Raw genomic sequence first — 144179 nt, 5'->3', positions numbered from 1 at the left:
AGCATTTCATTTATCTAATTAGGTGCAGTCATTTCCCTTAGCAGGCCATAGCTGAGCAGGTATAAACCTTAAACAGATCAGCTCAAGTGATGTCATGGAAATATTCCAGTCTAATAGCTTGGTAAGCAGAGTGCTACTTTCTGCACCTAAACGTCCTGTTATTAAATTTTGCTAGGTGACTTAAAGCAGCCCAGCTGAGTAATATAGGGGCTGACAGTGGCAGGGGAGCTACTTATTTGACATCATTACGTTATTCAGACAGTAGGTACTGTATTTGAGACACTGACATACACTTCTGAGAATATAACAAACTTCAAATCACAGATCGTACTTTACTAAACCAAGGGAAAGTAGGTTGTTTTCCCTTAGCTTGTGACCACCTAAGTAATAGGCCTACAGCATCAGTATACAGAAATGGCAAACACACACACGTTAAACCAGTGATTCCCTCAGTGATGTTCCCCACTGTTCTCCACTTGCTGCACCCCTTATTTCAGGCTGGTGAAGTAGTGTATAGCTACCTTCCCTGTATTCCAAGTAACCAGGCTCCTCTCTTCTGCTAATACTTTTCTGTCCTCTGCTGTCCACCGTTGCATCTGTCGCTGATGTACTCCAATATTGTTCTACATCAAGTTCTCCATTGTTCATTCAGACATACAGACAGTGACAAGACACAGAACATTTATATTGTGTTTTTCTCCTGCGGATTCAAAGCACCAGAGCAGCAGCCACTAGAGCGCGCTCTAGTGGCGCCGCGGATCGCTCAGAAACAGCCTTATCAGTCTGCAGACAGACTGTACACACGCCGGACTGTCGCTGGAACGCCCGCCCAGCAGGAGGGTCTGCCGGACCCATCGTTCCTTCACATCAAGCGTGTGTACGGGCCTTTATGCTGGGGATACACGGTACGTTTCTGTACCGTGTATCGACCAGCTGATCCGGCCAGCTGATAATATTCAGCTGGCCCGATCATGCCGCTCGACCCGCGCCCGCTCGATTCCCGCCGGCGGGGACGAGCGGCAATCGATCCGCGCGCATGCGCGGACGAGCGGACTGGCTCGATCCGGTGCATAAAACGTGCCGTGTATGCCCGACATTAGTCTAATTCACATGCTCAACAGCAGTCTTTTATGCAGCACAGTTGTCAAATAGCTTTTGTAGTGTAACAAGTTCGAACAACTAAAAAAAGTCTTTTGCTATTGTTCAAAAAGCTGATAAGACTAATAAGAAGTCAATCCAACAGTTGGATTGTCTTCCTATCAGTCTTATCAGCTGTTTGAACAATAGCAAAATACTTTTTTTAGTTGTTTGAACATGTTTCACAAGTTGTATGGGGCTTAAGATGACAAGTTTGGCACATAGTTGGACAGATAGTTGGTAGGTGTGTATGAACTCTAAAAGACCGCTGTTGAGTGTGTGTATGGGGCTTAAGATGACATTTTGATAAGGAGGCCATTAGTTGGCTCAACAATCTCAGTTTATATTAATTTGTAAAACAAAAGGGAAATTAAGAGCCCACAACAGTGTAGTATATTAAGATTTGATTAGGTGTGATACAATCAGTGTGAAATAATACTCACAAGGAAGGGTGACTACTGAGGCAAACACTGTATAGGCAGGTGGGGAGATCTGACCCAACACCACTCAGGTTAAGAAGTCGCTCTCTGTAGTACAGAAGATAGGGGATAACACCCTTCCACCAAAGTTGGACAAAACAGAGGCACCAGGAAGAATAAAAAACACAAAAAACTGCTTCAAAATGGGAGGCAGTGGTGGACCAATAGAAAGCTCTGGGCGCTTCCATGGATTTGTAAGAAGTCCCAATTTTTTAAGGCTTTTTGCTTGGTACAAATGAGGATTCATTTACAATATATGAGTAGCGAAACAGAGGCTGTAAGTCTCGTATTTCACAATGGATTATGTGTGCTTTTAATTGTGTGCGTTATGCTGTATCTAGAGTCACTTTCATTATAAGGCAAGAATTGTGCAGAATGACACAACACATTGTAATGTGCAAGATATGAAAAGGCTCATAAAACATCATGTTCAGTGCATTGCCATAGGTTCATTTTTTTGCATTAAAATGCAACGAGCGTATTGTGATCTGGACATCAGAAAAGAAGATGAAGGGAAATTGCATTTCAAACCCATTTCTGACAATTTGAATACAGCGTCAGGAGTTTTACATGTTGCAATGTGCCAGCCACCTTCCAGCATTTTACCAGTGTCTTCTAACTGCTTTTTTTTTTACACATTTTATTAAATTAATTATAAGGGCCATAACAGCATAAGTCGTACAAAGCATTATGCAACTAGTAATCAAGACTGTACATTATGTATCACACATATACAGTATTTACTGTACAAATCATAGGTTGGGATAATCACATATACATATTGTTATAACAAGCTGTTATTTGTCATGTTCCAATCTGCGCTAGGGCAGAGGAAAGAGGAAAAGAGCATCCTTAATTTCCCCTATCAGTAGGAACATGGCGTAAAGAAGGCATGTTTAATAGCTCATGGACTCTGTGTGAAGCCAGAGAAGTGGGAGAAGTGTGACTCTGTGTGAAGCCAGAGAAGAGGGAGTTTGAAAAGTTCAGTATTCAGTTCCTGGAGATCCACTGAAGGGATAAATATGGACCCTCAGAACCTTTGATCAACAACTGTTGGCTCGCTACCAGCAGAGGCGTATCATGCCATGGAGGGAGGCGGCAAAGGAGCACATATGTCCCTGTGCACAGCACTGTGAGGGCGTGCAAGAGGTGGCTCACTGGCCGCCCAAAGTGACCCCGATTCACTCCCTCTGTAACAGCAGAAGAATCACCAGCTCCAACGTTCCAGAGACGGATGATGTAATCACTCTTCTGCAGCGCGCTCAGTGTTCTCTCCTTGGTAACAGTGGCATCTCTTGTTACATGATACCTATACATGGGGGGGGAGGGGCACATCTGGCTATATCTGGCTACCTATACTGTTGTCTTCTGCAGGGCCGGATTTACCATAAGGCACTGTAGGCAAGAACCTACAGGCGCCTGATGATGGAAAGCGGCTCACTCCCCTCCCCAGGTGCCTTCCTCCTGCCTTGCCTATAGAGTCCTGAGTGGAGTGTAAATGAGAAGCTACTCACCCAGGTCTCAGCATTCCACTGACCAGATCTCCCTTCAATCGGGGGCACCTCTAGCTGCCTAATACTTTGAGGCAACTCTAGCTACTTAATACTAAGGATAGCTCTGGCTACCTAATGGGCATCTGTAGCTCCCTTTGACGGGCAAAGGAAGTAAGGGAGAATTGACAGCTGAGCTAGCCAGCACATTTGCAATGTGATTCGGTGGGGGTTTGTAGGTTCACTGAGGGCGAAGTCTAGGGTGCCCGGACATCTGTGCCTATAGGCTCCTGTGGGGTAAATTCTGGTCTAATCTTCTGCCACATTACACATTTGGCCCCACCCATGACCACACCTACATTCCCTAGCTATGCCTCAGGCGACCACACACAACTAAAGTGTCCTGTGATTCATTGGTTTTGCCAATTTACAGAAATTACTATACTCACTAAACCCTGTTGTACCTTTTGCTGTACACCATAAGCCCAGTCTGCCTTTGATAGAATAAACAAGAAGAGGAACACCAAGAGCCCAATATAGTGTAGTATGCCCTGGTAAATGAAGGTGTGTGGAAAGAGTATGTGCAGTATACTCACAAGTCAGGGTTACCACATAGGCAACCACTGAAAAGGCAGGTGTGGAGATTAGACCTGTCCCCACTCAGGATTAATAAATCGCTCGCTGTAGATTAAGGAAAAAAGGGGTAACACCCCTCCACCAAGGGTGGATATGTATGAGGTAATATGAATACAGAGGCGCCAGAAGGATAAAAAGATCTCAAACGTTTAAAAATGAGGAGGTAGTGGTGGACTTACCTCCTCCGGGCAGACACAAGAAAATGGCGATCAATTTACCAGCAAAAAAATTTATTTACATACTCCAATAATATACAATGCGTTTTGCAGGAGTGACTCGCTTCCTCAGGCAATAAGATGGAGCATATACAAAAACAGGTTCACTGGACAACAAGATGCAGACCGGGCACTGACCTTTTACATGTGTTTATTCCAATACATTGCAGCCATCATGACATCACAGTTCAGTATGATAATGTATCAAACCTGAGTCCGTGGTGTGCGCTCGGGTGGAGAGAGATGAGGTGACTGTTGCAAGTAGTTTAAAACAAATGAGCATGTTGAAAACGACCAAAAACATAGTCTATACAAATCCAGAATTGTCGAAAAGTAAATCATTTATCTACATTTCATTTTCACTTATACAAACACATGACTCAACTTACAACCAAATTAAACTTACAAACTCACGAAACATAACATGTTTGTAAGTAGGGGACTGCCTGTACTTTGTAGTAAGCTTTCTATTGACAGTTGCTAAAAAGATATTTTTTAGGGTAGATGAAAATAAACTCCTGGGAGAAAACTCAGGCGAAAAAGGACCCATGGCCCATATGCAATTCACTTTTTCTCCTGAGTTTTCTCCAAGGAGATCATTTTTCATCTTCAATTTAAAATAACTTTTAGCACTGTGCAATAGGAAAAGTACCAAAAATGAGGTGAAAAATTACTGCAAAAATTATTTTGAGTATTTGTTTGCTTGTTGGTGGTTTAATCATTTCTGCCGCCCGGACGTGAAGCTCACATCCAGGCGGCTGCTCTGCTGCGGTGCCGCGCTTCGGTGCGCTCCCACGCGCGATCGTGGGCGTGCCCCCATGGTGGCCCCCGGTGGCCCTGGGATCAGTGAACGGGAACATGGTTCCCGATCACCGATCCATGTCCCCCGCAGAAAAACTGAAGCGCTCTTACAAGAGGCTTCAGTCTTTCTGCGCATCAAAATTTCCACATCCCCCTTGGGCTTCCGCTTAGCGAGAAGCAAAAGGAGGGGAAAAAAAAAACTGAAGGTGGCAATCTTGTGGCCAAATAGTAAAACTACATCTACATATTTTTTACATTACAATTTACACATATAACAACATTAAAAATTAACTGTTTACTTCCCACACCAAAATATTACCCAAATAAAAATTTTAATGGAAAAAAAAAATTACAATAATAAAAAAAAAAAAGACATAAATAGTTACCTAAGGGTCTGAACTTTTTAAATATGCATTTAAGGGGGGTATACTACGAACATTTTTTAAATTATAAGCTTGTAAATAGTGATGGACGCAAAACGGAAACAATGCACATTTATTTCCAAATAAAATATTGGCGCCATACAATGTGATAGGGACAAAATTTAAATGGTATAATAACTGAGACAAACAGGCAAATAAAATACATAGGTTTTAATTATGGTATCGTGGATTATTTTAAAGCTATAATGGCCGAAAACTGAGAAATAATTAATTTTTTCCATTTTTTTCTTAGTTTTCTTATTAATCCTGTTAAAATGCATTTATAAAAAAATAATTCTTCGCAAAATGTACCACTCAAAGAAAGCCTAATTAGTGGCGGAAAAAACAAGATATAGATCAATAAATTGTGATAAGTAGTGATAAAATTATTAGCGAATGAATGGGAGGTGAAAAGTGCTCTGATGCATAAGGAGAAAAATCCCAGCGGGCTGAAATGGTTAAAAGGCTTTCCGCCTACTTCGGAGCCGACAGCCGTCAGAGCGCCTGCGCAGGAGCCAGTAAGGTAAATATTATGTCACCGCTGCACGGAGGGCTGCAGCGAGACCCCTGACGGATGGAGGACGGCGTGGGAAGCCTCATTAGGATCAGGAGGCTTCCCCCACCCGAGGTGAGTACCCCCCAGGGGATGTTTTGTCGTTACAGTTCCTCTTTAAGGTGCGTACACATGCACTACTAAAGAGAACAACGGGTCCGTCAGACCCTCCCGCTGGGAGGTCGTTCTCCCGGCAGTAGTGTGTGTGTACAGTCTGTCTGCAGACTGATAAGGCTGTTTCTGAATGATCCGCTTTAGGTAATGTAGCTAAATAGAGCTCAAGTTTCATCCCCCTTGTGCTTCCTCCCCTCCCCTCTTTACCTCTGGCTGGCAAGCCTTAGCCACTACCTTTCCAAATCAGTCTATAATTAGGCTAGGACAAGGGCTTATGCTGGGGATACACGGTACGTTTCTGGACCGTGTATCGAGCAGCTGATCCGGCCAGCTGATAATATTCAGCTGGTCCGATCACGCTGCTCGACCCCCGCCCGCTCGATCCCCGCCGGTGGACAATGGCAGGGAATCGAGCAGCTAATAAGGAGCGTCGGCGGGGACCAGCGGTAATCGATCAGCGGGGACGCGGCGGGGACGCGGTGTGTGTCGATTTGGCGGCTAATCGGCCGCCGGATCGACCCGTGTATTCCCAGCATTAGAGTACTATACTTTCCAGTTGGTAACTATTCACCCTTCTTTAAATATATACTTTATACTTTTAGCGCTCTTTTTTAGAAATTAGAATTGTTAATTATTTGCTTTCCCTTGTAAAGGGTATGATAATATATGCTACTTTTTCAAATGTTACTAATTGTTGGGATATGTCTGCACTCTCCACACTTTTTAGGAGGTGATTGTCACCTTCTCCTCCTATTATCTTCCGTTATCTGTAATTGCTACTATGATATTGAATCAGTTACTGCTGTATGTTTAAAAACTTCTAATAAAAATCTATTGAAAAACAAAAAACAAATGAAAAAGCATCTGTTTCAATTTAATCCTACAGTTTTGTAAAGAGCAATTCATGTTACACATACAAAAACAACTCTTGTCTTTTCTACAGCATAAAGCCAGAGCTGAATACAGACTATATACATCACACTTGTGTGTCTCATTGAGAACAGTTTCCTGGCAAACTGGATCAAACAAACCCTGGTCACATGACTGGAGTTTCCTGTAAGCATGGAATGAGGTCATAACGAAACTGTACAAGCACTGACACTTGTCCTTGCTAAACAGTCAATGTATTGTGCAATCAGACCAACTGGAAATCCTCCCTCTCTGTGCTGACACGTTAGTGAAAAGGAAGTGTCAGTTTCTGCTTATTTTTTAAGAAAACGCTTTTTATTTTTATACCATTATTTAATAACAGTCTGTAAACATGCACCATTGCAAACACAATAAAAGTAGACAGTTAATTCTATTTATAGCTAGAAAAACATGTACCGGAGAAGGCTCAGATCAAATTCCCCTGTGATGAATTAGTGAGGCTAGTAGAAGAAGCTGAGATAGAAATCTCCATATATTTGTAATGAACATTTATGTGCTGTACATAGTCTATAAATAACACACTCCAATAATAAAAGCCCAGTTTTAGAGTAAACGCTTTAGACTGTGTGAAAACTGAACAGAAGCAAGGGGTTTTTTTTTTTGGGGGGGGGGGGGGGTGACAACAAATGAGGCATGGCATTAAAACAAAAAACTAGTGTGCTGTTTGTTATAACTATTCTCAACTTTCAGTTCAGTACAATATTTTCATCAGGTGTAATCTTATGACACAATATTTACAATCAAACTGTACAGGAAATAGCGCAGAAAAAAAATTGGTGTGAAATGGTTCTTTGGTTGACTAGAACTGAAAATTCTGTCGCTCCAAAAGTTGGATTTTATAAGGAAATGCCCTAATTGACTTGTTTATGGGAACAATCGATAATTGCTTTCCAATTACTTTTGATAGTAAAAAGTGCATCAAAAGATCGCATCTGATGAAAAAAATGTACTGTTTATGGGCACCTTAGAGAGTTCCCACCCTCTGTGTGGACAGGAGGTGGTAAAGCTGCTTATAGAGGGGGTACTACACACAATAAACATCCAAAAAAGTTTCTACTTCTAACCCCTGCCTTACTAGCCAAAACTAAAACTCAAGGCTCAATGTCCTAAAACAAAATTGAAAGCATTTCCACGAGTTAATTCATAATTATATAGAGATTTCAATGTTATAACTGTATAAATTAAAGTGACACTGAAGCAAGAAAAAAAAACACGTATGATATAATGAATTGTACGTGTAGCACTGATAGTTAATAGAGGGTAAGTGAAACTTTTTTTAGTTTGCAGGGTTAAGGTTCCCTTTAAGCAATGACCTTTTGTAGCTTACTCCTTTGCAAAGGATGACAGTGACTGTCTTCTAGAGTAGACAACTGTCAAGTCAGCAGTCTTCCCCATGATTGTATGGCCTACTGAACCAGACTGAGAGATAATTTAAAGAGGAACATTAAAGGACTTACGAGGCGAAAATGAGTAAAAAAGTTAAATAACTATTGTGATTTAACATCCTTAGGGGACGCCATCCGCGCCCCCCGGTCCAATCCTGCCGCGTCTCTTTTTATAAATCCATGGCTCCTGTGGGCTCCCTACCCGATACCTCGGGTCGTCGGCACGTAAAGCACACGAGACCTCCGGGAACATGGTCAGAGCTGGAGGAGGACTCCCAGCTGCGCAGCCGCACTTGCGCCTATGAGAACAGAGTAGGTGCAGCAGGACCCGGCGGCCATGTTAATTGGGGCAGGTGAAGACGAGGGATCGGGTTGGAACCCCACAGGATCCATGGATTTATAAAAGAGACGCAGCGGAATGGACCGGGGGACACGGATGGTATCCCCTAAGGATGGTAAATCACAATAGGTATTTAACTTTTTTACTAATTTTCGCCTCGTAAGTTCTTTAAGCAAAGATAGTAAAGGATCAAAAATAAATCAAGACACTGTAAAGCGAGACATTAAAAAATAGAAGATAGATCAAGAAAAGTTTGATACTTGCTGTGTTATTAGTTCATGTTGTTTGATTTACTGTGAGCCTGCAGGTCATCATCTTTACTGCTGGCAGACATGAAAAAGTGGACTCCACAAACCCTTTTATCTATAAACACACCCACTAATAATGTGATAGGCTAAACAGCTAAAATGTATATATATATATATATATATATATATATATATATATATATATATATATATATACAGTATATATATATACAGTATATATATATATATATATATATATATATATATATATATATACAGTATACTGTATATAAATATATATATATATATATATATATATATATATACATATATACATACATATGCACGCACACATACACACTTAATATACTTCTTGCTAGGCAGTTGGTAAAGGCCATTTTCTCCCACAATGCAAAGAGGTTCAAAGACAGTAAACTGTCAGGGCCATGGAAATAACATCACACTGTGGGAGGGGTTTCACCACAATATCACAAATGTCCCTGATGATCTATCTGAGAAGGTGAAGATTTCTTGTGGGAAAGGGGACATTGGCTACTGTTCGGGATAAAATTCAATACTATGTTAAAGTGAATCTCCATCCATAAAATTAAAATAAAAATCCTTCAGCGCTGCCGTAATAAAAAGTTATATTTACCTGCGGAGTCTCGTCCCACAAAGCCGTCCCGAAGACCCCACAACACTCCACTTACGGCACCTGGCCCCGCCTCCCCTCTCTCCACGGAGAGAAAAATGCCAAGCTGTGGTACTGTGTTAAATAGCTTGGCGTTTTTCTCTGAGAAGAGAGGGGAGTCAGGGCCAGGTGCCGGAAGTGAAGTGATGCGGGGTCTTCGGGACAGCTTCGTGGGACGAGACTCCGCAGGTAAATATTTAGATAGATTCAGGTCCGCACTGTCTTCAAGTAGTTATCAAAACTTTATTATAGCAAAAAATAAAAACATAATGATGTAAGATAGCGATAGTCCACTGTTTTGGGCACCTGCCCTTTTTCAAGCCATGCAGCATGGCTGGATTTCTTGCTATAATAAAGTTGTGATAACTACTTGAAGATGCTGCAGACCTGAATCTATCTAATTGTTCAGTGGATCCTGGCGGTACCCGGGTGAAAGGCCCTGCACGTCTGACCCTTGGAGAGGGTATGGCCAATTGAGTGCGGTTCTGCAAATTTCAATCTGCAGGTAAATATAACTTTTTATTACAGCAGCGCTGAAGGATTTTTATTTTATGGATGGAGGATCACTTTAAGGTCCCTCTTTAAAGGCTCAGGACACCTTTGCAGAAATGTTAGGCTAATTATCTGAGTGGAATGAGACGCCACAAGTCTACAATATTGAACTTTTTCACAATATTCTAATTTTCTGAGATACTGAGCCTTGGGTTTTCCTTCCCTGTAGGCCATAATCAGCTAAATGTAATAAAGGCTTGAAGTATATCACTGTGAGTTATAAATCTATATGCTCTATGAGATTCCAATTCCGAATGCAATTGCAGTAAACTAACATTTTGATGATATTTTAATTCATTAAGATGCACTAGTAGATATACAGCATATATATTAGTACGGGCATCTATGGAAAAGGGTTCAATGTTTTTGAGATTTGTGACGATGTTGGTGTTCCTACTGGGGTGATTTTCCATCACTTCCTGTCCATGCCACCTTTGTAGATCTTCATGACTTTAGTATGACTGCTGTTAGTTTCACAAATGGAAATTGAGGGTCAGAAATATAAACTTGACAGAGGTTATTAAAGGACACCCGGAGTTAGAGGCAGCTGTTAGCTGCCATGTTTATTTCCTTTTAAGCAATACCCGTTGCTGCCATCCTGCTGATCCTTCATGCATCAGTATTATCTAAACCTGAAACAAGCATGTGGCAAATCTAGTCAGACTCCATTCAAACACCTGATCTGCATGCTTGTTGAGGGCCTATGGCTAAAAGAATCAGAGGCAGAGAATCAGCAGGACAGCCAGGCAATTTGTATTGTTGAAAAGCAAATAAATATGGCAGCCTCCATGCACACATGCACAGGGTGAATCCAAAAAATGTCTCACCCTGCTCCTGCAAAAGGAAGCATTAATTACTATTATCCCCCTCCCCACCCTCCGCCCCCCTCCAGGCCGCCATGGACTCATGATAAAGAAGTCGAATTGTGATGTTTTTCAGGTGTCCTTCAATTTTTTTTTCAGTTATTTGTACCTATCTCTGTCTTTTTTGAAGATATTTGTCCACCTTCTGTCAGGAAAGGAAATGAAATGGGTTAAAACTGAAACAAAAAAAAGTTAGGAAATGTCAGGCAGTCAAAGTCCACAGAAAAATACTGACCAAGATATTGCCCCACCTATCACTTGGCTTCAGCAATTAATCTGCTCCAGACTAAAGCAGTTTCTTGTACATTGACCCCTTTCATGCCACTGTAATAATAATTTATAACATGGAAATGATGCTTTTTGACCTAGCTCATTCTTTTCATATCCTAGAGCACACACAGGAAAGTGTAATAAAAATACAGCTCAATCAGCATACAATGAGAAAGTTACCATTTAGATGGAAGAGAACTCCACCCAACTGTAATCTGCTTTCTTTGCAGAGATTGATGAAGAGGACACTTAAGTACTTATTCATTAAAGGGCATCTGAAAGGCTAGTTTCATCCTGGGGTGTTGCATTGTGCAACCTTTGAAAACAAGATTTACACCACAATAGAGGGGAAAATTCCCATCACACTGCACGTCTACAATGCGACACACACAGTGAAGCATACAGTGCATGAAAAGTATGCTTCATTGCAACTGTGAGTACACAGACGTCCGATACCGCACAGCATGCCTCCTGTTATTTCAACTGATTCCGTTCCGCCACATAGCTAAGGCGCCGACATGGACATACCATTACACTATAATGGCATTTTGTTTGCCAAGCAACTATATTGTCCGATGCACCACAACGTGTCAGTGTGAAAGTGGCCTTACAGTTTAAAGTCTCGTATAAAATCCATATAGGCCCTGGCCCAGGATAAACTCCAAATAAAGTTTACAAATAAAATAAAGAATGACTCCAGATCATGCCTCATGAACCTATCTGTGCCCCTTTCCTCTGGAATGTATTTTCTGTTGCTTGGCAATCAAGAGGAGCCCCATAATCAGTCTGGACCAACACCATTCAATTAGCCTGGTAGGGGTGGTTTGCTTGATTCTGCCTCATCAGGGTTCCGGCTCCAACCCCTCACCTGTTGTCTGACTGTCCACCTGTGGCAGCCATAGCTCTGACATCCATTTCCACTTCTTCTTTCAGTATAATAGCAGAGCTCAGTGAATGGTGACTGCTAGGATGGTAGATCAGTGAATGAGGCCAAGACTGGAGCATGTGCCTCAGCTGTCAGATGTTGTATGCACCAGGCATTAAAAAAAAACCTAAGGTGAGAGACATATAGAGGCTGCCCTATTTATTTGCACTTAAACAATACCAGTTACCTGACAGTTATGCTGATCTTTTTGAAGTAAGTAATTTGGGTGCCCGCTAGCGCCGGAAATGTAGGCACCACCATAGGTGCCTATAGCAACATCGGCATTAAGTTGTAATTTGGGGGCCCAATAAATATCGGGCTCAGTTTGGCAGTGCCGGAGAACTTAATTTCTTTTTTTCTAGCGACGAGGTTGGCGGAAAGGGGGGTCGGGCGAATAGAGTATACACATCAAGCAGGCGGGTAGTTTGCGTGGGGGGGGGGGGGGGAGTGGGTTGGGAAGGCAAGGATGCCTAGTCAGGTGGGAGGGATGGGGTTAGGCATCAGGCAGGTAGTTTGTGGAGGGAGGTGTTTAAGGTTAGGTGTCAGACAGGTAGTTTGTCGGGGGGGGGGGAGTTTAGGGTTAGGTGTCAGGCAGGTAGTTTGTCTGGGGGGGAGGTGTTTAGGGTTAGGCGTCAGGCAGATAGTTTGTGGAGGGAGGTGTTTGGGGTTAGGTGTCAGGCAGGTAGTTTGTGGGGGAAGGTGTTTAGGGTTAGGTGTCAGGCAGGTAGTTTGTGGAGGGAGGTGTTTAGGGTTAGGTGTCAGGCAGGTAGTTTGTGGGGGAAGGTGTTTAGGGTTAGGTGTCAGACAGGTAGTTTTTGTGGGGAGAAGTGTTTAGGGTTAGGTGTCGGGCAGGTAGTTTGTGGAGGGAGGTGTTTAGGGTTAGGAGTCAGGCAGGTAGTTTGTGGGGGAAGGTGTTTAGGGTTAGGTGTCAGACAGGTAGTTTGTGTGGGGGGAAGTGTTTAGGGTTAGGTGTCAGGCAGATAGTTTGTGGAGGGAGGTGTTTAGGGTTAGGAGTCAGGCAGGTAGTTTGTGGGGGAAGGTGTTTAGGGTTAGGTGTCAGACAGGTAGTTTTTGTGGGGGGGGGGGGGGAGTTTAGGGTTAGGTGTCAGGCAGGTGGTTTGTGGGGGGAGGTGTTTAGGGTTAGGTGTCAGACAGGTGGTTTTTGTTGGGGGGAGTTTAGGGTTCGGTATCAGGCAGGTGGTTTGTGGGGAGAGGTGTTTAGGGTTAGGTGTCAGGCAGGTGGTTTGTGGGGGGAGGTGTCAGGCAGGTAGTTTGTGGGGGGAGGTGTTTAGGGTTAGGTGTCAGGCAGGTAGTTTGTGGGGGGATGTGTTTAGGGTTAGGTGTCAAGCAGGTAGTTTGTGGGGGGGAGGTGTTTAGGGTTAGGTGTCAGGCAGTTAGTTTGTGTGGGGGGGGGGTTTAGTGTTAGGTGTCAGGCAGGTAGTTTGTGGAGGGAGGTGTTTAGGGTTAGGTGTCAGGCAGGTAGTTTGTGGAGGGAGGTGTTTAGGGTAGGTGTCAGGCAGTTAGTTTGTGGGGGGAGGTGTTTAGGGTTAAGGGTCAGGCAGGTAGTTTTTGGGGGGAGGTGTTTAGGGTTAGGTGTCAGGAAGTTAGTTTGTGGGGGAGGTGTTTAGGGTTAGGTGTCAGGCAGGTAGTTTGTGGAGGGAGGTGTTTAGAGTTAGGCACCAGGCAGGTCGTTTTTGTGGGTGGGGAACTTTAGGGTTCGGTATCAGGCAGGAGGTTTGTGGGTGGAGGTGTTTAGGGTTAGGTGTCAGGCAGGTAGTTTGTGTGTGGGGGGAGGTGTCACAGGGCCCCTAGTGGTCGGAACGCAAATTGCCTTCCAATTGGTTTCAGCACACAGATCATGCAAGCTGTGGTCGCGATCAGTGGGCAGAAACCGACGGAATTTGGGCAGCAGCCCGACTAGAAGGGAGCCTGTGGGTTACGATAATTACAACTTACACACTATTTCAGGGTATAACTGCCACCACTTCTGTTTTCCTGGGCCAGAAGCACCCACTGACTAGCTATTTCTAGACCTGTAATTAAAACGGTTAAACACTCTAATCTGTCTAGCTAACAACAATACAATAGTAGCGTCTCTCCAGAAGTCTGGATTCAGTTTCTGTGCATAGCTGTGTAATAGGGTAGCTGAATAAACAAAAGACGTTTGAACGTCGTTTATTAATGCAATATAAATAATTAATATATACAGAAAATTATTAAAATCAACAATTATTGAGACATGAGATAACACAGTATGAAAATAAAAGGGAGAAAACACGGATACTTAAAGTTCATGGAGAGATGTCCTTTTGAGGGAAAATCATAAAGTCCTTGGTTTCAGTTTCAGCAAAATTCTTTTGTTGCAGATCAGAGCAAAGTCCAAACAAGATGGCTACCACTTGTTCCTCAAAGTGGCAGCAGCTTTCATGAAGGTGGAAAGTGGAGGGATGAGGTCCGCCTGCCGGCCAGGTGCTTTTGATGAAGCTGGCTCTGGGGTGTGGCACTGCCCGCCCCCTCTGAATTACAGTTCATTCCCTCTGAGAGATTTTAGGTTTAAACTTATAAAATGCCGTAACTCATAAACGATACATGTCATATTTAGGTGGATAACAGATTCATACTTGTCGGAAAATGCAGATTAATATGATATCAGACGTGACTTGGGTAGCTTCTCAGGTTCCTGAGAAGATTCATACCGCAATAACTGGACGAGATATTGCCATGAATGTTATATCAGCGCGTTGGGCAGACTTTAACGAATAAGACTATATGAATTGTATAGCTGTGCAATGTACGGTCTCCATATAATAGGTAAGAAACCATACATCACATGCATTCATATCTGTCCTTATCGGTGCCTCCCTGGCTGGCTTCTCAGGGCCCCCCTGGGGAGCCAGCTTCCTGGCTCTTTTCATGGAACCATTTGGCTGTGGGGGGAATGAGCTGGTCCCTGCAGGGGATCTGGCCACGTGCAACATTTCTGAGGGGTGAGGGGAATGCCTTGCTCACCGGGGACAGATCTCTGGTTTAAAAAAAAAACACAAAGAAGTCATTTTCTGATCGCTTGCACGACTGGCAAATCTGACCAAGAAATCGGGAAAAAAATCGACGGCGTTCCTCCCGGCTTTTACAGGGATTCTCTCAGCTAAGACTAGACCTCCCATCTGTTCCTAGTCAGAGGGAGATTACACATCACATCTCAGTTTAACGATTGGTGTTGCAAACCGACCGCGATGGCGTTTTGGCCGACTGGGTGTCGCCTGGTGTCACAGGAGGTGTTTAGGGTTAGGTGTCAGGCAGGTCTCCCAAACATCCAATAGGAAACCACACAATAATATATTCAAATACACAGTCAAAATTACTTCTCATCAATTGCATCTGATCTCCTAAAATTATCATATAATCTACCTACTATGTGTTTAGGGTCAGGCAGATAGTTTGGAGGGGGGGGGGGGGAATTTAGGGTTAGGTATCAGGCAGGTGGTTTGTGGGGGGAGGTGTTTAGGGTTAGGTGTCAGGCAGGTAGTTTGTGGGGGGAGGTGTTTAGGGTTAGGTATCAGGCGGTTGTTTGTGGGGGGAAGTGTTTAGGGTTAGGTGTCAGGCAGGTAGTTTGTGGAGGGAGGTGTTTAGGGTTAGGTGTCAGGCAGGTAGTTTGTGTCAGGCAGGTAGTTTGTTGGGGGGAGGTGTTTAGGGTTAGGTGTCAAGTACTCCATAGGCAGGTAGTTTGTGGAGGGAGGTGTTTAGGGTTAGGTGTCAGGCAGGTATTTTGTGTCAGGCAGGTAGTTTGTGTGGGGGGGAGATGTTTAGGGTTATGTGTCAGGCAGGTAGGTTGTGGAGGGAAGTGTTTAGGGTTAGGTGTCAGGCAGGTAGTTTGTGGAGGGAGGTGTTTAGGGTTAGGTGTCAGGCAGGTAGTTTGTGGAGGGGGGGGGGTGTTTAGGGTTAGGTGTCAGGTCAGGCAGGTAGTTTGTGGGGGAGGTGTTTAGGGTTAGGTGTCAGGCAGGTAGTTTGTTGGGGGAGGTGTTTAAAGTTAGGTGTCAGGCAGGTGATTTGTGGGGGGAGGTGTTCAGGGTTAGGTGTCAGGCAGGTAGTTTGTGGGGGGAGGTGTATAGGGTTAGTTGTCAGGCAGGTGGTTTGTGGGGGGGAGGTGTTTAGGGTTAGGTGTCAGGCAGGTAGTGTGTGTGTGTGTGTGTGTGTGTGTGGGGGGGGGGGGGGGTTAGGGGTCCCTTTTATCCCTTGTCTGGCTTTTCCCCTTTCCTATAAGATCATGGCAGATTCAAGATCTGGGTATTAACTGCACAAAGCTGTGGCAATTTAACTTAAAGAGGCACTGTAGTGACATATAGTAGAATGCAATAAATTACTAAGGATACCCACTTTTACGGTAATTTTTCTGATTTTCACAGCAGAAACACTTCCTAGATCTAAATATTACTGTATATTCAATGCTGCCCTGCCCTCCCAGTGATGTTTAGCTTAGGCTACAGAGCTATACAGATTTTGCTTTTCACCCCCTTTCCACCCAATGCATTCTGGAAGACCAGGTATATTTAGTGCTGGCTTCAGAACTCTCAGTAACCAAACATTCTGGATGGATCACCTGAGAGGACTGAAGATGTGGCCACCCATGATGAATTTCAGAATAAAATTTGCAATTCCTCAATAATTTATAAATGAATATTGTTAAAAAAAACAACACAATTTTATTCATTTCGTTACTTTTACTACAGTTCCTCTTTAAAGCTGCCATCCACCTGCATGCAGAAGTGCTAATCTGATGGGGACTTGCTGTAATGTATGAATTACAGTAACTTACAAAACCATAAATTAGGACAGATTGTTTCAAGTACAGAAGAGAAGTACAAGCTGAAATATCTCAGGAAGTCTGTGTGGTGCAGGAAGTTGTGCTCATATAATATGCACAGAAACAGTCCCTGAAGTAAGACAAGGCCTGCCTGTATTTCACTTGTGGGAGCTCAGTGTGCACAAAGCTCTATTCATGTGTGCTTGTACAGAGAACAATACACATCCCAAGCAATCGCCACAATTTCACTAAGCCATCAGTTTCTGCAACTTCACTATGTTTAATATATGGGGAATGTAGCCCTACGAATACAAATAGATACGAGGCAAATATACAACTCCATGCAAAGGAGGAACAATAGAGGTGGTATAATGCTGAGCAGTGCTATCAGCAAACTAATCAACCTGAACTTTCAGGCCCCACTAGCTTAGCTTTTTAGTATGTGCTGGGGAGGAGGGGGTGGAGCAGGTTAATTTGGAGGTACTATTAAGACAAAATCTGGAGAGCACTCCTGTAGTGTATTAGCCTTTTTAATTAAAAACTGATGAGACGTTTCAACACCTTGGGTCTTCTTCAGGATCGGGCATCCCCTGCTGGCCACGGTGGAACTCGGAGTTCAGAGGATTGTCTACAACATCTTACGCATAATTCCTTGTGCTAAAGAGCATTTTAATTAAAAGGTTAATGCACTATAGGAGCGCTATCTACCTTTTTGTCTTTACAGCACTATTACGCTTCCCTTGTTCTCCGAGCAGCACCTGATATATCCCATCTGCAGACATCCCACAGGAAATCTACACAACAAGTTACCTCAGAAAGACACCAGCTGTGCGCAAATTCACTACATCTAATCTATTTTGGTGCTCTCGCCTGATAACTTTGGGTGCTATGTGGCCACATTTATCAGTAGAGGCACCAAGATGCTGAACCTAAGCTTAAGACACTGAAGTGAGTACAGGCAGGTACTAGCAATTATGACAGAAGGTGAGTATCAGGGTTAGACATTTAGATTAGGAGGGTTAAGGTAGCCATACACTGGTCGATTTGCCATTAGAGCGACCAGCTGACAGATCCCTATCTGATCGAATCTGATCAGAGAGGGATCGTATGGCTGCCTTTACTGCAAACAGATTGTGAATCAATTTCAGCCTGAAACCGATCACAATTGTAAATGGTTTCAAACCGCCAACTGAAGGAGAACTCCACAAACACCAATGCAGGTTGTAAAATTCAAAAGTTTTATTCAAAATAAAAGATAAAAATACACTTTCTACTCCATGTAACCAATGAGAATTACAAACAACACAATCTCTAATATCACAGTCTTCTTATTATCTTCTGGTCTTCTTTCTATAGAACACTTCCGGAAGCTAGGAGGAAAACAACTGGTTAACAATAACACATAACCTTCCCACCGGTAAGTATTTTCTCAGCGTTCCCACCCACTTTAATGAAAAATGGACCTTATTTGGATTTCCTAAACCCTGAGTACTAAAGTAATTTCAGTTTAATGCTTCACTGACAAGACCATTATATAGTACTTTAACCTCTAAGTTTGCTGATCAGCAAAATCTTTCATAACTCAATAGTAAATAGAGTACTCTTGTTTCTTTTGTTCTCAGTCTGATCGATAATTCTGGCTATTTTTCTTATTCAATAGTTCAGCCGTTTCTTAGGAAAAGCCAGAATAATAAATGTATAAGTTAGATGGTTAGAAGTTAATAAATTGGTTGGTTAATAAGTTAATAATAAATAATAAAAGAAATAAAATTGATTAGTGAATTACTAAATTCTTAGTAAATTAATAAGGTTACTAGAATTAAATAATAAGAAGAAAATAACTCCGTCACTTGTTCTTATGAGCAAAACTACTCAATATGCTTGCCCAAAAAACAGCAGAAAAATAAAAACACAACAGTTTCTTTATAAATCTCAGCTTCTGCCGCTCCTGTATGTAATCTCTTCTGTTCTTTTGCAGGACCAGTCTATTGCCAGAGAAACAGTCTATTAACAGGTACTTCTTCTAAATCTTTCAACACTACTGGTAAATGGACATAATAATCATTTCTCCTTTCTTTTACAGGAATCCAGTCGGACCACTCTTCCCATAGGTAAGTATTTCTTCCAATATAACTTCGCACTATCTTGTGCACCACACATAAAATAACCAAAACAAAATTGCTTCTTGCATTTATTACTTTGGTAAAGTCAGTAAGCTATAAGAGGTTAAGATAGGCCTCTAGCGGACAAAACAGTAGCTCATTTCCTTAAGCAGATTCACTTTCCTCTCAATCTCACTATCTCTTAGTCTCAGGCCTAGTATATGGGTAATATGCAGTTTCTGCCTTCCATAACACAACTGTTTTCCCATTACAGCTACCATTCAGGCCACTAAAAATCAAAATAAAATACAAGTGAGATTATATTCATCACAGTAGGGAGGATAATTCTGAATTCTCAGCCTCCTAACACTACGCTTCAGAAGTGGGGGATATTACCAGAGCCAAATTTACTGTAATTAAAAATGTTTAAAAATCTTTCTTGTGACATGTTGATTTATCAACACATTGATCCTATTTCATACGTGTCATCTAAATAATTTCTTTTCCAACACCTCTGTTTCAGGACTCACTATCTATACATCTGTCTGGCTCTCTTTCCTCTGCCTGAAATCTCTCTCCTGGCTTTCCCACTTCTTGTCAGCTTTGATGGACTGATGGCTGTCTGTGGAGGATGGAAGAATCATCTAAGCGCATTATTTTCTTCCCAAAATGTCATCTGATGCAGTGTCTGGCCTGCTTCTCCTCAGCTGTGCCTGCTGCATCTTTCCCCTTCCCCTGTCCGCTCCAACTGCCAACTCAACCCCTCAGAGAGCCGTTATTCTTACCTAACAGCTCCCCTGCTTGTGTGTCTGGTTGCTTAGCAACCTTCCCTCAGCCATCAGCCCTGCCTACCCACACAGCAGTGCCCATTACAACTAAGGTCAAAATGCCCTTACTTAACAAACCTGTGTCAGCAGCACCTCTATTTAAAGCTGCTGACCAGGTAATAATATAGGAATAAAAATAAATAGATTCCCCCTCTTTCTACCTGCTACAATTCCCCCCTTCTTTGAACATTGTAGTCCTCTACAATTATACACTAAAATCATACATCAATACCAAAGGAATTCTTCTTGCATATGCCTATCAGGTAATTTTCCTTGGTTAGTTCGAGTAGATTTTCTAATACGTTCTAAATTTCCCACCCCTTCCTCATTAATGTCTACTGAATCCTCCTCAGTCAAAGCAGTGTTTACCTCTTTTTGTTCAAAATTTGGGATTCTCCCTGGAGAATCATAATCGACATTGGGCCAGGAGACGAAGCTACAGTCAACAGGCCCACCCTCTGGGGTGGAACACTCAGCACTCTTTGGGGGAATCCACCATGCTTCTAACATTTCCTCTGCTCGAGGTTCCTCAACTGTACATGAAGCAGTCTTATCATTTTCCGGTAATTCCGCGGTACATCCCTCCTGGAAATTATACAACTTCAACAAGGAACGATGAATTCGTTTAATTTTTCTAGTTCCATCTTTCTGTTGTATCTCAAACACTGGAATGTCCTGAAAGAGTCGTTTAGTAACTATCCATGGCTCTGGTTGCCATACCGACAACATTTTTCCTCCTTGATGCACTACCTTGCGCAGCAGTAGAACTTCATCACCCACTTGAATTAGAGGGCACTTATCTAACATTTCCTTTCTGTTAGAACACCAAACTGCAATTCCGCAAACTTGGTAAAGCGATATATTATCGCTAAAAGACAACCATATCCATCTTGAAGGATGGTTTGTTTGCTAAAGCATCAGACAATTGCATCTTCAAATAAGCTTCCTGTAACTGCTCATTCATCACCTGAAGCGTTTCCATCCAACACTGTCCTTTCTTTTTCCTCCTGTATCGTTGAGGCTGTGGTTCTAAACTTTCAGATTTTTCTTTATTAAATGTCAGAGCTTTTTCACTCAATTCAGAAATACTATCCCCATATTGAATTTGAACTGCAGTTTTCTATGGTATTAACACCTTTTCTACTTTACGGCTAATATCAGACTCAGGCCACTTTACTTCATAATGGATCTCACTTGGAGAAACAATGGTAGGCTCCAATTCAGGCCCTGTTTCTACTCTACTTATTTGGTCATCTGGAGAGGTCCTGACCAGGTAATCGAGATCTTCCTCCTTGATAGATTGTTCAGAGCACTCAGCATCTATGAGTTCTTTGATAAGCCGAGGGGTTTCGGATAAACCATATCTTTTTCGACTACGTCTGTGTCGTTGAGGTTTAGGCATTGGATTCTAGTAATCTTCCCAGTCCTTCCTTGAAACAGTGTCTGTTTCTTTTCTCAGTTCACCTGTTTCAATTTTCTGTGTACTTGAGTCTTTTACAGTTTCCCTTTGTGCATAAATAACTGGCTTATCCTGAATTTGCTTATCTTTTTTGTCTCCGGTATCTCTAGGTTCCCTCACCTTACCGGATTGAGTATCAGATGAAACTGTATCACACCTCCGTTTAAACTCTTTGTGCAGTGCGGGTGGTTCAGGATACTTTGCTTCTCCCAGTTTCTGATACAACAGAGACTTCTTCTGATAGTAATCAAGATCTATCGCACAATGCCTGCGGGGTCTCAAATGCTTCACATACTTGCTGCCTTGAACTGGAGTACCATTCAAACCAGTTACATTGGCAGCCTCCATACCTTTATTTCCTTTTACAAGATCAAATTCGACCGTCTCCCCATTCCTCAAACTGCGAAACTGGTTCCTGGAGTTGTTCTTACCTATGGCCGTCCAGTGTACAAACACATCTCTTTCCTTGTGTCCAGGAGATATAAAACCATAGCCTTTTTTATCGTTGAACCACTTCACTACACCTATCATTTTCTTAATGAGGGCTTTCTTAATTGTCTTCAAAGGATCATTATTCCAATTTCCCCATACTTTTTGGGGAGTCTTCGCCTTTATACATTTCACCAAGGGTATTTTACTTTTATCTGGGGTCTGTTGGGGGTATCCTGCAGTCTGACCCTCGGCTGCAGGATCATTCAGTTTAAATATGGTCGTCTCTCCAACCGCCTACGGTCAGTACAGTTTCTAGCCATGTGTCCTTTTCTCCCACAATTCCAACAAACAAATGGGAGCTCCTTCTCATAATTGTTCCTAGATGATGGAACATCATCAGACGAGGATGGTCTCTCTTTCCGCAATTTCTGTATCTCCTCAGTCAACTGTTGAACGGCCCCAGTCAATATCTCCAATTCCCCCTTCCTAAATTCTTTTGGCTCTTGAATTGGTAAAGTAGGTACCTGCACACTTCTTTGGAATGACGTAGTCTGCATGGCCTCTTCCTCTTGCTGGTATTTTACAGCAAGACTAAGTAATTTGTGGAATCCTAGCTTACTATCTCTTTCCAACTTCATCTTAAGATGTTGCCTTATAGTTTCACTTCTTAATCCGAGTAAAAATTGTTGGACTAACCAGGCCTCTGCATCCACATTTGAAATCTCGTCCTCTTCCAGCTCCTTTTGGGTTAGAGCATTCATTAAATCTTTCAGAGCATTTGCAAATTGGGGCATAGACTCTTCTCTCTTTTGTATCTGGTCAATAAATCGCTTACGCAAGATGTGTAAGTCAGCTGGATCGCCATATATCTCCTCTAGAATCTCAACAATAGCCTCCAATGGGGTAGGTTCAGGAAATTCAGATATCACTACGGTCTTCCGTGTATCCCCTTCCAACGCTAGAATAGCTATTTCTCGTTGGATCTCAACTGGAACCTTATAAGCCTTAACAGCACTACGTATTCGTTCAATCCAATCTCGTAACAGCATGTTGTGGCTATTAAATTTAGGTAAATAGGTGGCCAGAAGCCCAACAGGTGTCATCTGATAAGCAGAGGGTGTTAAGTGGGATTTTTCCCCCGCAGCGGCACTGGTTCCTGGAGTGGGGCCTTGGCCCTCTGACTGTAACTCCGCCTCCATCCTGCCGACTACGCCAAAATTATGTAAACGGTTTCAAACCGCCAACTGAAGGAGAACTCCACAAACACCAATGCAGGTTGTAAAATTCAAAAGTTTTATTCAAAATAAAAGATAAAAATACACTTTCTACTCCATGTAACCAATGAGAATTACAAACAACACAATCTCTAATATCACAGTCTTCTTATTATCTTCTGGTCTTCTTTCTATAGAACACTTCCGGAAGCTAGGAGGAAAACAACTGGTTAACAATAACACATAACCTTCCCACCCGGTAAGTATTTTCTCAGCGTTCCCACCCACTTTAATGAAAAATGGACCTTATTTGGATTTCATAAACCCTGAGTACTTAAAGTAATTTCAGTTTAATGCTTCACTGACAAGACCATTATATAGTACTTTAACCTCTAAGTTTGCTGATCAGCAAAATCTTTCATAACTCAATAGTAAATAGAGTACTCTTGTTTTTTTTGTTCTCAGTCTGATCAATTATTCTGGCTATTTTTCTTATTCAATAGTTCAGCCGTTTCTTAGGAAAAGCCAGAATAATAAATGTATAAGTTAGATGGTTAGAAGTTAATAAATTGGTTGGTTAATAAGTTAAAAATAAATAATAAAAGAAATAAAATTGATTAGTGAATTACTAAATTCTTAGTAAATTAATAAGGTTACTAGAATTAAATAATAAGAAGAAAATAACTCCGTCACTTGTTCTTATGAGCAAAACTACTCAATATGCTTGCCCAAAAAACAGCAGAAAAATAAAAACACAACAGTTTCTTTATAAATCTCAGCTTCTGCCGCTCCTGTATGTAATCTCTTCTGTTCTTTTGCAGGACCAGTCTATTGCCAGAGAAACAGTCTGTTAACAGGTACTTCTTCTAAATCTTTCAACACTACTGGTAAATGGACATATTAATCATTTCTCCTTACTTTTACAGGAATCCAGTCGGACCACTCTTCCCATAGGTAAGTATTTCTTCCAATATAACTTCGCACTATCTTGTGCACCACACATAAAATAACCAAAACAAAATGGCTTCTTGCATTTATTACTTTGGTAAAGTCAGTAAGCTATAAGAGGTTAAGATAGGCCACTAGCGGACAGAACAGTAGCTCATTTCCTTAAGCAGATTCACTTTCCTCTCAATCTCACTATCTCTTAGTCTCAGGCCTAGTATATGGGTAATATGCAGTTTCTGCCTTCCATAACACAACTGTTTTCCCATTACAGCATCCATTCAGGCCACTTATAAAAATCAAAATAAAATACAAGTGAGATTATATTCATCACAGTAGGGAGGATCATTCTGAATTCTCAGCCTCCTAACACTACGCTTCAGAAGTGGGGGATATTACCAGAGCCAAATTTACTGTAATTAAAAATGTTTAAAAATCTTTCTTGTGACATGTTGATTTATCAACACATTGATCATATTTCATACGTGTCATCTGAATAATCTCTTTTCCAACACCTCTGTTTCAGGACTCACTGTCTATACATCTGTCTGGCTCTCTTTCCTCTGCCTGAAATCTCTCTCCTGGCTTTCCCACTTCTTGTCAGCTTTGATGGACTGATAGCTGTCTGTGGAGGATGGAAGAATCATCTAAGCGCATTATTTTCTTCCCAAAATGTCATCTGATGCAGTGTCTGGCCTGCTTCTCCTCAGCTGTGCCTGCTGCATCTTTCCCCTTCCCCTGTCCGCTCCAACTGCCAACTCAACCCCTCAGAGAGCCGTTATTCTTACCTAACAGCTCCCCTGCTTGTGTCTCTGGTTGGTTAGCAACCTTCCCTCAGCCATCAGCCCTGCCTACCCACACAGCAGTGCCCATTACAACTAAGGTCAAAATGCCCTTACTTAACAAACCTGTGTCAGCAGCACCTCTATTTAAAGCTGCTGACCAGGTAATAATATAGGAATAAAAATAAATAGATCCCCCCTCTTTCTACCTGCTACACAATCTGTGGAGCCGCCGCCTGTCCCCCCCCCCCCCCCCCCCGCATACATTACCTGACGCTGGCTCCCGGGCGTCTTCTCCGCATCTTCTCCGCATCTTCTCCGCGCTGCACCCGCTCCATCCCGGCGCTTCCTGTGTCACTCCGTGACCAGGAAGTTCAAATAGAGCGCCCTCTATTTGAACTTCCTAGTCACTGCAGTGACAGGAAGCACCGGGATGGAGCGGGTGCAGCGCGGAGAAGATGCGGAGAAGATGCGGAGAAGACGCCCGGGAGCCAGCGTCAGGTAATGTATACCTGATCGGATCGGCCGCCGCTAGCGACGCGCTCCCTACCCGCGGGCGATCGTGGGTAATTTCCCGCACGGCGCGATCGACAGGCCGATCCGATTTCGGGAGGAAATCGGATCGGCGGGTGCGTTTACGGCAAAAGATTGGCAGCAGATTCGATCCCAGGATCGAATCTGCTGTCGAAACGGCCTCGAATCGGGCCAGTGTATGGCCACCTTTAGTGTTGGGGTATAGTATAGGTACAGGTTTGCATTAGTGATTAGGGTTAGAAAATTAGGGTCAGACATGAGTAAGGGGGTGACCATTGAGAAGGAGGGGAGTGTTAAGCATCGGGAAAGGGTGGTGAGGTTTAGGTGTCAGAAAAAGGTAATGTAGAGGTTAAAGCTTGGCGTCAGCAAGAGGAATTAGCGACATTGAAAAAAATTCGAAATAGCTGAGTTTCAGTAATTACTTTGCAGAGGCTCTGCATGTCAGGACCCCAAGATGCTGAATCCACGTACACTTTGGTGAGAAGGGGGTGTGTGCACAATTTTTTTACTCCCAGTTCACTAAACTTTTTCTTGCATATGGCTATGGTGGTGGGGGGGGGGGGGGGGTAGGGGGGAGTAGGCTTGCCCGGATATGGGAGCATGGGTACATGGGCAGATGTTGCATTACTGGTGGTACATGGTTCCTTTGGAGAATGCAGTGAGTGATACCCCTTGTTGCCTTGACACATGCAAAATTTATTAAAGGGTTACTCCACAAAATGCTACAAAGTCTTTATATTATACTGTATATCATTACTATGCACGTCATGAATGTCATTAATTATCCTTCCTCTGCCGTCTGCATCCTCTATAACATTTTTTTGAAACTTGCTGGAAACTATGAAAACATTCTAAGTAATGTCAGTTCTGTACATTTGCTCAAGGTGAATTAATTTTCAAAAAAATTATAGCCTGCAGATTGACACTATAGACACACAGGTATACTTTGACATGAGAAAAAAAATAGTACAGAAACTTAATTGTAGTCCTGGGATTGGCAAACTTCAGTCTCACCTAACTTTTGGTTGTGCATCTTGGATGGGAAGTAAGGGAAGAACTATAGTGGCAGAGACAGCAATAAACATCTAGAACAGGTTCTAGAGCTTCCCCGTACTTTGAGACTAGAAACACACTAGGCAGAAACGCTAGTGTTTTTGCCGCTAATGAAGATCTATGGGCTGTATGTAAAAACGCATGTGTGTTTTACTTGCTGCGTAATTTTTTAAAACTCATATAAAAAAGCACAAAATGTATCTCAATGGGCAGAAGAATGCATTTTTACATGCTTTTTTTTTTTTAAATGAAAAATGTACTGTATTTTATTCTATTGATTAGGAAAATTATTTTTAAAAATGCAAAAGCGAAACGCACAAAAATGCATGAAAAATGCATTAAACATGCATACATGAAGTGCAAACACATACAAAAATGCATGTTTTTTGCACTGTCTAGTGTGTTCTCAGCCTCAAAGGTTAAAGGGAACCTAAACTGAGAGGGATATGGATGTTTCTTTTTAAACGATACCAGTTGCTTGTCAGTCCTGCTAATCTCTTTGGCTGCAGTAGTGGCTGAATCACACACCTGAAACAAGCATGCAGCTAATCCAGTCTGACTTCAGTCAGGGCCAGTGCACACCAAAAACCTCTAGCACATCCGCAAAACGCTAGAGGTTTTTGAAGCAGATTTCAGGCCTGGTGCACACCAAAAACCGCTAGCAGATCCGCAAACTGCTAGCAGATTTTGAAACGCTTTTTCTTCTTTTTCTGTAGCGGTTTTGGTGTAGTAGATTTCAGATATTGTTACAGTAAAGCTGTTACTGAACAGCTTCTGTAACAAAAACGCCGGCAAAACCGCTCTGAACAGGCGTTTTTCAGAGCGGTTTGCGTTTTTCCTATACTTAACATTGAGGCAGAAACGCATCAGCAATCCAAAAAATGCCTCACCCCGGGAGTATGCGTTTCTGCAAAACGCCTCCCGCTCTGGTGTGAACCACCCCATTGAGATACATTGACCAAGCGTATCCGCAGCCGCAAGCGGCTGCAGAAACGCTGAATAAGCCGCTCGGTGTGCACCAGCCCTCAGAGCGATTTTAGGCCCAGTGCACACCAAAACCGCTAGCAGATCCGCAATACGCTAGCGGTTTTGGTAATTTCAGAGCGATTCTAGGTATGTTTAGAGAGGTTTTGCGTGCGTTTTTGTGTAGCAGATTACACAAAATGTTACAGTAAAAGCTGTTACTGAACAGCTACTGTAACAAAAATGCCTGGCAAACCGCTCTGATCTGCCGTTTTTCAGAGTGGTTTGCGTTTTTCCTATACTTTACATTGAGGATGAAACGCTTCCGAAAACCGCAAACGCGCAGCAGGAGGCGCGTTTGCGGCTTGGCAAAAACCGCAAACCGCCGGTGTGCACCATCCCATTGCAATACATTAGCCAAGCGTTTTGATAGGCGGATGCGGCCGGCGGATCGCTCCAAAAACCGCTCGGTGTGCACTGGGCCTTAGTCATGTAAGGGCTGGTGCAAACCGAGCGGCTTTTTCAGCGTTTCTGCAGCCGCTTGCGGCTGCGGATCCGCTTGGTCAATGTATCTCAATGGGGTGGTTTACACCAGAGCGGGAGGCGTTTTGCAGAAACGAAAAATGCCGGGGTGAGGCATTTTTGGGATTGCGGGTGCGTTTCTGCCTCAATGTTAAGTATAGGAAAAACGCAAACCGCTCTGAAAAATGGCACTTCAGAGCGGTCTTGCAGGCGTTTTTGTTACAGAAGCTGTTCAGTAACAGCTTTACTGTAACAATATATGAAATCTACTATACTGAAAACCGCAGCAGCAATCCGCAAAACGCTAGCAAAATGCCATAGAAAAATAAAAAAAAGCGTTTCAAAATCTGCTAGCATTTTGCGGATCTGCTAGCGGTTTTTGGTGTGCACCAGGCCTGAACAGGTGTTTTTCAGAGCGGTTTGCGTTTTTCCTATACTTAACATTGAGGCAGAAACGCACCCGCAATCCAAAAAATGCCTCACCCCGGCATTTTTCGTTTCTGCAAAACGCCTCCAGCTCTGGTGTGAACCACCCCATTGAGATACATTGACCAAGCGCAAGCGGCTGCAGAAACGCTGAAAAAGCCGCTCGGTGTGCACCAGCCCATAGAGAGGTTTTCTAACCACGCCTAGCGTTTTTTGGAGCGTTTGTGTAGCAGATGTCATATTTTGGTACAGTAAAGCTGTTACTGAACAGCTTCTGTAACAAAAATGCCTGGAAAACCGCTCTGATATAGCATTTTTCAGAGAGGTTTTCCACTTTCCTATGCTTTAACATTGAGGCAGAAAAGCCTCAGAAATGTAAAAAATGCTGCCGCCCCTGAATTTGCGTTTGTGTAAAAAAACGATCCGCTCTGGTGTGCACCATCCCATTCACTTTCATTAGCCAAGCAGTTTTCCCCCTGCAAACGTTTTACAAAACTCTCCAGAACCGTTCTGATGTGCACCAGCCCTCAGAGCAGCTGATCTGCATGCTTGTTGAGGGGCTGTGGCTAAACGTATTAGAGACACAGGATCAGCAGGAGAGTCAGGCAAGTGGTATTATTTTAAAAGGAAAAATCCATATCCTTCTCAGTTTAGGTTCCCATTAAAGTGGGATTAAACTCCTTAAACTAAAATTTAATTACCTACTCTTAGGTACAAAAAGATAATTTGAAAGCATTCCCTGTGTGTAAAAACATTTACTTTCAATGTAGACAGCAGTAACATTGAGGCTAGGTGCACACTTAGCAAAACGCTAGAGTTGCATTTTTGCCACTAATGGAAATCTATGGGCCGCAGGAAAAAATGCATATGCGTTTTTTATGCGTGCGTTTTCAAAAACGCTGGTTTAAATGCGTTTTTAGTAAAAAAAAATAAAAAAATTCGCACATGACTTAAAACGCGGCCTTTCATGTTATGTTGTGTGTGCACCTACCCTTAGGCTACTTACATTTGATGATACTACTGCATTTGATGCGACGTTAAGGTCACACAACGCGGCCCTAACGCAACGCATATACACTTTCACAGTGCGACGTTAAAGTCGCACGTTACAAAATGTATTTACTATGGAACGGAAACGGAGCATGCGGAACATTTAAAAAAAGGAAAGAAAAAAAAACATTACTGAGCATGTGCAACACAAGTAACACAGCAGATTAATTGTTAAACGCACAGCATGCAGTACTTTTTAATAACACTACACGCTACACACAAACGCAATGTGTGCACTGTGAATGTCGCACAGACTTTGCATTGCTGTGCATTACTCTGCGTTAAAGTATTTTATAACGTGCGACTTTAACGTCGCACTGTGAAAGAGCCCTTATGCTGGGCATACACGGGTCGACACTGCCTTATCAATCGAGCCGCTGATGGCTCGATTGATAATATCCGACAGGCCTGATCATCGAGCGGAAGATTAGGAAGCGCCCGCGGGGACGAGCGGGAATTGATCCGGGCGGCTGCGGGGACGAGCGGGGAAGCAGCGGGAGTCAATCCGACGGCTAATCCAGCCGCCGGATCTAACCGTGTATGCCCAGCATAATACTGCTCTGCTAATCCCTGCTTAACAGTAAATTAAATCATTGTCAACTAAAAGCTCTCAGCCTAGTCTCTTCACTCTGCTCTCCCTACCTCATCTGTCTATTCAGTAGAGAGAGGGAGGAGGAGCAGAGGGAAGAGACCAGGCAGAGAGTTTACCATGGCTGACAATGATTACATTTGCCATTGCCGATTAGAATATTAGAGAGCAGTGTAAACATTTTATGCTCTCTGCATTGAAAGTAAATGTTTTTACACACAGGGAATACTTTTAAATGCTATATCCTTCTGATGCCAAATCCTTCTGATGAAGACTGTCGTTTAACGGTTGAAACGCGTTAAGGTTGCATGTATATGAGTCTAAACGATCCGTTGCAGCTTGGGATCAATACGGCCGCATAGCGCACTGCGGTAATCTGCAGAGAAAAAGATCCAACAACCTGAGAGTGGTGACGTCATCTGAACAAAGCACTGACCGAAACCAGCCGAGCAGGTGGGTACACATATCAGATAAAAGTCTTTGGAAAATGAAAGATCACAGACTAATTCGCATGAATGACGCTGTATGCGAATTTAACCATGGCAGTGCCATGCATTTCCATTGATTCCATGCGAATTCGCATGAAAATTCGCATACCAAAGCCGCAGGCGATTTCCCTATTAAATACATTAGCGGCGATTCGCATGCATTCCACACGCAGGCGAATTCTGAGGGCTCTGCCGTGCAGAAAAATTCTGCACAGAAAAACGCTCAGGAAAACTGACAAGTGGAAACAGGCCCATCCACTTGTATTGGCTGTGCGAATCTGCATGCAGGAAACGCATGCAGATTCGCGATAGTGGAAACGGGCCCTTAAGTTATCATTCACTCTGAAGACAATGTATCATGGCTTTTAGTCCATATAACATGCAGCTTTTAAAGGTATACAACCACTAGCACCATTTTTTTCAATTTTACTCACTTTTAAATGTTATTTTTGTACCTAAAAGTAAGTACTAAAAATTAGTCCCACTATAAAAAAAAATTCAGTTACATTTTAAGCTTGATAACCGTGCAGATTTGTAATACTATGAATCATGATCTGTGACAGACAACCCTGAATTACTTACAGCACAATAATTTAGTAAAAAAAGCATAAATATTTATTAGAAATACAATGTACCTATTCAGAGAATGAAATGACATATTCATGATCTGATCTTTATTCTTCTGTACAAATATGCTGCAGTAAATTACCCAATAATATACACAGAACAAAGCTAAAAAGGCAGAAAAATAAGCTGTCTGGGCTGTGTGACTCATGGTCCCATGAATCAGGCCTCATTTACACATGTACGCTTTGGCATACAGTACTGTATGTAATGTCACATGATGGAATCTGAATCATGGTTTAGACTGAGGAACCCTGAACTCAGACCACTGCAGAGACAACCACATGTATTCCTTTTCATTATACAGTCTACTTTTGCTTATTAAAGGGAATCTGAAGTGAAAATAAACTTATGATATAATGATTTGTATGTGTAGTACAGTTAAGAAATAAAACATTAGGTGCAGAGACATGAGTCTAATATTGACTATAGTAGAGAAAGATTTAAAGTGAACCAGAGAAAAAAAAATTCTATGTACCTGGGGCTTCTTCCAGCCCCATCTGCCTGGATCGCTCCCACGCCGCCGTCCTCCGCTGCCGCAGCTACGAGAACTGGGTCCCGCTACTGCCGTCAGTCGGAGCCAGTCTAGCATAAGAGAAGTGTGCTGTTTGCACATCTTTCCAGCAGCGGCTGGAGAGATACGTAGTGGGCGCACTTCTCCTGCGTAGGCTGGCTCCGATGACATCAGTGACGGGACCTGGTTCTCGTAGCTGCGGGCAGCGGAGGACGGCGGCGTGGGAGCGATCCAGGCAGATGGGGCCTGGATCGTATGTATAAAATCGTTTCTTAGTTTCATCTCTGAGTCCCTTTAAGAAACTCTAGTTGTTATCTGTAACGATTGGTGTCAGCACGCAGAGAGAATCTGATTATTGGTGATCTGCAGTATCACCAAGAATGCAGATATATACCTGATTATTGATGATCTGCAGAATCACCGATAATACAGATATATTTCTAACCTCTGGACACCTATAGGTATGTGAGTGTTTGGTGTAACAGTAATACTTTGAGTAACGCACCTGCTGAGCAGGTGATAACTGACAGTGAAGAGACACTGCTCTGAGAGCACAGATACCTTCCAGCAACCTGAGGCTCCTCAAGGGGAGGAGTTAGGCTGAGGATAGGGAAGGCCATAGAGTGAGTGACACCTGAAGGTGGATGTCACTATCTGATCTGGAGACTATCTCTTAAGAGGAGAGATAGCTCTCGAGGTCGGGCACGCCTGGTCGGTAACACACGGACAGATAAAGTACAAAGACAGAAGACTGATTCGGTATCCAGGGCAAGCAGGGTTTGGCAACGGAGTATCAGATATGCGAGGTACCGAATCAGAGGACAGAGGAGTAGTCAGGAAAGCAATAAGTCATACCAGATATCAAACAATGCCTAGTCTGGGTGTGAGGTCCGAGGTCTCTACACCCTGGAACTAGCCTGAGGTATAACAGAACGATCGTACAAGTTCCCTAAACTTGGGTGCGAGGTCCGTGGTCTCAGCACCCTGGAACTAGTCTGGAGTATAACACAAATGACAATACAGTTCCCTAGTTTTGGGTGCGAGGTCCGTGGTCTCAGCACCCTGAAACTAGTCTGAAATATAACACAGATGGTAGTACAGTTCCCTAAACTGAGTGTGAGGTCCTTGGTCTCTACACCCTGGAACTAGCTTAAGTATAAACAGAATACAATTCAATTAATCTGGCTAAGTGTGAATTCCCAGGTCCACCTGGTTCAAACACACTGAAGGATCTGACTAGGTCTGAGTGCTTCCACGTAGTGATCGCAACGGCAGACAACTTGCAAGTGACCAGCAGGAACTATATATGGAGAAGTGCTCTCCAGCACCACCCCTAATTGCTCAACCAATAGTATCCTGCTCTGGAGTCAGCTGATCGGCGTGATCAGCTGACTCTTCCTGCTTAGTATAAGAATTCTGCCTCTCAGCGCGCGCGCGTGTATATCTAAACCTATGTGCACTAACAAACTCAGCCACACCAGACACACGCTGCCGCGTGCAAACCGCCGCGCTGGACGCGGAACCAGCTGCCTTACTGTTGTTGGATGCGGAGGCTTTTCCGCGTTCTGCCCTGCTGCCAGACACACGCTTCCGCGTGCAAACCGCCGCACTGGACGCAGAATCAGCCGCCTGCTCAGTAGCACATGTGGCGGCTTTTCCGCGATCTCTCACAGTAGTCCCCCCTCTGGCTCAGTGTGAATTCCCAGGTCTGACTATGGTCTGAGTGCTTCCACAGAAGTGTTCGCAACGGCAGACAACTTGACACTGACCAGCAGTGACTATATATAGAGCGGCGCTCCCCGGCGCCACCCATCACCGATCAACCAATAGCCACTTGCTCTGAGGTCAGCTGACCAACCTGGTCAGCTGATCCCTCCGCGTTTGTCATAAAGGTTCTGCCTCTCAGCACGCGCGCGCGTATTCCTCAACCTGTGTAAACTAACAGACCCAGCCACACCAGACGCATGCTGCTGCATGCAAACCGTCGCGCTGGACGCGGAATCAGCTGCCTTGCTGCCAGTACACGCGGCGGCTTTTCCGCGATCTATTACAGTACCCTCCCCGAGGAGTGGACTCCGGACATCTCCTGCCCGGCTTCTCAGGATGCAAGTTATGAAACTCCCTTTTCAATTCCTCTGCATGCATGGGACATTCTGGCACCCAAGTTCTCTCCTCAATGCCATACCCTTTCCAATGCACCAAATACTGCACAGAGTTCTGCACAAGTCGGGAGTCAAGAATCTTCTCGATCTCGTATTCAGGTTAGTCATCAATCTACACGGGGGGAGGGGGGGGAGCGGAATCCACGTGCACTGCCGGCTTAAGCAAGGACACATGGAATGATCTCACACCTCGCATGCTGGTGGGGAGATCAATAGCATAAGTGACATCATTGATTTTCCTTATCACAGGAAACGGACCCACAAATCTGGGACCTAACTTGGGAGACAGTTGCTTCAGAGCCAAATGTCGTGTGGACACCCAGACCAAGTCACCTGGAAGAAATTCCCACTCAATGGAACGTCTTTTATCAGCCTGTTTCTTCTGACCTCCTCAAGTTTCTTTCTACTATTCCCCACGTCTGCTTTAAGGACCTCTGCCAATCCTCTAGGGCTGGAAACGGGGTGGTAGCCACTGGTAATGGGGTGAACTTAGGTGATCTTCCAGTTACCACCTGGAATGGAGAAAAACCTGAGGAGGAGCTCTTCAAGTTGTTGTGTGCAAATTCTGCAAATGGCAGGAATTTGACCCAGTCAGTCTGAACATCTGCCACATAACATCTCAAAAACTGTTCCAGAGACTGATTGGTTCTCTCGGTCTGGCCATTGGTCTGTGGGTGGTAGCCTGATGAAAAAGATAACTCCATGTCTAACTGATGGCAGAATGCCCTCCAAAACTTCGAAACAAATTGGACTCCCTGATCTGACACTATATTTTCCGGAATACCATGCAGCCGGAAAACATGTTGGATGAAGAGATCGGCCAACTCCTGGGCCGAGGGGAGTCCTTTCAGGGGGACAAAATGGGCCATCTTGCTGAAACGATCGACTACCACCCAAATGACCGTCATGTCCTCAGACCTGGGGAGTTCGCCCACAAAATCCATGGACAGATGGGTCCATGGTTCCCTCGGGACTGGCAGTTGTTGCAATGTCCCAACAGGTGCCTGACGGGAGGGTTTGCTTCTCGCACACACTGCACATTCTCTTACATACTCCTTGCAGTCAGTTGCCAATGAAGGCCACCAGGCACATCTCGCCACGAGGTCCTGAGTTCTGGTGGCTCCAGGATGCCCAGCATTCTTGTGAGAATGAAACAACTGCAATATTTGTAGACGAAAAGGCAGTGGTACAAACATGACCCCTTCAGGCTTTCCCTCAGGTACATCCTGTTGGAACAGACTCAACGTCTTAGTCCAGTCCCTCCAGGTCTCAGTGGCGGCCAGAACCACTTTCTGCGGCAGAATGGTTTCTGGGTCTGAGGGCTGTGCTGTCTCAGGCTCAAAACATCTGGACAAAGCATCAGCTTTGATGTTTTTACTACCAGGGGTATACGTGATTACAAATCTGAATCTCGAAAAGAACAATGACCACCGAGCCTGTCGGGGGCTAAGTCTCTTAGCGCCCTCAATGTACTCCAAATTCTTGTGGTCAGTATAGACAGTAATGGTATGTTCTGCACCCTCTAGCCAATGTCGCCATTCCTCAAAGGCCAACTTAATGGCTAGGAGTTCCCTATTGCCTATATCATAGTTTTTCTCAGCGGGTGAAAACCTACGTGAAAAATAGGCACAGGGGTGTAACCTTCCCTGCAACCCAGAACGCTGAGACAGCACAGCCCCTATCCCTACCTCTGAGGCATCTACCTCCACGATAAAGGGGAAGGTGGTGTCAACATGTCTCAAAATGGGTGCAGTACAGAACAATTTCTTTAGAGTGGAGAAAGCAGCATGGGCCTCTGGGGACCAGTGGTGAGTATCTGCCCCTTTCTTTGTGAGACTGGTGAGAGGTGAGATCACCGTGGAGTACCCCTTTATGAACCTTCTGTAGTATTTAGCGAACCCCAGGAACCTCTGGAGAGCCTTCAATTCCACAGGTTGAGGCCATTCTAACACAGCTGAAACTTTCCCAGGGTCCATAGAGAGACCAGAGGTTGAAATTATGTACCCCAGAAAGGCGACAGAGGTCACTTCAAATATGCATTTCTCCAGCTTAGCGTACAGCATGTTTTGTCTCAACTTCCGTAACACAAACGTAACATGGTCTCTGTGCTCTGAGAGGTTGGACGAGAAAATTAGTATGTCGTCTAAGTATACCAAGACAAATTTGCCCAATACCTCTCTAAAGACCTCATTGATCAGTTCTTGAAAGACGGCCGGGGCATTACACAACCCGAAGGGCATCACTAGGTATTAGTAATGCCCGTCGGGTGTGTTAAAGGCCGTCTTCCACTCATCACCGTCCCTGATCCGCACAAGGTTGTAAGCACCCCTCAAATCCAATTTCGAAAAAATGTTAGCATTGGTGACTTGAGTAAACAAATCGTCTATTAACGGCAAAGGATAGCGATTCTTTACTGTGATTTTATTTAAGCCCCTATAGTCAATGCAAGGGCGTTGGCCACGATCCTTCTTTTTCACAAAAAAGAAGCCTGCCCCGGCCGGGGATCGAGAAGGGCTAATAAAACCTTTAGCTAAGTTTTCTAGGATGTATTCCTGCATGGACAATTTCTCTGGCCCGGATAAGTTATAGAGATGACTTCTAGGGGGCATACAACCAGACCTAAGATCAATGGGGCAATCAAAAGGACGGTGTGGAGGAAGTTTATCTGCTGACTTGGGACAGAACACGTCTGCAAATTCTGAATATTAATCTGGCAATCCCTCCATGTGAATCTTGGTTTTACCAAAGGTTACTTTCGCAAGACAATGATGATAGCAGTGGGCAGACCAGCTGGTTAGCTGACCCGTGGCCCAATCGATCTGAGGTGAGTGAATTTGTAACCATGGCATGCCAAGAATGATCGTGGAGGTTGCCATTCGTAACACAAAAAATGATAAACTTTCTTTATGCAAGACCCCTATTGTGACCCCCAAATCTGGGGTCTGGGAAAGAGGGTGATTACACTGCTGAGGGGAATCATCCACCGCAGTGACCCGAATCTGTTGTTTTAGTGGAGAGATCGGGATCCCAAATTTCTTAGCATATTCATAGTCCATAAAATTGGCTGCTGAGCCTGAATCAATGAAGGCCTCAGTAGTCTCTGTCTTATCTTGCCAAGATATAGTGCAAGGGAGAAGAAAATGTTTGTCATCGAGAGGTAACGACTGCACGCCTAGGGTATTACCTCCGACTACACCTAGGCGGCAGCGTTTTCCGACTTCTTGGGACAATTCTGCAGCTTATGACCCCCCTCTGCACAGTAAAGACAGAGCTGCTCTGTTTCCCTGTTCTCCGTTCCACCTGAGATAATCTCGACCGACCAATCTGCATTGGTTCCGGTGGAGGTGAATCAGGTGGAGATGGAGCAGAAGGAGACGCTGCGTAGGACAAGTACCTCACATAGTTCCTACCCCGGGTCTGTCTCTGATATCGTAAACGACGATCAATTCTGATGGCGATGAAATGGCTTCATCGATGGATTTGGGCTCAGGATGACCCAACATTAGATCAGAAACTGCGTCTGACAACCCTGATAAGAAACAGTCTAATAAAGCAAATGAGTCCCATCGAGCTGACACTGCCCACTTCCTAAACTCCGCAGCATAATTTTCTACCGGACCTTTGCCTTGCCGCAATAACTTGAGTTTCCGTTCAGCGGTCGAGGCGATATCCGGGTCATCGTAAATTATAGCCATCGCTTTAAAAAATTCCTCTACTGAGGTTAGAGCCTTATCCCCGGGGGGAAGGTTATACGCCCAAGTCTGGGAATCCCCTGACAATAGAGTCTTAATGAAGGTTACTCTCTGGGCCATGGTTCCTGAGGAATTAGGTCTTAACTCAAAGTATGACAACACTCTATTTCTAAAATTCCGTAAGTCAGATCTGTGGCCAGAAAACCTTTCAGGTACAGGCATACGAATGTCTGTGCTAGGAGGAGATTGCACGGTATCCACAGCCGTCTGATAAACCTGTACAGTCCCAGACAAAGCGTTGAGTTGAGTCTGGTGACTGTCCAGTACTCGGTTGTAATTCTCCACCGTAGTGGTGAGTACATCGAGATGCTGCGGAGTGCGTCCATATGGGTTTGGTCTGCCGTTCTGTAACGATTGGTGTCAGCACGCAGAGAGAATCTGATTATTGGTGATCTGCAGTATCACCAAGAATGCAGATATATACCTGATTATTGATGATCTGCAGAATCACCGATAATACAGATATATTTCTAACCTCTGGACACCTATAGGTATGTGAGTGTTTGGTGTAACAGTAATACTTTGAGTAACGCACCTGCTGAGCAGGTGATAACTGACAGTGAAGAGACACTGCTCTGAGAGCACAGATACCTTCCAGCAACCTGAGGCTCCTCAAGGGGAGGAGTCAGGCTGAGGATAGGGAAGGCCAGAGAGTGAGTGACACCTGAAGGTGGATGTCACTATCTGATCTGGAGACTATCTCTTAAGAGGAGAGATAGCTCTCGAGGTCGGGAGTATAACACAAATGACAATACAGTTCCCTAGTCTTGGGTGCGAGATCCGTGGTCTCAGCACCCTGGAACTAGTCTGAAATATAACACAGATGGTAGTACAGTTCCCTAAACTGAGTGTGAGGTCCTTGGTCTCTACACCCTGGAACTAGCTTAAGTATTAACAGAATACAATTCAATTAATCTGGCTAAGTGTGAATTCCCAGGTCTACCTGGTTCAAACACACTGAAGGATCTGACTAGGTCTGAGTGCTTCCACGTAGTGATCGCAACGGCAGACAACTTGCAAGTGACCAGCAGGAACTATATATGGAGTAGTGCTCTCCAGCACCACCCCTAATTGCTCAACCAATAGTATCCTGCTCTGGAGTCAGCTGATCAGCGTGATCAGCTCACTCTTCCTGCTTAGTATAAGAATTCTGCCTCTCAGCGCGCGCGCGTGTATTCCTAAACCTTTTGTGCACTAACAGACTCAGCCACACCAGACACATGCTTCTGCGTGCAAACCGCCGCCTTACTGTTGTTGCATGCGGCGGCTTTTCCGCGTTCTGCCCTGCTGCCAGACACACGCTTCCGCGTGCAAACTGCCGCACTGGACGCGGAATCAGCCGCCTGCTCAGTAGCACATGCGGCGCCTTTTCCGCGATCTCTCACATTATCTATGCAAAAGAGCCACTGATCTCTACGACTTTCAAAGTCGCAGAGAGCTCTGTCTTCTGAAGCTTGTTATCTCAACTGTCAGTCATTGTATTTTCTTTTTCCCTGCAGAGGATAGTTCAAAACTTCACTAGCCTGCTCTGTAAAATTATTTAGAATGGTGAGTAGTGTGTAAACTGCAAATATTAGAGAATGATGCAATGTAACACTGTATAACTGAAAATTAAAAATGAGAATATTTTCTTTGCTACTAATGTTCTAGTAATTATCCGTACTACACAACCAATTCATTATATCATAATTTTTTTCCAGTGTCTCTTTAAAGTCCAGTGCTTTCACGTTGACTCTATTCACATATAAATGGTAGCCATAATTTCAGTTTGCATATTATGGTTGTATGGACACATATTATGCTCTCATTTCACAGGGGCGGGTAGGAGTGTCATCAGTGGCATAACTACAATTCATGGGGTTCACCAGCGAAACTTTGATGGGCCCCTCCTAATGTTTACACCCCTTACCTTGCCTTCACTTGGTGCCCTTCACAGCCTTGAGGCCCAACTCGCAATGGTCATAAGACAAGTGTGGCCATCATGATCCTCACACCCACAAAAAGTGTAGCCACACAAAGACCTGAGCTAAAGTATCGTCCCCTGTATCGGAGGAAGGGAAGGATAGCAGTTGGGGACCCCACAGCTCTGGGCCCCCCTCTAGTTATGCCTCTGAGTATAATAGTTCGCTACCACTCACTGAATTAGTGCAGGCATTGAAAACAACTATCACTGTCTGTGCAGCTAATTACTCCTGCAGCCTAGACTGAGGCCTGGTGCACACCAAAAACCGCTAGCAGATCCGCAAAATGCTAGCAGATTTTGAAACGCTTTTTGTTATTTTTCTGTAGCGTTTCAGCTAGCATTTTGCGGTTTTGTAAAGCGTTTTTGGTGTAGTAGATTTCAGATATTGTTACAGTAAAGCTGTTACTGAACAGCTTCTGTAACAAAAACGCCTGCAAAACTGCTCTGAACTGCCGTTTTTCAGAGCGGTTTGCGTTTTTTCTATACTTAACATTGAGGCAGAAACGCATCCACAATCCAAAAAATGCCTCACCCCGGGAGTATGCGTTTCTGCAAAACGCCTCCCGCTCTGGTGTGAACCACCCTATTGAGATACATTGACCAAGCGGATCCGCAGCCGCAATCGGCTGCAGAAACGCTGAAAAAGCCGCTCGGTGTGCACTAGCCCTGAGGCTCCTTGACAGTCTTAAGGCAAGAGTTCTCCAGACTATAAAGAGTACTGTTGCTAGCAGAGCCAGGCCAAAGAGAAGGAAAATGTTAGCGACCTACCTTGGTCCGCGCAGCAAGAGACCCAGAAACCAGAAAACACTGCTCAGTTTGTGGGTGAGAGTTGAGTTCTTACATTGTACAAAGGAGTCAGTGCTAGATCTATAGGAAAGAAGGTGAGCAGAAAGGTAAAGGAAGCAGTACTGAGTACAATTGGTGCTCTGCCCACCCCCTGCGCTGTTAGCAATGACTAAGTTGAGTTGCAAAGGACAGTGGTGAAAATTACCAGGCCACCAGTTATTAGAGAATAGAACTCTAAGCTGGTGGGTAAAGAACATTAACCTCCTTGGCATTCTAGATGAGATGAGCTCGTCCAGTAACGCCGGAGGGCACCGCTGAGGCCCTAGTGGGCCGATTTATATAAAAAATGTTTTTGAAACACACAGCTAGCACTTTGCTAGTTGCGTGTTTCTTCAATCCGCTGCTACCCGCCGCGTAATAGGGCCCCCCCCCCCCGAGACCCCGTGCGCAGCCTGGCCAATCAGTGCCAGGCAGCGCTGAGGGGTGGATCGGGACTCCCTGTGACGTCACGACGTCGATGACGTCATTCCGTTCGTCGCCATGGCGACAGGGGAAGCCCTGAAGGAAATCCCGTTCAGAACGGGATTTTTTTTTTTTTGTTTCAATAGTTTTTTATTGACTTTTTATAAGTAGAAAATGATAACATGTCGTCTTGATCTGTACAGAATATGAAGTTATGAATAGTAGACAAATTGTATGCCAATGTCAAACTAATAACAAACCAATAACAAAACCAAAGGAAAATGAACACTATATATTATGCTGTGTACAACATCTCCTGTTTTCCCAATTTTCATGGCCACTCTGGGCTTGGGGGGACAGGAGGCTCTCTGCACATTCGAAAAAGATACACATAACTGAAGGTAAGGGTCTGATCCAACTGGGATCTAACTTCTTAAAACCTATAGATAGATAGATGAGAGGTAAAAATAAAAATAAAACATGAAAATAAAACATAAAAACAGACAGAAGAAGGGCCGGAAAGAATATGTAGCAACATGTAGGCAGATATTGGAGGTGGGAGGAGAGGGTAGGGTCTACTTGATCTAGGTTGTGTTCAGTCTGCTGTGTTATGTTGTGTTGAGGTGTGTTAAGTTGAAGGGCATTTGTCTTTTGTAAGGTAGCTAGAGCTAGTAGGAATTATTTGTGGCTTGAAGGTTGTGTCTTATGTAGGTTCTGCCCATAGGCGCAGCCATTCCTCAGGGAGTGTGAATTTTGAGTTATTTAGGAGATCTCTGCTCCTAATGTAGCTCTCTAGTTTCATGTTACGGTTAACAATAGCTAATAACTGGTTAAATGGAATCGGAGTCTGGGATTTCCAGTTTGTAGTTATGAGTTGTAGGGCGGAAAATATTATGTGACAGATAAGCGGTTTATGATCAGTGATCAGCTCATCAATACCATATAGTAGCAGAGCTAATTGTGGTGTTAATTTAAACTTCCAATTTATTATTCGTCTTAGTAAATTGTCTGTCTTTCTCCATAATTGCTTAATTACTGGGCATTCCCATAGCATATGGAGTAGCGTGCCCTGTTGTTTGTTGCACTTCCAACATTTATCAGAACTGTTATGGGAGAATGATGCCAGTCGTCTAGGAGTTAGGTACCATCTAGTGACTATTTTTTGGATAGTTTCCCAGTGAGTATTGCATCTGGAAACCTTTAGGATAAATCTTAAGGAGCGAGACAGCTTGGTAGGGCATATGTCTGTACTCAGGTCTTCTGACCAGACTCTGCAGTACTTTTGAAGATTTTTTTCATGGTTAGGTAGCAGCTCATTATACCATACTGATAATGCACCTGAATAGTGCATTTTACTATTTAGCAGGGTCAAAATATGGTCTGGTAGTTTAATTGGAAATCTTTTGCACAAAGCTATGATATGTTTCACCCTATAATATAGAAAGAGGTGTGATGTTGGTACTTTGAATTTAATTTGTAGTTGTGCGAATGGCATGATTTCCCCTTTGTCAACAATATCGCTTATCCAAGATATACCCTTGTTGTTCCATAGTGAGATGTTGATGTCTGGACTAAATAGTGATAGTGTGGATAATGGGATTTTTAAGGTGGACATATTGGAACTGTTGGGAGGAAATTTAAGAAAATGTTCCCAGGCTTTAAGCATAGCACAAGTAGTTGGGGAGTTGAGATAATGATAGCTATGACCTAGAGCTGTGGCTAGTAAGATTTCTCTCGAGTGGGCTTTCAGTGTATTTGTCTCTATTTTGATCCATGTTTTATTTTGGTCGTTGTTCCACCAGTATTTCAGAGGTTCAAGATTGGCGGCTATGTAATAAGACCATATACAGGGGGCCCCGATGCCACCCTTTTTCCTCGGAGTTGACATGCAGTTAGAAGCAATTCTTGCTTTCTTCCCTTGCCATATATATTGGTTAATTATCCTCGAGATGTCAGTGAAAAAACTTTTTTTAACTGGTATTTGAACCGTTCTGAACACATAGAGAATTTGTGGTAAAATGAACATTTTTAGAGCAGCTATTCTTCCTGTCCATGAGAAGAAGTGTTTTGAGAGATTTGCACACTCATTTTTGACTTTCGATAGCAGCGGGACATAGTTTAAGGTAAACAAATTAGATGTTTTAGTAGCTAATTGGATTCCTAAGTATTGTAGGGAAGAGTCGGACCATGAGAAGGGGTATCTAGTGGTAATGGTCTTCTTAATGGATTGGTTTATGTTTAGTCCCATTAAAATGGACTTTGATTGATTTAATTTGTATAGAGAGACAGCTGAAAATTCCTGAAGAATTTCTAATACTCGGTGTAGAGAATTAATAGGGTCTTCCAAAGAGAGGATAACATCATCAGCAAACATACTGACCAGGAAAGTGTCTTTGCCAATATTTGTGCCTTTGATGTTAGGGTCATTTCTCAATTTTTCTGCTAGTGTTTCCATAATTAGGGTGAAAATAACTGGAGACAAAGGGCACCCTTGGCGAGTGCCATTTGTAATATTGAAGCTACTTGAGAAGAAACCTGCTGCATTTACTTTGGCATAAGGGGAGGAGTATAGAGCTAGGATAGCATTTTTGATTCTTCCCTGAAATCCAAATTTGTCTAGAACCGCTTTTAAGAATCCCCAATGCACTCTATCGAAGGCCTTCTCTGCATCCAAAGAGAGGAGCAGAGAAGGCCTTCCAGAGATCTCTATGTGTTTTATTACATTGATCATCCTTCTCGTGCCGTCCGACGCTTGCCGTCCTGGGGTAAAACCTACTTGATCGTTCGCTAATATTTTTGGGGTAATTTTCATAATTCTAGCAGCCAGCATCTTGGAATAGAGTTTGATATCTGAGTTTAGCAAAGATATGGGACGATAGTTTGCTGTAATTTCTGGATTTTTCCCTGATTTTGGAATTATTGAGATGCTGGCTGCTAGAAATTCCGAAGGTATAGGGTTTAACTCAGAAAAGCTATTGAATAGGTCCGTGAGAGTTGGGGTTAGCGTATGGGCAAAGACTTTGAGGTATTCATTGGGCAGGCCGTCAGGGCCTGGGGCCTTATTATTTTTAAGTGCAGTTATGGTTTTGGAGATTTCATCCTCAGTAAAGGGTGCGTTTAGTTTGTTTAATTGGTCTCTATCTATGGAAGGGAGGTTGATTGATTTTAAGAAGGCTGAAATTGTTTGAGGGTTTGGTTGGGGAATTTGATGGTCATCTTTGAGATTGTACAATTGAGAATAGAAATCCTTAAAGGCATTGGCAATCTTCATAGGGTCGATTATTCTCTCTTTGGAAAGTGGGTGAATGATTGATGTTATTCTGTTTTTACTTAGTCTATATTTGATGGCGTTGGCCATATATTTTCCTGCTTTATTTGATTGGGAGTAGTGGCTTAATTTGTTTTTCTGGAGTAATAAATCAAAGTCCTGGACTAGGAGGTTTTTAACTTTTTGTCTCAAGAGAAAGAGTTCCATTCCTGTAGTATTATTGGTGTTCTGTTTATGCACCTTTTCTAAACTTTTAATATTATTAATAAGATAGTTATATTCCGCTGTTTTTTCTCTTTTTTTTTTTGCGCCTAATTTAATTAGAAGCCCTCTCATAAAGGCTTTGTGGGAAGCCCATACGGTGGAGATATTGACATCCTCAGTATAATTAATTTTGAGGAAACTGGATAATTCGCTGTTTAAATCCTTAAGATCCTTTGGGTTTGACAGGAGCGAGTTATTCAGTTTCCACTGGCGAGCAGAGGATTTGGGGAAGGTGGAGGACAGGTTCAGTTGTATTGGGGCATGATCAGACCAGAGGATGGACCCCACATCTGCAGATATAACTAATTTAAGTAGATCTCTGTCCACTAGGAGCATATCTATTCTGGAATATGAGCTGTGCACCTGTGAGAAGTAAGAGTAGTCTCGCTGGGTGCCATTGATGATTCTCCAGGGATCAAAAAGGTCGTTCCAACCGAGAAGTGATTGGAGAAGGGGGGTCTTGGGATTCTTAGCTGAGGAGTCAATCTTTGAGATAATTGCATTCATATCTCCTCCTAATAGGAGTGCACCTTTTTGAACCTGTTTAGTTTTGTTGATTACTTTCTGTAGAAACCTTTTTTGAGCTGTATTGGGGCAGTATACATTGACTAATGTTATTGCAATCCTGTTGATCTGTCCTATAAAGATAATATATCTACCTTGTGGATCTGTTATAACATTCTCCGTTATTACTTCAAGATCTTTGTGAAAGCCAATACACACTCCCCTTTTTTTCTTTATAAATGTGCTGTGTATCATAGTGGGGAACAACCTGTTTGCGCAATAATGCGTGTCTTTCTGTAAGAGGTGCGTCTCTTGGGCAAACAGTATGCTCCCCTTCCTTTGTTCTAATTCCATCCACAACCTTTTTCTTTTAAATGCACTATTCAATCCTCTAGCATTAATTGATACAACGTTAATATTCATCACAACCTATGTACGTCCACGCTACATAGTGATATGGAGTCGGTAAGTAGTGATTGGTTAACTTGTAGGTAATATTGCCCTTGAACCTTAAAACTCCTTTCAGAATTTTGTATTGACCCTGTGACTCAGTATAAAGTAGTGCCCAATATCTACCAGACCCAAATAGCCATGAGAGTAATAATGATGATAATGATAATAATAATAATAATATAAAAAAAAAGAAAGAGAGATAACATCTAATAGTTCCTGTGTAACCATCATATGGTGAGAGTTCAGTCCAGATGCTCACCAGGGTAAGTGGGGGAAACAATGTGCCCATTCCGTATGCTGTGAACGCAGTAGCTTGAAGCACGCATAGTGGGCAAACATAAGAAATGTGACTTACATACCAGTCCATGTCCAGGAGTCACAATGTGACAGAACGAAAGTGGTCAAGAAGAGAGCTCCATTTCAGCCTTTCAGTGCTTTACTTGGTGCCATTCGATGGGAATCTTTGCCGCAGTCGCCCGGTTGTTTATTCCGTGTTGTAGCGGAGGTATCTTAATGTTCAAGGACCGCATTATCTCGTCGCCTTCTTCTGAGGAAGAGATGGAGTAGAGCTTTTTATCCACCTGAAAGAGTAATTTAGTAGGGAAGCCCCATTTATAAATGATCTGGCTGTCTCTGAGGGCTCTTGCATATTGTTGCAGATCTCTCCGTTTTTGCAGGGTAACTTGTGAGAGGTCCGCGTAGAGATGAATGTCACTGTACGGGTCAGGCAGCTTATTAGGGTGTCTCGCGGCTCGCATTAAGTCATCTTTGGTTTGATAAAAAACAAATCTAACGATCACATCCCTTGGTACAGAGTCTGGGAGGAACCTTGGCTTTGGGAGCCTATGCGCTCTGTCGATAGATAGCTCGATATCATGGACTCTGGGGAGCGCAGCTTTAGTAAGTTGCATAACATAATTTTTAAGTTCTCCTGTAGGAATTTTTTCAGGGATCCCCCTGAGCTTAAGGTTGTTCCTCCTCGATCTGTCCTCCATGTCAGAGGTTTTGCTTTTTAGCCACTGGATATCTTCCCCTTGGGTATTAGATACGTCTACCATCTTGTTATATTCAGATGAGATCAGGGCTGCTCTGTGTTCCACTAAATCCACTCTATCCCCCAGATTGGCCATCTCATGTTGTAGGTTTTTGTTCATAGAGGCAATGTCATTTAGCAGTGAGGACTTAAATGAGAGAAGAATCTCTTTAATATAATTTTGGGACGCTGCCTGCTCTGAGGCCGGGAAGGCTTCAATGGAGGCTGAAGAGGCTTCAAATAGCGCTGCCCCGCATTGAACGATAGCTTCTTGCTCCCCTGCTGGGGATGTACGTGGCTTGTGCTTGGCTGGGCTCCGGGAATCAGGGGATCTCTCTGGGGAGGACGACGAGCCGTCTGAGTGATCATTAGGAGGTACAGTACCTTGTGATAGCGTGGCTGCAGTCAGCGGCGCCTCCTTCCTCTGCGGGTGAGCGCCATCTTTGTTTGAGAAAGCTGAGCGCTTCGTCTTCTCCGTGAAGAAGTCAGTTAATTTTTGTCGTTTTTGCTGCTTTTTCTTCCGTTTCTTGGAAGTATCGATCTCCAGGTTCATCTCCTCAGAGTCTGAGACAGTAGCTGGTTGTGGCGCCATTTGTGTGAGCCGGTTTTGAGATGCTGGTCACGGAGCTCTAATCTCTCACGTCCGTCCTGACTGAGCGGTAGCCACGCCCCCCCAGAACGGGATTTTTTGATGGGCATGATCGCCGGCGGCAATCGGAAGGGTGGGAGGGAGCAGGGAGGGGGGTATCGTGTAGCTAGAGGTAGGCTAGCTCCATGATTTTTTTAAAAAAAAATTTGGTTAAAAAAAATACCTGTGGCTGCGGGAAATCAGAACGCCAGGGAGGTTTTAATATGGGATGGAGTGACAACTGAAACCTGCAGACAGTACTGAAGACTGGGCCTGGCCATGCTGAGAGAGAGGAGGAGGTGGGTGAAGCACTAAATGTTGCACACTTTAACAGGTGGGATAGAGACTAGAGTGTATTTTCTAAGCAGTAACATAGCTGCCTGCATAGCAATGGGCTCTAGTGCAGCCCTGTATGTAAACTATTGCATGATAAAGACCATCATATGAGAGAGGTGCAAGCAATGAAAAGGAATGGTTTGTAAATGATTATTACTATTGAAAGCACATACAGAGGTAACCAAACAACTAGTGTCAATAAAAAGCTAAAACTAAGTTCACAATGGCATGAAAAATGGTCCAGGAACTAAATGGACAGGATCCTACCAGGTATGAACTAATCCTATGTTTATAAGTAGGATCCGTTCACACTGCTCTGTTAGGACAGATCCATTCAGCCTGTTCCACCGAATGGACGGCAATTTTGGGATGGGAGCGATTTTCCTGGATCGACGGACGTGTTTCATTGACCGCGCACTCATGGAACAGAAGGTCACTGAAGAAAAACTGATGCCTTTTAAATACTGATCCTTTTAGGAGGACCAGTTTTTACATGGATCAGTTTTTTATCCTGCAGTATGAACCGGCCCTAATGCAATGTCTACATATGCATGGGTCCCTTCAAGTCCTGGCCCCTGATGCGGCTGTAACTTTAACCCCTATAGCTGCACCACCGTTTTTTAGGGTGAATCTATAACGTGTGTGAGTGTGTATGCTTAGCTGTGTGGTTGTGTTCTGTGGATAAACTATAGTGATCTGGGTGAACTCCACTGTATACAAAATACTCAACCATCCCTTTCACTAAGGACACTCCTTATCCTCTCCCTGTCCTTAAATGAGTCATGTTAATTTAAGAACAGGGAGAATAATTTTGCCCCTGTTTAACTCTCTAGTAAGGCCATATCTGGAATATGGCATTCAGTTCTGGGCACCATATTGGCTATCATTCATAAAAGTGTGGTCAGTAAAAAAAATCCATGCGGGAAAATACCGTATTCGGTATTTTAGACTTCTGTATACTCATTCATAAAAATGTTGACAGTTGCGATTGCAGTGCGGTGATTTCCCGAACTAGGCTGGCTCTAGGTTGTCGGTAGGCTGGTGTAACAGGAGAAGCTGCCTGAGTCCCTCCATGCGCTGCTCTCACTGGTGCTGCTTGGGAGGTCTGTCTCCATTGACTTAGCTGTAATCCGCATGCTTATCGCTACTTCCAAGGGAGCGGTAATCCCCATCCTCATAACATTTGTTAAGATAATCACTACACAAGGTGGTAATTTATCGCTCTGCTCAGGAATGTCAGCTTTTCATGCGGTAACAGCTTTTATGAATGAAAATTTTGCGAAGTGGTCGGTAAAGTAAGCTGTTTTCAGCATTTCCGCATGCGGGAATGCTTTATGAATGATATTATAGGAAAGATATTGCAGTTTTAGAACAGGTGCAGAGACAAACAACAAAATTGATCCGTGGGATGGAAGGTCTCACTTACCAAGAAAGGTTAGATAAACTGGGTTTATTTCGTCTAGAGAAAAGACGCCTTAGAGGGATCTAATTAACATGTATAAATACATCAGAGGGCAAATTAAAAGCTTGGCGGATGAGTTTTTTGTCCCTAGGCCTTCACAAAGGACTAGAGGACATGATCTGCGCATGGACGAAAAACATTTAGATATTTATTTAGGAAAGTGTTCTTTACAGTTAGAGTGATAAAGATATGCAATGCATTGCCACAGGAAGTAGTTATGGCAAATTCTATATCTGCATTTAAATGGGGCTTAGATGCTTTCCTTGCATTGAAAGACATCCACGGCTATAATTACTAGGTAATGCCCAGTGGTGTTAATCCAGTGATTTTATCTGATTACCATTTGGAGTCGGGAAGGAATTTTTTTCCCTTTTGGGGCTAATTGGACGATGCCTTGTAAAGGTGGCCATACACTGGTCGATTTGCCATCAGATCGACCAACAGATAGATCCCTCTCTGATCGAATCAGAGAGGGATCGTATGGCTGCCTTTACTGCAAACAGATTGTGAATCGATTTCAGCATGAAACCGATCACAATCTGTGGAGCTGTCGCTCTGGGCTCCGGGTTTCGGACCAGCTGGCTTCACTTCCTGTCCGGGGAAGTTTAAACAGTAGAGGGTGCTCTACTGTTTAAACTTCCTGGCGGGACAGGAAGTAGCCAGCCGGAACCCGGAACCCAGCGGAGAAGAGACAGCGGAGACCAGGGGACTTGCACTGGCCGGATCAGGTAATGTATTGCCGCTGGCGTCGGTCGTCGGGCATTCGAACACCGCTATCGATACACTCCCGACCCGCCGGCGATCGAGGGAAATGTTTTGCACAGATGGAACAACGGGAATCGTCGGGAACGATCAATTTCAATTTCGGACGGAAATCGATCATTCGGTCAGCATTTGCGTGACGATTTCACAGCCGATTTGATAACAGTGATCGAAACGGCTGTATATCGGCGGGAAAATCGGTAAGTGTATGGGCCCCTTAAGGGTTTTTTTGCCTTCCTCTGGATCAACAGGGATATATGAGGCTGGTGTTGTACTTTGTTTTCTGGTTGAACTCGATGGACATATGTCTTTTTTCAACCCAAATAACGATGTAACTGTGTAACACAAACCTCCTTGGAGTGGTGGCAAATAAGGATGATGAATGAGATGCAAATAATTCCAAGTTCATGCAGGATTATGTAAATTTTGTATGCAAATATATGCAGCTTGAAAATAGTCCAATCAAGTCCTACCAAGGTTTAATTTGATTGGTCCATTTTCAAGCCGCATATACAGTATTTGCATAAAAAAATTTACATAATTCTACATAAACTCAGAGTTATTTGCATCTCATTGATCATCCCTAGTGGCAAATACTCCCTCACTTGCAATAGTCAAAATATCGAGAAATGTGATTTGTGCATGCAAGATCAATGCATTGGATGATTTGCCACTTATGATACTGTTGATGATCACGACAAAAGAGTTAAATTTTGCTTGGTTTCCTTGACAAATCAGGAAGATGCCATCTATGTGGCACATCCATGCAAGCATAAACTCTGGTTCTCGTTTTTATTTTTTTGTTCACTCAGAGACATTCATTTTTGAGTCAAGGGACATGCTATGTATTATCAGTGCATGGCTACAATATTTTCTTAAGAGAATAGACACTGTTAAAGTGGTCCTGAACTGCACAGGACACAAGAGAAACAGAGAGAAATGCACCCTGTGTGTTTTTAGAGAGACACAAGGGAAACAGAGAGAAATGCACCCGGTGTGTTTTTAGAGAGACACAAGGGAAACAGAGAGAAATGCACCCTGTGTGTTTTTAGAGAGACTGAAAGCAGGAAGTAGACACACTGCAGATTTATTGAAGGAGTTCTGTAAGCTGTAAGGGCTTGTTCACACTAGAGGCGTTTTCTGGCTTTTTTCACGCACAGGCGATTTTTAAAATCGCCCCCAACCGCTCGTGCAATGAATGTGTATGAGAAGGTTCATATCAGCGCGGGTCATGCGCTGTGCGGTCAGCAAAGAGAAACGCAAAACGCTCATAAAATCGCTTTGCGTTGGTGTTTTTAAGAATAAATATATTGTATTTATTTTTTTTCGGTTCAAAGAGTTTAAAAAAAAAAAAAAAACGCAACCGCTCGGCAAAACCGCTTAGAAAAGCGTTTAAAAACAAAAACAGCACGCAGGTAATCACCAGGAACTGCAAAAAAAAAAAAAACGAGGCCCCACAAAGATATGTTTTTCTTTGAAGGTTATGCTCTTGCTTATCTTTTAGAGCAAAGAGGAAGTTCTGAGTTCAGGTCCACTTTAAGGTTTTTTTCAAAGCAATTTTTGCAATCACATTATAAATTTATTACCAAAAGTGAATTGCAATAGCTGATATAACTGTAAGATAATTGTCTTCCAACATATATTAGAGATCTCATTTAAACTAATAACGGACCTCTCTGGGCACTTGTTAAAAAGCCTAATAAATGTCATACTAAAATACTACACTTCTTCTACTGTGAAAACAGGATTTCCTTTTTTTGCTCTGTTATTGTGTATTGTGTAATGGGGATAATGCTAATAAGGGTCCCACCCACTTTACTTCCCAAGTCACGGAAGAAGAGAACTGGTGACCTGAAAATGACTCACACATTGTACATGAGAATCTCCCTGAGGCAGCAGTAACTCCTTTCATACAAGAACCACTACAGCAAAAAGAGGAAGCAGTTTAAATGTGACAGAAGCGACAGGTTTTGGACTATTCCATCTCCTTATGGGGCATTCTTTATTTATTTTAAAAAGCATTTCCTGATCGGCAGTTGCTAAGTCTAACTGCCAATATAGTGTGCAAGGGAGGCTGGCTAGTATCTTACTATTCTGGCAGTTAGACTTAGCAACTGCCGTTCAGGAGATGCAAAGAAAACCCTGAGAATCCCCCATTAAAGGACCACTATCGCGAAAAAAGTAGGCTGTTAAAATCTGACAGAATCGGCAGGTTTTGGGCCAGTCCATCTCTTTATGGGGGATTCTCAGGGTTTCCTTTGTTTTCAACAGCATTTCCTGAACAGCAGTTTAACTGGCGAAATAGTAAGATACCAGCCAGTCTCCCTACTTACTTGCACACTGTTTTGTCAGTTAGACTTTGCAACTGCTGTTCAGGAAATGCTGTTGAAAACAAAGAAAACCCTGAGAATCCCCCGTGAGGAGATGGACTGGCCCAAAACCTGTCCATTCTGTCAGATTTTAACTGCCTACTTTTTTTTGCGATAGTGGTCCTTTAAGGATATGGACTAGTCCAAAACCTGTTGGTTCTGTCAGATTTTAACTACTTCCTTTTTTGTCCTCTATAGTGGTCCTTTAAGTGTAGGTTATATTAAGTAATTTATATTTCTGTTAATAAAAAGAATCTGAAGCTATTTTAAAAAGAAAGCCTTTGGGTCCTATAGAGCCTTCCCTTTCCTTCTACGGTGCCCGCGTTCCACTGCTGGATCCCCTGTTAGCAGTCTACGACCGATGGGCCGGGTTCGGAGACTGCTCAATTCCGCCGCTAACACAAGCTTGCGCAAGCAATTGGTCGGAGACTGCTAACAGGGGACCCAGAGCTGGAAGAACTCGGGCACCATAGGAGGAACGAGAAGGCTCTATAGGGCCAACTCAAGAGCCTTCCCGCTCCTTAGGTGAATATCTGTTTGTTTGTAAAATAGCTTCAGATTGTCTTTAAAACCCATCTCTAGGCACAGATCTAAAAATACCACCAAGTAGCTTAGTAAATTTTATCTTACTTTCTATGAAATAAGGCTCCTACAAATCCTGTCTTAAAATGTTGATGACATGACTGTACACAGTGATAGTACAGTGAGTCAGTATTCAGGCTCAGTAGGTTAGGTCACTACTGCTTAGATGCATCATCTCATTGTTCAGACAGGAATTGGGCAGGCAGTGGGTGGGAAGTAATGTGATCAGTTTTCCTGAGGGCCTGTTCACACTTATAATCGCAGAACGTTGGCGATTACCGCCGGCGTTTTGCGGGAGTGCTTTTCCCGCAATTAGCGCAGAAAAATCACTGGACACTGTAGCGGTTTTGGAGCGATTGCGACTGCGGCAGTGAGAACACTGCCACTCGCTACATTGTGTAGCGGTTTTTCCTAAACCGCTAGCGGTTTGCCGTGAGCGGGAATCGCGCGATTCCCGCTCAGGTGAGAACGGGCCCTTATAAAGTGGCAAAATGTATAACACTGACCCTGCATGCAACACAAGAATGCCCTGTTTCTGAACAACCAACAGATCCTGCTATTATCATGTGGAAGACAGGAGTGGTGCCTATGACATTTTAGTGAGCTACAGGGGCATATTGTTGAGTTGTGTTCTCCTGGTATCCTAATTCATGTATGCCAATGTAGCACTTTTGCCTGATGGTTTAAAACAGAGCGGAGTCAAACTCTAGTCCTGGAGGGCCAGATCCATGCCAGTGTTTAGGATGGACTGAGAAAAAGAATGTGTTCTACCTGATGGACCACACCTTTCCTGATTCAGTCCCATCAATGAATTTGAGCTGTGTCAAAAATGTATGAGGACCTCAGCCCTCGTAGGACCGGTTTGACATCCCTGGTTTAAAGTGTTCATGTATGTAACTTTCTTTAAAGGATAACTAAAGTGAGCGGTGTATGGAGGCTACCCTATACAGTTTCTAAGTACTTAGTGACCGATGCCTCGTACACAAGTATAAGGCATGTCACCCATTGGGGATCAGTAACCGATCCGGGGCAACATGCCAGATGCATCATAAGCCTGCAGGTAAACAACGTGCTTTGTTTCTATAGGGGGAGGGAAGGTTGGGTGTGGCAGCATCACGCAGAGTACGGATTACATGGAGAGAACAATGCTCTCGGCCGAGAGGTGTCAAGGGGCTGCTGTACACATGCTGGATTTTTGGCAGTGGTGGTTGCTAACCACGGCCTTGACTTGAGTTTTATCTAGCATGTGAACGGGGCTTGATGCAAACATGACCTGAGAGTGATATGGAGGCTGACATATTTATTTCCTTCTAAACAATGCAGATTGTCTGCCTGTCCTACAGAGCCACTGTCTCTAGTATTCTTAGCCATAGACCCTGAACAAGCATGCAGATCAGGTGCTCTGACTGAAATCTGACTGGATTAGCTGCCTGCTTGTTTCAGGTGTGTGATTCAGACACTGCTGTAGCCAAAGAGAACAGAAAGCCTGGTATTGTTTAAAGGGGAACTTCAGCCTAAACAAACATACTGTCATTAAGTTACATTAGTTATGTTAATTAGAATAGATGGGTAATATAATTTTTTACCCACCCTGTTTTAAAAGAACAGGCAAATGTTTGTGATTCATGGGGGCTGCCATCTTTGTCATGGGGGCAGCCATCTTTTTGGTTGAAAGGAGGTGACAAGGAGCAGGAGACACAGTTCCAACTGTCCTGTGTCCTGATAACCCCTCTCAGCTGCACACACTAGGCTTCAAATGTCAAATTGAAAATGTCAAAAAAAAAAAATTTGCACCAAAACAGCAGAACGAAAGCAACAACATCAGAAATCCCATCATGCTTTGCACAGCATCAGGGGAAAAAAGCCCGGGCAGTTTTCTTCTGTGCAGCTAAAAATGAGGCTTGGATAAGAGAAACAAAGTTCTGATGCTGTGAAACTGTTAAAGAAACACCAGGCCTTTTCAGTGCTGCTGAGTCGATTTTTAGTCCGGAGGTTCACTTTAAAATGAAATAAATAAGGCAGCCACCATATCCCTCGCAGTTCAGGTGTCCTTTAAGGATGAGTTGTTAATTTTGCCAAATTTTTGCTGTCACCAAGATCCTGGAAACAGTGGCCATTGGTGTCATGTAATGCTTGGCTAAAATGGTGGTTGTTGCTGGCACACAACACTGCATTAGACATCCTATTTTGTATAAAATCTGCCCATTGTGAATCAGGAAGGGCTGCTGCAGTCCCACCCTGCCAGTCAAATCAATGCCTTTTATATAACCCAGTGTTTGTTTTTTTTCTTTTCTTTTCGGGCCTGGACCCACTAATGCAGTTGTGTCCGCTTCTGTCCACTTTTCAGCATCTGTTACATTGACAAGCGGACACAAATGTGTTAGTGGACTCAGGCCCTTAAAGGGACACTTAAGCCTGAAATAAAAAAAAAAATCAGTTTTACTTGCCTGGGGCTTCTACCAGCCCCCTGCAGCCTTCCTGTGCCATTGCAGTCACTCACTGAGCCTCCGGTCCCACCGCCGCCAGCTAGTTTCGTTGAAAGGCCCTGACAGGTAATCACGAGCTTTCTGCGCCTGCGCAGGCCTGGCCACACGTATCCTTCTTCTTGTTCCTATCCCCAATAGCGTCCTGCACAGGTGCTGGAAGCTATTGCAGACGGGAACGCAAAGAAAAATACGCATGGCCAGGTCTGTCGGGCCTGTCAGTGAAAATGAAACTACGGCGGGGGACCAGAGGCTGCAGGGGGCTGGTAGAAGCCCCAGGAAAGTAAAACTGATTTTTTTACTCCTGGCTTAATTGTCCCTTTAACTGCTGAAAGCACATCCCTGTGGATATATAGTAGTGTTTATACACTGGCTTATGAAGCTAGTTTTTATTTTGATGTATTATAAATGAACTTGCATTTAGGCCTGGAACCCACTGAAAACCGCAAACGCAAAACGCAACCGCTAGCGTTTTGTCTGAGCGGTTTGCAAGCGGATTCATGCGCGTTTTTGGTCGTGTTTTGCAACATTGTATTTTTTCCCCCAGCGGGTGCCTAGCGTTTTGCGTTTTGCGTTTTTATCCTGATTGGTCCTGTTAATTATTTTTCATTTTGTTACAGTGTGCTGAACCGCAAAACGCTAGCAAAACCGCTCAGTTTAGGTTTTGCTGAGCATTTCCGCTAGCGGTTCAATACTTTACATTGAAGCGCTAACGCTCCCAAAATGCTGCACGTCCTGCGTTTGCGTTTCTGAGAAACGCAAACGCTCCTGTGGAAGTTGCCCCATCCATTAACATTAGCCCAGCGTTTTGGCAAACTGCTAGCGTATCGCAGTGCTGCCAAAACGCTGCCAAAAGCGCTCCTGTGGGTTCCAGCCCTTAAAGAGGAACTCCAGTGAAAATAAAGTAATAAAAAAGTGCTTAATTTTTACAATAATTACCTATAAATGAGTTATTCAGAAAAACAAAAGTTTACTTTCTTAAAACAGAAAGAATTTGCGATAAAAGCAAACTTTTGTTTTTCATAGCCTTTTAGTAAGGGGGCTTTTAAGACCATTGTAGCCCCTCACACACTCCAATGAGTTCTGGTTCACCATGAGCTTGCTGGTTAGTCTGTACCTCTGATTTATTCAGGGTTTGCTCATTGTAAAATCTTTCCTCTCTCTGATTTACATTCAGACATTTATCACTATTCCCACAATGCAACAAGGCTCCCACAGTGTAATGTCAGGACCTCAGAGCTGTGAGGGGTTTCACCACAAAATCAGCCATACAGAGCCCCCTGATGACCCGTTTGTGAAAAGGAAAAGATTTCTCATGGGGGGGGGGGAGGGGGGTAGTTCAATTCTTGGTTACGGTTTCTCTTTAGGTTTATCACCTCCTTGGCTCAATGGAGATTTGCAAGCTAGGAAAGTGTCTCATCACTGTTCTTCAATAGAAATGGTCAATGAGATGCAAATTATTTGGAGATGATGCAAGAGTATGCAAATGTATGCAGGTTGAAAATGGACCAAACAATGAAGCCAAGGTGGGATTTAATTGGTCGATTTCAAGTTGCATACATTTGCATCCTACATCAACCAAAATGATTTGCATCTACTTGACCATCCCTACTCTTTAATTAGACTAGATTCACCTATTTACTGGCGCCCCAGTTTCAGTGTGACATTGGAAAAAGTGAGTAACAGAGGGAAGACAACTACAACAGAATAACAGACAGACGACTGGACACAGAATTGCTGCACTTTAATTTGTAAAAACATGTTAATTATACAAAAACCCTAAATACCAGTGTGTACATTGTACACAATCGAATGACTTACAAGAATGAAGTTACATAAATACACATACAACTGACCATCTTATCTGTAGTGCTCTTACAAACGGATTTGGGGCTGTGGAGGACACAGGTGGAGAAGCAGGTGGGTGACAATGGCTACGCCACTGGTACTAAAGCTTTTGACTTAGTTGCATGCAAACGCTAAAGAATACTAAAACTAAGCAGGCAAATAAAGCAGCTTTATTGGAAAGTAACAATCTCCTCTGGGAGGCGCTGGGCTCACTCCTCAGATGCCATCTTGCACAAGTACTCCTTATCAATCTTAAACAGGCGCCATCCTTCTTCAGTGGACAGATCTGATGCTCCACGTCTCTTGTAGAACCTGATGGACGGCTCGTTCCATTCTGCCACCAGAAAGTGCATGCTGCTGCAGCGACACTTCACAGCGATCTAGACAGAAAAGTGGAGACTGGTCAGATGACACTGTCAAGTCATGCCGCATTTAACAATTCTGGAAGACAAGCCCAGCTGGTTGTTGGTAAACAGTAGGGATGATCAATGATATGCAAATACTTCCAAGTTTATGCAAATTTATATGCAACTTGAAAATGGACCAATAAAGTCCCACTCAGGATTAAACTGATTGGTCAATTTTAAAGCTGCATATAAATTTACTTACATTTGCATAAACTAAGAAGTATTTGCATATCGTTGATCGTCCCTAGTAAACAGGGTTACTTCCCCCCCCCCCACCACCACTAAAATGTTGGAGTTACCAGAAAACCAGATGCCAGCAGGAGGGTACCATTAGACTGAGGGGCAAGTATTCACAAAGTGGTAATTTAGACTTTGGCACAAGTGTTAGAGGTATGAGGCAGTTTGTGTGATTTGAGGTATAAGGTCAAACTTTGGGTTAAGGTTTGTGTTATGACTTCAGTGATCAGGATTTAGATAACAGCAGAAATGTATGCAAGGAAGACACAATGGATTTTTTATTTATGCTGATTGTAGGAGGGGCAGCTTCAGAGAGCTAAGGCATATGGGATAAAAGAGTTTCATTTAGTGTAAAAAATAGGCCAGTGGTCAAGAATAGCATACAGTACGGGGAAACTGGGAGGTCAGTGTTAAAGGGAAGGTTCAGGGTCTATGAAAAAAATAAATCCACAGCCACTTACCTGGGGCTTCCTCCAGCCCGTGGCAGGCAGAAGGCGCCGCTCCGCAGGCTCCCGGTGGTCTCCGGTGGCACGCCTGACCTGGCCAGGCTTCTTCTGCGCTCCACTCTGCGTTTCACACGGGCGCGCTGACGTCATCGGACGTCCTCCGGGCTGTACTGCACAGGCTCAGAACTACTGAGCCTGCACAGTACAGCCCAGAGGATGTCCGATGACGTCAGCGCGCACCAGTGAGACGCAGATTGGAGCTCAGAAGAAGCCCGGCTTAGCCGCCGGCCTGGCCAGGTCGGGCGCACCACCGGAGAAATCCCAGGTAAGTGGATGTGGATTTTTTTTTTCTCATAGTCCCTGAACCTTCCCTTTAAGGTGCCATAGAGGGCACAATATATTCCTCAGATGCGACCATTCAATCAGATTTGCGGGATTGTAAGTAATGGAAAGAGAACGATATTGATTGTTCCCATTTCTTCAGATGCACTCATAAAATGCAGCATTGCGACCAACAAAATTCTGTATTCCAATTGACCATAGAATCATAATCATGATTTTCTCAAAATACAGCGTGGTTTCCTGTACAATTTGATTGCATCATTGATTGAATGATTGCATCTGAGGAAAATACTGTACTGTTAATGGGCACCTTTAGGAATAGGCCAAGTGGCACTTAACCGGTTCAGGACGGCGATAAGTAAAATCTACGCTGCATCCGTGGCTCTCTAACTCTGATGCGGTATAGATTCGATGCCATAGCTTACCGCAGTCCCGAGACAATCGTTGCTCCTGGAGTAAGTAAACTTGGCTGTCATGTGACAGCTGAGCTTCCTCCTATCGGTCAGGAGCCATTTTCATTGGCTCCTTACCTCATGATTACTGTGAGCCAATCACAGTGATCGGGAAGTGAAAAAAAAAAGTCACTGGTCCTAGACTGTAGTCAAACTGCTAACTGCACTTAGAATGAACTGACTGCCCTCCTTTCACTTGTTTGTTTTAATACTGCTAATTCAGGCAACCTTTTGAATGCTGTCATATAGGTCAATGTACCAGAATTCTAACCATTTGTCCAGTGTAATCTTCTGGTAGGATGCAGCATAATTATACGCAATGCTTCTGCACAGATGGCAAGAACACATATTGGGTGGAGGGATGGGTAATCAGTAGTGTGTAGAGCTCTGATGTCTTTCATACAATACCTAGGTTCTAACACACTTTCCACTGTAAAGCTCGATAGACACACTAGACCATGTTAGTCATTAAACGAGCGAACCTTGACAGCCATGAACGAACAACATTGACGCACATTTGAATCTAATGGCGGCCCAACGACGTTTCACTGATCGGATCGCTAGCAGAAGCGCAAAAGTGGCATGGAAGTCCATAATTCGGCACATGAGCACTATGAATAGATTGTTTATCATTTGGAACAAATGACTAACAGCGATTATCGTTTAAACCGACCCACCAGGACAGATCGGTCTACATGTATAATAATTGCTGTATTTTATAATCGTTGGCACACTGACGATTCTCGACTGACCCGTCGTTTAACGTTCATTTCCAATTGCCGCGGTCTAGCGAGTGTTGGGCTTAAGATAAACATTAACAAACTACCACTAGAGAGATGGGGGCGTGGCACTCACCTGACTCAATTGTTTGAATATATCTGACCCAATTCCTGATCCTACAGAAGAAAAAAAAATATATAACATTTAATTTGGCATATAGAAAACTAAAACATTACAGAACAAATATGACTATCGCTGCAGATCGGCATTCTGCATCAATACATACTGACCTCTGAATTCATTCATGACAAAGAAGTCTTCCAGGTACAACAGCTTTCCTATCCATGGGTCATAGGTGAAGTAGTACATGGCAAACCCAACGATGGTGTATCCTGTGAAGAGAACACACTCTTAGCAAATATAACAAAACCAATGTCAATATCAGCGGTTTCTTTTACATACATGTTATGAACTTGTTATGAGCAAACAACTCCTAGCATGCAAATTTCTGCTGACCGAGGAAGAGAAGCCAATCAAAGCTAGCTGCTGCTTATACATATTAGCAGCTGGTTGACTCAATTGAATTCACTTGCTGGGTCAGTGGATATCTGTATGAGTTTTTTGCCCATTGCTTAAGGACAATAGGATCATGACCCAAACACCATACCATTTTCATTCTTAGTTACAGAATTCCAGGATTCTCTCGTTAAAACATACAGCCACCTACACATCCCTGGACACAGAATACTAGAGCGCTTGAGGACATTTATAAATTTGTTTCTATGAGTAGTGCCTTCTAGTCTCCATGGACTGCCAGACCCTTGCACTTTGGAAGTCTGTCAGTCTGAACTGCTTTTCCCTTCCAATCAGCCTTGCAGAGGGAAGGTAAGTAGCAGCCCAGACAGCTCCTCCTTGTGGGAGGGTAAGTGGCAGCCCAGGCCACACCCCCATTCATAAAGCACTGCAATGGCAGCACCCATCTTCAGTGGGGAAGGAAAACAAGGGCTAACTGGTAGTCATGGAACTATGGGCCTACCCTAGAAAATACTTCTATTTATTCTAATACACCAGTATTTGTGTTTTGGATGGTGGGAGGCCACATGTCTTGATGAAGTCCAAGAATTCCACTTTAAGTATTCAGATACAGTAGTGTGGTACACTACCACCAAACAGCAGCACAACAAAATTCATAAATGCAAGTTAAGGAGCGATCTCCTTTTACACGGCAGTTCAGAAAAAAGATGGAGTACATACACAGCTTCCAAGTAGTAAGCCCAGATAAAGAAAAAAAAATTATATATATATATATATATATATATAAAAAAAAAAAATAATTAAAATGGTAGTAGCTTTGCTTAGCACAAAATCCCAAACTACAGAAGACTGCATGTACAGGACAGAAATCCTTATGACCGATTGACCTAAAAGAATATTTGTCATAAAACCCAAGACTGATGCCAGGAAGACAAACTGTCCATACAAACAAATGTTTTTTGTCTGTTTGTTTTGGTTAAACACCATTGCTCTCTGGATCAGTTAGAAGACAGTTGGGAACTGACTGCTTTTGGAAACAGGAGCGATGTTAAGGAAGTATCCAACTTAAAAAAAAATAAAAGTAAAAAAATGAAGGACTTGCATGGGTTTCTGAGCTACCGTGTTTCTTGGTTATGGTTGAATGGAAGCCCCTGGTGGCCTTACCTCATTTCATGCTCATCTATGTTATTGTGTAACGGATCTTTTAGTTACCTCCCCGCCCATCCATGTACACGGAAGGGCCATCCATGTACATGGCGAAGCTAGAGACTGTAACCTGAAGATTGGGGACAAATTAAAAAGAAAATGTGATTTAACAAATATTGCATCTGCTTACATACAGGGTCAATACAAGTATTGCCACAAGGCTAGCAACGAAACAAGGAGCAGAAAATTCACAGAAAAAAACTCATTACCATCAGCAGTCTGGTTCTCTTTCGGTACTTCGGCAACAAGACAGTGGTAGAAAGGATGTTCTCCAAAGCCATCTTCTAACAGGTCTTCAAACAGAAGATAATAAACATGTAAGCTGAACAGTATGCAAACATCCCCCTCCCGTTGTGTCCCTTTCTAGTTAACTAGGCAGAACTGCAAAGGCTCATGGGACCATGCTGGCAAGCTGCCTATAAAAAGGTTTATAAATGCAAAACAAGTCAGCCATTTTCCATTAACGACTATCTCACCATCTGTCACTTAGCAGGTGCTATAAAAAAAAGATTTAAAAAAACACATCAAATTCTAAATTTACATACCTTTCTCAGTTAGCACTACTTGGTTTTCCATTTCTTCATATTTTGCCAGTTCCTTTGAAAAGAAAAAAAATACATATAAATACTCAAAATAGCAAGTTGAGTAATAATTGCAACATAGCTGAACTGCTAGATAAACATTATGGAGGAAACGCTGAACAAATATGGACTAAGGAACTCGATGTACTAATATCTGAATAACTAGCCTGAGAAGGTGAAGGAAGTGTAGAAATCTGTCCAGTTTCAACCAGAATGTACAGTGATGAATCCTAGTACTTTGGACTGGAGAGAAGGAGGGGGGTGACATGGGCAGCGGGAGTTCACACTGGGAACCTGTTAGTCATAAGGGGATAGAGGATGGGATGCATAAAGGACACGCTCCAATAAGCTTGTATAACAAGTGCCTAGTGTGGAGCAGTCTCTGTGTCCGGCAAACCTGATAGTGACGGAGCTAAAGGTTCCAGTGTGAGTTTTAATTTGTTCAAAACAATTGATACACAGCATCAAAACCTGCCATGGACAGCCACAGAGTCAGGTTTCATTTAGGTTTGACCACTAAAGAACATATAGAGGTGATAATTACCAGCATAGCAACAATGAAAAGATAATACAGCAATATCTTTATAAAGAATAAAAGCCTTGCTGAGAATCCCCTATGAAGAGATGGACGTGTCCAAAACCTTTCGCTTCTGTCAGATTTCTACTACCTACTGTAAGTGACAGCAACATAGGAGAAAAGTAATTTATGGCTCATTTTACGCTGGAAAAAAACGTACTTCTTATTATTAGTAATACAGGGGCCCTAGAACAGTCACAACTTCTGCATCTCCTATTGCGAAGCCACTAGTACTGTACAAGGACAGTATCCCATCTCATCCTATCATAATAGACAAAGAGATATGGGCCACTAGAATATGTCAGAAAATAGCTTTAAATCCATGAGCACAAGTGATCTTCACCTTTATGAGTCGCAAAATGTCTTTACAGTCTCCAGGCACAGCTGACCGTATGGTATAATTGGCCATTTTCGTCTCTTGCTCTTTTTTCCTTTTCTCACAAGACCTCTGTACGTGAATAGTAGTAGAAGGTGTTTCTTCATTCGCTTCCCAGGGGCTTCCGCTCCTTAGTCAGTCTGGGATCCTGACCCGGCAGAAAGTCTGCACCCAATCCACTGTGATCAGCAGCCTTCAGCACTGGTGAAGTGTAAGCTCTGTGCACAGCTGTGCTTATATATCTATACTAGATGCATTCTGTCCACGCCTCTACATGCTACTCTAACCAATTACAGAGTGACATTACATAACGCCTTCCCTGTAACCCCTCCTCTGTACTATGCAGACGTCAGTGTTTCCGGAATGTGTGACTCAGAAAGCCATAGTGTGGGCATTAGCTCCATCTAGTGGTGACAGATGTTCACTGGAGTCACACAGTTTTCTTTACATTTAAAATAAGAAAAAGATGCCGTTTTAGATTGTGTGGTTGCCGATATGACAAGAGTGGAGGTTTAGGGAATATCGTTCTCAGTCTGTGATCCTTGTGTAAAATGGGATGTAGTTCCTTAGCAATCCTCCTTAAGATTTCCAGGTGTGGGTTGTAGGTGACAACCAAAAGGACACATTCCTCTTTCTGGTTAGTTTAGGAAATATCGTTCTCGTTATCGTTTAAAATAATGGATAGGATACATTTTGTTAACCAAAGTGACCACTTTTAGGGCCAGAGGAGATGGACGACCCCCAGCGTTTGCCACTCGAGACCCACCGCATTGCGTATAGAGATGAATGAATGAATATTGATATAAATGTTCATCTCACGTCGTTTACCGTTGATTGCCATCACATTTCGATCAAGATTTCCTGGATACTACATGTAGCTTCTGGTGTATGTGGCATTCGCCATTACAGTGTCCCCCTAGGGCTCAAAACACAATGAAGAATTGACAGCAAACACTGTCAAAGCTTTTCTGCACGTAGCAGAAAAGTGTTTATCCACAGTGAAACGACCCGCCAGCAGCTGGCCATGTGCACCGGCCCCATAGATGAAACCGACTAAGCTCATACCATATAAAACTAGTAAGCAGATAAAGGGTTAAGGTAGCCATACATCTAGCGATTCTGATTCAATTGACTTTATTGGGCTACAAGCGATAGCCTAGGCGAGTCACCTCCACTAAATCGATCTGACCGATGTTGTGTCTCTATGCTCTGAAAGCAAAAATCGTTTCAGAGTCGATTGAATGATATGTGAACAGTAGCCAATTCCTGTGCAATCCACTGATATCTTGCATCCTGCTCGATTGTCTAAGCTGGTAGCCTGGATACGATATCAGCCACTTTTCATTAATTGGGCATACTGGAACACACTCGATTTTCTGTAGATTCTATAAAATGATTGAATCAAAAGGGCTGATCGTACAGCCAAATCGCTAGATGTATGGCCACGTATAGGCTGGATTCACAAAGTGGCTCTTATTCAATTTACTTTTTCTCCTACAGCTTCGTTCTGGGAGATAATTTTTCATCTTCTGTTTTAAATTTTCTAGCACTCTGCAACTGAAAAAGTAGGTGAAAAAGTGCGGTCAAATTTTTCTTAAGCTTTCAGTTAAAACGCACACAATGTGTACTGACCCATAGGAAAATATGGACACTGGACTGAACATTAATTGACCGTTTAATAATAATTGACAGCCACTGAGTCAGTGTGAAAACAATCGACAAAAAAAAGTTGCGTGTATGTCCAAATGCAGTACATGCAGTATGTCCAAATCCATAGTTGTCCAACAATCATTTATCCACATATTCCAGTGTGTATAATACAATACTGGACTTAAAAACTAATTTGACTTACAAACAACCTCCGTAACAGAACCTGTTTGTAAGAATAAAGAATGTATAAAGAATATAAACCAAATGGAAGCTGAACTAAGGTAGACTAGTACAAATAGTACACTAGTCCCAAATGTCAATTAACCTGTAATGTTCCTCTTAGTTTTACATTCCCGTATAATTCATTCCAAAGTACAACTGGAATTCTGTGAGAGAAAGTGAATGATCACTTTTTAAGCAATGCTGTTTTCTTTGATTATGCCATTTAATAGCACCCCTGATCCAATTCTAGCAAGTCAGAAAGTATACTTGACGCTAATTGTTAATAAAATAGAGATATTAATGACATGTTTGGAAATACAGTAGACTTTCTTTTATCCGGCACCAACGGGGATCAGCTGATGCCGGATAAATGTGCTTTGTGGTTGCTTGAGACTCAGTGTTAAAAATAGGCATAGCATATAAAGTACTATTCTCTCCACTCCACACTATACATACCATGAACTCTGTAAAACGTTAAAATACAGTCATTGAAAGTATATTAACCTTGGGGGAGGCCTGAAACCCAGCAGAGCCCGCAAACAGCCTGAGAAGTTAGCCTTCACCACTGTAAGTACTGCCAGCGGTTTGTGCTGGTTGATTGAGACGGCTGGTTAGTTGAGTTCTGCATAACTGTGACTCTACTGTATATGGAAATCCACAGGCCAATTGTCAAATCTTCGCTGTAACCCATGTTCTTATTCTAAAAATATGAGTGTGAATAGAAAGACTGGCATAAAGAAAACTGATGTAAAAAAATGTTGCCTTGAACAACCAACTGGGCTTAAGATAAAGAAACAAATATAGATTCTGATTTGTTGGTGTAGGCAACTGCTCCACTTTTTCTCAAGTCTTCTTTGCAAGTGTCGTTCCAAAGTGTCTTCGAGCCAAAATTTACCAAAATTCTCCAGATTTCTCCAGCCACAACACTACCAGCTTACACCCAAGGTAGGAATAATTAATACTTTAAAACAGCATCTAAACGCCAAGCATGTTCAACCTGCTCTTTACCTTGTTTGGCCTTCTGGCTTACACATGTAAGCAGCAAAACTACATGCACCCTCCCCATGTAGCGCACACCATACTCATCTCACCCTCCCTGCTCTCCTCACCTTTCTTAGCCTCTCATGAACTTCTTTCTCTCCTAAAAACTCTGTCTCCACCTCCAAACATTCCCAGGCAACATTTAAATCCCACTCTCATCTGCTCACACTTTCCCTTCTCCTCCTACTTGCAGCTGGTGATATATCACCCAGCCCTGGCCCACAGCCTCTCCACGGACAAACCTCTCCTCCCCACCACCTGCCTCACACACCCCACATCTCTCCTCCTACTACTAACCTTATTCACATATGTTGCACCCCCAGTCATCCCCCTCCCATAGCAGGAGCCTTGTGGAATGCCCGTTCTGTTTGTAATAAACTGGAACACATCCATGACCTTTTTATCTCGCATGGCCTCACCTTTTTTGGAATTACTGAAACATGGCTACTCCCCTCAGACACTGTCTCACCTGCTGCACTGTCATATGGAGGCCTACAGTTCAGCCACACACCCAGACCTGGTAACAAACATGGTGGGGTTGTAGGCATCATCCTTTTTCAAAACAGTTTTTTCAGCCCCCTCCCTGTTGCCCCTTCTTTCAGCTTCTCATCCTTTGAAGCCCACTAACCCATGTCTACTCCCCCTTTCACCTCCAAATCACTGTAATTTATCGCCCCCCTGGTCCAACCAGTCTTTTCCTTGACCACTTCTCAACATGGCTTCCTCTCTTCCTGTCCACTAACATTCCCTCAGTCATCATAGGGGACTTCCACATCCCCATCGACACTAAATCATCCTGCGCCTCCAAGTTCCTGTCACTTACCACCTCCCTTGACCTCACACTTTGGCCCACCACTGCAACCCATACTGACGGCCACCCTCTCGACCTAATCTTCACTAGTTGCTGTTCCCTATCCAAACTCATCAACTCTTCCCTCCCACTGTCTGATTACAACTTACTCAAATTCAAGATCCTTCCATCTAGCCCCTACACATCCCCATGACACATTTCTGTACGCAAGTTCCGCAACATTCGCAATCTCAACCTCCAAACACTATCAATCTCTCTGCATCCTCTATTTATCCTCTTTTACTGACCCCGAACTAACAGCAGATCATTATAAATCACGTCCCACTACATGCCCTCCATCCTCCACGGTCTACCGATGCCGGGCCCTTCGACAACCCTGGCTTAACAAGGAGATCAAACTACTGAAACACCACTCCCGGATAGCTGAACGACGCTGGCGAAAAAATAACTTGCCTGAGTATTTTCACAGTTACAAAGAGGCTTTGCACACACTCAGACAGGCCCTTACAGCAGCCAAACATTCTTACTTCTCCTCACTAATCTCCTCACACTCCCACAACCCTAAACTACTCTTTGCTGTATTCAACTCCCTCCTCCGACCCCCACCTCCACCTTCCACTCCCCGCATCTCAGCTGAGGACTTTGTCTCCTTCTTTAGTGATAAAATCACCAATATCCGAAAAAACTTTAACCAGCAGCCTCCTCTTTCCATACATACCCCAAACCTTACATTCTCCCTGACAACCTTCTCACCACTAACCGAACTCACTGTCTCCTCTCATATCTAAATCACGTCCCACTACATGCCCTCTTGACCCCATGACCTCTCACCTCATTACTCACTTATCCTCTACCATCTCACCTGCCTTAACCTCCCTCTTCAACCTTTCTCTACCAGAGGCATCGTTCCATCCTCCTTCAAAAAAGCCCTTATTTCACCTATATTCAAAAAAACCTTCTCTTGACCCCTCTTCCCTGCCCAACTACCGACCTATTTCTCTCCTCCCCTTCTCTTCAAAACTACTTGAGCGCCACATCTATACTGACTTTGGCATCGATTCATCAAGACTTATCAAATTGGTTAACGACAGTTCGGTAAAATACCGAATTCGTTAAGTTGATTTCAGGATTCATCGAATTTATCTACAGCTGTTAGCAAGCATTCGGTAATAATTCGGTAATCATTCGTTAGTGATGCGTTAAAATGGAAGAAAGTACAATTCATGAAAATAAAAGTGGGTGTGGTTTAGCGTTACATTTAGGATTAGTTATCTCCTTCACTGCTCTGTCGTTATTCCTGTGAGATCATTGCTGACAGAGAAGATGAAGCCATTTGAAGTGGTTAGGTATCAGCTGAGAGTGATTCAAAGGCGCAGAAGGGCAATAATAAGGTCTAGAACCATATCAATTTGCCAGAGAATAGATTTATTTGCTATAACAGGAAATCTGCATTTCTCTTGAATCATCTTGTAAGAGAACACAGGCATTGCCAGGGTTAACTAACTTGCAGCTGCACTATATTTTTTTTTCAGAAAAGGCTCCTATGAAGCCGCAGCTGGTGAAATTGTAGGATTGTCCCAAGCCACTTCCAGAATCCTGGTCCAGGTGTTAAGCCCTATTCGGAATGTTGCTATGTAGTGTTCAAAGGACTGCCTTTTACCCACAATTCCATGGAAATCTTATGGCCTTGTGTTAAATTACCGCTGTAAAATGGAAATATCGACACGTTACCGAATGGTTATCGATATTTTATCGAATTAACACCGAATGCGGAAAACCTTGATGAATACAACTAGAAATCGATAAACTTCGAATTCGGTAATTTAACAAACTGGAAAAAGTTATCTCAAAGACAATGATGAATCGAGGCCTTAGTCCGTCACCTCACTGCTAATTCTCTGTTTGATGACCTCCGATCTGGATTCCGCCCCAGCCACTCAACCAAAACTGCCCTACTTAAAGTAACAAGCTAAGACAACAAGAAGAAGCTAAGAGCCCCCCTATTTTTAATAAATATATAATTATGCCAAAATGACAAATGAAAAATTTTCCAAATCTTTTAAATCCCTGATTACATTACATTCTGACATTTATTACATGGTGACATTTTTACTGTTGGCAGGTGATGTAGCTGCTGCATGCTTTTTTTGGCAGTTGGAAACAGCTGTAAACAGCTATTTCCCACATTGCAGCAAGGTTCACAGACAGGAAACTGCCAGGAGTACGTACTCAGTTTCTTGTGGGAGGGGTTTCACCACAATATCAGTCATACAGCGCCCCCTGATGGTCTGTTTGTGAAAAGGAATAGATTTCTCATGTAAAAGGGGGTATCAGCTACTGATTGGGATAAAGTTCAACTTGGTCGGAGTTTCTCTTTAAATGACAAGTGTCACAGCCACAGTTTCAATGTCCATGTGAACTGACCTGTACGGCAAACAATTGTAAAATTTAAAATATGTGCAAACATATACAAATAAGAAGTGCATTTTTTTCCAGAGTAAAATGAGCCATAAATTACTTTTCTCCTATGTTGCTGTTACTTACAGTGGGCAGTAGAAATCTGACAGAAGGGACATGTTTTGGACTAGTCCATCTCTTCATGGGGATTCTCAGGGATCCACGCTACGTAGCGTGGATCGGGGAGGTTGGCCCTAGAGCTGCGCAGCCGCACTCCCGGCTATGCGGACTGCACAGCCGCGGCCAGAGCAAGCGGCCATTTTAGGAGAGGCAAGAGAGCCCGACCCGGGCCGCGGGGTTGGCAGCCGGCCCGGGGGGCTAATGAGCGGGGGGATCTGGCGGATCGGCACGGAGGGCGCAGACGGCGTCCTCCGTGCCTGAAAAGATGAGGCAAGTGATTAACTTTTTTTCCTCATTTCGCCTCGTAAGTCCTTTAAAAATGCGAACGCAATCGCAATACACAAAGCTATTTTGTGAGCGATTTGCGTTGCTCCTATACTTTCCAATGGTACACGCACTGCTTTACTGAACGGACAGCGCACAACCCGTGCTGATATGAACCTTCTCATAGACATTCATTGTCCACGCGGTTGGGGGGCGTTTTTACAAACTTGTGGGCGAAAAAAAGCCGAAAACTCCTGCAGTGTGAACAAGCCCTCAGTGAATGGCAGTTGCTCCATCCAACTGCCAAAAAACGTGTAGCTATCAGGGAAGCTGCCCAGCATCATTGTTTAAATCCCTTTTAGGGAATATCTTTATAAAGAATAAAAGCATTGCTGAGATCTCTATGAAGAGATGGACTAGTTCAAAACCTGTCACTTCTGTCAGATTTCTACTGCCTACTGTAAGTGACAGCAACATAGGAGAAAAGTAATTTATGGCTCATTTTACTCAAGAAAAAACGTGCTTCTTATTTGTCTATGTTTGCACATATTTTAATTTTTAAAATTGTTCGCCATAGTGCCTCTTTAACCACTTGAGGACCGTGGTGTTAAATCCCCCTAAAGACCAGGCCATTTTTCTTAAATTGGGCCACTGCAGCTTTAAGGGCTCGCTGCAAGGCCGTACAACTCAGCACTCAAGTGATTCCCCCCCCCCCCCCCCCCCCTTCTTCTGATCGCTCCCCCAGTGTTTATTTTTTTATATATAAATTTTTTTTATTTTTTTTTAATAAATGTTACTATTTATTTTTTTGCTTAAATCCCTCCCTCCCCCAGCCAGCCAATCACTGCAATCGGCTGTCATAGGCTTCAGCCTATGACAGCCGATCCCTCTCCTGTGTCCCAGGGGGACAGCGCTGCCTTAGATTGCAGCGCTGTACTATGTTAATAGACGCCGATTGCCGCTGGGAGACTGAAGGCGGAATAGAGATGCGCGCATCGGCGCACGCGATCTCCTGCTAGCCCCATTGAATGCCGTTCACGCCAATCGGCGAAGAGTGGTCCTGGGGCAGCTGCCACGTTCACGCCAATCGGCGCAGAGCGGTCCTGGGGCTATCGCCGCGTTCACGCCAATCGGTGTGGAGCGGTCGGCAAGTAGTTAAAGAACAGGTCCAAGTATAAAAAAAAAAACAAGATCTACTTACCTGGGCTTCCTCCAGCCCCTGACAGCCGATATGTCACGCCTTCGTTGCAGATGCCGACCTCTGCACGTCGGCATCTTCTGTGCCTGTGCTAGTGCACGGCTGCGCCACTCGCGCTCCAGTGGTTGGGAGCGTTCCGCACAAGCACAGTAGTTCTGCACCTACGCAGAACACTCCAGGCCACATGAGCGCTCGCGGCACAGCCGTGCGCTCGAGCAGATGCGGACCTGGCAAGGTCGGCATCTGCAATGGAGGGGACCCCAGGGCACCGGAGTTGTGGCAAGGGCAATGTCGGCTGCCAGGGGCTGGAGGAAGGCCCGGGTAAGTAGATCTTGGGATTTTTTTTTTTTACTCAGATGTGTCCTTTAATGCAGGGCTGTGGAGTCGGAGTTGGTGATTTCATAAACTGAGGAGTCAGAATCGGGAGTCGGATGAATTTTGTACGAAATCCACAGCCCTGGTAGGTATTAGACTAAGGAGTCGAGGAGTCGGAGCCATTTTGGGTACCTGGAGTCGGTGGTTTCATAAGCTGAGGAGTCGGAGTTGGAAGATTTTTGTACCGACTCCACAGCCCTGTTTTGATGTTTCATTTAAGATTTTTCCAATAACACATTTGCAGCAGAGCAAGCAGATACTTCTACAGCAGAGGTGCCCATTTGGAAAACTAATCCAAAAACATGGCCTGACATACCACTGCTATGCAGACGACACTCAACTATATCTTTCCTTCAAGCCTGGTGTGACAGACTCAACTCGAACTATAAACGCCTGCTTACGTGAACTACAGCAATGGATGAATGACAACTGGCTGAAACTAAATGCAGACAAAACTGAAGTCTTTCTGATTGGAGGGCAGAGCATGATAACAAAACAACTTAACTTGCAGTCTTCACCACTGGGAATAGGAGGCACGGATCTACGCAGCTCTAATCATGTGCGTAGCCTGGGAGTTCTAATTGATGGGGACTTAAACTTCAGAACTCAAATCTCTGCTGTGGTGAAATCATCCTATTTTCACCTGAAGAACATTGCAAAAATCAAGCACCTCATCCCCCCAGAATATCTGCCAACCTTAGTCCATGCCTTCATCACATCCGGACTGGACTACTGTAATGCTCTCTACACTGGCCTTCCAAAAAAGGTCTTGTACCGCCTACAGCTGATACAGAATACTGCTGCCAGACTGCTAACCAACCAACCCCGTCATTGCTACATAACGCCAGTCCTGCACTCCCTTCACTGGCTACCTATAGAATGGAGGGTCCTATTCAAGATCTGCCTACTGACATTTAAATCCCTGAATAATCTAGGTCCTGAATACATAAAAGATATGTAAATAAGTGATTTTGCGCCCACTGAATCTTAAATCAATCCGATTGGCTGCAACAAGTGATAAGTGGGGTTACTCACACCCCCACCGTTAACCATTTAGTGGCATCCTAACGCATTAATACGTCATGCTTTACCCTATTAACGGCAACATGACGTATTAATAAGTCGCGCGTTCCCGCCGCTGCTACCGCCGTGTGCGCGCCGCTACGGCCGCCGTTTCCATCAGGATCCCGTGCTGAGGGATTGGGGAAGAGGACCAAACGGTCCTCTACCCAATCGCAGTGCCTGGAGTGAATGGACGTGACCGCGAACAGCGGCTACGTCCATTCACAAAAACAGGAAATGTAACAATGAAATAAAGTGTAAAAAAAAAAAAAAAAGTGAACACTTACTATAACGAGTGTTCACTAGCGCCATCTTGTGGCCAAAAAGTATATGACACGTACAAAATACATACATTTACAAGTACATACACATGAGTAATAAAATTAATAAAATTCCACTTCCAACACTCCCCCTCCAAAAGAAAACACTTGTAAAAAAAAAATCAGCTTAAAATAAATAAATAAATACTTGCCTTAGGGACTCAGCTTTTTTTAATCTATATTTTATGGGGGAAAATTAATTTTAATTTATTACATTGGGGCTTGTAATTATGGCCAGAACAAAAAAAAAACAGAACAGAAAAATAACACCTATATTTCAAAATAATATACTGTCGCCATACATTGTGATAGGGACATAATTTAAATGGTTTAATAATCAGGACAACTGGGCAAATACAATGTGTTTGTTTTATCCACAGGAGAATGTTTAATTTTAAAACTATAATGGCTGAAAACTGCGAAATAATGATTTTTTTTTTTTCTATTTTTTTTGTTTTTTTCTCATTAAAATGCATTTAGAATAAAAAAATTCTTAGCAAAATGTACTACCCACAGAAAGCCTAATTGGTGGTGAAAAAAACGAGGTATAGATCATTTTCTTGTGATAAGTAGTAATAAAGTTATTAGGGAATAAAAGGGAGGAGCACTGACAAGTGAAAATTGCTCTGGTCCGTTAGAGTAAAAACTATTGGGGATGCTTACCCAATCCCATCCACCTTATCACTAACTAAGAGGAAGGGGATAATGTTCTGTTATGCATTGTATTGGTTTTGTTTTTGTTTTTTGGGGGGATTCTCTAGCTCATGCTCTCTCCTGGGTTCCTCCTCTAAAGGAGTCTCATATGCCATAATTGTATTTTTTGACTTGCACCGCCACCCTCCGGAGTGTGAGACGCACGGTGGGAGGCCCTACCATTTATTTAACATAAGATAGCTAAATTATGATTATAACCTCTTGGAATGTTAAGGGACTTCGCTCCCCAATAAAGAGAGCCCAAATCCTACGCCACCTGAAATCCTTAGATGTAGATGTCGCGCTGCTCCAAGAGACTCATCTTGGAGCTGGGGAAATGCAATACATGAAAAAAAAATGGGTATCTCACTGCGTAGGCTCTGCTGCTTTAAACAGAAAAGCAGGAGTACTCGTCCTGATCAATAAGCGCCTGCAGTGCTCCGTTGATCAGATATATACCGATAATTCTGGGCGATGCATCATCGTGCGTCTCACACTGCCGGGAGAAACAATTATTCTAAGCAATATTTATGCCCCTAACGAGAATAGAAAAGATTTTTTCCATAAATTAACTCCCATCTTGCTCCCGCTCAGTCAAGACAATTTTATAGTGGGGGGAGATTTCAATGAAGTGATGCATTTATTAGAGGACCGTAAGCTCACAACAACCACAACATCAAGAACACGCAATGCTCCCACTCATCTTTCCGAATTTGCCACATCTTTATCCATACATGACACCTGGAGATACCTGCATCCCCATGATAGGGAATACACTTTCTATTCCCCCCCACATTCCTCATTTTCCCGAATAGACTACATATTTGCCAGTACCCCTATGATTCAAAAACTCTCCCTAACCACGATCTCAGATATCATCATCTCAGATCACGCCCCAGTAACATCTACCTTTATCCAACAGATACCTAAAGGCTCCGATATCCTATGGCGCTTTCCCACGCAACTATACGCAGATGAAGAATTTCATCTACTCTTAAAATCTTGGTGGCAAGAATACTATTATGACAATCGCCAACACAGGGATAATCCCCAACTACTCTGGGACACAGGGAAAGCAGTTCTTAGAGGGCGAATATTAGGCTATGTATCAGCAAAAAGAAAGAGAGCTAATAAAGAATATGCAAATCATGTCCATTTAGTCAGAACTGCCTATCTAGCATACACACTTTCACCCACACCCCAAACCAGACAAACCTGGATGTCCACCAAAATCCAAACAGATCACTGGCTTAAGCAGAGGGAAATCTTCACACAACCTTACAAAAAATTACAGTTCTTTAAATATGGAAACAAGGCTGGAAAACTCCTGGCAATAATGGCAAAGGGAGGCTTCTCCCCCACCCCTATCTCAGCACTTCAGAACGAGCTGGGAGAACTCAAACATCACCCAAAAGAAGTCAACTCCATATTCCAGCAGTTCTTCACCCGGCTTTACTCCCAACCTGATAAAAAAGTCACTCAACAGGGTCGACAATGGTTAGATAAAATATCTCTCCCTCAGCTAACTCAGGAAGACCTAGCCGATCTCAATGCACCTATAACTGACCCTGAAATAATGTCCACAATTAAATCACTAGCCAACAATAAAGCTCCAGGCCCAGACGGCCTATCCTCAGAATTCTTCAAAATCCTCCAAGTAGAAGTCTCACCCACACTAAACATCATATATAACACCATCATGCAAGGAACCAAATTCCTCCCATCGGGCAATGACACCTACATTAAATTAATCCCTAAAAAAGGAAAGGATCCTACCCTCCCAGAATCCTACCGTCCTATTTCCCTCATAAATCAGGATCTTAAAATTCTAACTAAGCTCATGGCTAACAGGCTAGCTATTCTTATGCCCAAAATTATACACCCTAACCAATCTGGCTTTATTAAAGGCCGCTCAGCCATAGCCAACATTCGTAAACTACTTGTAGCCATGGAACAAGTTAAAGCCTACCCCATCACTCATCAAAAAACGGCACTTCTACTTCTTGACGCCCAAAAAGCGTTCGACGCAGTAAGCTGGAACTGGCTAGACCTCACACTTGAGAGAATGGGGTTCTCTGGGGACTTCCTAAACTTATTCCACCTAATGTACTCATGCCCCAAAGCCCGCATATACACCCCAGGCTTCCTATCTGCCCCCTTCCCCCTTGAGCGAGGTACCAGACAGGGCTGCCCCCTGTCACCCCTACTCTTTAATATTGCCCTCGAACCACTCACACGACTAATAGACACCCTCATCCCAGGGATTAAGATTGGGGAGGCCAGAATTTCACAGGCATTATTTGCTGACGACGTTCTGCTCTTCTTAACTGACCCCGAATCTCAAGTACCTAACATTCTTCAACTAGTTAAGGAAGTCGGGCGCGAATCAGGCTTTAAAATAAATAAAACTAAAAGCGAACTCATGTATTTATCATCAAAAGCAATTATACCCTCCTCCGAATCCCTAGGTGTACATGTCACCAAAGGCCCAATCACCTATCTAGGTATAACACTAAATAGGGACCCCCAATCTTTATATCGCCTCAATATCTCCGCCCTTATCCCCAAACTCATCTCCCAAATACGCTCCTGGAACAATCTACCACTCAATGTTTCAGGACGGGCAGCCCTGATTAAAATGATCACATTCGGCAAACTTCTCTATCCCATGCAGACTCTCCCATTCCTACTTAAGCATTCAGATATCCACATACTTAACAAAGAAATATCTAAATTCCTATGGAAAGGTAAGAGAGCCCGCATTAGCCTCACTAAACTTCAGCTCCCCAAAGACCTAGGTGGCCTCAACCTGCCAAATATACGCCTATATAATCTAGCCTGTATGACCCGTCACGTTAGAGACTGGGTATCCTCTACATCAGAATTCTCAAACCATGCACTAGAAAGTGCTTTAGCTGAACCTTGGACACTCCCAGGTATCCTACACTCATCCTGGGCCAAACTACCTCTAAGACTCAAACATAGTGTACTCATCAGAGACACCATGGTATCATGGAAAGAGCTCAGAAAACTCTTCCAGCTCCCTTGGAAAATCTCCAAATACCTGCCATTGTGGGGCACGCCTGACTTTTACCCGGGCATGCAGCACAACGCATTCTTACGCTGGGAAACTAGGGGCATATCCAAACTCAGTCACCTATTTAATATGAAAGAACACAGGTGGTGGACATTCTCAGAATTAACCAGGCTTTGGAATATACCGAAATCTGACTTCCTAATATACGGCCAAATTACATCTTATACACATAAGTGTCTAGTAGATACTGGACCTATTATGGACCTTACGCCCTTTGACCGCTTCCTCTGCCCAGGAGTCGAGAGACGATCGCTTTCAGACTTCCACAGAGACCTCCAAAACCTTAATGCAAAAAAGCTAGGTCTGGCAAACATGCAAAAATGGGCAAAATATTTCACCCATCCTCAACTCTCTTCCAAAATCTTAGAAGGCCTCACTACATTCAGACGTATAATTATCAATGAAACGTTGAGAGAATCTCACCTCCTTTTCCTCCACAACGCAAAGTATGCCTTCAACATTCATTACAGACAACCCCCAACCAACTATACATCAGAATGCCCTAAATGTAAAATGCCCAACGCAAATATGATACACTGCATGTGGTATTGCCCTAAAATAACATACTTCTGGACTCAAGTCTCTCGTCTCCTGCGCAGATTAGGATGTGGCTCTCATACCTGTGATCCTCTACTATTCCTATTTCATTCATATGAAAAACCATCACCTTCTGCCACCTCTTCACCTAGAACCCCTGACATCCTCTTTGTTACCTTAGCAGCCGCAAAGAAAGCTATACTCAACAGATGGATTTACCACACACCTCCTACAATACAAGATGTCAAGGATGAAATGTCAGAACTTTTTGTGATGGACAAAACAGACACAATGCTACACAAGGAGAAATATGCAAAGAAATTCTTCAAAAAGTGGAGAACGTTTATCAAAATCAACTTCACCCAAGAGGAAATATACCGCCTAGTTGAACCATTTAAATACTCCTCATGGTATTGCAGAGAACAATTATCCGGCACCCTGGGCCCTCTGGAGCTGAACGCCTGAAACTGCTACCCCGCCTTTCCATTACAAATTATTTTCCGCTCCAAGATCACCTCAGACTCTCTATCCTGGATGTGGTCCCTGACAGTCCACGATCATATTTTGACTTCTCCCGTGTGGGGGTGCCTCAGGAGAAGAGCATGGGGAATGGGAGGGGGGTGGTTCAGGGGGGTTTTGTTGTTTAAGTTTTACAGTCTAACTTATAACTAACCATAAATTACTCAAGTAGACGTGCTCCAAGAGCCGCCTCCCGAGGGTGTAGTATACAAACTCACCTTACTTCACTAAACCCTCAAATGTGTTCTGTAATCTAACACTACATGCTCGGTTTCATGTTAAACAACTTGCAAAAGCTATGTTACAATGTATATATTCTCAATAAAACATGGTTATAAAAAAAAAAAAAAACTATTGGGGGTGAACTGGTTAAAGTAAAAAATATCTCAGAAAACACTTATGCGCCTGTATGTACCATCACATATACATTCTTTTATTCAAAGTCATAAATACAAAAGCATGAATCCCCTATAAAACCAGATAAAATTACCTATGAATGCAAAAAACACTAACCAACTTTCTCAGTACCACCGCCCTATGGCACACACCACAACAGGTACCTATAGCTTGATTCGCCGAGTAAAATTCGTTTCCTAGTATATAATTGCACTACTTCCTATGACACCTATCTATTCCCATAAGGGTATTGCACTTCGCTTTAGATTAGCAGTTCCAGCTTATCTTCATTCAAGTATCATCAGTTAATTATGTCCTATTAGCTCACAGCTGTGTATCTCATATACCAGCAAAGACTTCCATAGATATCCACCAGAGATATATTGGTGATTCCAGCGTTCTCTTATATCCTGCAGGATTTTGTATACAATATGCAGATCTATCAAACATATAACATTCTGTGGAGGTTATCCAGCAGACTATAGCCTTGCAAAGTTTTTATATAGCACAGAGCTTCTGTATTGTGCACAGCATGCAGATAAACAAACAGCGTGGCTCCGGGTTAAGTACAAAACCCTGTCTTTTAACCCGGAGCCACGCTGTTTGTTTATTTACATGAAAGATATGTTGCAGCTGCGTAGCAATCCCCGCATTCTCAGATACACAGGTTCTAATAATCTAGTCATACCCAGAGTCCATTTGGAAACTTTTGGTCCCAGACCCTTCTGTCATGCTTCCCCTACGTTTTGGAACTCCTTACCTCAACAGATCAGGGCAGCTCCATCCCTGGACGTGTTTAAATCCAGACTGAAAACCCACCTGTTCAGTTTGGCATTTGCAGAAATATACCTTTTGTTTTGTGAATACTTCATCCTACTACCAATTACTGAATCTGAGAGAGCCTAAGCGCTTTGAGTCCTATGGGAGAAAATCGCTATAGAAATGTTATTGTATTGTATTATTGAGTAGATCGCAATCTACCGGTAGATCACAAAGGGTTTCATGGTAGATCCCGACCGCACTACATTTTCCATTCTGTATATAGAATTGCCAGGGGCGTAGCAATAGGGGTTGCAGAGGTTGCGACCACATCGGGGCCCTTGGGCCAGAGGGGCCCCGAAGGGCCCTCCCTCAACTTCAGTATTAGCTCTCTATTGGTCCTGTGCTCATAATAATTACTTCTATAGATACTTTGAATAGTGGTAATCATTAACAAACTTGTTTCCCATCCCCTTCTTGCACCTATGACACTGTATTTGCCATTGGCAGATTTTTGTGCTCCGTATCAATTGTTATGTATAGAGTGCTTGGGGGGCCCCAATGTAAAACTTGCATCGGGGCCCACAGCTCCTTAGCTACGCCACTGACAATTGCGCTCATAAAATTGTACATAGGTTGATCATTTTGACTTGCTAATTTTTAAAGTAGCTCACAGGCCGAAAAAGTATGGGCACCTCTGTTCTACAGCATGTTCTGCAATGTACAGCCGCTGGTCACTCACTCTTCCCACCAGTGTTTGCATTTTTGCTAAAGCATAAATGTACTGCAGGCTGCAGCACATTTTCAGGCCTAGGCACAGTATTGGGTGATCATGCTTGAACACAAACATGACATCATCCATATACATAAACATGACACCTACATCGCTCTCTGTTACAAAGATGAGTCTTATGAATGGACTAGCTTTACCTGGTGCACAAAATGCATGCCACTGCTTTAACAGAAGTCACTGCTGCACAGACTGTAAGTGTGCCCCTCAGACAGTGCTGCCCATGCAATGTCTGCGCTCTCTGTGCATCACACATAGATACACAATACTGGAATCTGCGTAGAAGCCGCAGTGTGGCTAGTCATTTGCATTAAACTGCAAATACACGACACGACACATTTTCACAAAACAATGGATACTATAATAAAAGCATTTCCCCACTCCGTGCCCATTTTCGTGGGACTCAGTCACAGACCTCTGACAGAGTCAGTTTCTGCTGCAGCACACACAGAATAGCAGCATTCCCTCCCTCATGAAACAGTGCATGCCATGATTGCACTAGCCCAGTCACATGACACCGCCCCATGAGTAGTATGGGAGGACAGACTGACAGGCAGCCAGGAATACGTGGGCGGGGCCTCCGCAGCGCTGTAACATTTCGCTGCACTGAAGAAGCGTGAGGCTACTTGCGTACTGTAGGGAATCCCGCGCTGCCTGCCAATATGCTGCTGTCACTAAGGTACAACATTACAGGCTGTATACAGGAAGCGGTGCCCCGTGCTGCACAGCTTTGGTGCAGAAGGGTGGGGGATGGAAGGAGGGTGGTGGTCTCTGGTCTGTGCTGGGCAGAGCAGGAAGCACAGGCAAGGACGTGGATGCTGTGTTGTGCCAGGCAGGGTGTTGGTTGTATGCTCGCTGACTGTGCTACAGGAATGTCACAGCACACATACCAGCTGTCTTACGTCAGTCTGCAAGCAAGTGCAGTGTGATGTTGCCTAGCATGACCACTTATGTGCTTGATAGTGTGTATCACATTGCTACATTTTGTCATTTATGTATCTTTAATAAAGTTTTGTCACACTGGTTTTTGGACCTGTTCTATTTTATTATCACCATTAGAAATAGTGGAAACAGAACAGTTTTTCCTAAGCAGATTTGGTGGTGGTAAGGGGGTCTTGAGGATGCACCTATCATTGCTTGAGATGCCAAGTGCACCCAAACTTATGCATGCCAATCTCAGCATGTTGCTTCCAGGGTCAGCTGAAACAATAGGCAAAATCTGGATCTGAACGTGGCTTTTGCGCAGATGATGGCAAGATGCTGCCCATTTACTTGAATGGGCAGCGCTTTAATGAACAGTGTTGTGACTGGTGGTAAACGTCCGTGTGAACCGCCCCTTTGAACAGCAGCTGCCCAAGGCCTGGACCTTTGTGGCCTTTCCAGAATTCTGGCCCTGCCCCTGGCAAAAATGTTATCAGTCAAACAACCACTGGTAGAGTAGGTTAAAGTCAGGGGTGGACAAGGGGTCAGCATACTTGAGGCCAGGAACCCCAAAGGAGCGCTTTTCTGAGTGCTTTGTGATCTGAAAAGCTCTTGCTAATGTAATGAGGTTGTGATCCCACTTGAGCGATGTGATTTTATAAAAAGCTCGTTAGCAATTGCATTAGCAAGAGCTTCTTTAAATCACTAGTGCCTAGAAAAGGCTGCTAGTGGGTTTGAGCCCTGAGTGTGATTTGTAAAAACCATGGTGTGCAATGTTTTTAATGTTTAATTTTTTTTTCCTGCAGCTCTGTTTTGCTGACTGTGCTGATGGTGTGGGTTTTATTTTTACACTGGAGGTCCACTTTAAAATGCATGTCCTGTAGTGAAACCCTAGGTCAACATCAATTGCTTTGTCAGGGCAGGAATGGTACACGTGTATTGCCCCATATCAGTGGACTGCAGAGAGCATTACACAGCTTATGGCTGCAGCAGACAGAGGGATTTTTGTTCAGAACTCTGCTAATTATGCAGGGGTTTCCTGCAAGGTTCTCACCCCTCATCTTGGTTTGTGGTACCTGTGTTTTAAATGAGATGGCTGATATTGGTAGCATACATTGCAAACTATGCCTTGTCCTCTGTTTATCTTTGTATTTTACCTCTTGTGTGTGTTTTCTTTACAGAGCTGGTGTAACCTGTAGGATGACCAGGCTTCTCAGCAGATCACTGAAGACTGCCAGTGCAATGCACTCTCAGGCACAGCTGCCAGACATGAGTGCAGGTAATATAAGGCAACTGAATGCTAGCTGAAGATGCCAATGAAGCAGTCAAGATATTGAGGCTAATGTAATCAGATATTTTGGATACCTCAATCAGAGCCAGTAATAGTCAATAAATAGTTGGTGCATTGGTTATACAGTGCATTAGCGTCACCCTATGAATCAGAAGTCAAAATAAATAGCCTGCACTCCTCTTCAAATTAAGCTGAAACCATTTTTATTCCAGTGTTTCGGGACATTCGTGATCCCTTTATCAAGGACAACAATACAGTGTTAAGCCTTGGGCCCCAGTCCTAAGCTCCAGCACTTACAGAGTGATGTGTCCCGTCTGATAGCAGTGGCTTAATGCACTAGTAGGTTGATGCACTAGAAGCCGGTATACTTGCCTTGTGCATGACAAGTGTATCAGTACTTACACCATTTGAGTAGCATGTGCTGCGCAATTAGCGTGGGCCAGGTTACTTGTGTAATATGCACATTGCTACAGTAACATGTTACACAAGTAGCATAATGCGCATTACCATAGCAATGCTCATTACCCAAGTACTGCTAATTGAGCAACATGCACTATTTAAATGGCGTAAGTACTGTAAACTTGCTGTGCACTATCTACAAGAAAGTCAGTCAAAAGCAAGAAAGTTTTCTGGGACGTTGCAGTGGATTGGTGTTCAGGCTGTATATTACTTAGAAAAAAAAGCACAAAAAGCCCAGAATATATTCAGTACATCTGCGAATGTCTGATGTTTGTACTGACATATAACGCCCTTATTTTCAACTGGTAGTGGTATTGGCAGACAACCAGTACTGCTATGTGTATGTCAGTAGCTTGCACCTTTGCAAACCTCTGTCTAGCATACTGGGAGGAGTCCTATTTGTACAAAATCAGTAAACCTATTTCGGGAGGCTTATGGAGGTTGTCCAGGTACGTGGATGACATTTTGGTGTGGGATTTCTGAGTCCTTCATACAGTTCACATCAACAAAAAGGACACAAATACGGCTTTGATGACTGTTATATTACCAGAGTCATTGGAAACTGTCCACCACCAATTCCATCCTTAGAAGAGACAGTTTTCACTTAACTCATGTTTTGAAAGCCCTCCCCCACGGGGAGTATTTTAGGAGGGCTCCACCACAGAATTCATGCCTTATCACTTGCCACATCAGATGCATAGTATACATTATCTGGTACACCTGTAAAAGATTCTAGATTGGCAAGACCATTGGACCCCTAAAAACTAGAATACTTCAGATCGATCAGGAAAGGGAAAGGCAGTACTGCCTGATTGAACACGTAAAAGAAGTACATAAAGGGGACAGTGGAGTTCTCACCTTTGCTAGATTGTTGCATGTACCAATACGAAGAAGAAGGACGTTCCAGAGATCAAGGGAAGAAGCCCTCCTCATCAAAAGTAATGCTATGGGCCCTCTAGGTGTCATTGGCCATAATGATCTGGTATATTTCTCAGACCCATAGACTGCCCACATCTGTTTCTTTCTCCCATGAAGTTAATATTACCCTATGTAGTAATACTCCCTTTTCCCATCCTGCTAGCCACTCTGTTTCCCCCAACTATCAACTTTCTAATGTATTCAAATAGACTTGTTGGAATTCAAATGAAATACATTACCTTGATGTTCTTGACCAGGAATGGTCTGGCTTCTGTGGAATACAGCCTCTTCTTACCTTCTGCTATTCTGTTTTCTCATACTTACCTCATAACCACATTCCCATCTTGCATGTTTGGATTGGCTTTCCTACTTGGTTCCACTCACTTCACACTACGGCCCATATGCAATTAACTTTTTCTCCTTAGTTTTCTCCTAGGAGATAATTTTTCATGTTCCATTTAAAATAACTTTTCCGCACTCTGCATTCGAATAGGAACTTAAAAGTGGGTGAACAAGTAGTGTCAAAATTATTTATCGTGACCAGGCTATTTTTTACAATTTAGGCCACTGCAGCTTTAAGGGCTCGCTGCAGGGCCGTACAACTCAGCACCCAAGTGATTTCCCCCCCCCCCTCTTTCTGCCCACCAACAGAGTAATCTGTTGGTGGGCTCTGATTGGTGCTGCAGTGTTTGTTTGTTTATTTTTTGTATTATTTGATCTATTTTTTTGAATAAATGTACCTATTTTTTATTATTATTTTTCCTGCCACCCTCCCCCCGCCAGTCCCCAGTACAGCACTGCCATAGATTGCAGCGCTGTACAATGTAAATAGACAATAATTGTAGTTGAATGGTCCTGGAGCTGCCACCGCGTCCACAACAATCGGCGTGGATCGGTCTTCAAATAGTTAAAAGGCATTTTATTGACAAGTTTGAAAATATTGTCTAGGAGAAAACTCAGGAGAAAAAGTTACGGTAATTGCATATGGGCCTACATGTATAAATGCTGTATGACCCATCTCTCGTGGATCTATACCTGGCAGCTTTTTCTGCCTTATGGACCCAGCAATCGCTGTGGACAGATGTGATATAGTGTCCGCTGTGTCCTAATTTAGGAACAGCACTCTAGAGCAGTGTTCCCCAACCCTCTCCTCTAGACACTAATTACACCTCCTGTGCATGTTTGTGGTTTTCTGCAAAACATTTAATGGTGGTCGCCCTTGAGGACAGGGTTGGGGAACTCTGCTCCAGAGGAACTCTTAATCCTATCCAACAAACCCGCAGGTATTGTCTTAAAGCTGTGCTTCTGCACAGCTATTAATCCGTCACTTGGCAATGCTATGTCACAGCTGCGACCACTATAAGCCACTGCTGATTACATGTAACTTTGGCAATAGAAGGCGGGGATTTGTGGGAACAGTACGCATAACTGAATGCCCATTAATAGTTTAACCACTTCCTGCAAAATGGACGTTTATAAATGTTTGTGCACTTTTAGTACTGCAAATAGGACGTTTAAATAACTTGTGCATGTGCGCGTGCATTTGTCCCCTTTAGCCCATGGCAAGAAGTGGTTAAGCATCACTTACTGCTGCCAGGGCCTCTTTCTCCAGTGTACAAATTAATGAGCACAAGTGATTCATCTGTGACATCCGCTCATTTTCTCTGCTTTGTTACATTGTGTCTGCATACAGTGGCACAATTACATGATCATAATGTGTACAAATGAATGCTGGAAAGTATATCGTAACAAGTTACTCCTGCAGCTGGTAACATAATGTACAGCCTGGTGCGAGTGCCACGATTTGTGTTCTGTTTTAATGTAAGTCGTGTGTTAAATTACAGGTGCAGCTGTGAATCATGACTGTAAAATGTTTATTGTAACATTATGTAAACACAGTGCCCAGCTTGTCATCATTGGAGCCCTAGGCTAAATGAGGATACTAGTTAAACATACTGTACATTCACAAGAGCTTGTCGGCAATTTATAAAGTTGATAGGAAATTGAGAGCAAGTTGTCACAGTAGTATTAATGAATATGGAACAGTCTACACTAATGTATTTAAAAAAAAATCCCTGTCAATACGAGCAAACAACTGCTAATTTACTAACCTAAGCCTTCATGCAGGGCCAGATTTACCATAAGGCACTGTAGGCTTGTGTCTTATGTAGGAGAGGTGGCTCCCCTCCCCAAATGTTCACCTACCCCAGTGATGTGCAAACTTGGCTCTCTAGCTGTTAGGAACTACAAGTCCCACAATGCATAGCGGGAGTCTGACAGCCACAGTCATGATTCATAAAGGTAAATGCATTGTGGGACTTGTAGGTCCTTAACAGCGGGGGAGCCAAGTTTGCAGATCACTGGCCCTACTTTTTTTTTTTTTGGTGGGGGGGGGGGTGTACTTTATATTGGTGTGGGCGTACATCTGGCTCCCTATACCGGGGGGGGGGGGGGCAGATCCACTACTGTGATTAATGGGGTTACCGAATATGGGGAAGATCTGGCTACCTAGTCTGGGGAGGAGGGAACCCCCAATAATGGGGGTGGTGCCTGAGTTGAGGGGTGGGGTTTAGGGTGCCAGAACATCTAAGCCTACAGGCTCCTAAACTGAAAATCTGGCTATGCCCTCATGGTTGTCCGATATTATGATACTATGTTGCTGATATTATGTACAGCGCTACAGAATATGTTGACGCTGTATAAATAATAGGTGGCAGTAAAATGGGACATTTTATGAACATTGGAGTTGTGTGCTTTGAATTAATTCACTTTTTTTTTTTCTTTTCCTTCTTTGTACTTTGCATGTGTAAATGTTGTTTTCCTTTATAGGATGCATACCAGTCCATGTGAATAATGGTTTGTGGTAACTTCAAGCATTTCATAGCATTCGCCTTGCTTCAAATCCTATCTGGAGTGAAAGTTAAATGATAAGATAGATATATCTAATACATGACTCCCACAATTTTATTTTGTGGTTAGAAGTTAAAAATCTAAATAGGTTTTAAGTTTTTCGTCTGTGGTAATTGAAGACTTTAATGTTTTTTTACAGCTCTCATAAAGAGAAATGTTTAACTATTGACTTATTTAATTTGTTCCCTGCCCTTAGTGTTTTTCTGCCATGGAACAGTTTTGTACCCTCTAATTAGTTATCCATGACAGACAGACGGCAGAGAAAAGTGTGATTTACAGCCCTGAATTTTTTAATCCTTACAATGAGAAAAAAATACAGGAACACAACTTAGTTCTATGTAGGATTGGGACTATACATGCACATTTATCTCATCATGTGACCTGACACTCCAGGTGCCCTGTAAGCATCTTTCCCCTGGTGCATTTTGTTCTGCCTCTGGATCATGAGCATACATGATCAAAACAAAGTGTTTATCAAGCAGATTATGAATCTATCAAATTGTAAACCTTTACAAAATTCTACCCTGTACATGGAGCGCACAATTCTTCGTTGATGTGATTATATTGCAGATTTACACCTTTTAATACTTAAAATTGAAATCACAAAAGCATATTGCTATTGAGGTTAGATGACTAATGTGTACTACGTATATATATAAAATATATATATTTCAGTTCCTGTAATTCTGTGAAAATAACACAAGTGGACATCACAATAAAATCAATTGTATTGAGCACAATACATTACATCTTACAGAAATGTGTATTTTCTTGTGTTATTATAAGAGATTAAGGAATCATTTATTAATAATAAAGAATTGGTCCCCTACAAGTTTCCAAAATTTTCAAAACTAATGCAAAGTTCTTTTCTGATTGGATAATATAGCAGGCAGGAACGTCCAGTGATTGGGCAGCTTTATCTGCTGGGGTCTCTATTTTAAGTGCCTTTGGGTCAGTCTATATCAAGAACTGCACAACATATCCTTTATGTACAATTTCAGATACGCTTGTATCCAAATGTGACCAGCATTATGGAAACCTTGTACTGAAGATGGTTTTCTACAGCTTTTCTAATATATCATTGGATTTCTTAGCTGTTACAGCAGCTTTGTGTAATTAAAATTCTTCACAGTTACCTGTCCAAGTAAAGGGGCCCATACACTGGTCGATTTCAGCCATAAATCAGAAATAGATTCTATCAAATTCCCCATTCGATCGATTTGTGGCCGATTTCGATCGATTTGATCTATCTGACAGGATGGAAATTCTAGGTCAATCTGCTGCTGGCAGCAGATTGATGGCCCATAGAGTTGCATTGGATCTAATGGTCCAATAATGCATTTAGATCGATTTCCAATAGATTTCATTCTGAAATCTATTATCCACAAGAATCCAGGAGCACACAACCGGCTGCGAAAGAGATGGCGTGCCCAGGTCCTCACCCCGGTACCAAGGGGTCACAATATAACGTCCACAGCAAAGGACCGGCACCACACAATGTGATTATAGCTCTTTGTATTTATTTATAGCAGCATAATAGCAACAGCATGAAAGCAACAACAGACCGCTGTTTCGGCCTTCCTAGGCCTTTATCAAGTTGCCTTATGGTCATGTAACAAATAGTGACACAAATACCCATATATATAGTGCATAACACAGCCCCTAAGAACCCAATAGCCAATCATGACAGCGTAGCAAAGGCGGACCTGATGGGAGACTAACAGCCGACCAATAAAAGGCATGTATTTCAAAAGGTCACTCACCAATCAGTGTAAAGAGAAGAATCCCCGCTGTGGAATCTCGGAGAACGAGCGCATCATAGCGGACGCCGCCGCCTCCATCCACGGAGGTCGGCGGCATGACGTCAGAGTCAAGTGACAAGTCACATGACTCTACCAGCTGACGCCCGCCGACCAATCCTGTACGCCCAAACATCTCCATTATCCTCACCAGCCTTCGCATAATAGCGGTGGGTGGTGCTGGAGCGGCCCAGTAAGTCCGCCCATGTTACCATAGTAACCAGACGCTCACAACATTAAAGGCCGCAGCACTCACCACACCAGCTGCGAAGTTAAAAGGGAACTCCTGTCTCACCAAACCAACGCTGTCATGTGGCCTATAAAGATAAAAACAAAAACACATTAAAATACAATCACATAATAATTACAGAAACAATACAACGGACACAAAAAAATTAAATACAGAAACTCAAGTCTAACTCTCTATTAAGTCCTGCCCGCCCCATGGCATCCAGTCTCCTAATCCACCCCGCCTCCCTTCTCAATAATTCTTTTTTCTTGTCTCCACCCCGCCATTGGGGTGAAACCCCATCAATGGCCATTACCCTCAATTGAGAAACCTGATGACCACAAGCACTAAAGTGTTCGGATACTGCCTGTCCCACCGTATGATTTCTAATAGCAGTTTTATGGGCAGAAATCCGCATCTTGAGACACTGAGTAGTCATTCCAATGTATATAAAGCTACAGGGACACTTTATCAAATATACTACATAATCAGAATTGCACGTATAGTGTCCTCTAATGTAAAACTCAGTGCCCAAGGTGGGATGTTGAAATGTATTGCCCCTTATGACACTGCTACACATGTGGCATGAGAGGCATGGAAACATGCCTCTCCTGACAGATTGAGACTGCTGCACCGGTGCCGATTTAACACGCAATTTATCTCGCAGATTGGGGGCCCGACGATACGACATCATGGGAGGACATCTAAATTCGGGCACCCTCGGGAAACCATCCCGAAGAAGGTGCCAATGTCTCCGTAATGATCTAGCCACAACATCACTACAAGTGTTGTAAGTGGATACAAAAGGGATACGCGGCACTCCCTTAGCACCCGGTCTGCGACGACATCTGTCACCTTGTATAACTTCCTTGGGATAGCCCCTAGAACGGAACTTATCCGATAGTTCAGCTCTACGAACGGCACATGCAGCAGGATCACTTACTAGCCTATCAACTCTAGTGAATTGACTTCCAGGTATCCCATCCCTCACTCCCTTGGGATGAAAACTCCCATAGTGAAGGGTGGAATTCCTGTCCGTCGGCTTAATGAATAAATCAGTTGAGATAGTCCCCTGTCTATTACAGACCAGGACATCAAGAAATGAAATTTGCTCCAGATCCCAGTTGACCGTAAGTTTAATACTGGGACACTGCTGATGGATCTCCTGGATGAATGCATCCAAGGTACAACGCGGCCCCCTCCATATGCAAAACACATCGTCTATGTAACGCCACCAACAAAGGGCATATTGGCGATACATTCTGAAATCTATTGGAAATCTGTTCCTAGTGTGTGACACACATCAGATAGATTCCTGTCAGATTGGACTTAACAGGCATCTGCCAGAAATCTATCTGATGGTCGAATCTGCTGAAAATCTATAAGTGTATGGCCACCTTAATAATAAGGTAGCTTCTCCTGGATACCCCTTTCTATTTAATGTTTATGCATTTCTTCAGAGCAAAATTCTAGTTCTAATAAAGCGATTGCACAAGCCACTTACTTCCACTAGAAGTCTACCTTGTTGACTTTATTATGCAAATGTGAATTACTCAGTTGATGGTATCTACTGTCTTCAAAATGTCTAGGCAAACATAATAAATAAGGATCAAGATATCCACAGCGCTAATAAAAAGAAATTACACTTTTTTATTGGGATCATAAATTACAGTACATCAAATACTGATCTTAAACTTAAAAGCACCTTCCCCTTTAAAGGAAACGAGTAAAATTATTTAAAATAAACACATGACATAGCTGCAAATTAATATTACATACAAATCTCACTGTCAGTTCTTCTCAGAAGCTTACCGTTTTCAACTTACAGTGATCCCTTTCAGTTCTGACAATATTTTGTCAGAACTGAAATATACCAGTTGCTGTCAGTTATATATCAGCAGCTGTCAGTTACAACTGAATGTGCAAGGTAATGTCCATGTTTCCCTATAGCTCATGTGGGTGATATTACAGTTTAACAGTATGCTGACCAGGAAGCTGTTATGGGGTAATGGCCATTTTTAAAATGGAGGACAGCGAATTACATTGATCACAGTGGACAAATGGGATGCAGGAGAGGAGAAAGAGATTGAGTAGTAGACTACACAGGAAGTAAGTATGACCTGAGTGTGGTTATTTTGACTTTTTATTTTCAGTTCAGGTTCTCTTTAAATGTCAATAGCCACCATTCATATACACATACCACAAACTTTGTACCCTCACTGCAGTGAGTAAAAATTGAAATAAAAACAAATAAATGGCACTGCTTAGGGATGGTGTCTTCAGTTTGTCACAGAAAGCCTCTTTCACATCACAACCAGTTTTCCTTTTTCTTTCTTTTGCCAAAAATGTGCTCCTCATGATCCTTGAGTGCCTTTCCTGTCTGAGTTGTAGTCTCTAGACTTGAGTTGTAGACTGCAATGGCTTGATATGTATAGTTATAGCGGTCCTGCTTGCACAGCAAACAGTAAAAAACACATATAGTCGCTAATGCTTGGTAGACACCATGCAATTTCCCGTCAGATCGACGGGTCAAATCGATAATTTCCGACAGGTCCGATCTGATTTCCGTTTTTGTTTTGTTTTTTTTAATTGATTTTCTGATCACATCTATACAAAATCGGGAAAACATTTGGAAACCATATCGGACCTGTCGGAAATTATCGATTCAAACAGTTTTTCAGGTTTGTGTCTGTGTGTTGCTGGGTTTGAAGTAAACAGTGATATGAATTTTATTAGAAAACCCCTACAGTTGCTCTGACACCCCAGCTACACATAGAAGAATTATTAACATCTCTGTAATAATGTCAGTTAGCTAGACTGTTGATCAAAGCAAGGGGATTGCCTTCATTTTATACAATCACTTCAACCTTGTTGCAACCTTATTAGAACTGAAGAAGATGACTGGTGGAGTGATAGCACATCCTAACTAATACAGAAAGTTGTCCAGTTGAAGATACTACCTATTATCTATACTCAATGAGGACATTATTGCTATAATTTAGACTGAGATATTAGTTGTACATGAAGATATCTTCACATCATAATGGAACTTTTAAATACAAATTCAGCCAACAAAATGCATTTTTGCATGCGCCACTGCACCTCTCATGCCTGCATGTATCCGTGTCTATTGAATATCTTTCCCTTTTTACTATGCTGTGAGGCTTTCTATGGTGCTTAGGGAACTATTTTTTTAATAATTGCTTGTATATGGTTTTATGGGTAGAAATTGGTAGATGGGTTAGTTAGTTTGTGTCTAGTGGCTATCCCAGAATTATCCCTCCTATCAACCAATATTCTGTGAAGCTTTTTGGCCTGCACATCTTTGTCATAAGATGTTATCCCCATAGTAATCTGCGTATATACCTTCAGAAGCGCAGGTTAGAAGTATGGGCAATGCTATAAGTGCAGCAATTGAGTGTATATTGCTTATACATAATCTTCATTCTCACACTTCCCTTGTCCTTACTTGCAGGAGGTTACTGGAGTCACCCTGCAATATAACACATTAGTGACTCATTTTTAAGAGAATTAATTTAAATCGAAGTCTGTTTTCCAAATGCTTCATTTCTCTCCTTCATTTTCCTAGTCCTGCCTTTGGGATGTTTCTTCTCTAATCCTGTTCTATTCCAAAAATAACTGATGGTCTTTTGCTTCTAGTTCGTAATAAGTTGAGGGAAATCGTTGGAGTCTCTACAAACTGGAGGTATGGTTGTCTTCTATGCTTTGTGAATTTGTTGGCTAGAATTTTGCTACTGGTAAAGATTTTTTAATGTAATCTGCATTTTTTTAGGGATCATGTTCAAGCCATGGAGGAACGGAAAGCTCTTCAGTCATTGCTGGCCAAGAAGCAGGAAGATCTTCCTCCACGTAGAATGAAGGATAGTTATACTGAGGTTATGTTACCACTTGGTAGCCAACCAGAAATACGAGAAAAATACCTGAATGTGGACAACAAAGTGCGGTAATACCAACTCCTCAACCTTGCAAAACAGTTTTTAATGGCTCTACAGAGAGATTTTGTTGGATAGAACTCCACTAGTCACCAATATGTCATTCCAGTAAAGTTTGTGGGTTTTTTTTTTTCCATTCAGAAGGATTGATTCACTTCCACTCCCTAATATGCTAGGTACACACCATACAATTTTCTGTTATAAGGGCTTGTTCACGCTTTCAGCTGATTTGCTGATTTTTTATTTTTTTATTTTTTTTAATGCGCTGGCGATATAAAGAGCTTGTGCAATGATTTCAATGACAGTGTTCACATGTGAGTGTTTTGATTTTATTAACATCGCAAATGCACTACATGTTCCATTATCTGAGCGTTTTTTGCTCAATGGAGAGTTTAGGGAAATCGCAACTCGCTTGAAAAAGCATTTTGTATAGCGATTTCCTGAGCACTTTTAAGAATAAATACATTGTATTTATTCATTTCCAGGTCAAAGAGATCACTTCTGACTGACGGAATCATGAAGAGAAAATCGTAATCACTCAACAAAAGCGCTTTTATGAACACAGGGAAAAACTCTTTGAAAAGAGCTCTATAAATTGCTCAGCACTTGCGATAGTGCTGGCGATTTATAATGTGAACAAAGTCTAACAGTCCCTGAAAACAGGAAGTAAAGGTTGATCTGAATGGGGCACAAACATTAAAAACCTGGTGTAGTGTTCCACTATCACCCCTCCCCATGCTGTCCAAAGCTAAAAAAAAAAAAAAATGTTTTGGTGGGAGTTATACTAAAGTTAGGGCAAATAAGGAAGAATTTTAAGTGTACCTGAAGTGACATGGGGCATGATGAGATAAACAGATACATGTAGTGTTAGCCCTATTAACCACCCTGGCATTACAATTATTGCGGCCGCTGGTGGCTTTTTTTTTTTTTTTTTAAAAAGGTTATTTTTTTAGTGTAGCTAGCACTAGGCTAGCTACACTCTCCCCCCAAGTCCCCTGGCACTGGGTCCCCCCTCCTGGCCGAGATCCCGCAATGGCTGAGACTTCCGCCATAGCTTCAAGCGTTGCTATGGTGACGATCGACCATGACGTCTGACGTCATGCGCAGTTCCGATCGCCGCCATAGCGACCCCTGGAGGCTATGGAGAGGCTGCGCCGGCGTGGGCTCCAAAGAGGGGGGAGTAAGCAAAAACAGCGGCGATCGGGGGGATCAGAGCGCCCCGGCAGCGATCGGAAGGGGTGATGTAGGTAGCCAATTGCTAGCTACACCCCCTCCGAAAATTTGGTGCAAAAAACAAGTTGACTTCCTGAGAAGTTAATAGAAGCCAAAACAGCTGAAAAAGAGTGATCTGCAGCTTCTACTAAGGTTTTTTTTTTTAAAGATTCTTTATTTAAAGATTAAGTTTTTACAGTACATATTAATCCAGGCCACAGGTAAACACAAAAGGACAACCATGAGGAAGAATACGCTCCCTGAGAAGGGAACAAAGTCGTGCTCATGAAAAGATATAAACATTATGACGTATGCTCTGCTATTGTAAGCTTGAGGCGACAGGTCGAGGGTGCCCATACATGTAGACCCGAGGGCCCGGACAGGCAGTAATTGTATCTGCATAGAAACAGTAAGAGGAAAAGAGAGAGAGAAGAAAAGAGAAGGATGAGATGCAGAGGGACCTGGGAAGCCCCGGTTCCACAGGGTCCAGAAAAGAGGGAAATTAAGAGGAGAGGAGGAGGCCAGGAGTAGGAATTTCCGTCAGGCTCACTTCGATCTACCCAGTGATTTAATTTATTGCTGTTGATTTTAATTTGCAAGGTTAAGACCCAACCCGAAGGAAAGAGCACTGAGTTAGTTCAATATCATTACTCAGCCAAGAGTTTTAAGTAGGAGTGTTTTGTAGTATTAATTTATATTCATCTGATTCTAAAAAAATATTCCAGTGAATCCATGTGTTAGAGAAAATCTCCTCTCTATTATAAATGCTATGTGTAAGGGATTCCATTTGATAGATATGTTTAATCTCGTTGATCCATTCCAGAATCGAAGGTGTTGCTGTTGATCTCCAGTTTCTTGCAATAATGATTCTAGCTGCTTGGATTAAGTGTTTGGTTAGAGAGTGTTTGAATTGCTTGAAAGGTTTAGGTGTGTTATGGAGGAGATAGGAGGGATCTGAGGAGGGTTCTCCATCAGTAAGAGTTTTAATGTGTTTCTGGACCTCCTGCCAGAAGGGTTGTATGTTTTCACATTCCTAAAAAATGTGGAGCAAGCTGCCATTTGCTTTATTGCATCTCCAGCAAAGAGGATTGGCTTGTGGGTATATTTTATGCAATCTGTTTGGAGTGAGATACCACCTGGAGAGGATCTTGTAGTTGGTCTCTTTCACTCTAGAAGACACTGAGGCAGTCTGGTTAAGGATCAGTATCTTCTGCCATCGCTCTTCTGTGAATTGTGTCTGGAGGTCTCGCTCCCATTTCTGTTTAAGCTCCTCTGACCAGGTGGCATCAGAGACCAACAGCTGATAAATATAGGAAAGTGTTTTTTTAGTTGTGCTGGTTGTCATGCAAAGGGATTCAAATTGTGTTAGAGGGCGAGACAGTTGTTCCTTCCTACCCAAGGATTCAAGGAAATGGATGAATTGTATATGACTCCATTCATCTAAGAAAGGACATGAGCGTTGTTCACGCATTTGGTTTGTTGATTTCCATATATTGTTGGAAATGAAGTCTCGGGCGCGTAAGGTTTCTCCCATTCTCCAACTAATATAGGCTTGAGAAAAGCATCCCAGTGGAAAGATAGGGTTGTCCAATACAGGGACCAATGGAGTAGGCCAAGGAGATATCTCAGTCAGGTGTCGGATTTTTGATAGGGCGTTAAGTGTGGTGTTTATTGACAAATAGTCATTAGATATTTGTTTAGATGCCCACGGATGTGATGTCAGAGTTGAACCCACAAAGTCCTGTTCAAGGAGAACCCATCTCTTTTGGGTGGAGTGTCTGTGCCAGTCTACCAGCCGGACCAGTGATGCCGCCAGATAGTATTTTCTGAAGTCAGGTATAGCGAGACCTCCCATAGCTTTTGGTAGGACAAGTACAGCAAGTCTAATTCGCGGAGGCTTACATCTCCAGATGAAACGGGCAAACCTCTTTCTTAATTGTTTAAAATGTTCAGATGGGAGGATGATTGGAATAGTTTGGTAGAGGTATAGGAGACGTGGCAGGACATTCATTTTAAGAATGTTTATTCGTCCCAGCCATGTAAAATGGGGTTTGTCCCACCTAAGAAGATCTTTCTCTATAGCTTTAATCAGAGGAGAGAAGTTAAGGCTATATAGGCTATTTAGCAGGGATGGGATACGGATACCCAGATAGGTGATGGCTTGGCTGTGCCATTTATAGGGGAAATTCTGCTTAATGAGTGCATTGAGTTCAGTTGACATTGAGATCCCCATTGCCTGGCATTTCTCAGGGTTTACCTTAAAGTTTGAAAGCAGACGATATCTTTCTAATTCCAGTTCTAATAGTGGTAATGAGATATGGGGATTAGTTAGGTAAAATAAGAGATCGTCTGCATAGGCCGCCACCTTGTGTTCAGATGTGGGGAGTTTGGGGCCAGTGATATCTGGGTTTTTGCGGACCAGGCGTAAAAAGGGCTCCAGGGATAGGGCAAAAATAAGAGGGGAGAGCAGGCAGCCCTGCCTAGTACCATTGGCGATGCGAAAGGAGGAGGAGACAACACCATTAACTCGGACTTGCGCTGTGGGTGCAGAATATAAGGCCATAATCCATTTGAGCATGTTAGGGCCTAGCCCAATTTGTTGAAGGGTGGATTCCAGGAATTTCCAGTCTACTCTGTCAAATGCTTTTTCTGCATCTGTTGACAGAAGTAGAAGGGGGATGTGTGATTTGTGGGCCCATTGGATAAGGTTAATAGTCCTTATGGTGTTGTCTCTCGCCTCCCGGCAAGGGATAAAGCCTGCCTGGTCGGGGTGTACTATAGAATTTATGTGGGGAGACAACCTGTTGGCTAAGACCTTGGCAAACAATTTAAGTTCTACTAAGGTTTTAATGCTAGAAAGTTCAAAAGGTCATTAATTCCATTTGTGTTTTTTTGTTTTTTTTTTGTCAGAAGGGCAGATCTGTCACTGCTGCTGTTCAAAAAGAAGTCATAAAATTAATCTATTAAACTGAGATAGGTGATTAGCAATAAAATATACATACCTGGGGGTTTTCCCCTGGCCTGATCGCTCCCACTGCGTCCTCTTTTCCCTCTCCGTTTGCCCACAACTGGCCCTGGAAACTCCGGCAGTCGGCCCAGTCCGGCCAGGTGCGCTCTCCTGTCTCGCTCCTGGTGCCGGAAGCATTCTGCACCTGCGCAATAATACTGCATAGGGGCAAAACGCTTCAGGCGAGGTTATCACGGCGGGAGGATGTGCAGGCAAGGCCGCACGTACGCAGTTGGTCATGGGCTGGAGGACTTTCCTGTGCCAATTGCGAGCGAACGGAGAGGGAGAAGAGGACGGTGTGGGAGAGATCGGGCTGGAGGGGGCTGGAGGAAGCCGCAGGTATGCATATTTTATTGCTAATCCCCATCTCGAGTTCCCTTTTAAATGTACCTTTTAGTAAAACTCATAGAATGAATAATCTCATAAGTTGATTTTCACTTCAGAATGGCTTTAAAAATGTTTTTATACTATGTGATTACATTTTAAATGTCTAAAAAAAAATTTAAACTGTTATTGCTATGTATAAAAATATAGTAAATATTGCATTTAATGTTGTAGGTTTGGTAGAATCCTTGAAGATCTGGACAGCTTGGGAGGTATAGTATCCAGCTACTTAAATGGAAAAATCATGACTTATGTGCTACTTTTCCAACATAATGGTACAGCCCCCTCCTTTTTAGATTGTAAGCCTTTTGCCAAGCCCCCCCCTCCCCTCCTTGTGTATCATACATGATTATGCATCCAGCCCACAGAATATCGTGAACTCCAATTACTGTGACTCCCTCCCCAGTGCATGATCTGGCATTGAGAACTGTATGTTATTGCTTATTATCTGTATTGTGTTGCCTGTTGCCCCTGTTATTGTCATTGTCTGTAACCTTATTCATTATACAGTGCTGCGAAATCAGCTAACGCTATATACATGCTATAAATAATACAGGCTAGTGTATTTCTAAATAAGTATTAAAATAACTTAGAATGATGTTTAAGAATACCCAGACAGCTCATAGTGATCCAGAAACACTAGGAAAGTGTAGGGGGCTAAAAGAGATCGAAAAACCCTCTTACTAAAAAGCAACACTGACTATAATATGACTTCTTAATTCAGAAGGTGTTTGCTTTATTTCAGCTTTATAAGTTATAGGCTTGCTATACCCCAACTGCACAGATACACACGCCTGCAGGCTAGTGATGTTTTCTGTTCCTGTGCTGGGTGTGCAGAGCCGCGCGGGAGTGACATCACTCGATAGGTGGGTTAAGCGGGGAGAACAATGCTCTCAGCCGTCGCTCAGGGGGAGTGATCTGCCTGTTAGATAAGCATGCCGTGCTAGGTCGGGGGACTACTCTACACTCACTAGATTCTTGGCAGAGGTGGTCTTTGTCAGCTGCCTCAGCCAAGTGTGGAGCCGTGTTATACATACCTGGGGCTTCCTCCAGCCCCATCTGCACGGATCGCTCCCACGCCACCGTCCTCAGCCTTCTCCTGCTTTGGTGCCGGGTCCCGTAACTTCCTCCAGTCGCAGCCAGTCTGACTCAAGGGAAGTGCGCTCTTTACGTATCTCTCCAGCAGCCGCTGGAGAGATACATAGTGGGCGCACTTCTCTTGCGCAGACTGGCAGCGACTGGAGGAAGTTACGGGACCCGGTGCCAAAACCGGTGCTAAATTTACTAAATTGTATTTCTTTTTTTCTTTCAGTTCTCATCTGTTACACCCACACAAAGTCTGACTCTAGTAGTGCATCTCCTCTTTCAATTGTCACAGCATTGGTAGATAAAATTGGTAAGTGAACCTGACATCAAAGGTTATCAAAAGTCTGATTTCATAGATTTTTGCTGATGTGCCTGGACTAATGGGTAAAACTGTAGGGGTACAGAACAGTGTATTGCACATTGTCCAGTTTTCTTTGCCTGTGTGCTATTGGAACAACAGTGCCTCTTGCAGAAGCATACTTTTGGGAAAAGCTCTATTGCTTAATATCATTTTAGTTTTTTTGTTAATTTTACATGCACATTTTTGTTTAGAAAAATGTAGTCTTTTCAGTTTAGCTGTACATATTAACAGGATTCATTGCAAATCTTTTTTATCAGGTAAACGTGCAGACTCAAGTGTGGACATTTTCTGTCAGGAATTATTTTTACTCAGTTTGAACACTTGCACTAATTCTTTGACTATTTTGTGGAGCAAGGTGGGAGTTTCTGGGTGATATGTAATCCAATTAGTGTGTTGCCATGTTTGCAGAAAAGACAGGTTTTTTTTCAACCTCTGGTTTTTTTGTGCCATAATATGATCTAGACCCAATCTCTGCTCCATTGACTGGAGACCTTGACCCTGAACCATGAAGAACACTAGAGAATCTAGAGAAAGACAACGGCCTCAATTCACTAAGATCATGCTGGAGATAAGGCAAGAGAAAACTTACCACCACACATCGATGGTATTTTCAGTGTTAATTCACTGAAGAAGCTTGCCTTATTAAGGTGTAGAGATAAGTTTTCACAGTGAGAGGAGTTAACTTATCATTTCTGTCTTTAGGTTACCTCCTCTGTAGTTATTTTCACATGCAGTTAATTAGCAGCCTGTCTTTAACTTTACAATACTGTAGTTATTTTAAGGATTGTAATGTTAACTTTAGAGATCTCTCCTTAACTTAGACAGAAGAGTAATGCCTAGTACACACCATGCAATTTCGCATCAGATAGATGGGTCAATAAATAATTTCCGACAGATCTGATCAGATTTGCGATCGTTTTTCTGATCGCTTCTATGCAAATCAATCGGAAATCAGATCGGACCTGTTGGAAATTATCTATTCGACCCATCTATGGCGGGAAATTGCATGGTGTGTACCAGGCTGTAAGTTTACTACGTGCCATATCACCATGGTGGTAACACTAGAAACAGCTCAGAAACGTTATTAACCTCCTTAGCGGTATGCCCGACACTGTGTCGGGCATACCGCTCTGTGGCCCAGGAGTCCTCCATAATAAATTTTTTTGTAACCAAATGACTTTAAATCCTTTAGCTAGCACTAGGCTAGTTAGTTCCCCCCCCCCCCCCTTCCCCCGGATCCAGCAATCAAGCAGCCTCCCGGCACAGCTCTGGTCTCTTTATGGGGAGGATCGGGTTTGCGCATGACGTCGGTGACGTCATATGCGATCCTCCCCATAGTGAAGACCGGAGCTGTCCGGGGAGGCTGCGCCGATCGCTGGATCCGGGCTGGGTAATGTATAAACGGGGGATCGGGGGGTGCCGGGCATTTGTACTAGCTAGCCTAGTGCTAGCAAGAGGGTTTTCGGCCGTGGGATCTCTGGGGGACTGGCGGGGGGGCTGGCGGGCAAAAGGTGTCAAAACCTCCTGAGCGACGTAACGCTCAGGAGGTTAAAGACAGCAGATAAGCTTAGTGAATTGAGGCCATTTACCCTGAACCATGAAGAACACTAGAGAATCTAGAGAAGTGATCCAACACAAATGTTATGTTAGGCGACAGAGGTTTGAAAACCTAATCTGGCTCATACAAAAGCTTGATAAGATTGCAGAATGGTAGTTAAGTTTCTAGTAGGTTTTGGAACTGCAGCCATGTCGGCACTGGTAGTGGTGAGAATGCTGGTTGCTCTGGATTTATTAAAGAGAGGTACTTGCTGTGGGAGTGTCTGCAATAACACATATGCCCTTTAATTTACTGACCTTGCAGCAGTACTCTCTATTTTCCAATATGACTTATATGAGATTTTCAAATTTTTGCTACCTAATAGCAAAGAAAAAAAAAATCAATCCAGGTTTGTTTAAAGGTTAAGGTTACGCTCACAGTGGAGCGTTTCGGCATAGCGGCCGAATTGTAACGTGGCTATCTGCACTGCAATGCACCACATATAACAACATTCACATTGCGGTCGGTGTGGTGCGGCCTAATTGTGTCCGGCCTTCCAATGCAGAGAATGCAGTGCATTACCTCAAGACGCACGTTAACAGTGACTATGCTTCACTGTTTGTGACACACCCGCGGATAACATACAGCCCAACTTTGCTGTTCTGGTGCATTGCATTCTTGCTTTTACAGGGAACACAATGCAATGACCACTGTGGACCTAGCCTTACAGTCTTTTGCATTCTTCACTGCTCCCAAACATTAGTAAATCCCCCTAATTATCACTTTATGTAACCCCCCATTAACAGTGGTTTTTATGTAAACCGTTAATCATTAACAGTATTTTTTTATTAAACCACTGTCTTCATTGTTGGCTACAGAAAAGTATTGGGTTTTTTGATCATTGCAACCTTGAATACCGCTCTGCCTAATACCGGTCTGTATTTCAGATTTACGTAAACAGATTATTTCTCCTGACTGTGACATCAAGCTGACAGGCTATGTGTCATGGGTTGGAAAAACTTCAATGGAAGTCAAAATGCATATGTTACAGGTTTGTGCCCTTCATGAGAGATCATTTAGCTCACTTTTCTTGCTGTTATGAGTTTACTTACTTGACTGTGATATGAATTTGTTTACTTTGATTAGTCAGTTTCTATTTTTCCCCCATCTGTTCAAATATGATTTACACAAATGTAGGCAAATTATGTCAGTTCTCCATTGTTCTAAGGATAGCACATTGCACTTTCCATGTTTACTAAATAGCTTAAACAGCTATTGTTAATATAATGTAGTTTCATTTTGAGCTACTAAGTCCTCAGAAGGACCACAGATTACATTCATTTTAATTTTGTGTATTTGTTTTGACCAAAAATAAGGCTTGTTGGTACATTCCATATAGCAGTGAGGGGTTCCTAGGTCTTCTGTACTGCCATGGGGTCTTCATGAGAAAACCCGTGAGCTAGAAGTATTGAGAAAATGGGCCATATTTACTAAGATTTTCTAGTGCTGGAACTCACTGAAAAACCTGAGTGATTTTGTAGACATAATAACTTGGAATCGACTTGGGTCCTACAGGAGAAAAGCACTTTATGAATGTTTTGTCATTGTTATTGGATTTATTTAACACACACATGTCGAGGGATAAACTGGTGCAAGACTGTATAATATGCAACCTTTTTACCTCAGCAGGGCAAACTACTATCATAAATGATGATGTAGTGAGCTCTAGCGGGTTAAGGTATTGTGCTGGACTTCCTGACTTGGAAAACCAGCCACACCTCCTCCATGGCATGCCGCTGCCTGCTGTGCAACACCCTGCACAGCACCTTGGTGAGGTCGTTATTGACCTCTGTACCAGTACCAAGTCCGGCAGCTATCAGGTGGGGAAGTGGTACAGAGTGAGGCTACATGCACATTAGCAGTGACCTTTGGTGTTTTCCCATAGTTTTTATCGCTTAGTGAGCATTTACACTAGCAGTGGATGGTGAACTTCAGTCAGCACTACGTTAATTGTATGCTACTTGCAGGGCATTTTGGCAGTCACATGGGCATCTCATGGTAATTTCCATATAGAAAATGACCATGCCAATATGATGCTGTACGGATGTTGGGGTCCAGTGAATGACAACGATGATACAGCTTTGTTTCCCCATGTTTAATGCTTGAGTGAACCTGGCTTTAACACAAAGTCCATAATAAGATTTTGATCCTACCATGCAGACTTGCTGGGGCTCAGTAGAGTTTAGTTTGAGATGGCTTCCTTTGTGGCTGAGGTAGAAAGGCTGCCTAGTGTGCAGCTTACTACAAAACAGGTATGCATTGACACACCACAGGGTCACTTAACAGTTGCCCCTGCAGATGCTTGCAAACTAGTAATTTGCCAACCTTTCAGCACTCCTCTCTATGGTTGGAAGTTTGTGTACTCTAGCTACTTGTTAGCAGGTTTTTTAACAAATTCAGGTCAGCATTTCTTGATAACTTAGGACTTCCAGTCCTGATGGCCATTCGCTAATCATTCCCAATATGTTCTCACTCTGGCTTTGTACAGGATAACTTGCAATGTTGTTTACAATTGGAAGAGACCCTGTGAATGAAGCTAATGGCTGTATGTAAGGAATAGCGTAGATGCCGCCGCGGAGACAAGCGGCATGGCGGCTATCTCCGCGTATCAGCCGGCGGCCTCTGCCGCGCGGGGTAAATGTTTGTTATGCCTGGTCCTTCCATTGCTCACAGGTTAAGGGCTATGCGCACGCGAGCAGAGTGACAGGACCTTTATGCAGCTAAGAGGGGGGTCAGCTGATCCTGCGGTCAGCTGACACCAGCTGGCATCCGGATTGGCTGATGGATTGGGGCGGCGCTGTGGAGCTTGCTGGATATATATAGAGCAGGCCTGTCAGTAGCTCCGCGTCTGCTGTTGTGTATGCTATATTGTGTTAGCGCTTAGACCCCAGTCAGTTCCCAAAGTGTGTTAGAACCAGCCGGAGCTGGGAATTCACACTTAGCTAGATTCTGTTGATAGCTTTAAAGTACTAGTGCATTGTTTATTTGTTATGACCTATTGCTTCCTCTGACTATTCTTCCGTTTGTCGATTCTGTACCTCAGGTTATCTGATTCACGTTGCCGACCCTGCCTGTCCCTGACGTTGAATCAGTCTTTCGATTCTGTACTTTGTCTGTCCGCTCGTTGCCAACTCTGCCTGTCTGACCTCTCTACCCGCACTGGTGGGCCCTGCCACTAGTGAGGGAAATCGTTTTCCTGCACCAATCTCCTAGGTGTAGGATACTGCCTTCTAGTCGGGATACCTGCTCCTCAGGTATCCTAGGCTGCAGTACTATCTGTGTCACTTGCCATTAGGCTGCAGTACTATCTGTGTCACTTGTCACTAGGCTGCAGTACTATCTGTGTCACTTGCCATTAGATAGAAAGAACAAGGGTGCGCTTCTATGGTGCATTAACTTTATTTTCTGGTATCACGCATCAAACAATTGCACTTACATTGAATGTGCAAGTATTACACATGTAGGGGGCCGCCACCGAGTCTCTGCCACTTCCTGAGCCTGGCCAGGGCTTCAGGATCTGTGTGCGATGTTGGGCTGGTGGACTGGGTACAACCGCCGACTCCTACTCCTTTCGGCAAGCCGTCTATTCGTCACAACGCGTTTCGGCGCTTAGCCACGCCAAGCCACGACCGGAAGAAGGCGTGGCTATGTGCCAAAACGCGTTGTGACGAATAGAAGTTAATGCACCATAGGAGTGCACCCTTGTTCTTTCTATCTATACACACCAGATTCCTGGCACCACCCAGCTAAGGGAGCGGCACCGTGGGCATAATACACACTTAAAGGGCCATACCAATCTACAGCTAGCGCCGGGTCTACACTTCACTTGCTATTAGGCTGCAGTACGATCTGTGTCACTTGCTATTAGGCTGCAGTACTACCTGTGTCACTTGCTATTAGGCTGCAGTACTGTCTGTCTCACTCTAGCTTAGGCTGCAGTAACGCCTGAATCAAACTGGGCTACAGCACCAATTGTATCAACTACTCCTAGGCTGCAAGACAGTCAGCTCCACCTGTTCTTCAGAGGAGCCTGAGTTCAGCACTACTGTGGTTCTCTCCTTATATTGTGCACCAAAACACTACCGGGTTGCAGTACACTCTGAATCACTTGCTCCACAGGTGATCAGTTATACAGCATTATTGTATTACACACATTAGCCCTCTTGCCTGCAGTACTGTCTGACTCACTCCGCCATTAGGTGAGCATCAGCTGCAGGCTGAGTCACCCGCTCCTCGGGTAAGCTCTCTCATCTGAATTACTGTTACACCCAAACACGATCCTCCACTGGTTGTCACGTGTAAGGCTATACTAGTATTATTGGTGATTCTGCAGATCACCATATAATCAGCTATAGCATCTGTATTATTGGTGATACTGCAGATCACCAATAATCAGAGATCTCTGTGTGCTGACACCGTTACACTGTAGTATTCATTAATAGGCATTGCAAGCAGTGCATGCAGCAGCTGTTGCTTGTCACTATGCATACCAGTCTGTACTTCCAATTCTCCAGTGGTAGGACTAGGTTGAAATCACCTAGCAATACTGCAGTGTACATGGTGAGCGGTGTCATTCTGATAACTCTGCTTTATTGTTACAGCTTCACGATGGCGCTTACAGTCCAGTGCTGGATGCTACATTTGTTATGGTGGCCAGGGATCCAGAGAACAAGAGGTAAATCAACTGCACTTTCCATACTTGACTATGTGCATGAATAGGGATTGGGAATATTTTATATTCTGGACAGTGCTGGGAAGGGTTATGGTTTCTATAATATTTTAATTGTGGTCTTATGATCCTCAGCCAGCACACAGATGGCTTTATTAATCTGAATCTAAAGCATAAACTGAAATATAAAGATTTGGGTGGAGTTCCACTTAAAAGTTAATAGGTTTTCAAACATCTTTATATCTACTTTGCCCCCTAATACTGGGTGATATGCAAGTGTGTTTGATAGAATTCAGTGAAGCCCAAATACCTTTTTTTTTCTACCCTAGAAAAATGGTCTTGGGACCTTTGCGCGTCTTTGTGAAACAGGTGTAGACTGCTTCTGGGGTGTGTCTTTATTGTAGCCACATGCACTGAATGACTTTAATATGTCTTCTCCTCTCCCCCAATCTTCCACTGACTTAATCCTTGCATGAGATTACCAACCCTAGATGTTATGCTGGGAATACACAGCTCGATTTTGAGCCATTAAGATGGCTTGATAGATAATTTCCAACATGTCCGATCTCCCGCCCGATCTTTTCACCACTCGAGTCCGGATTGAAGTGAATGGGAAAAGATAAGAAAAACGAGTGAAAGATAATTGACTGCGGAATCAAGCGATGAAACGATCGAGCGGCAAAATCGAGCCGTGTATTCCCAGCATTAGTGCTCAGTACACTGCTATACCTTTCTGTGTCAGCAGTTGCACTATAAAGCCTATGGTCGCTCTCCCTGATTTTTCATTGTTTGCAAATGCAAATAGAGAATTATGCCATCACTCCCTTTCCCCTTTGGAAAGGTCAGTCACATGACAAAGAGGTGTGTGTGCGTGAATAAATTGTAGATCTGCCAGGAAAGTGCGGATTTCTTCCTCTGCATGGAGCCATCTCCTCCCTCTGCTTCCTCCAGTGGGGCACATGTAGGAGGTGTGCAGTGTGCTCTTATTATTTGTTATAATAATTGAATGATATATTGTCTTTCTAGTAGTACTTTTTGATCATTCCTTAATTTGAATTTATTTAGGCCAGCATTTGTTAACCCGTTGGTTCCTGAAGGGGAAGAAGAGAAAAAGCTTTTCCACCAAGGAGAAAGTAAGTTCAATAACTCAATGCTCATTGGTGTGGTTTGTGGACCGGATGGTTGCATCCATACAGTTTTCTCAGCTGGTTGGTTATAAACAGACAGTTATTAATAAAGAGTATTGCAGAATATAGATCCTGATGAAAGGCAATACCATGCAGGTGTAGTGAATTTGAACAGTTATTCTTAGTATAAAAATGGCTATCTTTAGTAATTGCTGAAATCAATTGAAAATCTATGTGGTATGTGTGGAAGGTTTTAATCCCTCTTGGTCTGATTCAGATCAGAGAGGGAACGATCTGTTTGCAGCATTTGGTGGCAATCTATGTGTGTGTGCCACCTTAAAGCACACCTGAAATGAGAGCGATATGGAGGTTGACATACTTATTTCCTTTTAAAGCGAACCTGAACTCAGAACCATCCGGATAATTAATAAAGCTGGGGGGGTTCCAAGCGGCGGTCATGTGCCTACAAGCACTTCCTCCTCCCGGGTTGAAGGAGGAAGTGTTTGTAGTCCCGTGACGCGGCTTGGAACGCAGTGTGGGAGGTGCCGTGGGACGGATGAAAGAAGAAGGCTGCTGGGTACGTTTATTCCACCACCCCCCCTCACCCACCTGCTCAGCTGCATTAATTATTCGGATGAAATCCGAATTAAACTCATTCGGATTTTGTCCGGATTTAATCCGTTGCTCATCACTGCTCAGAACTTTCTGTCTGCTCTAAAATATATGCAACAGCATAATTGCCTTTAAAGATAAACATTTCTTTGTTACAGCTCGTACAAAATCCTGCAATAAATCTGCAGTGTTTCTATTTCCTGCTTTCATTGAACCAAACATTGGGATAACATACTGTTTACAAATTAGCTGTTCTGCCATGGCAGAGGAGATTTGTGAGCTGACACAGCTGAAGAGTTCAAATTACAGTGGTGATTAGACACAGATGAGGGGAATGAAATAGGCTAAACTCTCTAAATACATACAGGGTGCATTTCTCTGTTTTCTTTCTTCCTGTGCAAGAGTTCAGGTCCACTTTAACAATGCAGATTTCCTGGCTGTACTACTGAACCTCTACCTCTAATACTTTTAGCCATAGATCCTGAACAAGCATGCAGGTCAGGTGCTCTGATTGACATTTGTGTGGATTAGCTGCATGCTTGTTTCAGGCGTGTGTGATTTAGACACTACAGCAGCCAAAGAGGAGGGACTGCCAGGCTACAGGTATTGTTTTAAAAGGAAATAAATATGTCCGCCTCCATATTACTCTATGTGCTTCAGTTCACTAGGCTGCAATATGAAATGCTTGAGAAGCATTAATCTCATCTTTTTTTGCTCCACTTTTCATAATTCTGCTTCTGTTTTTTGTTCCTTATCTAGAAAATACGTTACCTACAATGTAATAAGCTGTTCTTTTATTTAGTGAACAAATTGAGACGCGTTGCATTCAGCACGGCATCTTTACTGAAAATGGCTCCAACTGAGGAGGAAAGAAAAATTATCCATGACATATTTCTGAACACGCTGGATCCAAGGTATGCACTTACACAGCACCCTCGTGGTTATTTATGTAGAAATAATATTTGAAGGAGCCACTTCCGAATGCTTCTTGCACTGTTATTCTGTAGGACTGTGAGCTTCAGAAGCCGTGTTTTACCTCCCAACTCTGTGTGGATGGAAGATGCCAAACTCAAGGGCCTTGAGATCTGTCAGCCTCAGGTATAAACAGTTGGTATTAATATTCTGTGTATTATTCAGAGGTGTGCATGGGAATAGGGTCCCTGTCATGTTGGATCCCCTAAGCTTGGGGATGGGGTTAGATGATCCAAAATAAACAAACTGGACTTATAATATCTGTATTATTTTATTTAGTATTTATATAGCGCTGGCTTGAAGGTCATTTGACTGTTGTATGAATTAAATTATGCGCTCATCTGAAGGACAGTTAGTGACATGATAATGTATTCTGTAAAGCACTGTGGAAGATGTCCGCATCTATATAAGCAAAAAGTTTTGAATCGGGATGATACCATTTATTGGCTAACTTAAAAGAATAAGAGTAAGCAAGCTTTCGGCTGTATAGCCTTCATCAGGCTTCAATCCTGTTTAGGCTTCAAGCCTGACGAAGGCTGTACAGGTTAACGAACGAGATAGGGACTGTCGGTTAGTTCTTAACCTGAATCCGTCCTTAAGTTGGGACAGCCACCTTTGCCCCCATTCTATAAGCAGAGTAGGCGCAGCGGAAGGCAGATAGGGGACATCTCACCTGTTCCACGGTGGTAGAAGAGTCCCAGCGTGCTGCCCGGAATCTGCGTGGCCGTCCTCTCTTCGTTCACTGTCCTCCCGGCGGCTTCTCATGCGTCGCATAATGACGCATTAGGAGGTGCCGCCACTAGGGATTTTCCTGATTGCGTGACCTTCACGCCAGCGCTATATAAATACTAAATAAAATATCTGCCTTCCGCTGCGACTACTCTGCTTTAAAAACGGCAGCAGAAAAGGTAGTCCCCAGTTGCGTGACGTCATCGCGGCGGGTCGGCAGCCGTTTGTATCGGTGGGTCGTAAGTCGGGCGTTCATAAACTGGGGACAGCCGAAATCTTGCTTACTCTTATTCTTTTAAGTTAGCCAATAAATGCTATCATCCTGATTCAAAACTTCTTGCTTTTTATTACTGATGGCTAGCATGGTACAATACCCTACCCTACTACTGCACCTATATAAATGTATGATGATAGTAATACTGGTAGAGTAACTTGCAGAAGCACAGACTGAGAGGAGGAATCCACAGTGACAATCGCTGCACACTATATCACAGGGTGCCACAGACTGAGAAAAATAATCCACTGTGACAATCTCCTCACACTACATCATGGCGGTGCCACAGACTGAGAGGAGGAATCCACAGTGACAATCGCTGCACACTATAGCACAGGGTGCCACAGACTGAGAAAAAGAATCCACTGTGACAATCTCCTCACACTACATCATAGCGGTGCCACAGACTGAGAGGAGGAATCCACCGCAACAGTCGCCTCTAGTTGACATAACCATAGCTGGCTAGCTAAATATGCGTTTTGTGTTACAAATCTGCCTTTACACTTTATTATGTGTGAGAAAGTTAGTCACATTGAAGCCAGTGGATCTGCATACCGGCCAGTATTTATGGAGATTAGCAATTGCAGTCTCTGTATTTCTCACAAGACTTGTATGCATTAAAGTACACCTTAACCTCCTTGGCGGTAACCCCGAGCTATGGTCGGGGCGGAAAAACGCAGCTCAGAGTGGTAATCCCGACCCTTGCTTGGAGTAGCCACCGGAGGCCCTATGCAGAGCAATGCGCGCAGCGGGAGCATTTCCACATACCTCCCAGGGAAAAAAATTGTACCGCTTTTAGACTCTAAAATCCAGAAAGAATCATACAGCCAAGGGGGTTAAAGAAAACCTGTAAAAAGTGCCCATGGGGGGATACTTACCTCGGGAGGGGAAAGCCTTTGGATCCTATTGAGGCTCCCCCCCATCCTCCTCCATCCCACGGTGTTCTCGCTGGGCCCCTCCGAACAGCGGCCATGTAAATATTTACCTTCCTGGCTCCAGTGCAGGCGCAGTAGCGGCTCTCTGCTCGGGATAAGGTGGAAATAGCCAATCCCAGTCAGGTCCACTCTACTGTGCAGGCGCAAGTGGCCTGCATAGTAGAGCGGACCCGACTGGGATTGGCTATTTCCACCTTACCTTGAGCAGAGAGCTGTTACTGCGCCTGCATTGGAGCCAGGAAGGTAAATATTGCAGGTACTACTGCGCGTGCACCACAGCTTCACAAATTGTCGGCTGTGGCTTCAGAGGGGCCCAGCGAGACCACAGTGGGATGGAGGAGGATGGGGAAAGCCTCAATAGGATCCAGAGACTTCCCCCTCCTGAGGTAAGTATCGACCCAGGGGTACTTTTTTATGTTACAGGTTTTCTTTAGCCCCCTTGGCGGTATGATTCTCTTTAAGTGGGGAAGGAGAAAAGCTAGATCCTTACCTTTAGTAGTTGGAAGTCTCTGGATGGCCCAGGGGTTTCCTTCTTTCTACTGGGCAGACGTGGACCTCACTTGCACATGCACAGTCCGTATGCGCATGTCAACAACCGCTCATGGCTAGAAGAAACCTGTTTGATTCATGCTGCGTCAAATAGGTATAGAGGGACTCTGCACTGAAACAGCTGGCTGTTGGAGGATCTGGGCTGCCGCTAAACCACAGATGTCAACTCCAGTCCTTGAGGCCCATATTCATGCCAGTGTTTGACATAAACTGAGAAATGGAGAAATGTGCTCTATTTCATGAACCACACCTTTCCTGATTCAGTGCCATCAATTATGAGTTGTGCCAAAATGTGTGAGGACCTCGGCCCTTAAGGACTGGAGTTGGACAGCCCTTCTTATCCATCCACGGCTGAGGTAAGTATCCCAAAAAAATTTCTTGGGCTGTCCTTTATGTAAATGCAAAAAGAGCCATTACACTCCTGCACAAAATGTGACCTTTTTTTTTTTCTCTATAGCAAAGAAACATTTTCAATAGGATCTTTGGAGGTTTTCTAATGAGGAAGGCCTATGAATTGGGATGGGCTACTGCATGTTCTTATGGGTGAGTGGCTGGATAGTGTAATGGTTAAGTGCTCTGCCTCTGACACAGGAGACCTGGGTTCGAATCTCGGCTCTGCCTGTTCAGTAAGCCTGCACCTATTCAGTAGGAGATCTTGGGCAAGTCTCCCTAACACTGCTACTGCCTATAGAGCGCGTCCTAGTGGCTGCAGCTCTGGCGCTTTGAGTCCGCCAGGAGAAAAGCGCAATATAAATGTTCTGTGTTTGTTTGTTTGTTTGTTTGAGTCATGTCTGCTTATTGTTAGACATACATGTGTGTTCCTTTCCGTGGTCACTAAATCAAAACTTTATATTTGGATGTAAAATCTAAACTGCTATTTAAAACTAAAAACACACTAAAGTGTACTTTTCTTAAGTGGGTCATTTTGATGCCATAAACAAGCCTGAAAGCTAACTCTGCTGTGAGGAAAAGGTGTAGATCCTTAGTCACATGATCAGCTGAGCAGTCACTGGAAATTTGAATTGACATTTAATTGGTTAATCATTTTCAAAGATTATGTGAATGGTGGCCAATTCTTCTGAAATATTGAGGCAATGCCTGAGAGGATTAACCACTTCACCACTGAGGGGTTTTACCCCGACCACCAGAGCAATTTTCACCTTTCAGCGCTCCTTCCATTCATTCGTCTATAACTTTATCATTACTTATCACAATTAAACGATCTATATCTTGTTTTTTCCACCACCAATTAGGCTTTCTTTAGGTGGGACATTATGCCAATAATTATTTTATTCTAAATGTGTTTTAATGGGAAAATAGGAAAAATGTGGGAAAGAAAATTAATTATTTTTCAGTTTTCGGCCATTATAGTTTTTAAATAATGCATGCTACTGTAATTAAAACCCATGAAATGTATTTGCCCTTTTGTCCCGGTTATAAAACCGTTTAAATTATGTCCCTATCACGTTTGGCGCCAATATTTTATTTGGAAATAAAGGTGCATTTTTTTCAGTTTTGCGTCCATCCCTAATTACAAGCCCATAGTTTATAAAGTAACAGTGTTGTACCCTCCTGACATAAATATTTAAAAAGTTCAGTCCCTAAGGTAACTATTTATGTATACTTTTTCATGTTTTTTTTTTTTTTTAATTTTTTTTTAATTACAAAAAAAAAAAAAATTGGGAGTGTGGGAGGTAATGAGTTAATTTTTTGTGTAAAAGTAATTTATTTGTATGTGAAAAATGTTTCGGGTGTAGTTTTACTATTTGGCCACAAGATGGCCACAGTAACTTTTTGTTTTAATGCGACCTCCAAGCGTCCTTCCGGAAGCTTGGAGGAAGTACTTGGAGGCTGGGTAAGTGTTTATTTTTCACAATGATCGCGCTGCTCTTTGGAGAGCAGCGAATCATTGCGGGGCTTAGATCAACAAACGGGAATGGATTTTCCCGTTCATTGATCTCCAGGCGAGTGGGCGGCGGCGTTTACTAGCGGCGGGCGGCGTGTTTACTAGCGGGAGCGCGGAAAGTACGGATTTCTCCGTCCCTGGGGGTTAAAGGATGGAAAAAGGGACGGAGAAATTCGTACGGGCGGGGGTAAAGTGGTTAATACAAAATGTATAGGGTTTAGTTGGTGTATGTTATATTGTACCGAATTGGTCTCATTTAAAGCACATCTGTGACTTTAAAAGGAGATTAAGTCACATGCTTGCCTTGGTAGAGGGCAGGCATGAGCTCCGAATGAAATCCGAATGAGTTTCATTTGGATTTCATCCAGATAGTTAGTGCAGGTGGGTGAAAGGTGGGGGGGGTTAAACTTACCCAGAAGCTGTTTTCTTTAACCTGTTCCACGTTGCATCTCACACCGCGTTCCAAATTGTGGTCACGTGACTACCACTGCTTCCTCCTTTCGAGTTGAAGGAGGAAGCATAGTAGTCACGTGACGCGGCTTGGAACGCAGCGTGGGATGGATTAAAGAAGACGGCTTCTGGGTAAGTTTAATCCACACCCACCCGCTAAGCTGCACTAATTATTTGAATAAATTCTGAATGAAATTCATTTGGATTTCATCCAGAGCTCATCCCTGCTCGAGGGAAGCCTCTGGATCCTTCAGAGGCTTCCCACATCCTCCTCTAGACCAGTGTTCCCCAACCCTGTCCTCAAGGCCCACCAACGGTGCTTGTTTTGTGGAAATCCACAGAGGAGGTTAATCCGCACTGCTTAGACACTAATTACCTCACCTGTGAATGTTAATGGTTTTCTGCAAAACTGTTGGTGGGCTCTGAGGACAAGGTTGGGGAACTCTGCTCTAGACCACCAATACAGCGCTGGGACCCTCTGGAAGTTCATGGCTGTGAATGAACGTGACTATTCCGCAGGTGCAGAATGCCTGAGCAGTAGCACAGAGCTGCTCAGGGTTGGCAGAAAGAGCCAAGCCTGTGTGTCTTCATAGAACTGTGCAGGAGTGAGGCATCCTGTGCATGCACAGTGTGGTTGTTTCTCACCTCCCAACAAGCCCTTATCCACGAGGTTCAGGGGTCCCAGTGCTGGATTGGTAGAGGTGATGAGCGAAGTCTCTGGGTGCATAGAGAAATGCACCCCTGTGTGTATTCAGAGAGTTTAGGCTGTCTAATTCCCTCTCATCTGTGTCTAACCTCAAATTGTAATTAGATCTTCTCCTGTGTCACATGACAATGATAAGCAGATAAGCCCATTGGAAAGCACAGGCTGTAAACAATATGTCTTCTTCCATGAATCAGGAAGTAAGAACAGTGCAGATTTATTTTAGGATTTGTATGAGCTATAAAAAAGAAATGTTTTTGTTTTAAGGTTATTATGCTGTTGTGTATTTTTTAGAGCAGAGAGAGGTCGTCTGAGTTCAGGTCTGCTTTAAAGAGGAGCTGTTAGGTATAAGGTCTCAGAGAAAATAAACACATATATCAGTAGCTAAAGATTGGCTGTACTTACATTACATATGCATTTCACTGTCCACGTTTGGATTTCACAGAATTTGTATATAGTATATGCAGAGATAGATGCTCCTGACAGCTCATGGCAGGCTCCATGTTTTTCTGTCAAATGTGTCGTCATGTCCTGCCTGCTTCCTGATCACAGATAAGCTTGTACTTGAACAACACAGTGTGCAGTGAATATTAATGAGCCATGTGGCTAGGAACAATAGCTGACTCCTGCAGTGTACTCTGCCCGAGATTTATCAGTGCTACGCGATTACAAGCTGCTGTAACGTCTCATTAGCAGCCGAGGGGAGAGCCCCAGAATGCTTTGCAGTATGGTATGGGGCTTGCGTCTTCTTAAGAATAACAGCCTTGCTGATAAGCACACATCAAAGGTAACTGAGATTTTTATCTTCACTAATTGCTTTTGGGCTTCCTTCTAAACTGTTTAACACAGGAGAATAGAGGTTTAAATTAGCTTCTGCAGCCTGACAGTTACTCTTTAAGTTAAAGAAATTGTGATATTTATTGTGCAGTGCAGAACTCTATATTTGTACAGGTTAATGTATTTCAACATAATATGCCATTTCTTGCAACATTGTTCTCTTCCAGGGGATCTAGACCTTACCTTGTGGCTGTTGATGACATTATGTTCCAGAGGCCTGTGGAAATTGGATCACTACTTTTCCTATCCTCTCAGGTCTGACTCCATGTTCAGTGAATTGATATGTTAATGATTTGCCTTTTGGACACATGGGGCTTGATTCACAAAAGGGTGATAACTGAGTTATCACGCCCAAAAGCTTTTCACGTGCAAACTAGGGTGCAAACTACTTAGCACTCTAGTTTGCACGTGCAAATCTTTAGGCCGTTATCACGCTTTTGTGAATCAAGCCCATGACCTGCAAAAGCCTTCTGTTTAACCACCCTGGCGTTCTATTTTTTTCCGGCGCTCGGCCGCGGGGTTTTTTTTTTTTTTTTTTTTTTTTTAACCTTTTTTTTAGGCTAGCTACATGATTCCCCGCTTCCTGCCCCATCCCGCCCACCCCTCCGATCGCCGTCGGCGATCATACCCAACAGGAAATCCCACTCTAAACGGGATTTCCTGTTAGGGCTTCCCTCGTCGCCATGGCAACGATCGGAATGACGTCATTGATGAAGAGATTGGACATGTTGGAAATTTCAGACCAACTTTATCAAGAATTGTATGGTGTGTGTGATGAATTGTCGATTACTTGATGTACAGTTCCAATCATTTTTTTTGTTCTGAGCTTTCACTTATTTCTTTCATAATTGGGGAACAATTGAACATTGGTGTGTGTGGTACATTGGTCAGATTTTTGTATTGTTACAATCAGAAAATTGATTACTATTCTTGAATTGTACAGATATTTAAAAAATTGTATGGTGGGTGTGGCCACCTTGAGTCTTTGCTTGTGATTTTAAACCAGCAAGTTTTGATGTATACTAGTTGATGTATACTAGGCCAGTAAAGGCATAAAGAAATGATTTGTATGGCTTTGTGGTGAAGTATTGAATTAACATTTTGGTTTTTAGACATGTGCTGGTAGTGAAGACCTGCAAAGACCTTCTGTTTAAAACAGACATTATTATTATTTATTGGATTTGTATAGCGCCAACATATTACGCAGCACTGTACAATACATAAGATTACAGACAATGATAACAGGGTGACTGGCAACACAATGCAGGTAATAAGCAATAAGATACAACATAATACAGGTAATGCTGGGAATATGCCATGAGTTTTTTTTCTGCAGATAGATGGCTCAATAGATCATTTCCAACAGGTCCAATCTGATTTTGATCGTTTTCTGCTCGATTTTGTCATAGAAGCGAATGGAAAGCGGAAAATCAATCGGAAAAACGACCGGAAAGTATATCTATATATATATATATATATATATATATATATATATATATATATATATATATATATATATATATATATATATATATATATATATATATATATATATATATATTGTTGTATAGTCCATTATTGGTGCTAACTTTGTGGGATGCCAGCTCGTGAAAAAATAGCATAAACTAAAACAAATATGGTGTTGGCACATCAGAAGCTAGTCCTTAAAGAGACACTGAAGCGAGAATAAATCTCGCTTTAGTGCTTATATTCAGCAGGGGCATGTGTGCCCCTGCTAAAACGCCGCTATCCCGCGGCTAAACGGGGGTCCCTTACCTCCCAAATCCCCTCCGTACAGCAGGGGATCTCTTCCGCATTGAGGCAGGGCTAATGGCCGCAGCCCTGCCTCATGCGCGTCTGTCAGCGCGTATCTCCGCCTCTCCCCCGCCCCTCTCAGTCTTCCTTCGCTGAGAGGGGCGGGGGAGAGGCGGCGATGCGTCGCTGATAGATGTCGCTGAGAGACAGGGCTGCAGCCGTTAGCCCTGCCTCAACAGCAGCAAAATCTACGACCAAGGTGGTCGTAGATTTTGCAGGGGGGGATTTGGGGGGTAAGGGACCCCTGTTTAGCCGTGGGATGGCGGCGTTTTAGTAGGGGCACAAATGCCCCTGCTGAATATAAGCACTGAAGCGAGATTTATTCTCGCTTCAGTGTCTCTTTAAAAGCCCAGAGGCTCTATAATGAAAAAAAGTTCCCCTGGGGGGTACTCTCCTCAGTAAGGGGGAAGTTACAGATTTTCTTTAAAGCCCATTTCTCCCCTCCCACTTGCACTACAGTTGTCAGTCTATCGAGTTGGCAGCTGCTCCACACCCATAGTCTGATCTCCATAGAGGCACGGAGGGCAGCAGGATGCAGAACCAATACACTACAGAACGTAGCTTTTATGAGAAAAAAAGCAAGCAGGGTGGTGCTGTACTTGCAGTACCAGCCCTACTGTCACTTTGTGATGTTTCAATTCAGACAGGCTTTAAGAAGCACATGTACTTTGGAGTCAGGTGATTACCCCTACCCCACAACAGTCTAATAGTCTCCTCCCTGTATCCACCAGGTATATGGCCATGGCCATTAAAATAATGTCCCATCCCCAGGGCCCTTCCCCACAATCCTCTGTGCCACGTACTAGGAGGAATTGCTAGCGGAAGATCAAGTGACATGCTATTCCCCTCTCCCATTGGTAACTTTGGGAGGGGAAATGGTAGTAATAGGATGATTGAGTGGCTGTTATAACCCTACCCCCACCTGGCCATTTGCTTTTAGGGCCTGTTTCCCCTACACGCAGATTCTGGATGCAGAAAAACTGACTCCAATGAATGCCTATGGGCTTGTTTCCACTAAATGCGAGTCTTCTGATGCAGATTTCCCATAGGCATTCATTGGAGTCAGTTTTCTGCATCCAGAATCTGTGTGTAGTGGAAACGGGCCCTTAGGTTTCTGGGTCAGTGCATAGAATGGAACGAATAATAATCTTCAATATGATGGGAATTACATCTATAAAATCTCTGCAGCTGGCTGTAATGACTTCTATTTCAAATTATCTTATTTTGCATTATGATACAGGAGACAAGACTCCTCCTTCTCCTTCAAGTCCTACTTCAGGCTCACATTGGTTGAATGCATTTTGTGCTGAATGTAAAGTACTATACATGGCATTGCACTTTTTTTTTTTTTTTTTTTTTTTTGTGGCTTGCATCTAAACATTATTATTATAATTATATATTTTTTTAGGTAATTTTCTATTACCGGTACTTGGCTGGCTGGGTTTGCTAACTGTATTCCTGTGTCAAAGGCAGATATTGGTTGGCTGGTTATAATGGTATCTGTTTCTGTGTAGGTGTGTTACACTGAAAATAACTATGTCCAGGTGCGAGTCCACACTGAGGTATCTGATCCCATCACTAGAGAACACCATACAACTAACATCTTTCACTTCACGTACGTGGCAGACAAAGCAGTGCCTCAAATTGTGCCTCAGACATATGGAGGTGAGTGTACACTGATTTTGTTTAATTTTTATTTTAAAGGGAACCTAAACTGAGAGGGAGATGGGATGTTTCCTTTTAAGCAATACCAGTTGCTGGTCTGTCCTGCTGATTTCTCTGGCTGCAATAGTGGCTGAACCACACACCTGAAACAAGCATGCAGCTAATTCAGTCTGACTTCAGTCAGAGCACCTGATCTGCATGCTTGTTGAGGGGCTGTGGCTAAAAGTATTAGAGACACAGGATCAGCAGGACTGACAAGCAACTGGTATTATTTAAAAGGAAAAATCCACATCCTTCTCAGTTTAGGTTCCCTTTAAAAGCTCTATATAGTGTATCCTAAGGCTAACATATAATAATAGAATTATGTAGGTAGAAAAAAACAACTTTTGTTAAAGAGACACTGAAGCAAAAAAAAATTATGATGATTTTAATGTGTAGTACAGCTAAGAAATAAAACATTAGGAGCAGACACATAAGTCTAATATTGTTTTCAGTACAGGAAGAGTTAAGAAACTCTAGTTATCTATACAAAAGAGCCATTGAGCTGCATGACTTTCGAAGTCGCATAGAGCTCTGTCTTCTGAAGCTTATTATCTCAACTGTCAGTCATTATATCTTCTTTTTCTCTGCAGAGAAGGGGTTCAAAAGTTCACTTGCCTGCTCTGTAAAATCATTTAGAATGCTGAGTAAGTGTGTAAACTGCAAATATTAGAGAATGGTTCAATGTTATTAAAAAAAAAAAATTATATATATATATATATATATATATATATATATATATATATATATATATATCTGAAAATAAAAATATGAGAATATTTTCTTTGCTGCTAATGTTTTAGTAATTATCTGTACTACACAACCAATTTATTATATCATAATTTTTTTTTTTGCTTCAGTGTCTCTTTAAAGTAATACCTTTTAATGGCTAACTGATAAATTATGCAAGCTTTAACCACCTCGGCGTTCTGATTCCCAAGGATTTCTGTGCAAAAAGCGGTACATTTAATTTTCAGCACCTTTTTCCTGTAACTTACCAAAATGAGCCAAGCAAGAGTTTAGTATACATTCTGAGTATAATAAAAGTGTCAAACACTAATTCTTGTCAAAAATAAAATAAAATTTATGAATAACTAACTGAAATACCTTGCATTTTTCCTCAATGCAGAAATATAAAGAAAATGCAGAAATAAATAAATCAATGCAGAAATAAATAAATGAAGGCAGAAACAAAATTATACAGGCTACAAGTGTACCTTAGAACACTTCTTTAGTGTGGTAGATCTTGAAGCATGGTAATGCGCAAAGTGGCACGTCACAATCTGGGCAGTAAGTGCGGGTCTCCTTCCGCATCTTTTTGCCATCCTTGTCCTTCTTATTGCAGCAAACAACGCACCTTCTTGTAGGGTTTGCTTTCTGTGGGGTCGGTGGCAAGTACTCCACAAAGTGTCTCCCTGAAAGCCGTGCCGGATTCACGACATATGATGCCCTGCGCCCCGGTCTAGATGTTGACTCTGGTGCGGGGTACTTCGTGCAGATTGCTTCCGTCAGCTGCCAGACAAAGTCATGGTGGGGTACAGGCCTTACACACCTTTTCTTGTAGAGAACATAGCCATTCCACAAGCACTGCTCAAGTAAGTGGCGGAAATTTTTTTTATAATATTTCCGCTGCTGCTTGCGGACAGCCGGATAGAAAGTCATGGCTCCATCAGCCCTGTCCACACCCCCCATAGTGTTGTTATAATCCAGTATGGCTTTGGGTTTATCCACCTCCTGTTTACTCCTGTTGGTGGTGCGGACAGTCTCGGCATTATGAATAGTGCTGAGGACACAGACATCACGTTTGTCCTTCCACCTTAGAGCCATCATTTTGCCTTTCTGCCAGGCAACGACCTCCCCCTTTTTCAGCTTCCTGGCAGAAAAGGCCGGCGGCAGATTCCGACGGTTAGCCCTCAAGGTACCATAGGCATCGGTTTTATGCTGGACCAGGTAATCAAAAAGTTCAGGGGAGCTGTAGAAATTGTCTGTCGTCAGGCAGTACCCCTGATCCAGCAATGGCTCAATTAGGGTTAGGACAGAGGAGGTGGCACACCCAAACTGGCTGAACTGAGGGGCAAATTTGGTGCCTTTGCCCGTGTAAATTACAGAGTTCCAGATGTACCCGGAGTTTGCCTCACAGAGCATATACGACTTCACCCCAAAGCGTGCCCTTTTTGAGGCAATAAATTGCACCCAGCTCAGTCTCCCCTTATATGCCATGAGGCTTTCGTCAACCGTGATGTCGCGATCTGGAACATACACAGCCTTGAAGTTCGCAACAATCATCTGGTATATGTCCCAAATTTTTTTCAGCTTGGGTGCGGGATGGGTGGCCTCATCAAACTCCTCGTTGTTTCCGAAGTGCAAATACTTCATGATGAGGGTATACCGTGGCTCGGACATAACAGATCCAAAGAAGGGCGTACTGAGGATCTTATTAGTGGTCCAGTACCACTTCTGCAGCGGCTTACCAACAACTCCCTGGAGGATGACGAGCCCCAGGAACACCCAGATGTCGTTGCTGGTCACAGGTTCCCACTTCCTGCTCCGCGAGAACCTGGGTAGAGAAGATCCCTGCTGATGTTGCGCTGCATAGCGATTCGTCTCCTCAACAATCTTGCGGATGACGTCATCAGTCAGGAAGAGCTCCAGAAAGGACAGCGGACTCTCGTCGCACGCGATCTTCTGCCCGGGTGCCCCTGTGAAGGGGAACCTGGGTGGCGGAGCTTGAGTGGGGCTCCCCAGCTCACACCAGGTGCGTGCGACCGTCACTGGCTCCTCGGCTTCCTCATCACTGGTCTCCGTCTCCGAAGACAGGTTACCGGGAACATCGCTGTCTGTCGATTCCTCTAGGAGCTCGTCTTCGCTGTCGCTTGCCTCGAGGACATCCAACAACTCCTCGTCACGCACACGCCTCCGGGAGGACGAGGCCATGACCCCAAGCAGGGTACGGGGTCACGAGCAGCGACAAAAAAAAAAAACAAAAAAAACCAGCAAAAGCAAACGCACAGGGATCACAGCATCTTGAAAAAGACGGAAAGCAATACGCAATCTGACAGTAATATGAACGAAGCTAAGGCTGGAAAAAAAGCAGTAATCGCACAGAAATCGCACAGAAATCACAGATGATAGCTGTAAACAGACTAACACTGGACGCTGAGGACTCTGAAAGAGGGAGAGCCAGTAACTGTTCAGGGCTTTTATTGAGAGCTGACAGGTGTTTGTGTTTGTGCAAACAACTTTTTGAATTACTGTAGCATGATTGGATTACATAGAGTTTGTGTACCTATGTAATCCAATGATGCAGTCGCCGCGACGGACACTAGGGGGCGCAGGAGCCGGCGTCAGAGGAAGTGGCTGGGCTACGCCATCTTCCCTGACTGCCGGATCTCCATAGGCTTGCGGAGAGGAGGGGAGCAGGGACCGGAGGATCGGGGGAGCCTGGGGAGCGGGGACCGGAGGATCGGAGGAGCCTGGGGAGCCTGGCGCCGGCGATCAGAGCCAGCAGGAGGGAGAGGGAGCCCCGCAGCAGCCGCAGCAGCACAGAGGAGGCGGCGGAGATCACGCTGTGCACGCTGGTGAGTGGGGACAGCGCTGGACGAGCTGAGCTCGTCCTAAACACTAACAGCAACTTTTTCTTGGACGAGCTCAGCTCGTCCAGAACGCTAGGGTGGTTAAGGGATCTTGTCCTCTTCGGGGCTCAAACCCACTAGCAGCCTTTTGTAACCGCCAGTGATTTGAAAAAGCTCTTGCTAATGCAATGCTATGAAGGATTTTTATAAAATCACATCGCTCAAGTGGGATCACACCCACAGCATTACATTAGCAAGAGCTGATAAAATCACAAAGCACACAGAAAAGCGCTCCTAGTGGGTTTCAGGCCTCAGGCATATTTCCAGATGTTAGATGTCAGGTGGTCAGTAGGCTTGAGCCAGTGAGCTCATGTAAGTATACAGAGATGTGAAAAACTATTTGCCCCTTCCTGATTTCTTATTCTTTTGCATGTTTGTCACACTTAAATGTTTCTGCTCATCAAAAACCGTTAACTATTAGTCAAAGATAACATAATTGAACACAAAATGCAGTTTTAAATGATGGTTTTTATTATTTAGTGAGAAAAAAAACTCCAAATCTACATGGCCCTGTGTGAAAAAGTGATTGCCCCCCTTGTTAAAAAATAACTTAACCGTGGTTTATCACACCTGAGTTCAATTTCTGTAGTCACCCCCAGGCCTGATTACTGCCACACATGTTTCAATCAAGAAATCACTTAAATAGGAGCTATCTGACAGAGAAGTAGACCAAAAGCACCTCAAAAGCTAGACATCATGCCAAGATCCAAAGAAATTCAGGAACAAATGAGAACAAAAGTAATTGAGATCTATCAGTCTGGTAAAGGTTATAAAGCCATTTCTAAAAAGCTTTGGGACTCCAGCGAACCACAGTGAGAGCCATTATCCACAAATGGCAAAAACATGGAACAGTGATGAACCTTCCCAGGAGTGGCCGGCCGACCAAAATGACCCCAAGAGCGCAGAGAAAACTCATCCGAGAGGCCACAAAAGACCCCGGGACAACATCTAAAGAACTGCAGGCCTCACTTGCCTCAATTAAGGTCAGTGTTCACGACTCCACCATAAGAAAGAGACTGGGCAAAAACGGCCTGCATGGCAGATATCCAAGGCGCAAACCACTTTTAAGCAAAAAGAACATTAAGGCTCGTCTCAATTTTGCTAAAAAAACATCTCAATGATTGCCAAGACTTTTGGGAAAATACCTTGTGGACCGACGAGACAAAAGTTGAACTTTTTGGAAGGTGCGTGTCCCGTTACATCTGGCGTAGACGTAACACAGCATTTCAGCAAAATTACATCATACCAACAGTAAAATATGGTGGTGGTAGTGTGATGGTCTGGGGTTGTTTTGCTGCTTCAGGACCTGGAAGGCTTGCTGTTATAGATGGAACCATGAATTCTACTGTCTACCAAAAAATCCTGAAGGAGAATGTCCGGCCATCTGTTCGTCAACTCAAGCTGAAGCGATCTTGGGTACTGCAGCAGAACAATGACCCAAAATACACCAGCAAATCCACCTCTAAATGGCTGAAGAAAAACAAAATGAAGACTTTGGAGTGGCCTAGTCAAAGTCCTGACCTGAATCCTATTGAGATGTTGTGGCATGACCTTAAAAAGGCGGTTCATGCTAGAAAACCCTCAAATAAAGCTGAATTACCACAATTCTGCAAAGATGAGTGGGCCAAAATTCCTCCAGAGCGCTGTAAAAGACTTGTTGCAAGTTATCGCAAACGCTTGATTGCAGTTATTGCTGCTAAGGGTGGCCCAACCAGTTATTAGGTTCAGGGGGGAATTTCTTTTTCACACACGGTCATGTAGGTTTGGAGTTTTGTTTCTCACTAAATAATAAAAAACATCATTTAAAACTGCATTTTGTGTTCAATTATGTTATCTTTGACTAATAGTTAACGGTTTTTGATGAGCAGAAACATTTAATTGTGACAAACATGCAAAAGAATAAGAAATCAGGAAGGGGGCAAATAGTTTTTCACATCACTGTAAGTATACATGAAGTCCAGCAGGCTCCTAAAGATCATGAAGTGAAATCAATCATGTTAAATAAGGTGCCATGAAACAAATAGAATAATAGAACAATTTGTCCATATGCTTTACCTGATGAATTTATCTAAACTGACAGATTGGTTCTTATGTTTTATTAGCTTTATTTGATACTTTTTTCTTTTTCCTTTTTTATATAGAATCAATGCTCTACCTAGATGGGAAACGTCATTTTGATGCCGTTATTTTAAACAAAAATGGTGACCAGAGTGGCAGCTTATGATCAAGAAGTGGCGTTAAGCAGACAAGGTCCCCACTGCAGCTTCATGAATGTCATATTGAGGGCCTATTTGATACAATTGTAGATAACATTGCATTGGTGACCAGCAGGAAGGATTGTTGAAAGAAAAAAAAAAATCTAAGGGAACCAATACTCTCGCCCCCCCAAATAAAATCAAAACAGGAGCATGAAACAAAACTGGTGTACCTTCACCAAATCATAAGAGCATAGCTGCTAATTTACTGAACAATAATCTGCTCTATTGAGTGCAATATTCCCCAGTCATAGGAGACAAGCTGAGCTAATAGAATTCAATCCTTGGGGACCGTGTGGCACTGACCAATTATGGACCAGAGCCTTTTCTTCCCCTTTTGTGGTCAATGTGATTGTCTCACAGTGATCGCAGGGCCAGACTGGTGCATGGAGACAGCTGAGTTTAGCACCAGCGTGCGCACGCAATCGCATCTGGAGCACAGGACTAAGTGTGGTAACATCTACACTGCGTCAGGCTAAAGCAGCGCCAATAGTTAATTCTGACATTTTATGGAAATACTGTTACAAATTTCTTTAAAACTTTTGCTGCTGTGTCTAAAAGTTTTTTTTGTTTTAAAAACAAATCACTGTGATCACCGTAGTTAGGCAATCGTGGTGGTCAAGTGATTGTAGTCTGCACTAATACGCCTCAGATCTCCGGGTGCCGGGGCTGCAATGTGGCCCTGGAGAAAGCTGCAGCCTAAGAAATGTGCTCAATGATTTAATGTGCTTTCAGAATGAAGCATATGCTGCCAGAATGTTAATATGCTGCATGACTGCAGTAAGGAGTTAAAGAAGTTCAGTGCTGCAGAAATCTGGTATAATTTATTTAAAGCAAACCTTTGGGAATGTAGGTGAATAAAACATTCTTCAGTAGAGAGAAGCCTATGGAGTCTCCAGAGGCCAACACCCCCCCGGTCTCCCTCCATCTTGCCGTGTCAGTGGCGGGACCCTTGAAGCTCGTGGCCATTCCCCTATACGAGGTCAAGCGTGGGGGAATTCTGGAGGACAGATTGCGCCTTTGCAGTAGCACGGATCCATTGCCTTCACAGTGTGGCTGAGCTACCTCAACAAACCCTTGTTGATGGGCTTCTTTCAGCTCTTAAGTTCTCCCCCTCTTAAAAGATTGGTGCCACCCCCCCCTCCCAGTTTTTTTCCGCCTCCCCCTTACCAAGTTATTAGTGGTCCCACTGCAGAGTATGGCATGAAGCATGAAGAAAGCGAATGTAGTCGGTGTGCCTGCATAATCTAAGTGCACGCTTTGTATTACCATGCCGTTTCAGTTAAAAGCGTGTGTGTGTGTGTGTGTGTGTGTGTGTGTGTGTGTGTGTGTGTGTGTCCGTGTCCACAAACTTCTAACAAAATGATTTTCAGAAGAATGTTCTCTCGAGAGTTGAATTTTTTTTTATTATTTTTGAGAAAATAAATGCAAAAAGTATATTGGCATTTTCTCTTATCACTGCTCAGCAGAACTCAGTTGGGCCTGGTTCACACATAAATCTGCACATTTCCTGTCCTGTCAGTTTTAAATCTGTTTACCTGACTGGACCAGAAATGTTCACCTTTTATGTGTGAACACAGCCATGGAAACACATACAAAACTAACAGGACTGACCAGGATAGGACAGGAAAGGAAAGGTACAGATTTACTGTATGTGTAAACACAGCCATAGAAACACATACAAAACTAACAGGACTGACCAGGATAGGACAGGAAAGGAAAGGTACAGATTTACTGTATGTGTGAACAGGGCTGTGGAGTCGGAGTCGTGGAGTCGGGCAATTTTGGGTGCCTGGAGTCGGAGTCGGGAAAAATGCACCGACTCCGACTCCTAATGAATTTGTAACTGTAATTAAAATAGAAAATATGATAAAATGTTCTATTTCTCAGATAATAGTCATTAAAAATAATGTGTATATATACAGTAATAGCTGTGCTTAGTCCACAAAAATGAAATAAACCAATCAAAATTAGTTACTTGTGCTGCTTCAAAAAAGCAGTCCCCGTATTTTTAAGGTCAGATATACGTATCTGATTGTGACTGTATATATGTGTACACAGGAATCTCTTATATATACTAAATAACATCTATGCTGTAAGAATAAAGCCTGATGTGTAGCTGTGTCACTAATAGAGATGGTCAATGAGATGGAAATAATTCTGCACTGATGCTAATTTATGCAAATGTATGCACTCCCTTTGCTGATGAAATCAAATAATTTGATATGTTGTTAAAATTTGGTTTGGTGACTACAAATTAAAGGGTACCTGAGACGGATGAAAAGTAAAGTTTTATACATACTTGGGGCTTCCTCCAGCCCCCTTCAGGCTAATCAGTCCCTCGCTGTCCTCCACCACCCGGGTCTTCTGATATGAGTCCTGGTAATTCAACCAGTCATCGCTGTCCGGCTGCATGCCGCTCCCACAGCCAGGAACATTCTGCACTTACGCAATAGTGCTGCACAGGTGTAGTATGCTCCTGGCGGCGGAGTTTGTGCATGCGCACTACACCCGACTGGCTCAAGTACCTGGACTCATAGCAGAAGATCCAGGTGGTGGAGGAGGACAACGAGGGACTGATTATCCTGAAGGCGGCTGGAGGAAGCCCCAGGTATGTATAAAACTTTAATTTCATCTGTCTCAGGTTTACTTTGTTACACAGTAGTACTATACTCTACATATGCACTCCCCACAGAGCTGCAGGGAATCCACTGAGAATGCTGTGCACATTGAACACAGAGGTGTTGTCTGTCACCCATAAACCTTGTTCAGATTGTGCATGAAGAATGTGTAATAGAGGAAGAATCTCCTCATTCCCCTGCAGAGTACCTGCACATCATTCTTACATGTACCCACACTTACATTGCCTAGGGCCTGATAGATGTTCTTTGTTCCGGTTTGTACCTTTTACAAGTACTCTTACCAAGGACTAGTTTTAGTCTAAAGGGAATAAATATAGTAGTCTACATATCCTTCTCACTTCAGTTGTCTTGTAAAATTCCTAAGCGTTGGCAGTTAAGAGACGAATTTCATGTTACATACTTTTAATCAAGAAAATTGTAATATGCAAATTAGAGGAGTCGAGGAGTCGGAGTCGGTGGAATCCTAAACTGAGGAGTCGGAGTCGGTGGATTTTTGGACCGACTCCACAGCCCTGTGTGTGAACACAGCCATAGAAACACATACAAAACTGACAGGACTGAATCGGACAGGAAAAGAAAAAAAAATCTATGTGTGAACACAGCCATAGAAACACATACATAAAAAGGTGTCTTGTCAGTTGACATCAATTTTGTGTGAACCAAGCCTACTTAGGCAGGGGCCACACTTTCCGCACAGAAAAACTGATTTAAACTGAGAACTCACGTTAATCAATGAGCTAGATCACACTCAATGTGTTTTTCACATGCAGAAAAAAACCTGACACCCTGCAGGATAATTCTGCACATTTTGTCAGTTTTTTTTCTATTGTTTACATTAGCTGCTATGAAAAACTTGCAAGTTCTTCTGCATACAAACACACGTAAAACTGAAAGACAAGTGTTTCCACTTGCCTCCACAACAGGTCAACCAGGAGATTGGACCGCCCATCCCTGGGACAGGAAGAACAGACAAGGTTTAAATAGCCACCTCCTACCACTTACCTGCAGTGTTCTTCCTGTCACAGGAAGGACAGACACAGTTTCCTGGTCTGCTGGGAGGCCAGAGGGTGAGAGCGTGAAAACTGGGGCTGTCTCCTCTTCCTGGGCAGAAAAGGATTCTGCCTCTCTTCCTCAAATTTGCCACATGAGCCTCTTATGATACGTTCATAAAGCATTATCTTTTGGATCTACCAAGTAATCAGGACTTGGGTTTTGGTCATAAAGTACTGTCTACAGTTGTCCCACCCTGAGGGAGGTAATATTGTATATTTCCAGTTTGACCTGTGATGGAGGCAAGTGGAAGCCTACAATTACTCTTACCTGGTAATTTCTACACGGCCTCCACGACAGGTGAGGTAACCCACCCACAACTCAAATGGTAAGTCTCCTAGCCTTACATGGTGATAGTCTAAACACTGCAGGTAGGTAGGAGGTGGCTATTTATACTCGTCTGTTCTTCCTGTCCTGGGGATGGGCAGTCCAATCTCCTGGTTGACCTGTCGTGGAGGCCGCGTGAAAACCCAATTACCAGGTAAGAGTAATTGTAGGCTTCCACTGGCCAGATGTGACTGCATGGCGCCGCATATATAGCTGTTGGTGACTTCCGGTTGTCTTCTGGATACGACTGCTCGTTATTGCTTAGGGGAATCGAGTGCTGCAGACATCTGCAGTGTGCATCCAATTCTTTTCCCAGGTCGCATCGCACCACAAAATTTGCATGCAATGGAAACTACTCCATTGATATGCATTGGCTTAAATTTTTGATCCGATGTGAATTCGCGGCTAGTGGAAATGGGCCCTTGTGGTCCTTTTACACTGTATCAGTTGATCTCCGTTATAACTGAAAGGACAACTGATTTTCAAAGTAATCCTTTGTTTTCCTATGGCTCAGTTCACACTTTCAGTGACTGCTGTCAGACAGATGTGTATGTAACACATACCTGCAATCACTTACGCCCACCATGCCAGATAGTATTAGGTGGCATTCTTCAAATACATCTGGACTAACTGACTATAAATATGGAAACCCCTTTCTTGTGGCTTCTCTAAGAAACCCTTTTTCAGCTAAAGAGGTCCCATAATGCACCCCCTCATATTGCCCCATTTCACTATGCAGCTTATTCCATGTGGCCTTATTCAGATTACTGTCCATGTACCGCCATTGACCAGTAATATGCAGGCCGATTTTGATAGTGTATCTTTGTTACATGTGCATCACTATCCTTGTAAAGTAAAAAAAAATTTCATCAAAATAAACATGTATGCACACAAAACACTAGATAACATTTCTGCTGCCTGTAAAGAATAGTAAAGCTGCCTTCTCTCAGCTGTGGTTTGGCACATAAGTGCAGTATAGTAGTGTGCAAGTGCTTGTGACCAGCAATGGATAGTGAAATGCCTGTATTGCACTATGTGGTGTTTAGGTAAATCAGGCCCTGGGACTTTACTTCCAAAGAGTTTGCAGATGTTACAGAAGGACACTGTGCACTTTGTGCTGGGACACTATATATAATATACATATCTATATAAAGTGGGCAAGGATTGGAGCCTCTATCAGGCTCTTTATAGCTTTTTGTGTGCTTTTTTGGAACATTTCCTTTTGCTTTCTATCATAGACAACAACAAATTATAGAAAATCTTTGAAGGGCAAATGGGGAAATCCCACCTCTGACAATTGTTGGTGAAGAAAACGTCCTATTGAGAGGTTATCCCCAATTCCTGTTCTGTTCACAACTCTTAAATGTTGGAATTTATCTGACTTTCTGTTTGCCAGATTTTAGGCACGATTTTCTCCCTTCCTCTCAACTGTTACCAGAGGTTATAACACCCATGCTATCCAACAGTTAAAGTTATGTTTTTCTGTAGTTGCAATGCCTGGTGCTAGTCTAGTTGAGGGGACCCACAGCCACTTTCTGCTTACAGGAATTTGGTTCCACTAATTTGTAAGATGTAAGGGACCCAGCAGGAAACACTATCTACATCACCCACTAATTAGGATTAATAAAATTGCAGTGCCCAAGGCTACAGGCGAGGGTCCTGGTGTTCAATTTTAGCGTTGGTGTTTCCCGCTGGGTCTCCTAATTCTTTCAAATTGGTGGACATGACCAAATTGCCACAAGTAGTAAGCGGCAATTGGTCTATGAGGTTTCCTGCTAGGTGCTCTCAAAAAGACTAGCACCTTATGTCTTTTTTATTTTAATGCTTCCAAATATTTTGTATCATGTACCCATTTTGAATAAACTCTTTTTTACAAAGTATTCTCAAACTCTACTCATTCTGTTGTGTTATGCACACCTGCCCAAAACTTACAATCTAGGTCAGGGAAGAGATGCAGTAAGGCAGTTAGTAAAAAAAAAAAAAAAAAAAAAAAGTAACATACTTGCCTCTGGATGGTCTAGAGCCTAGTTTTTCAACATGCGGTACGCGTACCCCAGGGGGTACTTCTGATGGTTCCAGGGGGTACTCAGGCTTGATATACTTGACCAAGAGTAACAAATTTAGAGTTTTTTAGAAAATTATAAATCCTATATAAAACACCAAATTAGTATTTTTTTCTGATTAAAAGCAACAGTAAATGCTTGGAAATTGTTTAGAACCAATTATCATGTACTATGATTAAATATGTATTTGTTAAGGGGTACTTGTGATAATATTTACTATGCCAGGGGGTACTTGGTGAGTACAGGGTTTTATAAGGGGTACATACCAATAAAATGTTGAGAAACACTGGTCTAGAGCAGGCATGGGAAAACTTGGCTCTCCAGCTGTTAATAAACTACAAGTCCCACAATGCATTGCAGGAGTCTGACAGCCACAGTCATGACCCATAAAGGCAAATGCATTGTGGGACTTGTAGTTCCGTAACAGCTGGAGGGCCGAGTTTGCCCATGCCTGGTCTAAAGCAAGGTTGTCCTCAAGTACCACCATCAGTGCATGTTTTGTGGAAATCCATAGAGGCAGTTAATTAGCTAGGCTGAGATGCCAATTACCTCACCTGAAAATGTTTGTGGTTTTCTGCAAAACCTGCACTGTTGGTGGTAATTAATAGCAGTGTTGGGAAGCCCTGGTCTAGAGCATACGTGTCAAACTCCGGCCATATCAGGCCCTCAGAGCCATTCAATTTGGCCCTCAAGTGGTTTCCCCACTTTGCATTATGTTTGGCCCATTCTAGTGCACCAGGGAAGCTACATTGCAGGTGAAGCCCTAGATCACCAGAAAATCCATATTGGGGAGAGAGGGGAAACCACTAAACACCGGGGGACTGTATAGGGGAGGGAATTGGGGCCACCTCAGAACTTTATAAAGGAGGACGGTGGCCAGTACACATTGAGGTTGGCTCTTGACTTGGTCCCAGTGTACAATTTTGGCCCACTTTGTATATAAGTTTGACACCCCTGGTCTAGAGCAGGGCTTTTCAACCATTCCACTAATTGTACTACTTTTATCACCTGAAAACTTAGTACCACCAGTGTGCCTGCACAGTAGATTGGATGCAATCGGGATTGAATGTTTCTGCTGGAGCCTGAACGGAGAGCAGCTACTGCGCATGCGCACACACCGATGAGAACTATGGGGCTCCCAGCACTGGATCCCATCTACTGAGGAGGAAGGGGGAAACCTCTTTAGGATACAAAGGCCTCCCCTTCCCTGAGGTAAGTACCCTCGGGGGGCACTTTTTTCTTACAAGGTACACTTTAGGAAAAAAAAGGCATTTGGGAGGGGAAAAGTAGGAGGCATTGGTGGGGGAAAAACTACAATTAGATTGCTAGCCTACATATTGTCAGTATTGGCAATCTAGAGGTAGATTGCCAATATAGGTAGCCATACAAGTCCCACCCCACCCCCACGCTTAATTATAGGTAGCCTGGCCCCACCACCTGAGAGCTAAGCAGTGACTCACCACAAAGTTCGGATCACCCCTTGCTCACTCCTTGCTGTGCTGCCCTGTGGAATAGTTCACACTTTAGATCATTGGTAAGCCAGCAGCAGTGAAGAGACAGCCAGGCAAGCGGTGCACAGTGACGGCGTGTATACTTCAAATGAGCAGTGATATCACTTTCTGTATGTGCACCGTTGGCCTGGCTGTCTCCTGTACACTGGTCTGAAGTATGCCGCAGAGAAGCACAGCAAGGAGCGAGGGAGGGGGAGCCAAACTTTGTGGAGGCAGGACAGGACAAGTGGCAGGTGGACAAAAAAGTGGCAGGCAAATCTGGTGTGTACCACCTGGCCAACAGCAAAGTACCACCGGTGGCAAGCATACCACAGGTGCAAAGCCCTGGTCTAGAGAGATTATCCTGTCTAATTAGGCCTTATCAACAAGTAAACAGCAAGTACAAATTAGGGCTGTCAGGTGTGCCACTCTATGCCATAGTTTGGGCTAATATATAAACACAGGAGGTTAACCCTTTTGTGTTCCTAGGACACCAGAAAGTAAACACTGCAGGGTTTTTGTAAGATTTCTGTAAGTTGTAACAGATAAATGTTTTTTTTTAAGTTATGATGCTGCTGCTTATCTCCTTAGAGCAGAGAGGAAGCTCTACCAGCAGGTTTTGGACTAGTCCATCTCCTCACGATGGAGTCTCAGGGTTTCCCTTTGTTTTCAAAAGCATTTGCTGAACTGCCATTGTTAAGTCTGACTGCCAAAATAGTGTGCGAGTAGGGATGCTGGCTGGTCCTATTTTGGCAGTTAGACTTAAAAACTGCCATTTAGGAAATTATTTTAAAAAACAAAGAAAACCCTTTGTATCCCCAATGAGGAACTCGACTAGTCCAAAACATGTTGGTTCTGAAAGATTTTAACTGCTTACCTTTTCACTGTAATGGTCCTTTAACCTTCCTGGCGGTAAGCCCGAGCTGAGCTCGAGCTATGCCGCGCAGGAAGATATCTCAGCCCCTGGTGGGGCGATTTCCTCCATTTAAAATGCTGTAAGCGCAGCTAGCACTTTGCTAGCCGCGCGTACAGCTTGATCGCCGCCGCTGTGCGGCGATCGCCCGTACGCAGCGGCGCAAGAGGGCCCCCCCCCCGCCAGAGCCCTGCGCTGCCCGGACCAATGAGTTCCGGGCAGCGCTATGGGCTGGATCGGAGGTGTCTGACGTCAGGACGTCGGCTGACGTCCATGACGTCATTCCGATCGTCGCCATGGCGACAGGAGAAGCCAAACAGGGGAGCGCGTTATATACGCGTTCCCCTGTTTGCTATTGATGCCGGCGACGATCGCACTAGAGGGACACATGCGCCCTCTAGTGGTGTTTCATGTAGCTACCACTCTGGTAGCTTTACATGAAACACAAAAAAAATTTTTTTTTTAAAAATGATTTTTGCCAATTTGCCAAAAAAAAAATAACCGCCAGGAGGGTTAAAATGGTAATCTGATAACAATCATGAAGATCAGGATGTACTGCTGCATTGCTGAGCTTATTTCAGTAATGTGTTACAGACGCTCATGTGCTGTGCAGCAGTGTGTTCTGACAATAAACTGCTGCATGCATTTCTGTGCCAACACACTGCTGTCTCATTTCAATTAATACTGCCATGCAGAGCAAAACACGCGCCATACATTTTTGTAAAGAGAAGTAAATGGTTGGCACTCCAAAAAATTGGTACAGAAAGATCTGTAATTCATTCTGTAATAACCACTTCACCACTGAGGGGTTTTACCCTCTGACCACCAGAGCAATTTTCACCTTTCAGCGCTCCTTCCATTCATTCGTCTATAACTTTATCATTACTTATCACAATTAAACGATCTATATCTTGTTTTTTCCATCACCAATTAGGCTTTCTTTAGGTGGGACATTATGCCAAAAATTATTTTATTCTAAATGTGTTTTAATGGGAAAATAGGAAAAATGTGGGAAAAAAATTATTTTTCAGTTTTCGGCCATTTTAGTTTTAAAATAATGCATGCTACTGTAATTAAAACCCATGAAATGTATTTGCCCTTTTGTCCCGGTTATAAAACCGTTTAAATTATGTCCCTATCTCAATGTTTGGCGCCAATATTTTATTTGGAAATAAAGGTGCATTTTTTTCAGTTTTGCGTCCATCCCTAATTACAAGCCCATAGTTTATAAAGTAACAGTGTTGTACCCTCCTGACATAAATATTTAAAAAGTTCAGTCCCTAAGGTAACTATTTATGTATTTTTTTTATTGTACATTTTTTTTAATTCTTTTTAATTACAAAAAAAAATAAATTGGGAGTGTGGGAGGTAATGAGTTAATTTTTTGTGTAAAAGTAATTTATTTGTATGTGAAAAATGTTTAGGGTGTAGTTTTACTATTTGGCCAAAAGATGGCCACAGTAACTTTTTGTTTTAATGCGACCTCCAAGCGTCCTTCCGGAAGCTTGGAGGAAGTACTTGGAGGCTGGGTAAGATCACAATGATCGCGCTGCCCATCGGAGAGCAGCGGATCATTGCGGGGCTTAGATCAACGAACGGGAATGGATTTTCCCAGTCATTTATCTCCAGGCGAGCGGGCGGCGGCGTGTTTACTAGCGGCGGGCGGCGTGTTTACTAGCGGCGGGCGGCGTGTTTACGAGCAGGAGCGCAGGCAGCGGCGGGAGAGCAGAAAGTACGGATTTCTCCGTCCCTGGCGGTTAAAGGATGGAAAAAGGGATGGAGAAATTCGTACGGGCGGGGGTAAAGTGGTTAAGATAATTCAAAATTCCAAAGCAACAAAGTACCTCTTTATCAAGAAAAAACTGCAAGTTAATCTGAAAAACAACTCCGCAACAATAAATCACCATAATGCACAATAAATAAATAAATTTGAAGTAGCCCAAGAAAAAGAGGGTCACCATCTTGGAAGAACACAAGTACCAAGCACTAAGGTAGAGAATGTGTGGACAAGTTTCAAAGGTGGCTAAAAGTGCTAGCCTGGAAAACTATCAAAGTTGAAGCCAATAAATTGGTCATTAGACTGGGAGCAAGATAGGAAGATAAAAAACCAGCTTTTTCTTCCACTCCCTCTCTACAGTTATCCATATAATATTCCTTTTTTTGTATAGCGCTTCTCTCCTGTTGGACTCAAAGCGCTTGTGAGGCAGCCACTAGAGCGCCCTCAGTAGGCAGTAGCAGTGTTAAGGAGTCTTGCTCAAAGAACTCCTTACGGAATAGGTGCTGGCTTACTGAATAGGAAGAGCCAAGATTTGAACCCAGGACTCCTACGTCAGATGCAGAGCCCTTAAAGTGAACCTAAAGCCTAGAAAAAAAATGAGATTAACTCACCTGGTGCTTCCCTCAGTCCCCTGCAGCCGATCGGTGCCCTCGCAGCCCCGTTCTGACGCTCCAGGACCCGCCGGCGAACACTTCCGGTTTGGCCGTCACCGGCCGACAGGCATGGGAATGCGAGTGATTGTTCGCGTTCCCAGCCTGTATATCGCCCCCTATGCTGCTATTGCGGCCAGGCCGCAATAGCAGCATAGGTCCAGAAGCATCGGACCGGAGCTGCAAGGACACCGATCGGCTGCAGGGGGCTTGAGGGAAGCCCCAGGTGAGTTAATCTAATTTTTTTTCTAGGCTTTAGGTTCACTTTAAGGGCTCTGCATCTTTAACCAGTACACTATCCAGCCACCATATCTGACACCTGTCACTGTTAGAGATAGCCAGTTTTAAATTGTGCAAATCGTGATGCAAATGTAGCCCCCAAAACACAAAATGAGGTGGCAAATCAACATTCAACATTGAGGATCTCAAGGCTTGTGTTTGCGAAATAAGTAAAATAGGAAAGGAAGAAGGAAACCATTGGAAAAGGATAGCTTAAAAATGGAAGTTGAAAAATGACAGTTGGAAAATAAGGGCAGTCGAAAAACAGTTGAAATTTGGCTGTTGGAAAATGACAGTTGAGAAATGGCAGTTTAAAGATGACAGATGAAAAACAGTTAACATTTGGCAGTTGAAAAATGACAGTTGGAAAATGGCAGTTAAAATTTGACAGTTGGAAATGGCAGTTAAAAAACAACAGTTGAAAAATGACAGTTGGAAAATGGCAGTTGAAAAATGACAGTTGGAAAATGGCAGTTGAAAAATGACAGTTGGAAAATGGCAGTTGGAAAATGACAGTTTAAATTTGACAGTTGGAAAATGGCAGTTGGAAAATGGCAGTTGAAAAATGGCAGTTGGAAAATGACAGTTGGAAAATGGCAGTTGAAAAATGGCAGTTGGAAAATGACAGTTGGAAAATGGCAGTTGAAAAATGACAGTTGGAAAATGGCAGTTGGAAAATGACAGTTGGAAAATGGCAGTTGGAAAATGGCAGTTGAAAAATGACAGTTGGAAAATGGCAGTTGAAAAATGGCAGTTGGAAAATGACAGTTGGAAAATGGCAGTTGAAAAATGACAGTTGGAAAATGGCAGTTGGAAAATGACAGTTGGAAAATGGCAGTTGGAAAATGACAGTTGGAAAATGGCAGTTGAAAAATGACAGTTGGAAAATGACAGTTGGAAAATGGCAGTTGGAAAATGTCAGTTGAAAAATGACAGTTGGAAAATGGCAGTTGGAAAATGACAGTTGGAAAATGGCAGTTGAAAAATGGCAGTTGGAAAATGGCAGTTGAAAAATGGCAGTTGAAAAATGGCAGTTGGAAAATGACAGTTGGAAAATGGCAGTTGAAAAATGACAGTTGAAAAATGACAGTTGGAAAATGGCAGTTGAAAAATGACAGTTGGAAAATGACAGTTGGAAAATGGCAGTTGAAACTTGACAGTTGAAAAATGACAGTTCAACTTTTAACTGCCATTTTCCAACTGTCATTTTTCAACTGCCATTTTCCAACTGTCAAATTTTAACTGCCATTTTCTAAATGTCAAATTTGATCTGCCATTTTCCAACTGCCATTTTTCAACTGCCAAATTTCAACTGTTTAAAGGACCACTACAGTGAAAAAAGTGAGCAGTTGAAGGAGAAATTAAGTGAGAGGCATATTGAGGCTGCCATATTTATTTCCTTTTAAGCAATGCCAGTTACCTGGCTATCATGCTGATCCTCTGCCTCTAATACTTTTAGCCACAGCTCCTGAACAAGCACATGCAGATCAGGTGTTTCTGACATTATTGTCAGATCTGACAAGGCTAGCTGCATGCTTGTTTCTGGTGTGATTCAGACACTTCTGCAGAGACATAGATCAGCAGGGCTGCCAGTCAACTTATATAGTTTAAAAGGAAATTTAACATAGCAGCCATCGTATTCTCACTTAAAAGGAGTTCTGTAATATCCGAGGCAGCTGCGGCGAACAGCACCGCCGCAGCTGCCTCCATGCGCCCATCCGTCCGCTCGGCGTCCAGGACGCCGAGGACGGAACGTTCTGTCAGCCAGGAGCTCGCCTTAGCGCGCGGGCGTGCGCACAGACGGGACTTTTATGCGGGGAGGAAGCCCGTCAGCTGACCTGCTGGTCGGCTGACGTCAGAGGAGTCCCACGGCGCCCAGGATTGGCTGATGCGGAGGGGCGTGCCGGTGGGATCTCCTCTGCTTCATAAGCCTCTGGGCTTCATTGTTGCCTCGTCTGTTGACGTGAATACTTGCGTGTGAGCGCGCAGACCTTAGGTAGTTCCCTGGTGTTGATGCTACGGATTTCACACCATGCTTAGGAATTGCAGTCTTGTTATTGTTATTTTGATAGACTAGTTCTGGGCTGTTGATGCCAAGGATTTCACACCCAGGCTAGGATATTGTTATTATATTGATCTCCTGTGTACGACTCTGGCTAGCACTCTGACTTTGAATCTGTTTTCTGATCCTGTACTTCTGCCCATCTGTCTACCTGTTGCTGAACCTATGCCTGATTACCGATTACTCTCTTGTCTCACGATTCTATACCGATACGTACCTTCCTGTTGCTGAACCTCTGCCTGATTACTCCATTGTCTCACGATTTTGATATACTTACCTCTCTGTTGCCGAACCTTGCCTGCCTGACCATTCTACTCACCAGTAGGCCCTCGCCACTGGTGAGGTACTAGTTACACCAGCTCCTCTGGCGGAACAGTTCTGTTAAGCTGTAGTACAGCCCCATTTACCTGCTCTTATAGGGTATCTGTCATTGTAGTAGTATTGTATCTCCTAGGCTACAGTACAATCTGAGTCACCCGCTCCCCGGGAGATTCAGCCTCTCGTTATTGTACTCTCCAGCCTGCTGGAGCTTGAACGCTAGTGCACGCATAGTGTACTGATAGTACATCACCAGCCCCTCTGGTGAGGTCTCGTCAAACTATTAAAAGTTACTGTTGCACCCAAACACTTACACTTTGCTAGGTGTCCAGAGGTTAGTCATACTTGTATTATTGGTGATTCTGCAGATCATTAATAATCAGGTATACATCTGTATTGTTGGTGATACTGCAGATCATCAATAATCAGATACTCTCTGTGTGCTGACACCAACCATTCTTTTGCATCCTAACAATCAAACAAGCTGACACTTACCTGGGGCTTCTATCGGCCCTCTGCAGCGGTAATGTCCCACGCCATCCTCTTCCGATGCTCCGTTCCCCGCCGCCGGTCCCAGTGTAATCACACGAGTTATTACACTGCGGCTGTGCAGTAAGCTCCCGATGACGTGAGCAGGAGCTAACATTATTCATCTGTTTAGACGAATATTAAACCGGGACCGGCGGCGGGAACGGAGGATCGTAGGAGGACGGCACGGGACATTACAGCTGCAGGGGGCCGATAGAGGCCCAGATAAGTGTCAGCTTGTTTGATTGATTTTTAGAATCCCACAGAACCTCTTTAAAGAAGACCTAAACTCAAGCACTGCAGTCAAGGAAAACAAATACTACTGCGCATGCGCACATACCGACAAGGAGAACGTTGGGGCTCCCAGAGCTGGATCCCTTCTACTGTGGAGGAAGGGGGAAGCCTCTTTAGGATACAAAGGCCTCCCCTTCCCTGAGGTAAGTACCCCCCACTTTTTTCTTACAGGTACACTTTAAGAAAAGAAGAGGGCATATGGGAGGGGAAAAGTAGGAGGCATTGATGGGGAAAACAACTACAATTAGATTGCAAGCCTACATATTGTCAGTATTGGCAATCTGTAGGTAGATTGCCAATATAGGTAGCCTTGTAAGCTCCTCCTCCCCCCCCCCCCCCCCCACGCGCATACATATGAACTGCCCACCGGGAGACTTGGGCGCAGGATACAGCTGGTATACGGCTATTGCTGGAAGGCGAATTGCAGTGTTTTAAAAGCAACTTTAGCACTGTCTTCTGATGGCGCCGAAGTTACTGACTGTGCGCCGCTATAGCTGTAATTCCTATTTCGGCCTATGATGGCGCCGGCTGCGCCCAAATCTCCTGCACTGTTATTACAGTGCTCGCCCCCCCCTGCATAATTATAGGTAGCCTAGTCCCACCATCAGAGAGCTGAGAGCTAGGCAGTGACTCACCACAAAGTTCGGATCCCCCCTTGCTCACTCCTTGCTGTGCTGCCTTGCGAAATAGTTCACACCTCAGATCATCGGTAAGCCAGCAGCAGAGAAGTGACAGTCAGGCAAACAGTGCATGTTTCTCTGTTTAGTCAGGCAAACAGTGCATGGTGACACCGCATATACTTCAAATACAGGAAGTGAGCAGTGATGTCCCTTTCTGTATCTGCGCCATTACTGTACACTATTTGCCTGGTTGTCTCTTCCCCACTGATCTGAGGTCTGAAATATGCACAGCAAGGAGCGAGGGAGGAGGAGCCAAACTTTGTGGAGGCAGGACAGGACAAGTGGCAAGCGGGCAATAAAGTGTCAGGCAAACCTGGTGTGTACCACCTGGCCAAAAGCAAAGTACCACCGGTGGTACGCGTACCACAGGTTGAAAAGCCTTGGTCTAGAGGCTTCCTAGACCTTCCTGCAGCTCACTAATTCATCTTAGGGACCCTCTTTTCCTATTTGACTTAACATATTTTGAATAGGTTTTTTTCAGTTTTGAATGTGCACATCAATACTCGACATGCACGAGTATGGTCCATGCATGCCCAAATGATTGGAGCACTTGTGCATGGTAGTAAAAAGCCAGCCTCTCTTTTCTTACAATCAATGTAAATGGTGTACACTTTCTAAATTCATGAAGCCCAAATATCCTTTCATCTCCAACATATGTCATATGCCCAGGTTTTCAAAAGCAGTATAAACAGCTACTAAAGAAGTGTTCACTGTTATAGTGCAACTCTAGGAAAAAAAAATGTTTTGGCATGGAAAGGAGTTGGAGCCTAGTTTAAGGTTATCTTGTGACCCATGGAGGAAAGAAATGTATTTCTTTATTTTCTGGCATTGTGACCCCCGTGGACTTAAAGCCCTAGTTCAAGCTTTTGAACCTCCCATTTTTTAATCACTCACACAAGAAAGTTACAGAGGGGACCCCTGACCAGAATGTTTCTGTGAACATAGATCTGATCCTGTCCCCACTCTCCCTATGCCCCATAGGAGGAAGTAGAGAGAGGAGGTGGGTGGAGTCAGGAAATGGCTCTGTGCAGAGGAAGAAGTCTCCGCTCTTCTGGCAGTTCTATAAATTCTGCACAGAGCTCTGGGTCATGCGCCTGATGCTTCCAAATGATTTTTTTTTCTGAAACAATTGCATCAAATATGAAAAATATAATACAGTGGTGCTTGACTGTTAACTCTAATAAAGATATAGAACATTTTGATTACTTTGTACAGCACCACGGAATATGTTGGCACGCTTTATAGATGAATAAAACCTAGTTCAACAAATGAAACAAAAATGATTGCATATGTGTAACGATCGGTGTAACACAGAGAGGATCTGATTATCGGTGATCTGCAGTATCACCGAGAATACAGATATATACCTGATTATTGATGATCTGCAGTATCACCGACAATCAGATATATCTCTAACCTCTGGACACCTGAGTAATAGGAGTGTTTGGTGCTACAGTAATACTTTGAGGAGAGCACCCGTCTCGAGGGTGCCAGGCAGTAAGAGCTTCTGCCCAAGAACAAGCTCCTTCCAATGGCCTGAGGCTCCCCAAGGGGAGGAGTCAGGCTGAGAGAGGGAAGGACAGAGTGTGAGTGACACCAAAGGTGAGATGTCACTGACAGAGGGTTCGAATCCTGGCTAGGTCAAGTACCTATTCAGTAAGGAGTTCAAGGCAAGACTCCCTAACACTGCAGGGTGGCCTCTTGAGCGCGTCCCAGTGGCTGCAGCTCTCGAGCGCTTTGAGTCCAACAGGAGAAAAGCGCTATACAAATGTTCGGATTATTATTATTATCTGTGAACTATCTCTAAACAGAGGAGATAGTTCTCGAGGTCGGACAAGCCAGGTCGGCAACAGACAGACAGATGAGATACAGAGGGAAGAGACTGAATCAGAGTCCTAAGGCAAGCAAGGTTTGGCAACGGAGTATCAGATATAGCGAAGTACCAAATCAGAGATCAGAAGAGAGGTCAGGGAAGCAGAAGGTCATAACAAATAATCAACAATGTCTAGTCTATAGGTGTGAGCTCCTAGATCATCAACACCCTGGAACTAGTCTGAAGTATAACAGGATGGTAAAGCTAGCTCCGTAGTCATCAACACCCTGGAACTAGTCTGAAGTATAACACAGAAAATACACAGTATTCCTAGTCTTGGGTGTGAGCTCCGTAATCATCATAAAACAGATTCTGACAATATGGTCTGAGTGCTACCACGTAGTGATCGCAACGGCAGACAACCAGAGAATGACCAGCACCCAGTATATACAGCAAAGCGCCCTCCAGCGCCTCCCCTAAGTGCTGGACCAATGGGAAGTAGTAGAACTGTCAGCTGACCGGCCTGGTCAGCTGACTCCCTTCTGGCTGTCATATAAGTTCAGCCTCTCAGCGCGCGCGCGTCCTTCTGAACCTGTGTGGACTATCAGTCCCAGCCACACCAGACGTGTTGCAAAGCACCCGCCGCGCTGGACGCGGAATCCGCCGCACCGCCATCAAGGCATGCAGCGGTTTCTCCGCGTTTGGCCATACCACCAGATGTAGACCCACGCGTGCCAACCGCCGCGTTGGACACGGAATCAGCCGCCTTGTTCTGAGTACATGCGCGTTTTCTCACAATATGGCAATGAATTTATTATAAATAAATGATCCAATTATTATCCACATTAGCATATCATGGGTTTGATTCACTAAGACAAATAACATGCCTTATCAAAGTTAACATGCCTTATCAGAGTAGCATAGTGAGCACTACGAACCTGCAGGGGCGCAGGGCAGAACGAGTGGCGCTCTCGTCATTGCCAATGAGCAGGCATAAGTTCGTAGTGCTCGCTATGCTACTCTGATAAGGCATGTTAACTTTGATAAGGCGTGTTATCTCTGATAAGGCATGCTATTTGTCTTAGTGAATCAAGCCCCATGTGCTACAAAAGAGTAGCATGGTGTGTGCTCATGACCAAGTAGCACCTCAGCAGCACCTGACCTACAATAGCTACAGACAAGCCTCTCAGCAATATTAAAGTGGTTCCGAGATAAACTTTTACACATTGCAAAATTGTGCATTACATTACATATAGTTTATAGGGCATTCCTCAAGCCAAATACTTTTTTGTTTTGTTTTCATACCCTAATTCCCTATAAACTAAAGCCTCGCCCTCAGCTCCTCCAGCGCCTAGGCCAGGGGTGCCCATTAGGTAGATCGCAATCTTTATAGTAAATCTCGACCCCACTACATTTTCCATTCTGTATATACAAGTCAGCTCCTAAAATTGTATGTAGGTAGAACATTTTGACTTGCTAATTCTTTCAAGTAGATCATAGGCTGAAATAGTGTGGGCACCTCTGGCCTACCCCATGTAGCAAGTGCGCATGGGAGCTCAGTCTGGGGAGAAGAAGGCTTTTGCCGAAGGAGGAGGAGGAGGCGTTACCTGCAGTTTCACTGGGAACGGCCGCGCGCATGCGCGATCGTTCCCTGCCACTCCACGGTCCGCAGCAGCGCTGTACAAGATCGGCGATCCCCGGCCTCTGATTGGCCGGGGAACGCCGTCCTCTCATAGGCTGATGCCTATAAGAGGCGGAACAGGACGGATCGCCGTCCTGTTCCATAAAGATTATGGAGGGGAGGAGGGAGAGAGCCTCATAGAGGCTGGGGGAAAAAAAATAAATGGCCGCAGGGATTGGACCCCTCCGGCGGCATGTCCCCTTAGGGACAAAAAAGGAGGTGAATCCGATCGCTGGGCTCCTTAGCTGGGCTGTGCAGGAGGCTGAAAAGCCTGCCACCTCATTTTCCTTATGTTTAATTGCTTTTAGAGTGTTTTATACTCATTGGGTGCCTTTTTCCACTTTTCTTACTGTGAATACTGCTGGTCTTAGGGACGGGTATGAGGGTAATGAAAATCTTGATGGAATTTTTAACTTTCCCCCCTCACAGTTTATTGCTAGCTTGTTAAATGTTGCATAGATTTACCTACTTTCTGATAGCATGGAAAGGGAGGTGAATGCTTCCTAGAGTTGGGCTTTTACACATGGGGCCATATGCAATTCACTTTTTTTTACATTTTCTTCTAGGAGATAATTTGTCAACTTCTGTTTATTTGGCAAATACTCCAAAAATGTACTGCAAAAAATGGCCTGATCTTTAGGGGGGGTTAGCACTGTGGGCGTCAAGTGGTTAAAGCACAGCATGAGAGAGGCTGATCTGCAGCCATTAGAAGTCAGGTACTACTCATGAGAACATACCATGTTACTCTTTTGTAACAGTTTCTTATAAAATTTGAAGGTGAAATCTGAGTCTGGTGTGTTTAATCAGTGGGATGATAAATTGGTGTGAGCAAGGGACCTGTTTTTATGTAGAGCTAGTCGAGACGGGGGACAGCCAGTGGCTGTGTACAGCACTTACCATCTTGATCAACTGCGTCCCGCAGTGAGATGAATGGCAGCGTTTATCTCAATGCATTTACTGTCAGTTGCCAGCACTTGCACTTCGGCCGATCAAGTTTTCTGAGATGCTGCATGTAACGTTGGCTAGGTTTGCAGTTTCGTGGGGACTCAAAACGCGATGACGAAACGTCAGGAACCGATACCAAATGCTTTTTAGTAGCAGAGAAGTGTTTAGCATCAGCTAAACAAGCTGCCAACAACCATTATTATTATTATTATTATTTAGAGTTTATATAGCGCCAACATATTACACAGCGCTGTACAGTGTGTGTGTATATATATATATATATATATATATATATATATATATATATATTGTCTTGTCATTAACTGTCCCTCAAAGGAGCTCACAATCTATATAATCCCTACCATTGCCATATGTCTATATTATGTAGTGTAAGTACTGTAGTCTAGGACCAATTTTTTTTTTAGGGGGAGCCAATTAACTTATCCGTATGTTTTTGGAATATGGGAGGTAACTGGAGTGCCCGGAGGAAACCCACGCAGGCACGGAGAGAACATACAAACTCTTTGCAGATAGTGCCCTGGCCGGGATTTGAACCAGGGACTCAGCGCTGCAAGGCGAGAGAGATAACTACTACGCCACCGTGCTGTCCATCCGTCTAAATTGGGGCTGAAAAAAAACAGGGATCCAGAAAAGTCTGATCACATACAACACATTTGTGGATATGTATCAATGCTTGAACAAAGGAGGTGTCGTGTCTCTTGACCTCATAAGAAGGGTTGTTGATACCCATAAAGCAGTAAAGGTTCACAAGACCTTCTCTAAAGATTTGGTCTTCCAACAATCACCAATCAGACACACTGTATACAAAAGGAAGGAATTCAAGAACCTTGTTACCCTTCTCAGGAGTGGTCAACCACAAGGTTGCCAAATCATCCCTTTAAATACACATCTAAGTTATGCAAGTTCTGGGGTTACTGACACATAATCAGTACCTAAACTGCAGTTGCCTACTCAAAAGACAAGTATGATTCATACGGGTCAGAGGTCAGTAATTAAAGGGATGGTTTCCTGTACCAGGTGGGGGGGCGTGTTTAGTCCCACCCCACCCAGCATCCCCTGGGGGTCTCACTAGAGTATAAAAAGAGAGGCTGGACGCTCACTTTTCAGCAGGCTGCTGATAGTGGCCGTCACTCTGTTACTTTCTTGCTAACCTATTGTAAATATGTGACTTATATAATGTATTTATTATGTTGAGCACTTTGTTACTCTATCACTAGAGCACGTATCTCTCCTGACGAAGTTTCCAGTTGAGGAAATGAAACATGTTGAGTTTGGTGTAGGGTTGGTGTAGGGTTTTAATGAATACTAGTGTGAACTAGGAGGTCCTTTGACCCTAAACCTTCTACCTCCTGTCCACTTGTTCGCATTTTACCATATGGTCAGAAAATGGGATCTCTTTTTTAATGCAACTAGATTAAAAGTTAAGTTTTATTACTTTTCTAGTAGGGTATATCAAATGTTTATATAACACTGGTCAACCATCAAAGATAAACCCAACTTACAACATACAATAGTCCAAAAGGCTACAAAGGAACCCTGGGCAACTTCTAAGCAACTGTAGGCCTCTCACACATTGGCAAATGTTGATGTTAATGAGTCCACCATCAGGAGAACACTGAACAGCAATGGTGTATATCAACCATCAAGAGAACACTGAACAGCAATAGTGTGTATGGTAGCAATAACAAAGTCTCTGCTCTTCCCCATTCCTCTTTACCAACAGTGAAAATTCTTAGGGTGAACTTGAGCCTTACCGTGAATAGCGAGAGATGAAGTGTGAAACACTAAAAAGAAAAAACAGAGACAACGGGAGCCCAAATGGTGCAGTATGTCACAAAATAAATGGATGTGTTGAAAAATGGGTGAAAATACTCAGAAAGGTGGGTTGCACAAGGGGCAACCGACCACTTCATGCAGGTGGAGTTATACAAACCCGACTCCACTTAGGTACACCAGAGATCCTGGAGATGGTCACTCTCTTGAAAAATCGCATGCATTCTGATCACCCGTGGCGTGGAGAAATTCCACTTGGGGTCAGATGTAAGGAACTCCCCTCACTAGGGGGGAGTGAGACAAAGAAAAGGGGAAAAGGGCGCCCAATGGGTATAAAACACTCTAAAAGCAATTAAAAATAAGGAAAATGAGGTGGCTTACCTCAAAGACAACACATTTGCATAAAATGAATTGTTTATTTGTACAAAGCACAGGCAACTTGTTTCGTAGGAACTCGCCCACCTCCTCAGGCCAAATAAAGTGGCGCTGAATACTGATAGCCAAATTTGGGGCGCCAGTATTCAGCGGCACTTTATTTGGCCTGAGGAAGTGGGGAAGTTCCCACGAAACGCGTTGCCTGTGCTTTGTACAAATGAACAATTCATTTTATGTGAATTTGTCGTCTTTGAGGTAAGCCACCTCATTTTCCTTATGTTTAATTGCTTTTAGAGTGTTTTATACTCATTGGGTGCCTTTTTCCACTTTTCTTACTGTGAATACTGCTGGTCCCAGGGACAAGAATGAGGGTAATGAAAATCTTGATCGAATTTTTAACTTTCCCCCCTCACAGTTTATTGCTAGCTTGTTAACTGTTGCATAGATTTACCTACTTTCTGATAGCATGGAAAGGGAGGTGAATGCTTCCTAGAGTTGGGCTTTTACACATGGGGCCATA

At 43.4% G+C, this 144179-nt stretch overlaps 2 protein-coding genes across 3 annotated transcripts; one reads left to right on the top strand and one right to left on the bottom strand.

Annotated features, from left to right (window-relative positions):
• Positions 1 to 56372: 56372 nt before the first annotated feature.
• On the bottom strand, positions 56373 to 62593 carry SAT1 (spermidine/spermine N1-acetyltransferase 1). The gene is made up of 6 exons (XM_068270056.1): positions 62339 to 62593; positions 61383 to 61434; positions 61047 to 61130; positions 59388 to 59489; positions 59233 to 59273; positions 56373 to 56873 (listed from the first exon to the last, which is right to left on the bottom strand). Exons 1-6 carry the CDS (start codon positions 62402 to 62404, stop codon positions 56703 to 56705), a joined length of 516 nt encoding a protein of 171 aa, XP_068126157.1. The 5' UTR covers positions 62405 to 62593; the 3' UTR covers positions 56373 to 56702.
• Positions 62594 to 79257: 16664 nt separating this feature from the next.
• Positions 79258 to 124298, top strand: ACOT9 (acyl-CoA thioesterase 9). 2 transcript variants are annotated; one of them, XM_068270054.1, is made up of 16 exons: positions 79258 to 79361; positions 80785 to 80882; positions 85101 to 85127; positions 90870 to 90915; positions 91003 to 91173; positions 95940 to 95977; positions 97078 to 97161; positions 99697 to 99800; positions 103411 to 103484; positions 104544 to 104611; positions 106020 to 106131; positions 106225 to 106315; positions 109134 to 109219; positions 112740 to 112827; positions 115902 to 116052; positions 121865 to 124298. In XM_068270054.1, the coding sequence occupies exons 1-16, from the start codon at positions 79345 to 79347 to the stop codon at positions 121945 to 121947; spliced, it is 1338 nt and encodes a 445-aa protein (XP_068126155.1). In that variant the 5' UTR covers positions 79258 to 79344; the 3' UTR covers positions 121948 to 124298. The 2 variants fall into 2 exon arrangements, with proteins under 2 accessions (XP_068126155.1, XP_068126156.1); XM_068270055.1 differs by lacking the exon at positions 85101 to 85127.
• The last annotated feature ends 19881 nt before the right edge of the window (positions 124299 to 144179 follow it).

Source organism: Hyperolius riggenbachi, chromosome 2 (genome assembly GCF_040937935.1).
Source record: "Hyperolius riggenbachi isolate aHypRig1 chromosome 2, aHypRig1.pri, whole genome shotgun sequence".
NCBI lineage: Eukaryota > Metazoa > Chordata > Amphibia > Anura > Hyperoliidae > Hyperolius > Hyperolius riggenbachi.
This window is presented reverse-complemented; position numbering and strand designations above follow the sequence as displayed.

What these genes read in the sequence shown, in the direction of transcription:
- SAT1 (XM_068270056.1), bottom strand. Translation starts at nt 62,404, where the DNA reads ATGGCCAATTATACCATACGGTCAGCTGTGCCTGGAGACTGTAAAGAC. An exon ending in ACATTTTGCGACTCATAAAG is followed by an intron (nt 61,435 to 62,338) that starts GTGAAGATCACT and finishes TTCTTTTCAAAG; the next exon opens with GAACTGGCAAAATATGAAGA. An exon ending in TATTCAAACAATTGAGTCAG is followed by an intron (nt 56,874 to 59,232) that starts GTGAGTGCCACG and finishes TTTTCTGTCTAG; the next exon opens with ATCGCTGTGAAGTGTCGCTG.
- ACOT9 (XM_068270054.1), top strand. An exon ending in TCAAAATGCATATGTTACAG is followed by an intron (nt 99,801 to 103,410) that starts GTTTGTGCCCTT and finishes TTATTGTTACAG; the next exon opens with CTTCACGATGGCGCTTACAG. An exon ending in TACTTTTCCTATCCTCTCAG is followed by an intron (nt 112,828 to 115,901) that starts GTCTGACTCCAT and finishes GTTTCTGTGTAG; the next exon opens with GTGTGTTACACTGAAAATAA.